The sequence below is a fragment of the Dendrobates tinctorius genome, unplaced genomic scaffold (assembly GCF_039654945.1).
Source record: "Dendrobates tinctorius isolate UK_male_01 unplaced genomic scaffold, ASM3965494v1 ptg000035l, whole genome shotgun sequence".
Taxonomy (NCBI): Eukaryota; Metazoa; Chordata; class Amphibia; order Anura; family Dendrobatidae; genus Dendrobates; species Dendrobates tinctorius.
Window position 1 is genome coordinate 32,661,273 of NW_027361703.1, and position 144,179 is coordinate 32,805,451.

General features: G+C 44.5%; 1 long non-coding RNA gene across 1 annotated transcript; it reads left to right on the plus strand.

The window, feature by feature from the left end:
- The first annotated feature begins 30,155 nt into the window (after positions 1-30,155).
- LOC141087830 (uncharacterized) lies at positions 30,156-78,039 on the plus strand. Its single transcript, XR_012231735.1, has 3 exons — positions 30,156-30,261; positions 65,575-65,630; positions 77,341-78,039. It is a non-coding gene; the product is annotated as an uncharacterized lncRNA (long non-coding RNA).
- Positions 78,040-144,179: the final 66,140 nt, after the last annotated feature.

Below are 144,179 nucleotides of genomic sequence, written 5' to 3' on the forward strand. Positions count from 1 at the left end.
TGGAACTTGCACTATTGCTGACTGACTAAATACTTTTTTTCCCCACTGTATATATAAAGTCCCACTGCCTCACTTATCTGGTTCTCTGAGGCCTCCCTTAGATGCAGAGACATTTCTTCACACAGAATTTTATAGGCTGAACTGGATGGACTAATGTATTTTTTCGGCCTTACTAACTATGTTACTATGTTTTATAAAGAGACAGAGTCCAATTCCAACTTTAAATGTTGGCATACTCGCTTTCCGGTGCCCCCGTGCATCCAGCGCAGGTCATTCTGGAAGTCATCACTGGTTCTGGAAGTCATATGTGTCCTGTTCGGAACTCCCAGTACTGCTGCTGCCCAGATGTCTAGAAGACTGCATCATCAGATGTTTGTCCAATAATATCTCTCGACAATTACAAGTTGCAGTGGTGTTCGGTCCTCTAAACTGAGCATACACTGGTTCCGGAGCTGGCAGAGACAGAGACCTCCAGAGGGGCCTCTGCCAGCTACGGGCACTGGAAGGTGAGTATGCCATCATTTTTATTTTGAATCAATCCATGCCTACAAAAAATAAATTTCTGTTTGATAACTTCCTTCAGGGCACTATGGGGGTATCAAGCATTGTTAGGAGCACTGTGGCATAATTATACTATGCAAAGGGCACTGTGCGTGCATCCTACTTTGCTGGGGCACAATAAGGTCATTATAGTGCAATTGTGGGGTCCTGTGGGGGCAAATTGTTACATACAGTTGTGGCAAAAAGTATTGACACCTCTGCAATTTTGTCAGATAATACTCAGTTTCTTCCTGAAAATGATTGCAAACAAATTCTTTGATATTATTATCTTCATTTAATTTGTCTTAAATGAAAAAGCACAAAAAGAATTGTCCTAAAGCCAAATTGGATATAATTCCACATCAAATATAAAGAAGAAGAGCGTGGACAAAAGTATTGGCACTGTTCGAAAAATCATGTGATGTGAGAATCATGTGGAAATAGTGGATGAGGGCAGGTATATCTCGCCCAGATTCCTTTCCTATGTGGCCTAGTCTGGTCAGTATCGCACCTGCTTACTAATGGATAATGGGAGGTGGATATAAAAGGATGCCAGGTGGTTGTGTGAGTGTCTCAGCCTGGGAACACAGAGAGCCTGTCTGTGTGAGAGACACACGTGAGTGGAAGCAGTGCCCACTTCAACTGTGGTTTGGCTGGACGGGAGAAGCCCGCCAGTTGGTAGTTAGGTTGTCCATTGTTTAGTTAGTGCTGGACAGGCAAGGATTTGTTTTATGTTTTATTTCCTTTTGCATTGCTTTCACCGTTAATAAACCTGACCCAGGGTCAGTTATACCCGAATCCCAGCTCTGCGCCTGAGTTTCATGCTGAACGCACGTGACCTTTGACCCCAGCAAAGGCGATCCCGGAGTGTTTTATCACAGATGCTTCTCTAATTTGTGTAATTAACAGCACCTGTAACTTACCTGTGGCACCTAACAGGTGTTGGCAATAACTAAATCACACTTGCAGCCAGTTGACATGGATTCAAGTTGACTCAACCTCTGTCCTGTGTCCTTGTGTGTACCACATTGAGCATGGAGAAAAGAAAGAAGACCAAAGAACTGTCTGAGGACTTGAGAAACCAAATTGTGAGGAAGCATGAGCAATCTCAAGGCTACAAGTCCATCTCCAAAGACCTGAATGTTCCTGCCTGTGTCTACCGTGCGCAGTGTCATCAAGAAGTTTAAAGCCCATGGCACTGTGGCTAACCTCCCTAGATGTGGATGGAAAAGAAAAATCGACAAGAGATTTCAACGCAAGATTGTGCGGATGTTCGATAAAGAACCTCGACTAACATCCAAACAAGTTCAAGCTGCCCTGCAGTCCGAGGGTACAACGGTGTCAACCCATACTATCCGTCGGTGTCTGAATGAAAAGGGACAGTATGGTAGGAGACCCAGGAAGACCCCACTCCTTACCTCGAGACATAAAAAAGCCAGGCTGGTGTTTGCCAAAACTTACCTGAAAAAGCCTAAAACGTTTTGGAAGAATGTTCTCTGGTCAGATGAGACAAAAGTAGAGCTTTTTCAGCAAAACATAGAGTTTACAGGAGAAAAAAAAGAAGCATTCAAAGAAAAAAACATGGTCCCTACAGTCAAACATGGCGGAGGTTCCCTGATGTTTTGGGGTTGCTTTGCTGCCTCTGGCACTGGACTGCTTGACCGTGTGCATGGCATTATGAAGTCTGAAGACTACCAACAAATTTTGCAGCATAATGTAGGGCCCTTGTGAGAAAGCTGGGTCTCCCTCAGAGGTCATGGGTCTTCCAGCAGGACAATGACCCAAAGCACACTTCAAAAAGCACTAGAAAATGGTTTGAGAGAAAGCACTGGAGACTTCTAAGGTGGCCAGCAATGAGTCCAGACCTGAGTCCCATAGAACACCTGTGGAGAGATCTGAAAATGGCAGTTTGGAGAAGGAAACCTTCTAATATCAGGGACCTGGAGCAGTTTGCTAAAGAAGCATGGTCTAAAATTCCAGCAGAGCATTGTAAGAAACTTATTGATGGTTACCGGAAGCGGTCGGTCGCAATTATTTTGGCTAAAGGTTGTGCAACCAAGTATTAGGCTGAGAGTGCCAATACTTTTGTCTGGCCCATTTTTGGAGTTTTGTGTGAAATGATCAATGTTTTGCTTTTTGCTTCATTCTCTTTTGTGTTTTTTCATGTAAGACAAATTAAATGAAGATAATAATACCAAAGAATTTGTGTTTGCAATCATTTTCAGGAAGAAACTGAGTATTATCTGACAAAATTGCAGGGGTGTCAATACTTTTGGACACAACTGTAGTTAAATAGGTTGAAAAAAAGACCTTAGTCCATCAAGTTCAACCTTGTGGGGGAATTCACTGTGGGGTTATTATTATTATTATTATTATGCATTTATATAGCGCCATTTATTCCGTGGCGCTTTACATGTGAAAAGGGGAAATATAGACAAGTATAATAAACACGTGTAAGACAAGGGACACACAAGTACATAAGGAGCTGCGAGGGCTCACAGTCTACAGGGATGGGTGAGGATACAGTAGGAAAGGGTAGAGCAGGTCGTTCGGTGGTTCAGTAGACCAAGGATCATTGCAGGCTGTAGGCTTGTCGGAACAGGTGGGTCTTCAGGTTCTTCTTTAAAGGTTTCCGTTGATGGTGAGAGTCTGATGTGTTGCAGCAGAGAGTTCCAGAGTATGGGGGAAGCACGGGAGAAGTCTTGTATGCGGTTGTGGGAGGAAGAGATAAGGGGAGAGTAGAGAAGGAGATCTTGAGATGATCGAAGGTTGCATGTGGGTGGGTACCTGGAGACCATGTCACAGATGTATGAAGGAGACAGGTTGTGGATGGCTTTGTATGTCATGGTTAGGGTTTTGAATTGGAGCCTCTGGGCAATAGGAAGCCGGTGAAGGGCCTGGCATAGGGGGGAGGCTGGGGAATAGCGGGGAGACAGGTGGATTAGTCAGGCAACAGAGTGTAGGATGGACTGGAGTGGTGCCAGAGTGCTTGAGGGGAGGTCAGAGAGTAGGAGGTTGCAGTAGTCGAGGCGGGAGATAAGAGCATCCACTAGTGTTTTTGTGGTTTAGGAATGAGTGGATCCGGGAAATATTTTTGAGTTTGAGGTGGCAGGAGGAGGCGAGGGCTTGGATATGTGGTTTGAAAGAGAGCGCAGAGTCGAGGATCACCCCGAGGCACCGAGCGTGCGGGACTGGGGATAGAGAGCAGCCATTGACATTGATAGATAGGTCTGGTGGAGGGGTAGAGTGCGATGGGGGAAAGATGTTGAATTCTGTTTTGTCCATGTTCAGTTTGAGAAAGCGAGCAGAGAAGAAGGCTGAGATAGCAGACAGACATTGTGGGATTTCAGTCAGTAAGGAGGCGAGGTTGGGTCCAGATAGGTAGATCTGCGTGTCATCGGCGTAGAGGTGATACTGCAAACCGTCGGATTCTATGAGCTGTCCCAAGCCGAAGGTGTAGATGGAGAATAGTAGAGGTCCTAGGACAGAGCCTTGAGGAACACCAACAGACAGGGGGCGAGGTGAGGAGGTGGTGTGTGAGAGGGAGACACTAAATGTTCGTTCTGTTAGGTATGATGAGATCCAGGATAGGGCCAAGTCTGTGATGCCAAGAGATGAGAGAGTCTGTAGCAGGAGGGAATGGTCTATGGTGTCGAAAGGCAGAGGACAGGTCCAGGAGAACCGTTCTATGCCCGGGTGGCGAGCATTTTTATTGGTATATGGTCTCCCATCCTGGTATGTGCTGCCCCTCTCCTATCCTGGTGTGCATGGCACCCCTCATCCCCCAATCCTGGTATGCATGGTCCTCTCACCCCACAATCCTGGTATGCATGCTCTTCTCACCCCCCTAAACTGGTATGCATGGTGTTCTCACCCCCCCTATCCTGGTAAGCATGGTCCTCTCACCCCCCTATCCTGGTATGCATGGTCCTCTCACCCCCCCTATCCTGGTATGCATGGTCCTCTCACCCCCCCTATCCTGGTATGCATGGTCCTCTCACCCCCCTATCCTGGTATGCATGGCCCCCTCACCCCCCAATCATGGTATGCATGGTCCTCTCACCCCACAATCCTGGTATGCATGGTCCCTTAACCGCCTATCCTGGTATGCATGGTCCTCTCACTCCCGTATCCTGGTATGCATGGTCATCTCACCCCCCTATCCTGGTATGCATGGTCTTCTCACCCCCCAATCCTGGTATGCATGGTCTTCTCACCCCCCAATCCTGGTATGCATGGTCCTCTCACCCCCCTATCCTGGTATGCATGGCCCCCTCACCCCACAATCCTGGTATGCATGGTCCCCTCACCCCACAATCCTGGTATGCATGGTCCTCTCACTCCCGTATCCTGGTATGCATGGTCATCTCACCCCCCTATCCTGGTATGCATGGTCTTCTCACCCCCCTATCCTGGTATGCATGGCCCCCTCACCCCCCAATCCTGGTATGCATGGTCCCCTCACCCCACAATCCTGGTATGCATGGTCCCCTCACCCCACAATCCTGGTATGCATGGTCCCTTAACCGCCTATCCTGGTATGCATGGTCCTCTCACTCCCGTATCCTGGTATGCATGGTCATCTCACCCCCCCTATCCTGGTATGCATGGTGTTCTCACCCCCCCTATCCTGGTAAGCATGGTCCTCTCACCTCCCTATCCTGGTATGCATGGTCCCCTCACCCCCCAATCTTGGTATGCATGCTACCCCTCACCCCCCAATCTTGGTATGCATGCTACCCCTAACCCCCAATCCTGGTATGCATGGTCCTCTCACCCCCCAATCCTGGTATGCATGGTCCCCTCACCCCCAATCCTGGTACACATGGCCCCCTCACCCCCCTTTTCGTGGTATGCATTATCCCCTCACCCCCCTTTCGTGGTATGCAAGGTCCCCTCACCCCCCTTTCATGGTATGCATGGTCCCCTCAACCTCCTTTCGTTGTATGCATGGTCCCCTCACTCCCCTTTTCGTGGTATGCATGGTCCCCTGTTGTGAACACTCTTAACCTGACTTCTGAGTTTGGGCTCCCTCTGGTGGTGGCTGCGGGTAGTGGAGCTGGTCGGGTTGACAGAAGTCCATCACCTGAAGACGATGAGTGGAAGTCAGGTGTTACAGACTGGGAAGATTTAAGTGAGCAAGCTTCCCTCAGTTGCTGCTGGTGATTTGTTTTTATTCCTGTGCATCTTGAAGTCCCCTTTTCCCCTGCATCATTCGGATAAGTGATTTACTTGCTGGAATCTTTTTGCATTTCTTCCACTTTTGCCTTTCTCTGCTTTTTGCTTTGCTGTGTGGGTTGAGCATTGTTCCCTGCTGGGACTGGTGCTGGACCTTGCTCCATATGCCACAGCTTATGTCAGTCTGTTCAGTATTGCTAATCCCCTGTTATAGCAGTGTCTTTGGTTTTGCTTCCAGTTCACACCAGAATGCTGATCTAGGGGGGGACCGGTCGTGTGGCCGCAATATTTTTGCATATCAGACGTCTTGGATTTTTTAGGATTTTTGCATGATTGCAGACAGTATCTTTTGTGTCCTGTGCTATCTAGACAGTTTGGGCCCCATCATTTGCTTTCTCTATTTTCTGCCTGTGTTTGTGCCTCATCTTGTCTCACCAGCAATATATGTTTGAGGGCTATCTATTCCTTTGGGGTTCCGCTCCGGAGCAGTTTAGCTTTCCCCCGTCTTGCTTTAGGCTTAGTTAACTCTTTGGCTGTGCCGAGGCGTCTAGGTCATCGTAGGTACGTCCCACGGCTAATTCTAGTTGTGTTGTTAGGTTTAAGGGTCTGTAATCCGCTAAGTTGCCAACCTTTCTGGTGTTCTGGTTGCCTAGCTTATTTCCTGGTTATCCTCCTTGGTGACCTATTCATAACAGTCCCCTTTCGTGGTATGCATGGTCCCCCTCACTCCCCTTTTGTGGTATGCGTGGCCCCACATCCTCCTTTTGTGGTATGTGTGGTCCCCCTCACTCCCCTTTTGTGGTATGCGTGGTCCCCCTCACCCCCCTTTCGTGGTATGCATGTTCCCCTCACCCCCCCCAATACTGGTATGCATGGTCCCCTCACCCCCCTTTCCTGGTATGCATGGTCCCCCTCACCCCTATTAAACTACACACATAAAAAAACAAACATTTATACTCACCCTTCTTTCCTGTGCTCCAGCGCTGTTACGTTCTGCTGGAGGCCGGGGGAGGAGTCTGGCGCCGGACTATGCGCATGCCCTTAGCGCTGTCCGGCGCCATATTGCTGAAGACACACTGCAAACGTGTCTTCAGTAAAATGGCGCCATATCGCGCTATGCGCATGCGTGATTCCAGCCCCAATCCTGCCCCAGTCTCCGGCCGAAGTGAAGCGCCGCGGCAACGCTCCTCCCGGTCAGGTAAGTATTTAAGTATGGCGCCCAAGATGGCGGTATGTACACATGCCGCCATCTCCGGGCGCCATACACACTCCTCACCGCTGGATGCCTCATTCTGTCTGGAGCCGGATTGCGAAGGCGCGTCGCACTTACGCAGTCTATAAAGGCTTCGGACAGAGTGACGCTTAGCCCGTTATATTATAGATGTGGGGGGGGGCATTTTAGTTAGCATTTACTCTATGGGTAACATGAAAGAGATAGTATAATGGCTGACAAAATTAAAAGGGGCTTCAGTACAATTACAGTGCATTTGCCACAATATATGGCGTTCTCCTGGTCCTCTCTGTCTTTTAAAATACAGATGTATGCCCTTCTGTAACTGGCACGGTGCATGGGCATTCACTTACTCTGCCAAATAACTTTTTGAGGGGGATGCAGAGGGTGGGGGGCCTTATTGGAACTTTTGCTGTGGTGCTCCATTATTTCTATATACGCCCATCACAAAGCAGCTCTTTTTTTTGTCAATCCTCACATTTTTCTGATTTTTTTTGGTCACTCTTTGGCTTTATATCCATATTTTTCAAAAGAAATAGATGCTGCTTCTTAGTAACCACATGTAATCTTACTGCATTTAAGTCACAAGAGGACAGTGACTACTTGTGACTGGGACCTGGTACTGTCTGGTGTTATAGCACCACCTAGAGATAACATGCGAAATTTCATATTTAGGTTGAATGTATGTGTTACATATGTAAACGTCTGTTTAAAACACTTCCAGAACAGTGAAATATTAATTTTTATGTTTTGACTTCATTATAATAAATACTGTTTATTTATAGGATAACATAAAACACATAATATACTACTTGCAAAAACAAGGTACAGGCACCCTGAATCAGAAAAAGAGGCTGTAAACCAACAAGGAGCAAAGAGCTGATAACTAAAAAATATTATGATTGCATGGAACAGACTTTATTTAAAAAAGAAAAATCAGCACTATGTGCCTGATCTAAGTGTGAACAGAACCTTGTTTGTGTGTTTTTTGCCATACACACACAGCTGTATTATTGGTGTTGAAAATCAGCTATTAAAGCAAAAAAAAAAAAATCATGTTTTTTTTTTTACCGCAATTGTTTTCTTTTAACTGTATCATGACATATTAGCATGTTGCACCTATTTAGCACAGAATAGTAGTGTGCATGTACAACAGCCTTGAGGTGCTGTAAATATGTCCAGTTTGTCATGACTTATGAGTAGTGTTGAGCATTCCGATACCGCAAGTATCGGGTATCGGCCGATACTTGCTGTATCGGAATTCCGATACCGACTTCCGATATTTTTTCAATATCGGAATTCGGCATCGGAATCGGAAGTTCAGTTGATTGACGGCCTGACGTCATCATGATGCGCGGTGTGTGCGCATCATGATGCGCCGTCATTTCGGGCCTTCCGGGGGTCTCTGCCGGCCTGCCGGGGGGCTGTGCCGGCCTGCCGGGGGGCTGTGTGGACTGCCCGGGGTCTCTGCCGGCCTGCCGGGGGGCTGTGCCGGCCTGCCGGGGGGCTGTGCACCCTGTGGGGGTCTGTACCGGCCTGCCGGGGGGCTGTGCCGGCCTGCCGGGGGGCTGTGCTGATGTCCGGGGGTCTGTGCAAGCATCGTCCGATGGGACTACAAGTCCCATCGGGCGATGCCTGCTACCATGACAGTGATTGACACATTAGCCAATGATGGGACAGTAGTAGTCCCATCATCCGGCTAATGTGTTAAATGTTAAAAAAAAAAAAAAAATACTACATACATACTACATGCATGCTACATACATACTACATGCATGCTACATACATGCTACATACATACTGCATGCTACATACATACTACATGCATGCTACATACATACTACATATATACTACATACATGCTACATACATACTGCATGCTACATACATACTACATACATACTACATGCATGCTACATACATACTACATATATACTACATACATGCTACATACATACTGCATGCTACATACATACTACATATATACTACATGCATGCTACATATATACTACATGCATGCTACATATATACTACATGCATGCTACATATATACTACATACATACTACATATATACTACATGCATGCTACATATATACTACATACATACTACATATATACTACATACATGCTACATACATACTACATACATACTACATATATACTACATGCATGCTACATATATACTACATGCTACATACATACCACATACATACTACATACATGCTACATATATACTACATGCATGCTACATACATACTACATATATACTACATGCATGCTACATACATACTACATGCTACATGCATGCTACATACATACTACATACATACTACATGCTACATACATACCACATATATACTACGTACATACAATACATTCATACAATACATACATAGACATACAGTACATATAACATAGAGTAACATACTTACCAATACTTGTCACATTGTTCCCCGAAGCCATTGTCTTTCCGGAATAAATATTAACATAACAAACCACAAAAATACTCACCCACGATCTGAAGCAGTCCACGAGTGTGTCCCACGACGATCTTGGGTAGAGAACTGCAGCATCAGCTGATGCTGCCGTTCTCTACGGGCTGCAGGAATCCAATGACGGAAGGTAGGTATCCTTCCGCACTGTATTCCTCCGCCACTTAAAAAAAAAAAAGTCCCTAGTCTCACTTTATGCCATTGCTGTGTGGGAAATTCCCACACAGCAATGGCATAAAGTGAGACTAGGGACTTTTTTTTTTTTTAAGTGGCGGAGGAATACAGTGCGGAAGGATACCTACCTTCCGTCATTGGATTCCTGCAGCCCGTAGAGAACGGCAGCATCAGCTGATGCTGCCGTTCTCTACCCAAGATCGTCGTGGGACACACTCGTGGACTGCTTCGGATCGTGGGTGAGTATTTTTGTGGTTTGTTATGTTAATATTTATTCCGTAGACGACAATGGCTTCGGGGAACAATGTGACAAGTATTGGTAAGTATGTTACTCTATGTTATATGTACTGTATGTCTATGTATGTATTGTATGAATGTATTGTATGTATGTAGTATATATGTGGTATGTATGTAGCATGTAGTATGTATGTAGTATGTATGTAGCATGCATGTAGCATGTAGTATGTATGTAGCATGCATGTAGTATATATGTAGTATGTATGTAGCATGCATGTAGTATATATGTAGCATGTATGTAGTATGTATGTGGTATGTATGTAGCATGTAGTATATATGTAGCATGCATGTAGTATATATGTAGTATGTATGTAGTATATATGTAGCATGTATGTAGTATGTATGTAGCATGCATGTAGCATGTAGTATGTATGTAGCATGCATGTAGTATATATGTAGTATGTATGTAGCATGCATGTAGTATATATGTAGTATGTATGTAGCATGCATGTAGTATATATGTAGCATGCATGTAGTATATATGTAGTATGTATGTAGTATATATGTAGCATGTATGTAGTATGTATGTAGCATGCATGTAGCATGTAGTATGTATGTAGCATGCATGTAGTATATATGTAGTATGTATGTAGTATATATGTAGCATGTATGTAGTATGTATGTAGCATGCATGTAGCATGTAGTATATATGTAGCATGCATGTAGTATATATGTAGTATGTATGTAGTATATATGTAGCATGTATGTAGTATGTATGTAGCATGCATGTAGCATGTAGTATGTATGTAGCATGCATGTAGTATATATGTAGTATGTATGTAGCATGCATGTAGTATATATGTAGCATGCATGTAGTATATATGTAGTATGTATGTTGCATGTAGTATGAATGTAGCATGTATGTAGTATGTAGTATGAATGTAGCATGTAATTTTTTTTTTTTTTTTTTTTTACATTTAACACATTAACCGGATGATGGGACTACTACTGTCCCATCATTGGCTAATGTGTCAATCACTGTCATGGTAGCAGGCATCGCCCGATGGGACTTGTAGTCCCATCGGACGATGCCTGCACAGACCCCCGGAGCCTGCACAGCCCCCCGGCAGGCCGGCACAGCCCCCCGGCAGGCCGGCACAGCCCCCCGGAGCCTGCACAGACCACCGGCAGGCCGGCACAGACCACCGGAGCCTGCACAGACCCCCTGGCAGGCCGGCACAGCCCCCCGGCAGGCCGGCACAGCCCCCCGGAGCCTGCACAGACCACCGGCAGGCCGGCACAGACCACCGGAGCCTGCACAGACCCCCTGGCAGACCGGCACAGACCCCCGAAAGGCCCGTACAGACCCCAGAGAGGCTGTACAAGGGCAGGAAAGGGTTTTTCTTATTCCGATACCGGAAGTCCCATAGACTTGAATGGGACTTCCGGTATCGGAATCGGCGATACCGATACTTTTTTTAAAGATCGGCCGATACCATCCGATACGATACTTTGAAGTATCGGATGGTATCGCTCAACTCTACTTATGAGTATTTGCATTCTTGATGTAGCAGACTTTCTGCACCATATCTGCACATATTAGGTTACTTGCATATTTTTTATGTTTTTGACTGCGTTTTTCTTACTTGTTTTTTTTGTCACTGTTTTTGTCTCTTTTTGGTTTGTCAAGTTTTAAAGACGCATGCCCATCAAAATTTTTATCCTTTTAATATATTGCAATCATCATATTATACAACACTGGGTACTTACAATTGCTTATTTTGCTTTTCTACCCAGCTAAATATTCTCTAATCTGCTTTATGTAGAAACAGGAAGTCTCTTTTCCCTGCATAAATCTTTCATTTCTTCGGCTCCTGACCCTGCTGCTCCCTTCTCCCCCTGCCAGAGATTTTTGCAGTGAGTGATGACTCATACAGGGAAAATAGACCTCCTGTCTCTACATAAAGCTTAGAAGGATTCAGCTAGCCCGTTTTAAACCCCTTTAGCCGCAAGGGTGGTTTGCACGTTCATGACCGGGACAATTTTTACAATTCTGACCACTGTCCCTTTATGAGGTAATAACTCTGAAACGCTTCCATGGATCCCGGTGATTCTGACAATGTTTTCTCGTGACATATTGTACTTCATGTTAATGGTAAAATTTCATTCATATAACTTGCGTTCATTTGTGAAAAAAGCAGAAATTTGGCGAAAATTTTGAAAATTTCACAATTTTCCAACTTTGAATTTTTATGCCCTTAAATCACAGAGATACGGCACACAAAAAACTTGATAAGTAACATTTCCCACATGTTTACTTTACATCAGCACAATTTTGGAACCAAAATTTTCTTTTGTTAGGAAGTTAAGGGTTAAAAATTGACCAGCGATTTCTCATTTTTGCAACACCATTTTATTTTTACGGACCACATCACATTTGAAGCCACTTTGAGGGGTCTATATGATAGAAAATACCCAAAAGTGACACCATTCTAAAAACTGCACCCCTTAAGGTGCTTAAAACCACATTCAAGAAGTTTATTAACCCTTTAGGTGTGTCACAGGAATTTTTTGAATATTTAAAAAAAAAAAAAAAAAAAATGAACATTTAACTTTTTTTCACAAAAAAAATACTTCAGGTTCAATTTTTTTTATTTTGCCAAGGGTAACAGGAGAAATTGGACTGCAAAAGTTATTGTGCAATTTGTCCTGAGTACGTTGATACCTGATATGTGGGGGGTAACCACTGTTTCGGCGCATGGCAGACCTCAGAAGGCAAGGAGCGCCGTTTGACTTTTTCAATGCAAAATTGGCTGGAATTCAGATCGGACGCCATGTCGCGTTTGGAGAGCCCCTGATGTACCTAAACAGTGGAAACCCCCCACAAGTGACCCCATTTTGGAAACTAGACCCCCCAAGGAACTTATCTAGATATGTGGTGAGAACTTTGAACCCACAAGGGCTTCACAGAAGTTTATAACATACAGCGGTACAATTAAAAAAATCATTTTTTTTTTCACAAAAATGATCTTTTCACCCCCAATTTTTATTTTCCCAAGGGTAACAGGACCCTAAAAGTTATTGTGCAATTTGTCCTGAGTGCGCCTATACCCCACATGTGGGGGTTAACCACTATTTGGGCGCATGGCTGAGCTCGGAAGGTAAGCAGCGCCATTTGACGTTTTTGGCTGGAATTGAGATCGGACACCATGTCGCGTTTGGAAAGCCCTGATGTACCAAAACAGTAGAAGCCCCCCACAAATGACACCATTTTGGAAACTGGTCCCCCCAAGGAACTTATCTAGATGTGTGGTGAGCACTTTGAACCCCCAAGGGCTTCACAGAAGTTTATAATGCCCGGGAATGAAAATAAAAAAATTGTATTTTTTCAACAAACATGATCTTTTAATCCCCGTTTTTTTATTTTCCCAAGGGTAACAGGAGAAATTGGACCCCAAATTTTGTTGTCCAATTTGTCCTGAGTACGCCGACACCCCATATGTGGGAGAAAACTACTGTATGGGCACACGGGGCTCGGAAGGGAAGTAGTGACGTTTTGGAATGCAGACTTTGATGGAATGGTCTGCAGGTGTCATGGTGCCTTTGGAGAGCCCCTAATGTACCTAAACAGTGGAAACCCCCCACAAGTGACTCCATTTTGGAAACTAGACCCCCTAAGGAACTTATCTAGATGTGTGGTGAGCACTTTGAACCCCCAAGAGCTTCACAGAAGTTTATTATGCCCGGGCATGAAAATAAAAAAATCATTTTTTTTCCACAAAAATGATATTTTTGCCCCAAATTTTTTATTTTCCTAAGGGTAACAGGAGAAATTGGACCCCAAAAGTTGTTTTGCAATTTGTCCTGAGTATGCTGATACCCTATATGTGGGGGTAAAACACTGTTTGGGCGCATGGCAGAGCTTGGAAGGGAAGGAGCACCATTTGACTTTTTCAACGCAGAATTGGCTGGAATTGAGATCAGATGCCATGTTGCTTTTGGAGAGCACCTGATGTGCCCAAACAGTGGAAACCCCCAATTCTAACTCCAACCCTAACCCCAACACACCCCTGACCCCAATCTCAGCCCTAGCCCTAACGGGAAAATGGAAATAAATACATTTTCTTTTAGTTTTATTATTTTTCCCTAACTAAGGGGGTGATAACGGGGGGTTTGATTTACTATTTATGGCGGTTTTTATGTTTGGCAGCTGTCACACGCTAAAAGACGCTTTTTATTGTAAAAATAGTTTTTGCATCACCACATATTGAGAGCTATAATTTTTCCGTATTTTGACCCACCGAGTCATGTTAGGTCTTATTTTTTGCGGGACGAGTTGAAGTTTTTATTGGTACCATTTTCGGGCACGTGACATTTTTTGATCGCTTTTTATTCCAATTTTTGGGACGCAGAATGAACAAAAACCAGCGTTTCATGAATTTCTTTCGGGGGGTGCGTTTACACCGTTCCGCGTGCGGTAAAATTGATAAAGTGGCTTTATTCTTCGGGTCAGTACGGTTACAGCGATTCCTCATTTATGTAATTTTTTTATGTTTTGTCGGTTTTATGCAATGAAAACTATTTTATATAAAAAATAATTATTTTTGCATCGCTTTATTCTGCAAGCTATAACTTTTATTTTTTCGCGGATGATGCTGTATGGCAGCTCGTTTTTTGCAGGACAAGCTGACGTTTTCAGCGGTACCATGGATATTTATGTCCGTCTTTTTGATCGCGTGTTATTGCACTTTTTGTTCGGCGGTATGATAATAAATTATTATTTTTTGCTTCGTTTTTATTTTTATTTTTTAAGCGGTTAACTAATGGGACAGTTTTATAGGGCGGGTCGTTATGGACGCGGCGATACCAAATATGTGTACTTTTATTGTTTTGGTTTTTTATTTTCAAAAAATGAATTTATTGGGGATTTTTTTTTTTTTTACTAATTTAGCGATTTTTTTAAAATTATTTTTACACTTTATTATATTGTCCCAGGTGGGACATCACTGTCCTGTGACAGATCGCTGATCTGTCACATCACAGATCACTGTGACAGATCAGCGATCTGTCACAGGCACTGCTGCAGACTGACTCATGCCTGCGCTTTGCAGGCACTGAGGAAGTCAGCTCCCTACAGGCCCCCGAAGGTCCCCGTCGCCATCTTGGATCCGGGGGCCTGTAGGGAAAGAACCCCCGGCAGCAGCGCTGCACATTGCGCTGCCGTGAGGGGCTCAGGGAAGCACGGAGGGAGTCTCCTCCCTGCCGATGCTTCCCTTTAACCCCCGGTACACCCCGATCACGTTTGATCGCTGTGTACAAGGGGTTAACGTGCCGGGGGCGGTCCGTGACCACCCCTAACACATTGTGCCGGATGTCAGCTGTGATAATCAGCTGACACCCAGCCGCGATCAGCGGCGCTCACAACGTGGGCGCCGCTGATCGCTATGACGTACTATCCCATCCCTGGGAATTAAGTCCCAGGGCACATGGACGGGTTAGTACGTCATATGGCAGTAAGGGGTTAAAGGAAATCTGGCAGCAGGTTTTTGCTACCTTATCTGAGAGCAGGATGATGAGGCAAAGAGACCCGAATCCAGCGATGAATCACTTAGTTTGGTAGGTGCAGTGGTTCTGACACAATCAGTTTTTAGATTTAGCAATGTAGCAGAGCTGAAAAAGCTAACTCCGCCCACACACAACTCTGTATGTACATTGAAAAAACACACAAAAATTGAGCTAAGTTGAAGTTGGTATACATGAAGCATATAAACGCATGTTCACTTTGGCCATAAAACATTGAAAAAAACCTGCAAGAAGCAAAATAAACAAAAACCTTGCTATAACTAAATAAGTAAAATAACACAGGAATCTTAGTAATATGATTTGTGATAAAAAAAATAAGCATGAAAGCAATCTCTCTGTCGCCAAGGTGACCCGGATCTAGATGGTCCTACACGGTCTAATATTAAAACCTTACCATGTGTCAAAGCCGACCTCAATGTGTGAATAAGGGCAGACAAAGGGACCAAATCCCAACCCAAGAACACCAGCCAGGGGAAGCTTTTAAGGCCGGGGTCACACTGGCGAGGAATATGGCCGAGTGAGAGGCGCTTAAAGCGCGCATTAGACACGGACCAATGATTCTCTATGGGGTCCCTCGCACCAGCCGTATATTTCTCATCCGTATTCTACGCTCCGTGCCAATCGCAGCATGCTGCCATTGTCAGGGTACTACGGCCGTAGTACGCCAATGCAAGTCTATGGGTGCGCAAAAAATACGGATTACATACGGACCACACATGTGACTTGCGAGAAATACGCACCCGGTGTCTTTTAGCAAAGCCGGCAATTCAGTGCGCTATACAGTAAACTCACACTGACAGGTTTAATAAAGAAAGAAAGAATAGATAGAATACATACATATATATATATATATATATATATATATATATATATGCATTCTATGTGTCTATATCTATTCTTTGGTTTCTGTTATAAACCCTGTCATAGGGCTCCATTATATGTCCATTTTGCAAGCCTGCGAGAAAATCTCGCCATACGGATGCCATACGGATGCTTACATGCGCAAAATACGCGACCACACCTTGATTACGGATGACATGTGGAGCACTATTTAGGGGCCATTCATCCGTATTACACATGTAAAATACTGACTGTATTTTGCGTCGGTTAGAGTGACCCCGGCCTAAATGTGATTTACAGCTCAAGAGGGTGAGGCCACACCCTGACTTGCACAGAACACAAAATTACAAAGAAAAAAAAAAAACACAAAAATTGAGCTTAGTTAAAGTTGGTATATATGCAGCATATAAACGCATGTTCACTTTGGCCATAAAACATTGAAGAAACCTACAAGAAGCAAAATAAACAAAAGCCCTGCTATAACTAAATAAGTAAAAAGCAAGTGCGTTTAAATAACACAGGGTTCTTAGGAATACAATTTTTGATAAAAAAAAAGCATGAAAGCCATCTCACCATCGCCAAGGTGACCCTGATTGAGATGGTCCTACACTGTCTAATATTAAAACTTTACCATGTGTCAAAGCCGATGCCTGCATGCTCTTTTTTGTGAACACACAATATTAATCTTTGCTTCATGTACCTTGGAAAATAAAATACACTTTTTAGAGCTGGCTTTTTCTGCCTTCTCTGTTGGATTTTACACCCTGCGCAGGTGCTCTCCATGTTCCAGAAGTGTGGAATTGCAAGTGGCGAGCTGGATTTTCCTCTGTGTTTCTATTATACTTTTCCTCTGATTCTCCCACTCCTGATTTTGGCTTACAAATACGGAGTTAAAAAACTGACCAAATACTCAGCGTGTGCACGTGGCTTAACTCCCCAACTGTTCTCATTTGAGGGGGGTGGGAAGCACTGGCCTAATCTAGAGTAAAAATGCCAAAAATCACAACACTGTTTTTGGGTTGTGCACAAAAATTACGTCTTCTCAAAGTGTTTTATGCTAGAATTCTGTTGTAAACACTCTATGAAGCTTTACACGAAGGCCTGATTCATCAAAGTACTACACCTAGGTAATCTATGCACTGATGTCATCACGCAACTAGGCCAGTGGAAGCAAAATGGCTGTCACCTGTATTTACCATCTACTGTATTTTCCCACTTGAGAAGGGCTGTTTTTTTTTAGTAATCGTGAAATAAAGGGCTAATGGTGTTTAAAACTTAATGGTGACTTAAAACACCTTGAAATATCACAAAGTTTTGCAGTTATTTTTACATTTATCTATTATTTTTGCTTTGCATAACTTTGTCTGTTGAGAAATATGGACAAGATGGCCGCCACCAAATTGCGCATGCGCAAATGCATCTAATAGTGTTCTCAATGTGTGCAAACAACTTTATTTACATGCCTTAAATGTCGACAAGATGGCCACCGCCATGCGGCACTTCTCTTCCTCATAGGTCAGCACTTTGTCTGTGGAGAAACATGGACAAGATGGAGTGGCCATGCGCAAATGTATCTAATAGTGTCCTCAATGTGTGCAAACAACTTTATTCATATGCCTCGAAAGCTGACAAGATTGCCGCCGCTATGCTGCGTCTCTCTGCCTCATAGGTCAGTACTCTGTCAATTAATTAATCATGTACCAGGTGTTTTTTGTATATATAATGGTGACATGCGTGTACACTCCTAGCGCCTTATCCTCCCTTTAGAAAGCCACACAGGACGTAGCGATACGCGTGGGGTGTGCTTCCCCTCCATGGTATACCCCGCAGGTTACTGGTATTATTTCTGGGTCACTTTTCTGCCCAGCATTTCATCTTTAGATAAGCAAAGAGTTCTTTTTGCCCTTTTTTCAACTTAGGGGTTATTGATTCCCCACTGCCTAGCTTAACATTGTTAGCTGTCTTGAATAATTGGCATTTTTTCTACTTTGCATGGTGAGGTGTTTAATGTACTGCCTTTTATTTGTAGGCTTTTTTTTCATCTTAGCATGGTTAGTGCTTACATATTAAGCGCTTCGGTTGTTGTTTGTCCAGTAGCCTGCTACACCTTTACCCATATTTATGTAATTAACATGAAATAGGGGTATTTCCTATGGGAGAGTCACTGTTAGTATTGCATAACTGTGACATGCTTTTTGTGTGTTTTAAATGTTTTTATCTTGCAGTGTTGTGTACATGTAACCAATAAAGTTTGTGTACTTTTTCTATAATATTTTGTGCTGGAGTTCCCCTTTATGGATGTACTTCTTTCCTTCATATTTGCACAGTTTTCTCTTGTACATCCGTGGTGAACCTGTGTTATTCCCAGCTGTGCCCTTCGCCTCTTGCATTTTTCCAAAGTTTTGCAGCTTATACCATTTATATGCAAGTTGCGTCCAACTTAGCTAAAATTGTGTGGAGCATGCGTTGTTTTGCCAAAGCACCGAACAAAACAAATTCCAACGTGATGCATTCGGTGCAGGTCGCCGCACCGTCAAAACAACGCATGCGGAGGCATCCGCATACTTCCACACGAACTGCGTACCCAATGTTAAAGATAGGGTACAAAGGCCGCATGCAGAAATATGCGGCCATAGGCGGAGCTGACCGAAGGAGATGCAGCAGTGGGCGGAGCTTCACGCAGGAAGTCTGCAGCCCTCCAAAGCTCCTCCTTCTGCAAATGTGAAACCAGCCTAAGTCATTTTTCTGGTGAAGGTGCACAGTAGTGGTAAGATGCACCCAACTGAATTGGGTGCATCTTACTCCTGCGGTGCCTTCATTAAGACTGATGTGCACAATGACAGCCTTAATGAATCAGGCACCAGGTTTTACTATATTGGTGAGTGCCCCTAATTTACTTCTCTATTTCATCTAGTTAGAACAGTGTTTTCCAGACTCCCATCCTTGTGGCCCCCAACTTATCATGTTTTCAGGATTTCCTTAGTTTTGGAGAGGGGAGAACATATGATAATAATTCCATCACCTGTGCCATAGTATGGAAATCCTGAAAACGGGATCTGTTGGGGCCGTGAGAACTGGAGTTTGGGCAACACTGATTTAGAATTTTGCCATCAGTGTTGTGCACCATTTTATTTTATGTCTTGCACAAATCCACTTTGAAAGCTGGAATCATCTGTTAGTGCCAACTCTATTCTAATGTGCTGTCAGTTTTAGAAATGATTTATTATATAAATGTAAAAGTTCTTCTGAATTTGAACCCAACTGGATATTAACATTAACCCCGACTCTAAAATGTGACAGTTTTTCACTAAAATAGTAGTGATCAGCATATTTATATCAAGCCACAAGATGGCATCAGTGATACAATTATGCATTAGGAAGAATTTATAGTTTGTTTTTTTCTACAAATGAAACAATATTATGATACAAATAACAAACATCAAAAGAAAAAAAATGTCAATCCTTGTCTGCTATAAAGTCTAGATGACTTAATATTTTTATGATTGTGTCGTTAACTTACAAGATTATTTATTCTTCCAAATTAACCTTAATTCTATTTGACATAGATATATATGTCATGTGTATGTCACTTAGTGCTCCATGATGCATATGCATATCATGGTGACTGCATGGAATAAGTTCGTTACTAGTTTGATCAACTAACAAATACACAAAGCACCAGTACATCAAAAGCTATTATAATAATGCAAACACAACTGTAATCCTATATGGAATACCACCAGTGCTCAGTAAAAAGGGGAGTGAAGACCACTCAGATAGCAGAAAAAACCAAGATACCCAGATAAGTGGACAACAAAGTTGACAGACAATTATACAAATAAAATGCCTTTATTTTAAAATGGCAAACGGTAGTATCAAACCAGAACATGTGCCTGTAATTAGGAACCTACAAAATGTGGTGCCAATTATTTTTACAGAATATCAATATATATATTATGCACAAAAAACCGAATGTAGAGAAGGTATTAGACCAATAATAATTGCATGCCAAATAAATATATTTAAAAAAAAAAAAAAAAAATCAAATGGTCAAATATAAGAAAGCCTAATCAGGGCTCTTAACTTTTCTAATTCCAAGGGTGCGTATACTTATAAAATTACCTGTTCTATAACTTGGAAGTCTAAAGCAGTGGTATATTATGCCACTTGCCCGTGCTCTTTAATCTATGTAGGACTGACAACCCGCCAACTTAAAGTTCGTGTTCATGAACATGTTTTGGGTATCCATGCTACAAACGAGATTGCAGACGTCTCCCTGCTCAAAACAATTCCTAAACATTTTAATATCTATTATAAACTGTGAGGCTTCTCTTTTATAAGTATTTGGAATTAATATGATTGAACCCAATGAAAGGGGTGGATGTTGTGAATTCCCTGGCTCAGACTTCTGAGCCGAAGCTCCCCTTGCTCCCACCGGTGGTTACTAGAGGTAGTGGAGCTGGCCAGATTGACAGAGGCCTGCCACCTGATGATGATGATGACGACGACGACGATTAGAGATCTGGGGTTACTGATTGGAGTATTTAAGTTTGCAGACTTCCTGCAATCCCTGCTGGTGATTGCTTTCCTGTGCATTCAGAGGTCTGATGTCTCCTGCCCTGATCCTGCATTTGTTCAGCTAAGTGGTTCATTTGCTAATCCTTTGCATCTGATCTGGTTTTTGTCTCGCTCTGCTTGTTGTGCGGGTTCAGCTTGCTCCTTTGGGGGTTGTGCTGGACTACCGCTCCATATGTTACAGCCTGTGTCAGTTTGTTCAGTCCCCTGCTATATTGGTCTCTTTTGCTTTGCTCCCAGTTCATACCGGAGTGCTGATAGAGTGGGGGTGAAGTCGTGTGACTTCAGTGTTTTTTTGTACATCAGACGTGTTGGATTTTTCAGGGTTTTTGCGTGATTGCAGACAGTGTCTTTCCTTTCCTGTCCTGTCTAGTCAGTTTGGTCCCCATCGTTTGCTCTGTCTATTTTTCTGCCTGCGTTTGTGTTTCATCTTGTCTCACCAACAATATATGTTTGGGGGCCATCTATTCCTTTTGGGGTCTGCTCCGGGGCAGCTTAAATTTCGCCATTCTTGCTTTAGGCTTAGTTAGCTTTCCGGCTGTGCCGAGGCGTCCAGGGCATCGTAGGTACGCTCCACGGCTACTGCTAGTTGTGTGGATAGGATCAGGGGTCTGCAATCCGCTTAGTTACCAACCCCTCTGGTTTTCTGATGGCGTAGCCTGTTTTTGCCATCCTCCTTGGTGACCCATTTATAACAGAGTGACCGGCCCTACTGTAGACTCTAGGGTACTCAAAGAAGGAAAGAATTGTAAAAAACAAAAAAAGTGTCAATTTTGTTTTGTGTGTTTTTTCCCTTTTTCCCTGGGGCCGTAGGAGGATTTTTGTCTAAATGGAGACTAAGAAATTGTCCGATTGTGTTGAGCAGCTCGCTGCTGAAGTGCGGGGAATTTCTGCCTATCTCACTCAGTCATCTGCTGTTGAATGAAAAAACCCTACTCCTGATGTGTTTTCTGGGGATCGGTTTAAATTTTTGAATTTTAAGAATAATTGTAAACTATTTTTTGCTTTGAAGCCTAACTCATCGGGGAGCTCTGTGCAGCAGGTTAAAATTGTCATCTCCCTGCTGCATGGTGATCCACAGGATTGGGCTTTTTCTTTGACACCCAGAGATCCTATTCTGGCTAGTGTGGATGCATTTTTTCAAGCCCTGGGGTTGTTGTATGATGAACCTAATGCTGTTGATCAAGCTGAGAAAAACCTTATTGGCATTGAACCAGGGTCAGGATTCTGCAGAGTTATATTGTCAAAAATACTGAAAGTGGGTGGTCCTTACTAAATGGAATGATGATGCCCTAGCAGCTCTCTTTCGGAAGGGTCTGGCAGAAACCGTAAAAGATGTTATGGTGGGATTTCCTGTCTCCTCTGGTCTTGACGACTCTATGTCATTGGCCATTTAAATTGATCGGCGTTTACGTGAATGTAAAACTACACAAGAGGCGATGCCGCCTTTTGAATGAACTTCTGAACCCTTGCAATGCGATAGGGTTTTGTCTAGGGCACAACGTCGGGAGTTTAGAAGGTGTAATAAATTGTGCTTTTTTTTTTGTGGGGATGCCTCTCATACTACTTCTGTCTGCCCTAAACGAGAAAAGTGATTTGCTCACGCATTTGCGGTGTACAGCCTAAGTTCCTTTTGGCGATTACCTTGATCTGCTCCTTTTACATTTTCCGCTAAGGCTTTTGTTGATTCAGGAGCAGCTCTGAATCTGATGGATTTTGACTTTGCCAAGTGTTGTGGTTTTCCCATGATACCCCTGTGGACGCCTATCCCTTTGAGGGGTATTGATGCTACTCCTTTGGCGGAGAATAATCCCCAGTTTTGGCCCAGGTGATAATGCGGGTCGCCCCGGACCACCAAGAGAATTGTAAATTTTTGGTGTTGCACAGTTTGCATGATGCTATTGTTCTGGGTTTTCCTTGGTTGCAAACCCATAATCCTGTTTTGGATTGGAAATCTGTTTGTGGTGAGTTGGGGTTCTCAATGTGGTCTTAGTAACACTCCTGTTTTCTCCACCTCTCCCCAGTCTCATGATATTCCTGACTATTTGGCTGATGTATTTAGTGAGAGTAAGTCTGCATCTTTGCCTCCTCATAGTAGTTATGACTGTGCAATTGAGTTAATGCCCAGGTGTAAATTTCCCAAGGGTCGGCTTTTCAACTTATCGGTACCTGAACATGATGCTATGCGATCTTATATCAAGGAGTCGTTGGAAAATGGTCATATCAGACCATCCTCTTCACCTTTAGGTGCTGGGTTTTTTTGTGGCCAAGAATGATGGCTCATTAAGGCCATGTATTGACTATTGTTCCCTTAACAAAATCACTGTTAAATATCAGTACCCGTTACCCCTGATTTCTGATTTATTTTCCAGAGTTAAAAGTGCCTGTTGGTTTACCAAACTTGACCTCAGGGGGGCGTATAATCTTATTCGCATCAAGCACGGGGATGAATGGAAGATGGCATTTAATACCCCGGAGGAACATTGAGTACTTGGTGATGCCTTTTGGGCTCACTAATGCCCCTTCCGTCTTCTAATCTTTTATGAACGATATTTTCCGGGACTTTGTGGATACGTTTTTGATAATTTATCTGGATGATATTTTGATTTTTTCCAGTGATTGGGATTCTCATGTGGAACATGTCCGGACTGTGTTCCGGATTTTGAGGGAAAATATTCTGTATGTTAAGGGATCGAAGTGTCTCTTTAGTGTACAGAGGATTTCATTTTTGGGATTCATTTTGCCCCGTCTGCTATTGAAATGGACCCAGTCAAGGTACAGGCCATTTATGATTGGGTTCAGCCCACTTCTTTGAAGGCTCTCCAGAAGTTTTTGGGTTTTGCTAATTTTTACCGTAAATTTATAAGTAATTTTTCTGGTATTGTTAAACCACTGACTGATTTGACCAAAAAGGGCGCCGATGTGATGAATTGGTCTCCAGAGGCAGTCTCAGCATTTCAGGAGCTTAAGCGGAGATTCACTTCTGCTCCGGTTCTACGGCAACCGGATGTCTCACTCCCATTTCAGGTGGAGGTAGATGCTTCTGAGATTGGTGCAGGAGCCGTTTTGTCCCAAAGAGATCCGGTAACTTCTAAGATGAATCCCTGTGCCTTCTTTTCTCTAAAATTTTCCCCATCTGAATGTAACTATGACGTGGGGAATCGGGAATTGTTGGCCATGAAATGGGCATTTGAAGAGTGGAGACATTGGTTGGAGGGAGCTAGATATCAAGTCGTGGTCCTCACCGACCACAAGAATTTGATTTATCTTGAATCAGCCAAACGCTTGAATCCTAGACAGGCTAGGTGGGCCTTGTTTTTCACGCGTTTTAATTTTGTGGTCTCCTTTTTTCCGGGCACTAAGAATGTTTAGGCGGACGCCCTTTCCAGGAGTTTCTTTGCAGATTCTCTTGACGTGACCGAGCCTACTACCATTCTAAATGAGGATGTAGTTCTTTCCGCCATCTCTCCTGATTTGAGACATGCCCTGGAGGAATTTCAGGAGGATAAACCTGAATGATGCCCTATAGGAAAATTGTATGTCCCAGACCAGTGGAGGAAAAGAATAATGTCTGAAATTCATTGCTCCGCATTGGCTGGTCATCCAGGTATCTTTGGTACCAGAGATTTGGTGAGTCGGTCTTTATGGTGGCCTGCCTTATCTCGTGATGTCAGGAATTTTGTTCAGTCCTGTGGGACTTGTTCTCGGTCCAAGCCCTGTTCTCGTGCTAGTGGTTTGTCGATGCCCCTGCCAGTGCCCAGGAGGCCTTGGACCCATATCTCAATGGATTTTATCTCTGATCTCCCTGTCTCTCAGAGAATGACTGTAATTTGGGTGATCTGTGATAGATTTTCTAAGATGGTCCACCTTGTACCACTCCCAAAGTTGCCATCTTCCTCTGAGTTGGTGCCTGTGTTTTTACAAGTGGTTCGTCTGCACGGGATTCCTGAGAACATTGTGTCGGACAGAGGAGTCCAGTTTGTTTCCAGATTTTGGAGAGCTTTTTGTTCCAAACTGGGAATTTAGTTGTCTTTCTTCTCTGCATTTCATCCTCAGACCAATGGGCAGACAGAGAACAAACCAGACTTTGGAGTCCTATTTGAGATGTTTCATATCTGCTGATCAGGATGATTGGGTCTCATTTTTGCCATTGGCCGAATTCGCACTAAACAGTAGGGATAGATCTGCCGCTTTGATGTCTCCTTTCTTTTGTAACTTTGGGTTCCAGCCTCGATTTTCTTCGAGGCAGGTGGAAGCTTCTGCCTGCCCAGGTGTGGATTCTGTGGTAGAGAGAATGCAGCAGATTTGGGACCAAGTAGTGGATAAGTTGTCCCACTCTCAGGGAAAGGCCCAACAGTTTTCCAACCGGCATAGGACCATTGGTCCCCAGTTTAATGTGGGTGATATGGTTTGGTTGTCCTCAAAAAATGTTCCCATGAGGGTTGCATCTCCAAAATTCAAGCCAAGGTTTATTGGACCTTATAAGATTCTGGAAATCCTTAACCCCGTTTCTTTCTGTTTGGCTCTTCCAGCTACGTTTAAGATTCTTACCGTTTTTCATAAATCTTTGTTGAAAAGGTTTGTGGATCCAGTGGTTCCCATGGCGGCGCCCCCTGACCCTGTACTGGTTGAGGGTAATTTGGAGTGAGGTAGAGAAGATATTGGATTCTCATCAGGCTAGACGGAGACTTCAGTACTTGGTCAAGTGGAAGGTTTATGGCCAGGAGGATAATTCTTGGGTCTCTGCTGCTGACATCCATGCCAAGAGATTGATTTGTGCCTTTCACCGGGCCCATCCTGATCGGCCTGGTGGCGTGGATGAGGGTTCGGTGACCCCTCCTCAAGGGGGGGGTACTGTTGTGAATTCCCTGGGTCAGACTTCTGAGCCCAAGCTCCCTCTGCTCCCTCCGATGGTTACTGGAGGTAGTGGAGCTGGCCAGATTGACAGAGGCCTGCCACCTGATGATGATGATGACAATTGGAGATCTGGGGTTACTGATTGGAGTATTTAAGTTTGCAGACTTCCTGCAATCCCTGCTGGTGATTGCTTTCCTGTGCATTCAGAGGTCTGAGGTCTCCTGCCCTGATCCTGCATTTGTTCAGCTAAGTGGTTCATTTGCTAATCCTTTGCATCTGATCTGGTTTTTGTCTCTCTCTGCTTTTTGTGCGGGTTCAGCTTGTTCCTTTCTGGGCTGTGCTGGACCACCGCTCCATATGTTACAGCCTGTGTCAGTTTGTTCAGTCCCCTGTTATATTGGTCTCTTTTGCTTTGCTCCCAGTTCATACCGGAGTGCTGATAGAGTGGGGGCGAAGTCGTGTGACTTCAGTGTTTTTTTGTACATGAGACGTGTTGGATTTTTCAGGGTTTTTGCGTGATTGCAGACAGTGTCTTTCCTTTCCTGTCCTGTCTAGTCAGTTTGGGCCCCATCGTTTGCTCTGTCTATTTTTCTGCCTGCGTTTGTTTTTCATCTTGTCTCACCGATAATATATGCTTGGGGGCTATCTATTCCTTTTGGGGTCTGCTCTGGGGCAGTTTAGATTTCACCTTTCTTGCTTTAGGCTTAGTTAGCTCTCCGACTGTGCCGAGGCGTCTAGGGCATCGTAGGTACGCTCCACGGCTACTGCTAGTTGTGTGGATAGGATCAGGGGTCTGCAATCCGCTTAGTTACCAACCACTCTGGTTTTCTGGTGGCTTAGCCTGTTTTTGACATCCTCCTTGGTGACCCATTCATAACAGGTGGGGAAATAAGTGTTCCCCTTGCCAGATTAGAGGCCAAGTGGATATGGACCCTGGGAACAGACTCTCCTCATGGGTTAGATGAAAGCCTTATTTTCACTTCTTTTTTGTAAACTACTGTTTTTTGTCCAGTGAAACCTCTGGGTTTTATTATTATAATTTGTATCCGGTATTTTATTGTCTCTCCTTTTAATCCCTATATGTGTTCATTTATTTTATATTGTTTTAATTTATTGTCTTTTTATTTATTATTTTTTCTTAGTGTTTACAATGTGTGACTTACCTTTTGATGCTCCATGATTGACTGCTTCACTATGTCTCCATTTTCATCTGTGGCCTGATCGTCTCCTTCCTTTCTTGAATGTGCTGAGGGGAGGTTCATTGGTGTTGTGACGGCAATTAACGATGTTGGACATTCTGTAATTCTGCTGAAATGAAGTGCATAAAGGATCACTGCTACTTATTGTTTATATATATATATACACTATATATTTCCTTTTAATATTTATACTTACTGTTGTCATCTCAATTATATATTTGTATTCACTTATATACATGATTTGTTGTTGCCTCTGTGCATTTGTTGTGATACACGCTATACATCCCCCTTTTTGTCTTTCACTTTTCATATTTCTGTATTGGGATATACTTGTGATTTTATTCCCTCTTGTTTCTTTTATGTTCTGAACATTATTCCTGTTGCTCTTTTCATCATATTCTTTAGGCCTACTATTTTGATCATCTATCTTGATATGTCATTTCAATATCTATCTTTTTCATATTACCTTTTGCTCATATGTTGTGGCTGGGGTTGTGCACCTGTGCCCTTTGTGTCTCAGTGTCCCGGCGTGATGTGTCTCATGTCCTTGGCAACACCGGGTACTCTGACCCTGTGCAGCCGGTCACATGGCATGGATGCCGGGAACTTCAGTGTCCTCCTGGTGGCACATGCGCCAATACTACCTCAACCTGACACATCGCCGTCACACATTTAGGATATAAAAATCCCCCGGTTTTACTGATTGTCACCATCTGACAAAGGACTATACTTCTGAAACGCGCATCTGGGTGTGCACTGTTCTAGGCACCGGTGGAATTTAAAAGTACACACCCCTCTCTTTTTTTCAAAGATGATATTGCCGTATAAGGGTAATTTCACACAAGGCATTTTTGCTGCTTTTTTATTGAACAAAACCTGATTTCTTGGCAGAAAAGAAGCTGCATCAAAAAGGCAGGTTTAGGTGCATTTTTTTCATGCGTATTTTGTGTCTCTTTGTGCAAGATAATAAAATTGAGTGCCACCAGAGGAAAAAAAAAAAAAATTACTTCCTGTAGAACCGTACCTCCTTTGAAAAGCCAGCAATTCAAGTGCAAATCACACTGACAGGGAGGGGAATGGTAAAATCACACTGACAGGGAATGGATGGATGGATGGTTTACCTGAGGTACTCTCTTCACTGTCATTTTCCTACAGTGAAGAGTTCACCTCAGGACAGGCTGGCAGCGAGCACAGACTCAGTGAGGTGATGTCACTCAGTCTGTGTTCGCTGCTGCATGAACTCCTGTGACCTCAGCATCGTCATTTTCCCACGGTGCGGAAGTCACAGGAGTTCATGCTGGCAGCGAGCACAGACTTAGTGACCTCACCGCTACTCACTGAGCCTGCACTCGCTGCTTCTCCTTCATTCCCCAGTAGTTTACAGCCGAGAGCAGTCGCATTAGCACCGCTCCCGGTTGTAAACTTATTTACCCCCTGAGATGGATTTACGCCATGGGACTTGATTGTATGCCGGACAGGTATGGCATATTGTTGGTTTATTATTTTAAGCTGTTTGCAGGAGAACGAGGGCTTCGATATTGGAATAGCAGTGTAATAAAGATGGAAAAAATGTGTAGTGTATTATTTCATTAAAAGACTTTATTCTTATTGTGTATGTTTATTTAACCCTTTAGCAACACTAGGATTAGTAATGGATAGGTGTCTTATTGATACCTCTCCATTACTAAGCCAACTTATTGTCACCTTACAATAACAAGGTGACATTAACCCCTTAGTACCCCACTTGCCACCACTACAGGGCAGTGGGAAGAACCGGGCAAAGCTCCAGAATAGGCACATCTAATAGATGTGCCTTTTCTGGGCAGCTGCGGGCTGCTATTTTTAGGCTGTGGGGGGCAAGATCAATGGCCCCTTACCAGCCTGAGAATATCAGCCCTCAGCTGTGAGCTTTAGTCAGGTTGGTTGTCAAAAATGGGGGGGACCCCACGCTGTTTTTTAAAATTATTTATTTAAATAATTTAAAAAAAAAACAGCATTGAGACCCCTCTGTTCTTGAGAACCAACCTTGCTGAAGCTGACAGCTGAGGGTTGCAGCCCCCAGCTGTAAGTTTCATCTGGTTAGTTAAAAAAATAAGGGAGACCCTTTTTTATTATATACAGCGCGGGAGCCACAGATGAATACTCCCATTCGCCGCTCCTGCTCTCACTGCAATTAGCGGCTGTAGGTGAATGAAATTACCACTCAGCCTGCTATCTAGATGTAGCACAGCTGACTGATGTCACAACGGGCTGTCCTTGACTTTTCTGCAGCAAATACGCTGCAAGAAAAGTCAACCAGCGTATTTGCAGTTTTCAACCTGGATGGTTCAAAGATACAACCATCCAAGCTAAGAACCACTGATGACTGAACTGCTGCGAGCACAGCCTTAGTGACCGGTGGTGACGTCATCTAGGTTACCCCCAGTGACTGAAGCTGCGTTCCCAGCAGCACACATAAGGAAAAAATTTCCCAAAAATTCAAAAAAAAAACACAGTTGAAAGGTTAACTCACCAAAACCCTGACTAATGCACTAGCAGGATGCAGCAGACCTCCACTGATAAAGGCTGGGGCAACACAGGTGCAAACCACTGATGAGAACAGCCAGTAACCCAATATGGTCTGGCTGCCTAGTGGAAAAAAAATGCACACAAATAGGGCTTGCATAGGACATCAGTCACACAGATAAGTGTGGTGCAAAGTGTCTGAACAGCCTATTAATGACACCCATAGTATTAGCAGGCGGGCTGCTCAGCACTGTATATATGCATCACACAGAAAAAACCAAGCCAACATGAAGAGGTCTAGCTACATCCTGCAAAAATGATAAAAAGTGCAAAAAGATAAAAAGATATGGGGTATTAGTTACTATTTTGGCCAAAGTAGATTAGCTCACAACCCAACGTCAAGGGTCCCCAGATTTTGTGAGTCCCTAACACTAAATCTGAACAGCGTACATAATGAAAAAATTCCCAAAAATTCAAAAAAAAACCACATTTGAAAGGTTAACTCACCAAAACCCTGACTAATGCACTAGCAGGATGCAGCAGACCTCCATTGATAAAGGCTGGGGCAACACAGGTGCAAACCACTGATGAGAACAGCCAGTAACCCAATATGGTCTGGCTGCCTAGTGAAAAAAATGCACACAAGTAGGGCTTGCATAGGACATCAGTCACACAGATAAGTGTGGTGCAAAGTGTCTAAACAGCCTATTAATGACGCCCATAGTATTAGCAGGCGGGCTGCTCATCAATGTATATATGCATCACACAGAAAAAGCCAAGCCTGCTAATACTATGGGTGTCATTAATGGAGGTCTGCTGCATCCTGCTAGTGCATTAGTCAGGGTTTTGGTGAGTTAACCTTTCAAATGTGTTTTTTGAATTTTTTCCTTATGTGCGCTGTTCAGATTTAGTGTTAGGGACTCACAAAATCTGGGGACCCTTGACGTTGGGTTGTGAGCTAATCTACTTTGGCCAAAGTAGTAACTAATACCCCATATCTTTTTGCACTTTTTATCATTTTTGCAGGATGCAGCTAGACCTCTTCATGTTGGCTTGGTTTTGAATGAAATGAAATGAATGAAAATTTAATAGGTGCAGTACATACAGTAAACGTTTCGGTCAATAATGACCTTCGTCATTGTACTATATACAGTGCACTCCATACAGCATGGACGACAAGCGGTGGAAACCGCGTCCATATGCCCTTTCATCATACAACCTTATTACCGACAACTAGCCCGTTATACCTAGTCACAGTTACCTACGGACAGGTAGCCCTATTAAACAAGTACATTCAGTACAGTATATAGTACAATGACGAAGGTCATTATTGACCGAAACGTTTACTGTATGTACTGCACCTATTTTCATTGTCACTTGCATCTCCACGTGTGTGTGCCAAGTTAATCTGCACTTGTATATGGTTTGGGACCCTACTTGTGCACCACCATTCTGAGAAGTTGTGCCAACGGTCTTTATATCTGAGTATTACTGGTTGATAGGCACGCTTTCTTTTGTATAAATGTAAGGTCATGTACTTGGGCAGAAGAAATAAAATGTATAATTATGTGCTTAATTCTAAAACACTGGGCAAAACTGTCACTGAAAAAGACCTGGTTTTATGGGTTAAGACAAACTCACATTTAGTGGCCAGTGTCAGGCAGCTGCTGCAACAGCAAATAAAATAATGGGATGCAGGGCTGCCACTTGGAATTTCAGGGCCCCATACAGGTAAAATTTTCAGAGCCCCCTTGGGACTCCGCCCCTCGAACTGTCCACAGTCCCACCGCTCTTTCTTAGAAAAACTCCACTTCTCACCTATCACACATTAACAGTTCCCATCACCAGATCACACATATAGCCGGCAGCTTTTGTTTTGGCCAAAAGCTTTTTTAAGCCACCACCATAACACGGTTGACACTTTTGGCCGGGCCCTACTCTACTGTAACCTATTAAATATTTGTTAAAATATGCAATACAATTTAGGTATATTTTATTTTTCAATTTTTAAAATGACCAATAATATCACTTACAAGGAACAAATACTGCTACACCTGTCCAGACCACATATTACCACCACAGTGACCGAATAATATCACATACAAGGAACAAATACCACCGCACCATGACCAGACCACATATTAGGCCTGTTTCACACTTCCGTTTTTGACCATCAGTCAAAATCTGCCCGTTTTTGAAAAAAACGGATCCGCCATTTTTTTTGGCGGATCCGTTTTTTTCCCCATTGAGTTGCATTACCGGCGGATCTTGACGGATGGCCATCCGTTGTATCTGTTTTCTTGCGGATCCGCCAAATTTTTTTCGTCCGCCGACATGCCTGGACGGACCCTGCAACGTTTTTTTTGCTGCAGGATCCGCATTTTACATTGCGCATGCCCAGAGAAAGGAAGTCAACCTTGAAATCCTTTCTGGCGGACAAAAAAAATTCTCTCTTTCTCTTTCTCTTTCCTTTAAAATTCTTCATTCGGCGGATCCGTCAAAAAAACGGATCAGGTGGCATCCGTTCACATCACTTAGGAACAGATCCGCTTTCCGCCTTTTTGGCGGATTTTGATTTACACAAAAAACTGAAGTGTGAAACAGGCCTTACCACCACAAAGTGACCAAATAATAGCACATACAAGGGACAAATACCGCTACACCATGTCCAGACCACATATTACCACCACATAGTGACTGAATACTACAATACTGATCGGTAATAAAAAAGCACAATACTATCACCATAAGTGCCATTATACACAGGAGATCTGTACTTAGTATGCAGTGTCTGTGTACAGGTAATACAGTGATCACTGGTGACATTATACACAGGAGCTCTGTATATAATGTATAGGTAATACAGTTATCACTGGTGATGACATTATACACAGGACCTCTGTATATAGTATAAAGTGTATAGTGTTAGTGCATAGGTAACACACTGACTCACCAGTGACGTCGCTAGGTGAAGTCCTTCATCTTTGTTTTTCATCTTTCATCCAGCACAGACCGCCATCACTACTTGCAGCCAGGGTTCGTCTCTGCAGGAAATAACAGTTATCTAGAGCTCCGCTTGCAGAACACATTACTTATTTTTTCCCAACTTCTACATTACACCACATGAAGAAAAAAGGTGACATAGTATCACTCTAGACAGTAACAGGACCGCCCCCTCATTTGAAACAGTATACTCAAAAAATAAAATAAATACATCACTGTAGTAATAATATCCCTTAATTAGCCCCTATGGTAATATGCCCCGTATCTCCATTCTGCCTCGTGTCTCCAGTCATGCCCCCAGTGTCTCCAGTCATGCCCCCAGTGTCTCCAGTCATGCCCCCATGTCTTTCATCTTGCCCCCTGTGTCTCCAATCATACCTCATGTCTCGCATTCTGCCCCGTGTCCATTCTGCCCCCTCCTGTGTCTCATTGTCACATCCAGCCCCCTCCTGTGTCTTACTGTCACATTCTGCCCCTGTGCCTCACATTCTGCCCCTCCTGTGTCTCACTGTCCCATTCTGCCTCCGTGTCCATGTCCATTCTGCCACCTCCTGTGTCTCACTTTCAAATTCTGCCCCGGTGTCCTGCATTCTGCCCCCGTGTCCTGCATTCTGCCCCCGTGTCCTGCATTCTGCCCCCGTGTCCTGCATTCTTTCCCCGTGTCCTGCATTCTTTCCCCTTGTCCTGCATTCTTTCCCCTTGTCCTGCATTCTTTCCCCTTGTCCTGCATTCTTTCCCCTTGTCCAGCATTCTTTCCCCTTGTCCAGCATTCTGCCCCCATCGTGTCTTGCATTCTGCCCTGGACACCCCGGATTGCCACTCTTAATAAAAATAAAAAAAACAGCTTGACCTGCATGCCGGGGGTTAATTATTGTAGCCTCTCTTTGGCTCAAGGAGGGCTTCTTATAGCCCTGGGAGACTCCAATCCCTGTCAGTTATACTTTTGCCTTTGGCCGAGTGTGGTGACCCCTGTGTGTCTGTGCCTTCTGATTTTCTGCTTCTCTGGTTTCTGACTCATTGCCTATGTCCTGACTAGTCTCTGATTGCCCCTCTTGTACTTTGCTGCTATCTCCGTGTATGTCTCATTGCTTACGCTCTGACTACTCTCTGCTTGTCCCTCTGGTACCGCGCTGCCCTCTTTGTGTATGACCCCCATTTGTCTGATTTGAGGATCCCTGTAGTAGAATCCTGCACTTATTTCCAGCAGCAGGATGCTAAGCCCCGCCCCCTGCAGTCACATGATTGTAGGTCCTTCACTGCTTTCTACCTTCAGTGACACAGGTCCTGTGAGCCTGGAGCACGCATCGTCACCACTGCTGCCCCGCTCCACAGGTATCTTTGGGCACAGGTTTGTACTCAGGACATGCGCACTGGCTCAGTGAGCAAGTGCAGTGTGGTGTTCCTGACATTATAACTGACCATGAACTTTTTTTTTCTCTCCCACTTCTGCAGCATGGACCAATGCATGCTTTATCTGAGCAGGTGAAATGCTTGACTCAGTCACTGCGGAAGCTAAGTTTAGAACACCAAACTCTGACCCAGTCCCAATGGCAGGTTGTGGACTTGGTTCAGGGGATGCTTTCTGATGGGTTTCAGCAGGTGGGGACTAGAGATGTCATTTTAGTCTCACCCGAATCCCTGGTTAAGTTACCAGATACGTTTGCTGGTAACAATAATGATTTTAGAGCGTTTAAGGAGGGCTGTAAGCTCTTTTTCTCCTTGAGACCCTGCTCCTTTGGGGATGAGAAACAGAGGGTGGGGGTGATTATTTCCCTGCTTAGAGGGGCCCCGCAGGCCTGGGCATTTTCTCTTTCCTCTTCTGCCCCAGAGAGAATGACTGTGGATGCGTTTTTTGAAGCCTTAGGGCTTATTTACGATGAGCTGGATAGAGTGCATTTGGCTGAGGACAAGGTGATGAGTTTCTGTCAGGGGAAGCACTCGGCCGAGTGGTTCTGTTCTGAATTTAGACGTTGGGCAGCTGAGATTTCTTGGAGTGATGCCGCCCTTCAGGGGTTGTTCTGTAGAGGCCTGTGTGAACGTCTAAAGGATGCCCTGGCACTTCATCCTCCTCCTGACTCCCTGGAGGATGCCATGACCCAAGCGGTTTGTATGGATGGCAGACTGCGGGCAAGAGCGGTGATGCAACTCGAAACCTCTTTATTCCCCAGTGGAGGTGAGACCCGAACTCCTCCTGAGGCTATGGAGGTGAGCGCTGTCACCTGTGAGAAGGAAAGAAGACTCCGCCGGGAGAAGCAGTTGTGCTTTTTTTGTGGGGAATCTGGACATTGGAAGAAGGACTGCCCCTCCTGTCCGTCATCCTCCAAGGTGGCGGGAAAATGACTAGGTCTGGGTAGTAATCAAGGGGGCTACCCAGACCTTCAGGTACCTTTTTCCTCACTTGCAAAAATTGTGCTTCGGGTGGAACTGGATCTTGCTGATGGTCCTGTTCAGACTACCGCCTTTGTTGACTGTGGCTCTGCTGTTAACCTGATTGATGCCCGGATTATAGCTCTTAATAAGATGGGGACAGTCAGGCTTCAGGACCCTGTTAAACTTGTGGCAATTAACTCGTCCTCTCTTTCCCAGGACGGTATCTGTTTCAGGTCTGAACTTTTTTCTCTGAAAGTGGATCCCACTCATGTGGAAAAATTAACTTTGTCTTGTGTTAGATAACTTGCCTGCAGGACTGGTATTGGGGATGCCTTGGCTACAACCCCATAATCCTACCATTGATTGGGTGACAGTGGAAATCACTCAATGGGGATGCAAAGATAAATGTTGTAACCTGGGGCCTCTTGTTAACTCTATTAAAACCGTATCTGTGTCGTCTGTGGGTCTGGAAGGTATTCCGGAGTACCTGAAGGATTTCAAAGATGCATTTTCCTAAAGCGAGGCTGAGGCGCTGCCACCACATAGACCCTACGATCGTGCCATTGATTTAGTACCCGGAGCCAAGTTACCTAAAGCTCGATTATTCAATTTGTCCGGGCCTGAGTGCCAAGCCATGAAGGAGTACATAGCTGAGAGTCTCCGTAAAGGGCATATCAGGCCTTCTGTGTCATCTGTGGCAGCAGGATTCTTTGTGAAGAAGAAAGATGGTGGTTTGCGGCTGTGCCTTGACTTTCGGGAACTTATCAAGATAACGGTTAGGAACACTTATCCACTTCCCCTCATCCCAGACTTATGTAACCAGCAATCTGGGGCCCAATGGTTCTCCAAATTAGATCTTCGGGGGGGCCTACAACCTGATAAGAGTTTGGGAAGGGGATGAGTGGAAAACTGCGTTCCTCACATCAGAGGGACTCTGAAAACCTGGTTATGCCGTTTGGGTTAACTAATGCCCCCGCTATTTTCCAAGCCTTTATCAATGTTGTGTTTTCTGACCTGATAGGCCGTTTTGTTGTCATTTATTTGGATGACATTTTGGTGTATTCCCCGGACAGTCAGTCTCACTTGCAACATCTACAGACAGTTCTCCAGAGACTCAGGGAGAACCACTTGTTTGCTAAATTGGAAAAATGTTCATTTTTCATACAGGAACTGTCTTTTTTGGGGCTGATTGTATCTTGTGAGGGGTTTCGTATGGACCCTAAGAAGGTGCTGGTGATCGCAGACTGGGTTCAGCCTCGTGATCTCAAGGGGCTCCTGCGCTTCTTGGGATTTGCGAACTATTACCGGAGATTCATTAAAGGTTTCTCTCATGGTTAAACCACTCACGGATCTTACCCGGAAGGGGGCTGATGTAAAAAATCAGTTAGAGCTCGCTAAGGAGTCCTTCTCAGCTCTTAAGAAATGTTTCATGTCCGCCCCGATGTTGGTTCAGCCAGACACGTCCAAACCATTTATTGTGGAAGTGGATGCTTCTGAAGTAGGGGTGGGGGCAGTGTTGTCCCAGGGTCTGGCCACCCTTACTAATCTCAAACCCTGTGCCTTCTTCTCCAAGAAGTTCTCATCCGCCGAGAGAAACTATGATGTAGGCAATAGAGAACTTCTTGCAGTCAAGCTGGCATTCGAAGAATGGAGGCACTTTTTGGAAAGGGCAGCTCACCCGTTCACGGTTATCACTGTTCACAAAAATTTGGCATACCTTGAATCTGCTAAGAGGCTTACTCCTAGACAAGCCTTGGTTCTCAGCTCTGTTCCAGTCAGCTCAAGCTAAGTTTCTCTGCTAATGTTCACACTTGATTATGTTGTTCTATTCAGTTTTTTGTGTGGTCAGCCAGCCCCGGCTGGGCCTGTGCTGAATTTCCACTCTTATTTATCTGTATTTGCCAATTTGCTTTTTGTCCTTTATTAGATTGGCCTCTTTTTGCTCTGTCTCAGAATATTTCAGAGTGCTGATATAGTGGGAGAAGTCTAGTGACTTCAGGGTTAATTTTGCTATCAGAAGTGTTGGACATTATTTTGTAGGGTTTTTGGCAGATTGCAGACAATGTCTTTCCTTTCCTCTCCTTTCTACTTAGTTTGGGCCCCATCGTTTGCTCAGCCTATTTTCCTGCCTGTGTTTGTGTGTTCATCTTGTTTCACCATCAATACATGTGTGGGGGCTGTCTATTCCTTTGGGGTCTGCTCTGGGGCAGTTAGGTTCCCCTTTTCTTGCTTTAGGCTTATTTAGTCCTCCAGCCATGACGAGGCGTCTAGGTTCATCGTAGGTACGCTCCACGGCTGCTGCTAGTTGTGTGGTTAGGATCAGGGATCTGCAATCTGCATAGTTACCAACCTCTCTGGTTTTTCTGGGCTTAGCATGTTTAGGTTTTTTCCTCTTCGGTGACGCATTCATAACATACCGGTCTTCTACCATCCAGGGGCAATACCGTGATCTAGGTGGTGGTGGGACCAGTTTTCAAAACAAGCCCATTTCATTCCCTTAGTAGCATTACCCTCAGCAGCAACATTGTCAAGGTTATTTGTGCTGCATGTGGTCCGATTGCATGGGGTAACCCTGAATGTTGTGTCTGACAGAGGTGTGCAGTTTGTGGCCAAATTTTGGAGGGCATTCTGTAAGAAATTGGGCATCTCGCTTTCCTTTCTCCTCGACATATCACCCAGAGAGTAATGGTCAGATGAAACGCAACAATCAATCCTGGAACAGATTCTCAGGTGTCTGACCTCCACCAGACAGGAGGATTGCTGTGATGCGCTACAGTTGGCGGAGTTTGCTTTTAACAACTGGGTGAATCAATCCACCAACATGTCCCCATTCCTGGTCAATTATGGGTTTAATCCTCATTTTGGGGACTTTTCACGGGTGGATCCCGGTTGTCCAGGGGCGGAGGGATCCATTCAACGGTTAAAAAACCTCTGGGCTGAAGTTCGGCGTAATATCTCTCGGGCCCAGGGGAGGTATAAATATTTTGCTGACTAAAAGAGAGCCCCGGGACACATGGTTTCAGGTAGGAGAGAAGGTTTGGCTTTCCACACGTAATATCAACTTGAAGGTACCATCAGCTAAATTGGGACCAAAGTTCATTGGTCCGTATGAGATTGTGGAAACAGTCAACCCAGTGGCATATAGGCTGCGTCTACCCGCCTCCTTAAAAATATCCAATGTGTTCCATAAATCACTGTTGAAACCCGTGGGGTCTGTCAAGGAGGACTCCGAGCTTGTAGTTCCTCCAGTGTTGGTGGAGGGTCACTTGGAGTGTGTGGTCGGACATATTGTGGACTCTCGGTGGGTGCGCCTCTCCTTGCAGTACCTGGTCCACTGGAAGGGATATGGACCGGAGGATCGCTCGAGGGTTCCTGCTCACTCTGTACATGCAGATCGCCTGGTTCAGGCTTTCCATGCCAAATACCCGGGGAAGCTTGGGGGTCCAGAGGCCCCCCGTTGAGAGGGGGGTACTGTCATGATCCCAGTCCAGGTTTTGACTTGCACGTCAGGGGTTAATGTCTTGGGCTCAGTGCAGGCTTGACCTGCACGCTGGGGGTTAATTATTGTAGCCTCTCTTTGGCTCAAGGAGGGCTTCCTATAGCCCTGGGAGAATCCAATCCCTGTCAGTTATACTTTTGCCTTTGGCCGAGTGTGGTGACCCCTGTGTGCCAGTGCCTTCTGATTGTCTTCTAGCTTGCTTATATGGTTCTGACCTGGTTCTGTCCCCTGTTGTGAGTTTGTCTCTTGATTCTGTACTGTTTATCTGCTTCTCTGGTTTCTGACTCATTGCCTATGTCCTGACTAGTCTCTGATTGCCCCTCTTGCTGCTATCTCCGTGTATGACTCATTGCTTATGTTCTGACTACTCTCTGCTTGTCCCTCTGATACCACGCTGGCCTCTCTGTATGACCCCCGTTTGTTTAATTTGAGGATCCCTGTAGTAGAATCCTGCACTTATCTCCAGCAGCAGGATGCTAAGCCCCGCCCCCTGCAGTCACATGATTGTAGGTCCTTCACTGCTTTCTACCTTCAGTGACACAGGTCCTGTGAGCCTGGAGCACGCATCGTCACCACTGCTGCCCCGCTCCACAGGTATCTTTGGGCACAGGTTTGTACTCAGGGCATGCGCACTGGCTCAGTGAGCAAGTGCAGTGCGGTGTTCCTGACAATGTGCTTTTATCTTGCAACAATGCGTTAATCTGGTCTATATACAGTGGGGCAAAAAAGTATTTAGTCAGTCAGCAATAGTGCAAGTTCCACCACTTAAAAAGATGAGAGGCGTCTGTAATTTACATCATAGGTAGACCTCAACTATGGGAGACAAACTGAGAAAAAAAAATCCAGAAAATCACATTGTCTGTTTTTTTTTCATTTTATTTGCATATTATGGTGGAAAATAAGTATTTGGTCAGAAACAAAATTTCATCTCAATACTTTGTGATATATCCTTTGTTGGCAATGACAGAGGTCAAACGTTTTCTGTAAGTCTTCACAAGGTTGCCACACACTGTTGTTGGTATGTTGGCCCATTCCTCCATGCAGATCTCCTCTAGAGCAGTGATGTTTTTGGCTTTTCGCTTGGCAACACGGACTTTCAACTCCCTCCAAAGGTTTTCTATAGGGTTGAGATCTGGAGACTGGCTAGGCCACTCCAGGACCTTGAAATGCTTCTTACGAAGCCACTCCTTCGTTGCCCTGGCGGTGTGCTTTGGATCATTGTCATGTTGAAAGACCCAGCCACGTTTCATCTTCAATGCCCTTGCTGATGGAAGGAGGTTTGCACTCAAAATCTCACGATACATGGCCCCATTCATTCTTTCATGTACCCGGATCAGTCGTCCTGGCCCCTTTGCAGAGAAACAGCCCCAAAGCATGATGTTTCCACCACCATGCTTTACAGTAGGTATGGTGTTTGATGGATGCAACTCAGTATTCTTTTTCCTCCAAACACGACAAGTTGTGTTTCTACCAAACAGTTCCAGTTTGGTTTCATCAGACCATAGGACATTCTCCCAAAACTCCTCTGGATCATCCAAATGCTCTCTAGCAAACTTCAGACGGGCCCGGACATGTACAGGCTTAAGCAGTGGGACACGTCTGGCACTGCAGGATCTGAGTCCATGGTGGCGTAGTGTGCTACTTATGGTTGGCCTTGTTACATTGGTCCCAGCTCTCTGCAGTTCATTCACTAGGTCCCCCCGCATGGTTCTGGGATTTTTGCTCACCAATCTTGTGATCATTCTGACCCCACGGGGTGGGATTTTGCGTGGAGCACCAGATCGAGGGAGATTATCAGTGGTCTTGTATGTCTTCCATTTTCTAATTATTGCTCCCACAGTTGATTTCTTCACTCCAAGCTGGTTGGCTATTGCAGATTCAGTCTTCCCAGCCTGGTGCAGGACTACAATTTTGTTTCTGGTGTCCTTTGACAGCTCTTTGGTCTTCACCATAGTGGAGTTTGGAGTCAGACTGTTTGAGGGTGTGCACAGGTGTCTTTTTATACTGATAACAAGTTTAAACAGGTGCCATTACTACAGGTAATGAGTGGAGGAAAGAGGAGACTCTTAAAGAAGAAGTTACAGGTCTGTGAGAGCCAGAAATCTTGATTGCTTGTTTCTGACCAAATACTTATTTTCCACCATAATATGCAAATAAAATGAAAACAAAACAGACAATGTGATTTTCTGGATTTTTTTTTCTCAGTTTGTCTCCCATAGTTGAGGTCTACCTATGATGTAAATTACAGACGCCTCTCATCTTTTTAAGTGGTGGAACTTGCACTATTGCTGACTGACTAAATACTTTTTTGCCCCACTGTACATTTCAGTGCCCATGACAACCGCCAGGCCTCCCTTGTCAGCCATCTTCACAATTACTTCAGGCATATTCTTCAATTCCTGTACAGCTTTCTGTTGGGACATGGTGATTGTCTCCCCTTTTTCTGATTTAATAGAAATATCTAGGGCTTTGAGCTCTCCATGCATTCCACTCTACACTGCACAGGATAAAAAAAAGATTCCTTGTCTGAAAAAATTCAGCCTGATTAGTTGATTTAGATACACATGAATTATCATTACTAATCTCATGAAGATCCTTAAGGGTTAATTGCGCAGAAAAAGTGAGACCACGATATTCATTGCAAACAGTATCCCTGTTCAAACCAGGGGTATTGGGTGCAGAGAAAAAAATGTCTTCTGATAGTAAGGTTATGTACAAAGTTATTGACATCTAACAAACTATAGAATTGGTAGGGCTGGCGGAATGCACCAAATAATAAAAGATGGTAATGCGGTGCGTTCACAGCCCGGGGTCCACCGTGCAGAGATGGTAGACTGCTGCTTGGTAATGGCGGACAGAGACTGGCGGTATAGCAGACACACATGGGTTAACTTTAACCGGTGAATAGGAGGTCAATTCTGTTGCTTCACAGGGCCGAGATACCACAGAGTGAACACTAGTGTTTTGGTCACAGGACCCTGCCCCAAGGACACAGAGTTAGAGTCCCTCTAGACCCACCAGCGTTCGGCGCTGCAACTGCAACGCCAGGGAGAGACCCTTACTAAATGCTGTGCCCTGTTAACAGCCACAGGGAACAGCTGATAGCTCATTACCGCACGAGGTACGTACAGCACAGCTCTGGCAGACGCCACTAACCAGCCTAAGCTTTGGGCTGGAAAGCGCATTATTGGCGCATGGCGCCGCTCAGGCTGCGGTCGCTGAATGTGCGGTACCGTAGTGCCTAATGTAGTGTGGTTCACACTGGCGCTAGCATGTGATGGGAGCAGGGAACACTGCGGCGCTAAGCAGTGCCACTACCCGGCGCTGACTGGAACTCTAAACCCTAACAACATAGGTATCAGATGGAGGGAGTTTCATGATGAGTCAGTCAGCTTTTCACAAGCATCCATCATCATACATACCACTACAAATTACAGACTATACTAGCGCATGGCCGAGTGGCCATGCGAACCTTTTATAGCAGCGTCCTTCCTCGACCTTCCTGATGGTCCAATCCGAGCTGGAGAAGGACCTGAGCGTGTGACCTCCGACCTCCAATGAGAGGTCGTCCCACGGGCATGCTCAGAAGGCTGCAAAAAGGATTTAGCCTCTGGAGCTGCTCACTGCTGGCTAGTGTGGATTGCCAAAGCTGACCCAGAGGTGACAGCAGCAACCAACCTGACAGCACTAGCCTGAGCAAGACAGTAGGAGCGACATCTTTGCTGAGCAGGCTCCTCTGTGGCTGGGACTGAATGGGAGACTGCAGAAGGCAAGGCTCGAGATTCCTCCTGTGCAGGGGCAGGAATCTGACGCCTAACAGGAATAAGTCAAATCTCTTGTCCAGTGCAAAATTAAGTCCCAAAGATGGAGCCTGTAGTTGTTCAGGTGTCAATGTACGATTGGAAATTTTCAAAACATTAGAAAAACTGTTTAAAACCTTTTCCTGTTGCGGGTGACCATTCCTGTATTTATTTACGTGCTTGTGGCCCCCCACCTTTTCGAGTTTTTTTTAAATATTGTTTTGGGGGTTGTTGATGATAAGAATTATTTGACTGACACGAAACGGAATTAATACTGGTACAAAGGTCATGTGAACTGCCATCATTGGAAAAATCTGATGAACTAAGATACTCTCCTTTAACCCCTTTCTGACATCAGACGTACTATCCCGTCCATGGAACCCGGGCCCCTATGCCCATGGACAGGATAGTACGTCTAGCGCGATCAGCTGCGCTCACGGGGGGAGCGCAGCTGATCGCGGCCGGGTGATTATCACAGCTGACACCCGGCACTGTGTGTCAGGGGCGGTCACGGACCGCCCCCGACACATTAACCCCTGGCACACTGCGATCAAACACGATTGCAGTGTACCGGGGATTTAGGGAAGCATCGGGAGGGAGGGGGCTCTCTCCGTGCTTTCCTGAGACCCCCGCAGCAGCGCGAAGTGCAGCGCTGCTGCTGGGGCCTCCTTCCTTGTAGGTCCCTGGATCCAATATGGCGCCGGGGACCTTCGGGGGCCTGCAAGGGAGGCGTCTTCCTCATGCCTGCTGAGCGCAGGCATGAGGAAGTCTGCTGCAGTGCCTGTGACAGATTACTGATCTGTCACAGCGATCTGTGATGTGACAGATCAGCGATCTGTCACATGATAGTGATGTCCCCCCTGGGACATTGTAATAAAGTTAAAAAAAAGAAAAAAAGTGGAAAAATAGTTTATAAAAAATCGCTAAATTAAAAAAAAATATTCCCTAATAAATTATTCTTTTGGAAATAAAAAAAAGCAATAAAAGTACACATATTTGGTAACGCCACATCCGTAACAACCCGCCCTATAAAACTGTCCCACTAGTTAACCCCTTTAGCGAATCCCTCAAAAAATAAAAAAAGCAAAAAAATAATGATTTATTTATCATACCGCTGAACAAAAAGTGCAATAACGCGCGATCAAAAAGATGGATATAAATAACCATGGTACCACTGAAAACGTCATCTTGTCCTGCAAAAAACGAGCCACCACACAGCATCATCAGCGAAAAAATAAAAAAGTTATAGCTCGCAGAATAAAGCGATGCAAAAATAATTATTTTTTATATAGAATTGTTTTCATTGCATAAAAGCGCCAAAACATAAAAAGACATAAATGAGGTATCGCTGTAACCATACTGACCCGAAGAATAAAACCTCCTTATCAATTTTACTGCACGTGGAATGGTGTAAACGCACCCTCCAAAAGAAATTCTTGAAATGCTGGCTTTTGTTCATTCTGCGTCCCAAATATCGGAATAAAAAGCGATCAAAAATGTCACATGCCCGAAAATGGTACCAATAAAAACATCAACTCGTCCCGCAAAAAATAAGACCTCACATGACTCTGTGGGTCAAAATACAGAAAAATTATAGGTCTTTTAGCATGCGACAGCTGCCAAACATAAAAACCCGCCACAAATAGTAAATCAAACCCCTTTTTATCACCCCCTTGGTTAGGGAAAAATAATAAAAAAAATAATTTTTTTTTAATTTCCATTTTCCCATTAGGGCTAGGGTTAGGGCTAGGGTTAGGGCTGAGATTAGGGTTAGGGGTGTGTTGGGGTTAAGGTTGGAGTTAGAAATGGGGGGGTTTCCACTGTTTGGGCACATCAGGTGGTCTCCAAATGCAATATGGCGTCTGATCTCATTCCAGCCAATTCTGCGTTGAAAAAGTCAAATGGTGCTCCTTCACTTCAAAGCTCTGCCATGTGCCCAAACAGTGTTTTACCCCCACATATGGGGTATCAGCCTACTCAGGACAAATTGCAAAACAACGTTTGGGGTCCAATTTCTCCTGTTACCCTTGGGAAAATAAAAAATTGGGGGCAAAAATATCATTTTTGTGGAAAAAATTATTTTTTTTATTTTCACGCCCGGACGTTATAAACTTCTGTGAAGCACTTGGGGGTTCAAAGTGCTCACCACACATCTAGATAAGTTCCTTGGGGGGTCTAGTTTCCAAAATGGTGTCATATGTGGGGGGTTTCCACTGTTTAGGCACATCAGGGGCTTTACAAATGCGGCATGGCGTCCAATCCCAATTCCAGCCAAAAAAGTCAAATGGTGCTGCTTCCCTTCTGACCTCTGCCATGCGCCCAAATAGTGGTTTACTCCCACATGTGGGGTATCAGCGCACTCAGGACAAATTGCACAATAACTTTTAGGGTCCTGTTACCCTTGGAAAAATAAAAATTAAGGGTGAAAAGTTCATTTTTGTGGAAAAAATGTGTTTTTTTTTTAATTGTACAGCTGTACGTTATAAATTTCTGTGAAGCCCTTGGGGGTTCAAAGTTCTCACCACACATCTAGATAAGTTCCTTGGGGGGGTCTAGTTTCCAAAATGGGGTCACTTGTGGGGGGTTTCCACTGTTTAGGTACATCAGGGGCTCTCCAAACGTGACATGGCGTCCAATCTCAATTCCAGCCAATTTTGCATTGAAAAAGTCAAACGGCACTCCTTCCCTTCTGAGTTCTGCCATGCGCCGAAACAGTGGTTCCCCCCCACATATCAGATATCAGCGCACTCAGGACAAATTGCACAATAACTTTTGCAGTCTAATTTCTCCTGTTGCCCTTGGTAAAATAAAAAAATTGGACCTGAAGTCATTTTTTGTGTGAAAAAAAGTTAAATGTTAATTTTTTTTTAAACATGCAAAAAATTCCTGTGAAGCACCTGAGGGGTTAATAAACTTCTTGAATGTGGATTTGAGCACCTTGAGTGGTGCAGTTTTTAGAATGGTGTCACTTTTGGGTATTTTCTATCATATAGACCCCTCAAAGTGACTTCAAATGTGATGTGGTCCGTAAAAATAAAATGGTGTTGCAAAAATGAGAAATCGCTGGTCAACTTTTAACCCTTATAACTTCCTAACAGAAAAAATTTTGGTTCCAAAATTGTACTGATGTAAAGTAAACATGTGGGAAATGTTACTTATTAAGTCTTTTGTGTGCCATATCTCTGTGATTTAAGGGCATAAAAATTCAAATTTGGAAAATTGCAAAGTTTTCAAAATTTTTGCCAAATTTCCGTTTTATTCACAAATAAACACAAACTATTTGAATTAAATTTTACCACTAACATGAAGTACAATATGTCTCGAGAAAACATTGTCAGAATCATCGGGATCCATGGAAGCGTTTCAGAGTTATTACCTCATAAAGGGACAGTGGTCAGAATTGTAAAAATTGGCCCGGTCATGAACGTGCAAACCACCCTTGAGGGTATAGGGGTTAAGATAAATCAGATGTATTGTGCATTTTCTTCAGGATTGGGCATACAGGATTAGATTATCTCTGCCACCGACTCCACTCACATACCTGATTCAACTGGTAGTCATTTGTGTCACATTTAAACTTATTTTTCTTGCGAATCAAAGTAGTATTTTCCAGTTTAGATACGGATTGCTGAATTTTAGACAAATGTTTTATACTCGGCATCATTGCGTTTCTCTATACTGGCTTTGACAGTATCAATATCCAACTGAATATTTTTAAGTTTCTCTTCATCATATTTCATGATAAGTTGCATGAGCTTAAAAGAACAGTTGATAAGAAAACCAGGACACAATGAGGATCTGTGAGCGCAGCTTCAGTGACGAGCAATTACATCACTGTTATCCGGTGCTCGCGGTGATCTCATTGACCACAGTTCATCATCCTGGCTCACAGTGAATTGCACCTATGGTTACCGGCGATTACCTCTATGACATTTCCTCTCATCACTGATTCTGCTTACACTACTTGTTACATTGCACAGAGTAAGCAAGCTGGGTTTGCATCATGGGTCATGGGTTTTCCAGCAGGAAAATTACCCCAAACATACGTCAAGAAGCACCCCAGAAAGGGATGGAAATAAATGCTGGAGAGCTCTGAAGTGGCCAACAATGAATCTGAATCTAAATTCCATTGAACACCTGTGGAGAGATCTTAAAATTGCTGTTGGGAGAAGGCACCCTTCAAATATGAGAGACTTGGAGCAGTCTACAAAAAAAGAATGGTCCAAAAGTCCAGTTGAGAGATGTAAGAAGCTTGTTGATGGTTATAGGAAGTGATTGATTGCAGTTATTTATTCCAAAGGGTGTGCAACCAAATATTTAGTTGAGGATATCAACAATTTTTGGGATTTGGGTGAAATTATGGCCAATTTGCCCTTTTTTCTCTGGTATTATTGTGTTGTTCTAATACATTCAAAGAAATAAATAATTTTCAGGGAAGAATACTTCATTTTCTGTAACAATTTCAAGGGTGCAACACTTTTGGCCTTGACTGTATATAACATGATGGCATCACTGCCCCATGTATAGTATGATGGCCCCACAACTCCATATCTTTAGTAAGATGGCTCCCATAACTGGATAATATAAAGAAATAATAAATATCATACTCAACTAATCCTGATTACCAGCACTGTAGCCTATATCTCCTCTTTTATGGTGGGTCTGCAGAGTGGCGTGATGCAATGATGTTATTGTGCCATCTGTGTGAGTACATTGAGGGTTTCATAAGCCGCAGGTCTATAGCAGCTGTGGTTTACAAGACGGACTGTGATAGTGCAGGGAGCTTTTGTTTCACTGCTCTGTCACAGAATTGAACTTTATTGGCATCAAGTTGATGCCGACTGAGTTCAATGCGTTGGTCGCAGGAGATCCGGGGCTTTAGGCAAGATGTTCGGGGCCATAGCCCCGGATCTTTGATGCTAGCGACATATTGCTGCATTCTCTGACTAGGTCACTGTATTATGCTGCATTCTCTGACTATGCCACTGTGTATGGTTGCACTCTCTAACTAGGTCAATATTAATGAGAGCACTCTTTAACCACTCTCTGACTAGGCCACTTTCTATGGTCGCACTCTGACTAGACCGCTGTGTATGGCTGCTCTCTCTAACTAAGCGACAGTGTATGGGAGCACTCTGACTAGGCTGCTGTGTATGGCTGCACTCTCTGACTAGGCCAATGTGCAGGAGAGCACTCTTTGACCACTCTCTGACTAGGCCACTGTGTTTGGCTGCACCCTCTGGCTAAGCCACTATGCATGAGAGCACTCTCTGGCTATGTTTGGGGGAATATTCTATTAGACACAAATGATAATTCCCTGTAGATGTTTATACTACTGTTTGCTTGAACATGTTTGCCTTATTTGAATGTCTTCAATTTACTTATTTGTGCGTTATGTGTATGTGGTAGGGGGCCGGGCTTGGGGGGTGGACCACTGCTTACCAGATGAGGCAAAGACGAGACGGAGACAGCTTCCACTTGTAACTGTTCCGGATTTATTTGTCGTCCTTCTGACGACCACCAAACACGCACCGTAGCTTCTTTACACCACTGTATCGCCAGGCCTGGGTACCTATTCTTCAGCTCCAGTCGCAGTAATGCACATCGCGGATCTTTCACTGGGAACTGTCCTAGACCAATCAACCCCCAGCGGTTCACCTGCCCGAGGTCGTTTTCCAATCGGTTCCCCCTGGGCCTCGTCTGTCCTGCGGTCCGTTGAGTCAGGGTCTCCCCCTGACTGTCTCCTCCTTGCTTGTCCTGCCGTCCGTCGGGTCAGGTCCACCCCCCTGACTGTCTCTCCTTTGTCCATCCCCCATGGCCGAACTCTTTTCCCTTTCCAATCTTCTTCTGAGCTCCTCCCGGGACTAATCTCCACTGGAGCCCCACCTTCTCCTATTTATCCCCTCTCTCACAGGGGAATTTCCCACCCGGACTCCTATCTCCCCACCCCCATGACTAAGCGGATTCCTAAGCTGATGTTAAGTCCTGTACTACTCCCCCTGCCATCTTGTGGTCAATTCACGGTACTGCACTCCTTTTTCTGTCTTTCCCTGCTGTTACCTTTCTAACCTGTCAATCTCTGTCCCTAGTGCACAAACCGTCCCCTCCTTCTACCAGTCACGTCTGTCCGTCAAGTCACCTTCCCCACATGTAGGTTATATATTTGTGTTTATTGCCATATTATTAAAAGTAAGGGACGGTGTAGTTAGCAAGAGCACAATGGATGTTCACTTCAGGGTTAAATGTAGGGGTGGTAGCTGGGAACCAGTGACAGATGATTTCCTGAATAGGGCCAGTGGGGGGGTGGACCCCTGTACTGCTCGGATGTCTCTATTCCTGAGCTGTGTAGCTGCCACCCAAGTGTGAGAATCCCAGGACATCCAGAGTAGATGTGGGAGATTTGTGCATTGCAGAGAAGAAGTGTATGGTACCTGCAGCAGAGAAGAAGCCAGTGGATGAGTCACTGGGGAGAAGTCAGCCTGAGTCTGGGAGCTGAAGAGATAGAGAAGCCAGTTGATGAGTCACTGTGCAAGCGTCAGCCAGAGTCTGGGTGCTGAAGAAGTAGTCGAGTGGGCCACCAACGAGTGCATGGACCGCATAACCAAAAGGGGGTGGACGACCTAGTAGACGGGTACTTTCGTGGGCTGAAGTCGGTCACAGAAAGAGAGGTCGAAGTGCCGTTTTCACCGGGCTCCTCATTCCACTGTCACTTTGTGGGCCACTCTGATGTAGCTGAAGAATCTAAGTGTTGCTGTAGAAGATGTATTGCTGGCACCGTGTCGAGTATGCAAATGGTGTATTGGAAATTCTGTGTCCAGAAGATAGTAAAGCTGAACTGTTTGAAGTTATTCTGGGCTCTGCCTCCCATCCTTTGATTCCCAAAGAAGAAGCAGCTGCCAGCACAGCAAGTACCGAGCGTGCTGAAGTGTCCACCTCCCAGCAATGGTTTTACACACACATAACAATAATTATTAGTGATTGTATTGTTTGGATGAAGCAATTGGTGTATATGTTTTATGAGAAATGCATATCCATGATTTATAATATTTCTGCTTTGTAACTTGCTGGAGAGTTACTTGGATATTATATTGCCATTATTCCATGTACCTACAATTGTCCCTACTAAAAAGCACAAAATATCAAAAGTAAATAATAGTGCATAAATCTATTGTATGTACAGTACATAAATAGGAAAGTGTTCTTTTTTATCAGTTTGTTGTGATTCCCTAAGTCTAATATATATTTTAGTTAATTAATAATTCTTCGATTTTAGATTTATTTGTAAAAATTGCTTAAGGTTGGAATTTTTAAAGGTGGTTGAATGTAATAGTGGGAATTCTTTGCTGTTGGATTTCTCAGCATTTGAGCTTTTATGTTATATGAAAAGTGAATGTCAAAGCTTTGCCACTAATGAACTTGATCAAAAATTCAGTGCCACTTCCCACAGCTAGAAGCCCTCTGATTAGATCCCTGATTCTAGGCCCTTATAAAACTAAATCCTGTTTTTTCTTAAACCGCTTAAGTTGGAAAATCATAAGTTAATAAGAACAGTTTACTTTTCGCAGTAGAAGCATTGGCCATGATTCTGAAGTAGAAAAAAAACTTTTTCAACATAATGGAACATGTATTAGAGATTGTTCTCTCACTTCAGTGAATTTCTAATCCATGTTTCAATGGTCTTTGTGTCCACTTCATCTGTATTCCTGCCTCATCTGGCACAGTCCTTTCAATACAGAATGCTTTTTTTTTATTAAACATGTTCATTTCTTTAAATATGTGCACTCTGCCTTGTCTCTTCTCCAATAATGAATACACACAATTGAGGCACCATAGAAATCATTTTCAAAAATAGTTTATTTTTTATCAATTAACAAGATACAAAGTGAATAAAAAAAAATCTAATTCAAATAAGTTTTGGCTAAGACTACACTTTGCCTTCAAAACAACACAAAATCATCAACTCTTCTAGGTAAACTTGCACATAGTTTTTGAATGAACTTGGCAGGGAGGTTGATCTAAACAACTTGGAGAAATAACCACAGATCTTCTGATGTTGTAGAAGGATTTGCACAAGCCTGTCTTTTCATATAATCCCAAACAGACTTGATGATGTAGAGATCAGGTCTCTGTGGTGTTAATATCACCACATCAGGACTCCTCGTTCTTCTTTATCCTGAAAATATTTCTTAATGACATTGGTTGTATGTTTGGGGTCATTGTCCTGCTGTCAAATTAATTAGGAGCCAATCAGATGCCTCTCTAATGGTATTGCTTAATGGATAAGTATCCACATCTAAATGAATGTAACGCCAAAGTGTTAGAGTACCTGAAATTAATACTGAAGGGTTCCAGCTAATGTACATTATGCCATCCCTTGCCCTAAGCTCAGGAGTAGGATCTGTATGATGTTCATTTGTGAAGATGTTTTCATTGTGTAGCTCATATGTTCAGAATGTGATCCATACTGTAGTGTAAGTGAAATTAGACATCACATGCCAAGCCTAAAGTATCTAACGGTGTCTACACAAACCTTTAGAAGGCATTTCCATGACAATGTACTACGAACCAGACGTACATCTATGGATGCAGTGTGTCATCCCTTGTCACTGCTCTTCATGAGTTAAGCTGAAAGTGTCCTAGGAGCTGTGTTTCATTGTGGCTATGCCAGGCTGCATCCTTTGTGTCTTATCATGGCCTCGTCTTTCATCGAGCTATCATCCCAGGTGTGCTCCTATCGAGCACATCTGGGATGTAATTGATCAGCAATTTGAAAGAGAGCTGCCAGCAGTGGATCTTGATGATTTGCATGCCAAATGCATTCAACGAGACAGAACATTCTTCAGACAAACATTAATAACCTCACTTATAGCATGCTAAGGTGTTCAATTGCGTGTACTTCTGCATGTGACGCTCATACTTGACAGTGAATACATCAAGATGTTTTGAACATTTTGTTTCCATTTTTTTCATGCAAAGTAAAAGGAACAGTGAAAAATCACTGTGTATAACAATAAACAGCTTCATAAGAATACAAGAATCATGTACAATACTATGTTATGACATGAAATCAGTAAAGTGAAATTGACAATGATACATGTAATATACCAAAAATGTAAAATCTTTTATTATAGCTAATAACCCATTCATACAGTTACACATACAGTACATAGTCGCCCACACACACGCACCCACAAACACAATATAACAGGATACGTGAGACCACCATATTTGCCAGCCGCCCAAGACAACCATAAGTAGAACAGTGTCAAGCAAATTTCTCAAATGATGTGGCAAGGTTTGAGATCCATCCTGCCTAAATTTTTTTCAAATTCCTGTCAGCACTTACAATTCATATACAGTGGGTACGGAAGTATTCAAACCCATTTAAATTTTTCACTGTTTCATTGCAGCCATTTGGTAAATTCAAAAAGAGTTAATTTTATCATTAATGCACACTCTGCACCCTATCTTGACCGGAAAAAAACCCAGAAATGTAGACCTTTTTTAAAATTTATTAGAAAAGATAACTGAAATATCACATGGTTATAAGTATTCAGACCCTTTGTTCAGTCACATATTTAAGTCACATGCTATCCATTTCCTTGTGATCCTCCTTGAGATGGTTCTATTCCTTCATTGGAGTCCAGTTGTATTTAATTCAACTGATTGGACTTGATTTGTAAAGGCACACACCTGTCTATATAAGACTTCACAGCTCACAGTGCATGTCAGACCAAACGAGAATCATGAGGTCAAAGGAATTGGCCAAGGAGCTCAGAGACAGAATTGTGGCAAGGCACAGATCTGGCCAAGGTTACAAAAGAATTTCTGCAGTACTCAAGGTTCCTAAGGGCACAGATGCCTCCATAATCCTTAAATGGAAGAAGTTTGGGACCACCAGAAGTCTTCCTTGACCTGGCCACCCAGTCAAACTGACCAATCATGGGAGAAGAGCCTTGGTGAGAGAGGTGAAGAAGAACCCCAAGATCACTGTGGCTGAGCTACACAGATGCAGTAGGGAGATGGGAGAAAGTTCCACAAAGTCAAGTATCTCTTCAGCCCTCTACCAGTCAGGTCTTTATGGCCCGGCGGAAGCCTATCCTCAGTGCAAGGCATATGAAAGCCCGCATAGAGTTTGCTAAAAAACACATGAAGGACTCCCAGACTATAAGAAATAAGATTCTCTGGTCTGATGAGGCAAAAATAGAACTTTTAGGTGATAATTCTAAGTGGTATGTGTGGAGCAGGCCAGGCACTGCTCATCACCTGCCCTATTCAATCTCAACAGTGAAACATGGTAGTGGCAGCATCATGCTATGGCGGTGTTTTTCAGCTGCTGGGACACGACAACTGGTTGCAATTGAAGGAAACATGAATGCGGCCAAGGACAGAGAGATCCTGGATGAAAACCTTTTCTAGAGTACTCTGGACCTCAGATTTGGACGAAGGTACACCTTCCAACAAGACAATGACCCTAAGCACAAAGCTAAAATAACAAAGGAGTGGTTTCAGAACAACTCTTTGACCATTCTTGACTGGCCCAGCCAGAGCCCTGACCTAAACCCAATTGAGCATCTCTGGTGACACCTGAAAATGGTTGTTCACCATCCAACTTGATGGAACTGGAGAGGATCTGCAAGGAAGAATGGCAAAGGATCCCCAAATCCTGGTGTGAAAAACTTATTGCATCATTCCCAAGAAGACTCATAGCTGTACTAGCTAAAAAGGGTGCTTCTACTCAATAGTGAGGAAAGGGTCTGAATACTTATTACTAGAGTTGAGCGAAATGGGTCGGCCAAATTCAAAATCCGCCGACTTTTGCTAAAGTCTGGTTTCGCCGATCGAAACCCGACCATAGCGTGAGGTCGGCCATGAGGTCGCCGACTTGAGCGCCAAAGTCACGTTTCCCACAATCCTTCCAGCGCCTTTTTTCAGCCAATCGTGAAGGACACACACTGTGGGCAACATGATTACGTCGGCAGCGGCCCCCACCATGTTAGAGAAGGGCATGCAAGTGATTGGCTGGCTTTGTGTGGCGTCATAGTGCCTATAAAAGGCCGTGACCGCCATCTTACTTCTCCCGATCTTAGCATAGGGAGAGGTTGCTGCTGATCTTCTCAATAGGGAGAGTGTTTATGGAGCGCCCTCACTCGCCAGGGCTGTGGGGTACTCGGTACCGGGTCGGTTAATCTTTTCAACGGGAGTTGTCATGGCAGCAGTGACCCAGTCCGTGGCCCTGGGGCTCCATTGCAAAAGGGGTCGTTTCAGTGTGCTTATGGTGGTGAAAGTTTATAAGTGATTCGTGACGCCACCTGTGGTGTTCGGCAAGGAAGATGTTAAGCCGACGCTGCAAACAGCTCCTCTGGGACAGATGGTGTGGTGCAGCAATGATGTTATAGCCCTCCACAGGCAGGGCTCTAGTCCCAGGGCAGAGTAGGTGAAGTGACACTTAGATGGTGTAGTGTCGGGCGCAGGAGGGATGTAGCAGTGCCGGGCTGGTTGATGCAGGAATAAGTGGAGGACACCAGGGCAAGTAGTTCCAAAGCTTTACTCAGTCTGTTGTGGTACAGGTGCCCGCATCTGTGCCGTGTCCTCCGGGTCAGGAGCTCAGCCAACTTCCAGGCAAGATGAAGTACTCCTTTCCAACACTCCGCCAACATATGTGCCTTTTCTGAACGTCTCCCTCTTAGCGCCTTTTAGTGAAGTACTCACAGTACTGAGTTACACTGGAGTTCCTCCTGTCAGATGTTCCTAAGAATTCTACTTGTACGGCAGACAGCTGTAGCCTGCTTCGGGGACTTCTTCTACCTAGTTCCGGCTCACACACGTTGCTGTTGTGCCCCCAAGTCTGGTGTGGGAATAAAGTGGTCACTACTTCTATTCTTCCGGTGTCTGCTGCAGTACCATTAGTATCCATACAACCTCGGGGACTGGACCCGGCCTTGCGCTTAGAACTTGGGAAGGTTTCTCCTCTAACCCTGATTCTTGGTTCTCTTCTTCTCCTCGCATTCCGTACTAATTCTTCCCTTCTTAGGAACATTCATAGAAAGCCTGACTCTCCATTTCTTGTGCCAGCGGACCCAGATCACTGAGGTCAGCTGCAGCACTTCCTTCATCCATCCCACTCAGGGGAGCTTCTCTCACAGACTGACCTCGTCAGACTCCTGTGACTAACTGACTAAATCCTATTCTCTTCCCGCTCTTTTAGTGCAAACTAAACTCCACCCGCCTCCCAGCATGCTTCGTGTTCCAAGCAGGGAGCCACCAAAGGGTGCTTTGCTACACTATGTTGTGTGGGATGCAGGTGATGGAGCATGGTCAGGTATCTCCACCTTACCTGGATAGTGGGGCACCACACCTCAGGAGGAGGTGCAGAACCTCTATGGCGACTGAACCCTCAGGGGTGCCACATTTAGGCAGGGAAAAAGTAAAAAAAATTGCTTGTGCTGATAGCGAATGTCACTGTAAAACACAACTGTATAGTGTGCAGTGACAGGGGAGGATATATTTGTGTGCAGCAGCTCCTGTTATTAGGCTGCCTTATAAGGCTCCCTGATAGCTGCATTGCTGTTTGCACACTGCTGTGCAGAGTGCTTTTTTAAAAGCAAAAATCCTTTTATTCCTTTTTTTTTCTGCACAGTAGATACTGAGCGTACATTTTTTCACACACCGTATAGAGGTGTACGCTCCTCACACACTACCGTGTACCGGCTGGTATCACAGACAAATACATGCTATATGTGTGTGACTCCGTAAAAAAATACACGGATATTAACATTTTTCCCATACATACACCATATAGAGGTGTCCGATTATCAAACAGTATCGGATATCTGGTGTTCTTATTACTGTCACATCTACACAGAGTCAGCGTGTGTGTGACATTCTGTAAATACATATACGGAGATTTGGGTCATCCTCCCAGGGCTGTGGGGTACTTGGTGCCAGGCCAGTGTCAGTGGGATGTGTCACAGCCGCAGTGACCCGGTCCGTGGCCCTGGACGCCCAAGTAATGGGGAAATGTAATGGTGTAATGGAATAGTTCGTGACGCTACCTGTGGTGCTCGGCAAGAGAGATGTTAAGCCGACGCTGCAGACAGATCCGCTGGGACTGATGGTATGGTGCAGCAAAGATGTAATAGCTCCCCACAGGTGAAACTATAGTCCCAGGGCAGTGTAGATGTGGTTGGCATGGGGATGTAGCAGTGTCGGAAATGTAGGAATAAGACAAGACACAGCGGGGTGCAATTTTTGTACCTTTACTTGATAACTGCAGTCCAGGGTCCTGATTACAGATGGTAACGGAGCAGGCTAGCCTGGAAGCAACTCAAGGATTCTCTCTCAGCAGACGGGATGTGCAGTCTACTTCCTAACGCTTGTTTCAATGAATCACTCCAGTATTAAGTTACTCTGAAGTTCCTCCTGTCAGATGTTCCCAAGAACCGTACTTGCACAGTAGACAGCTGTAGCCTCTCTCGGGGACTCCCTTCTCTGAGTCCTGGCTCTCTATCCAAGCTGCTGTTGTGCCTCAAGTCTTAGATGGGAGTAGGGCATTTACAGCCTCCTACTCCTCAAGTATCTGCTGTAGGACCCTTAGTATCCGTACAGCCGTGGAGACCAGGCTCCAGTTCGTGCGCTCTCAAGCTGAGGGAGCTCTCCTTCCTAGCTCAACCTCCAGCTTCTCTCGTCTGCACACTTCACCCTCTGCAGACTAACTGGCAACTCCTTCCTCTTGGCCCTCAGAGAGCACCCCTCCCCTTAATCCTGGTTCAGAGTTCCCCCTGCTGGCCTGGAGTGGAACTGTGTTGCATGTATGGATTGACTGCGAGAGAGACCCATCATTACCTCCAAGCCTGGCATTACCCTCCCCTGGAGGAAGGCAAAGCCACTGTGGCGACCATACTCCTGGGGGCACCACATTCCCCCCCTAGTGCAAGTCAGCACTCCTGGACTGAACAAAAGAAAACATGGATAACATATAAACAGTTACAATAATATTTATTTATTAAAAATGAAAAATGTACAAAAAACAAGTGCTTCAAAAATGGTCCTATGATAAGTCCAGCATCAATGTCCATGGTCCATTCCTGGGAAATTGGTAAATTATTTACAAATAAAGTTTTTGACCACACACAAGTCCTGTGGTTCAGTGTCCATAAAACAAACTTTAAAGGAAACTCTTGCAGGTTACCTGTAGGCACAAAAGCTTGAAAAACAGTTACATATTTACAAAATTTCAACATTTACATTAACTTTGCTATTTGCGATATCTAAGGGTTGGTATACCTTGTGTGGTGCGGGTAGACCTGCGTAAGACTGGTGTAGTGGGTAATGTACTGGATACACTACTGGGGGTTCTCTAACACAGGGATTCTAGACTGACTGTGAACTCAGACTCTCCAGGGACCCAACAGGTTCACCACTGGCAGGGCGAGGGTTCTCTGGCTCCACTGCTGGTGTGGCATCTGCTACCTGATTTTCCTGATTCTCTTGAGTCACATCTTCCTGTGCTACCAATTGGGGAAGCAGCAACACTGGCACCACTATAGCATCGTTCACTTTAGTCCAATTCGCAGGGAATTCCCCAAGCACTGTGCTGACCTTCTCTTCTTCCACTATGGGCTTATCTGGTGGTTCTTCCCTTTCCTTCAACTGGTCATGACACAACTTCAAGTGATCTCTCGATACCGCTGCTGAGGTCTCTCCTCCATCTTTACTCACAAGGCATACCTTAGTATTATCAAAGTTCGAGGGAAGAATGGTATAAGGTTCAGCTTCCCATTGATCATCCAACTTGTGCAATCTTCTCTTCCTTTTCAGGACTTGCTCCCCCGGCAACAAAGGAACGGCAGGTGCATTTTGATTGTAAAGCTTCTTCTGCTTTTGCCTTGCCTGAGCCAGACTCTTTTCCACACATTCTTGAACTCTCCGGTACTGTTGCTGCCTCTCCGTGTCCCAATCAGCATCTGGTGATGCTACTTCAGGTGTCAGGACTCCCATGTCTAAGTCAATAAGCAGCTTACCAGGTCTGGCTCTCATTAAATAGGATGGGGTACAGTTGGTGGAGTTCACTGGGATATAGTTGTAGAGGTTCACCAAATCAGGCAACTTCTCTGGCCACAGATTCCTCTCCTCCAAGGGCAAAGTCTTCAGGAGGTCAATCACTACCTGGTTCATCTTCTAGCACATGCCATTGGTCTGTGGGTGATACGGCGTTGTCCAGATCTTACAACCATACAGCTTACAGAATTCTTGGAACACTTCTGCCTCAAAAGCTGGACCTTGATCTGTCAGCACTCTTTTAGGATACCCATTGGTCTACAGAAGTGCTGTTGGAATGCTCTGGCTGCTGTCCTGGCAGTTTGATCTTTGACAGGCACAACTATCAGGAATCTTGAGTAGTGGTCCACAATGGTAAGTGCATAGATGTAGCCTGACCGGCTTGGAACCAGCTTTACATGGTCCAGGGCTATCAACTCAAGGGGCTGTTTGGTGATGATTGGCTGTAGGGGAGCACTTTGGCTGTCTCGATCCTTTCTGCGCAGGTTACTTTGTCCACACTCCCGGCATCACCTCTTAATGGCTTTCCTCATACCAGCCCAGTAGAACCTCTCTCGGAGCAATACTTCCAACTTCTTCCATCCGAAGTGTCCAGCTCCATTGTGGTTGTGCTTCCAGGACCACTGATGCCTCTCTCTTTGGGACTATCACCTGCCAAACCAGCTCATGAGTGCGGGCGTTGATACTCCTCCGACACAGCTTCCCTTCATAAATGAACAGCCGGCCTCTCTCCTTCCATAACTGCTGAGTTTCCTCAGGAGCATCCGACTCTGGACGTGAGTCAGCTCATGTCAGCAGCTCCTTCACCAGGCGTACTGCAGGGTCATGATCTTGCGTTTCTGCCCAATCATGATGGGGCAACGGGTTCAGGGTGACCTCCTTCAAGCCAGACCGTCTGTTTCTCACTCCTTGAGCACGCTGGGCCGCAAGTGGCCGGTGGAAGGGAGGTAACTCTATTTCCTCAAGAGCGTCAGGGATTTCTCCTGCATCTGGTAGGTTAGGCATTCTGGACAGCGCATCAGCATTGGCATTCTTGTGCCCTGCCCGGTACTTGATGGTAAACTCATAGTTCGATAGCTGAGCCATCCATCGCTGTTACAGTACACCCAGCTTTGCAGTGTCCAAATGCGTAAACGGGTTGTTGTCCGTGAAGATAGTGAACTTGGCAGAGGCTAGGTAATGTTTGAACCTTTTGGTGACCGCCCAGACTATGGCAAGGAACTCCAGCTTGAAAGAACTGTAGTTATCAGGGTTCCTTTCAGTGGGGCGCAGCTTCCTGCTAGCGTAGGAGATCACTCTTTCCCATTCTGTACCTGCGACAGTACTGCTCCTAGTCCCACATTGCTGGCATCTGTGCACAGCACAAAGGGTTTGTCATAATCTGGGTAGGCCAGAACTTCGTCTCCTGTGAGAGCCATCTTCAATCTGGTGAAGGACCTTTCCAACTCTTCAGTCCATTCAAAGGTGGAATTTTTCTGCTTGGTCTTCTTGGACTGCCCCACCAGAAGATTTGCATAGGGGTGGCTATTTCAGTAAAGCCCTAGATGAATCTTCGGTAGTAGCCAACCAGTCCAAGGAATTGGCGTACTTCATGAAGGTTGCTGGGCTTCGGCCAGTCCCGAATGACTGTGACCTTATCAGGATCTGGTGCCACACCTTCTGCACTGACCACATGACCGAGGTACTGCACCTTGGGCTTCAGGAGGTGGCACTTGGAGGGCTTTACCTTCAAGCCAAAATTGGACAAAGCTTCAAACACTTCAGCCAGGTGTTCCAGATGATCTTCATAGGTTTTGGAGAAAACAATGACATCATCCAGATACAACAGGACCGTCTCAAAGTTCATGTGTCCCAGGCAGCACTCCATCAGCCGTTGAAATATTCCTGGAGCAGTGCAGAGCCCAAATGGCATATAATTGAACTCATAGAGACCCATTGGAGTGGTAAATGCTGTTTTCTTCTTATCTGCCTCTGCCACGGGAACCTGCCAATACCTACTGGTGAGATCCAAGGTGGAAAAGTCATTAGCAGTTTTAAGTGCAGCTAAGGACTCTTCAATTCTAGGTAATGGGTAGGCATCCTTATGTGTAATGCTGTTAATTTTCCTGTAATCAACACACATTCTCATGGTACCATCCTTTTTCTTTACAAACACTATTGGAGCTGCCCAGGGGCTACAACTGTCTCTAATGACGCCTGCCTCCTTCATCTCCCTCAACATACTCTTAACACACTGGTATTGTGTTGGGGGTATAGGTCTGTACCTCTCCTTTATGGGTGGATGGTCTCCAGTGGGGATATGATGTTGAACCCCTTTTACCTGCCCAAAATCTAGTGGGTGTTTGCTGAATGCCCGCTCATACTCTTGTGTCACTCTGTAAACCCCATTTTTCTGGTATGAAGGTGTAGAGTCAGTTCCTACCTGCAGATGCTGACACCACTCATCTGGCTGCTTCACAGAGCCATTGTCCTCCACCCGATCGGATGAGACCAAGGGTTCTGCTGCCTGCAAAGAGTTATTAACGGTGAGCAGCTTAGCAACTGTGGCGTATCGAGGTATTGTGGCTTCCTCTTCCCCACAATTCAAAAGACGTACAGGTACTCACCCCTTTCGTACATCAACCACCCCTCTTGCTGTCAGGACAGTGGGCCTGCTCTTGGAGTATACTGGTTCTACCAACGCCTGGTAATCTCTCCCTCTAAGACCTATAGCTGCCCAACACCAAACCGACATTTCATATCTGGGGGGTATTGCAATGGGAAAAGCATCACTCACTCTGACGCTGCCCATCTCTCCACCAGAGAGTTCTACCTGTTGCCTTTGCATCAGGGCTCGGATCTCCTTCTGTAGGACTCGTTGTTCTCCGGAACCAGCAGTCTCAGCCACTTGTTGCAACAAGACAATAACCTCGGACAGACAGTTTTCAATTACATTTGTACCAAGAGTCATCATGGGATTACATTCACGTCGGTCAATATCAACAACTATTAAACCTTGAGACTTTAGCTCTACCCGCCCAACTTTGACAGTAATTTCTTTACATCCTATCTGCAGTAAAGACTGACCATTACTAGCAACTACTGTCAGTTCATCAGTTGGGCCACGGGTAAGCTCTGAATCAGCCCAATATCTCTTGTACAGAATGTACGGCATAGTGGTCACCTGGGAGCCAGTGTCCAGCAAAGCGTTCATGGGGATGCTGTCAATCACCACAGGAAGGATTGGTGTCCCTCCCACATACTTGGCTCTCCAGTTCTTTGGGCCTGGAGGTTGGCCCTTTGCCCCAGGGGTTGCTCGTTTAAAGGACAGTACCTGGCAAGATGACCTGCCTTGTAGCAGCGACGACAAATGGGACGTCCGTCCTGGTCATAGCGATCGCTGTTCCTTCCTCGAAGTGGCGGGGTTCTCCTCCTCTGGAGCTACGGGACATCCTCTGGACTGGAAGCAAGCTGGGTCTTTTCTTTGGAGGACACTTGTAGGGACTGCACAGTTTTGGTAAGTGCAGCCATCCCTTTGGTCAGCTCCTGGACTTGAAGACGCAGCTCCTCAGTTGGATCTCTATCCAGAGTCTGTGCATCAGCCTCCACAGGGAGGGAAGGAAAGGATGTTGCTTCCTGATGGTAGGTGATCACTGGGCGCCTAGGGGGCGCTGGATGGCTGTCAGTGGACTCCTGCAGTACCCGAATAGCCCTGTCCTTAAAATTAGCAAAGTCCAGATCAGGGTTTTGCAGGGTTATAATATGCAACTGTCCTCTGTGGGTACTGGATAGGAGTCCTTCAATGAACTGCTCCTTTAACAGTTTATCTTCCTCTTTCACACTGTCAGGATCAACTTGCTTAACGGCTCGCAGCGCCTCCTGCTGGTTGAGAGCATAATCCCTGATACTGTCTTGCGCCTTCTGTTTACAGCCAAAGAACCTCATCTTGATTTCAGCTGCAGTGCGAATGTCAAAGGTGCTTCTCAGCTTGGCCAGGATCTTTGCAACAGTCTCTTTATCAGTGTCCTGGCAGGCTTTCACTTCTCTCTGTGCTGCACCTGTTACCTGTCCAATCAGGATATTCACTTTCTGGCTTTCAGACAGAGGGTATACTTTAAACAAACTGCACAGTCTCTCTTTAATTTCACTCAGGGTATGCGACTCACACAAGTACTGCGGTAGCCAGGCCGCTCCCGGTATGTAGGGCATGGACAGCGGCATTATGGAAACCGCTGTGGCAGGCGCTCCTCCTGGCGGTGCTGCGGGGTTGGCACCGGCGCCTGCTGCTGCATCGCTGTTGGGCACGGACATCCTCTTCCCCCTAGTTAACGTTAGCCAGGGCCGGGGGTTCTGGAAGCTCACCGGCGGCCGCTTCACAGGCCCGACGCTCCGGGCTGTAGGCCTCAGCTCTTCCTCCTCTCGCGCGGCACTTCGCTTCTTCATGCTCTGCGGCAGGCTCCGCCCACGAAGGCCCGCCTCTTTTGTCCCACGCGCACCAAGCAGCACGGCAATGGCGGCAACTGGTGCCAATTTCACACAATCTTTTACACAAACACAGTCTATGGCACACAGGACCCGGGGGGTGCCGGGTTCCGTAATCCTGTTTGTGACGCCAAATTGGGTCGCCCTCCCAGGGCTGTGGGGTACTCGGTGCTGGGCCGGTGTCAGTGGGATGTGTCACAGCAGCAGTGACCCGGTCCGTGGCCCTGGACGCCCAAGTAATGGGGAAATGTAATGGTGTAATGGAATAGTTTGTGACGCCACCTGTGGTGCTCAGCAAGGGAAATGTTAAGCCGACGCTGCAGACAGATCCGCTGGGACTGATGGTTTGGTGCAGCAAAGATGTAATAGCTCCCCACAGGTGAAGCTATAGTCCCAGGGCAGTTTAGATGTGGTTGGCACGGGGATGTAGCAGTGCCGGAAATGTAGGAAGCAGACAAGACACAGCGGGGTGCAATTTCTGTACCTTTACTTGATAACTGCAGTCCAGGGTCCTGATTACAGATGGTAATGGAGCAGGCTAGCCTGGAAGCAACTCAGGGATTCTCTCTCAGCAGACGGGCTGTGCAGTCTCTTTCCTAATGCTTGTTTCAATGAAGCACTCCAGTACTAAGTTACTCTGAAGTTCCTCCTGTCAGATGTTCCCAAGAACCGTACTTGCATGGCAGACAGCTGTAGCCTCTCTCGGGGACTCCCTTCTGAGTCCTGGCTCTCTATCCAAGCTGCTGTTGTACCTCAAGTCTTAGATGGGAGTAGGGCATTTACAGCCTCCTACTCCTCAAGTATCTGCTGTAGGACCCTTAGTATCCGTACAGCCGTGGAGACCAAGCTCCAGTTCGTGCGCTCTCAAGCTGAGGGAGCTCTCCTTCCTAGCTCAACCTCCAGCTTCTCTCATCTGCACATTTCACCCTCCGCAGACTAACTGACCACTCCTTCCTCTTGGCCCTCAGAGAGCACCCCTCCCCTTAATCCTGGTTCCCCCTGTTGGCCTGGAGTGGAACTGTGTTGCATGTATGGATTGACTGCAAGAGAGACCCATCATTGCCTCCAAGCCTGGCATTACCCTCCCCTGGAGGAAGGCAAAGCCACTGTGGCGACCATACTCCTGGGGGCGCCACAGATTGACAGTTTCACCAACAACATATACAGCTGTACACCTCTGATACAGTACCGTATATCTGCTTGTTGGATTACGGTGAAATACATACTGGGTGAGTGTCTGTGACTCACAAAATATATACGGAGATTTCACTTCTTACATACACCTTACACAGCTGTGCGCTACTCATACAGTACCATTTTTCTGCTGGTATTTTGGGTACATTTTACCAAACATGAGGAAGTCTGGTGGAAGAGGCCGCGGACATGGGCGGGGGGCGCAGATGGTGGTGGTAGTGCATCGGCTCGCTCTGGCAAAAGCACAATAGCAGCAAGGCAGGAGGTGTTGAGCCTGCGTCATCGTCTGGCAGAAGAAGGCCTTTAAGGTTCCCTTTTCTGGGAGTAGGTAAACAGCTTTTAAAGCTGGAGCATCAGGAACAGGTTTTCGCTTACATTGCCGAAACAGCCTCCAGCTCTATTGCCTCCTCTTCTGAAATTACAAAAACTGCAAGCACAGAGTCATCAGTGCAGGCCTCTGGTCAGGAACAACACCTTTCGTTGTGTCCTTCACACACACCAAAAGTGAAGGATGCTGCAGCACACACTTCAGATTACTCCATGGAGCTCTTTTCACATACCATTCCTGGGTTATCAAGTCAAATCCTGAATTCCCCAGTCCAAGATGAATCTGACATGGTGTGCACTGATGCTAGACGAATCTACTGGTACATTCACCCACAGCACTACATTGCCCTGGCAGTCTACTGAGCCCAAATCAGACCCAGATGAAACTCAGGTGCCCCTTCCCGCATACTATACCACCTTACATGGTGACACAGAGGAAGGTGCAGATGAAAGTGCTGGTTCCCTGAGCAGGTGGGGGGTCCTACTCGTGGGCAACGGCAGTGGCAGAGGGCCCCTCATAGTACGCAAAAGTGTCTCTGCCGGTGGGAGGGCCCACTCGCCGTCAGACATACCGTCGTCGAAAGAGGGGCCCTGTGCCAGTGCCGTTGCCCATGAGTGGGCCCCCATGCTTGCTCAGGGCCACAGCACTTGCAATACTTACCTCTCCCTGCTCCACCACCGTGATGTCTTCCGCCTTTCCTGACAGTGACATTCAGGTTACAGAGCGCGATGACATCACATCTGTATGCCCTCTACCGAAACAGTACAAGTGCAGAGAGCTTTAAAATGGCAATGCTGAGGAGTCCAGAGTAGAGCAGTGCCCAGCGAGGAGAGGTATTTAATTTTTTTAAATGTTGGGAGCATTTTTTGGGGAGCAATATACACTGGAGACTGATATATGGGGCCCATCATACACTGGAGCATCATCCATTTGGCCCATCATATACTGGAGCATTCCAAATGGGGGACATCTGACACTGGAGCAGCATTTACAGAGCCCATTATACACTGGAGCATCAGAAATGGGGCCCATTATATATGGAGCATTATTTGGGCCCATAAGACAGTGGAGCTTCATCCATGGGGACCAACATATACTGTAGCGTTATGTGGAGCTCATCATGTACTGTATGGAACATTATATGGGACCAATTATTCTGTATGGAGAAATACATGGGGCTCATTATTCTGTATGGCACACTAGGTGGTGGCCATAATTCTGTATGGAGTAATATATATTGTCTGTTTTTTGAGCTATTGTAGAATTTAAAATAGATATCAGTCATGTCATGTGAGCAGTGAAGTATTTTTTCATTGTACTATGCCTATATTTCTGTGCCGTATCGGAGCATTATGAATTGTGGCATGTGTTAAAAGGGCGCACTGACACTCTTTGGCCCAGGGCACACGAAAACCTGGCGCCAGCCCTACCACCTCACAACTTTAGCCAAATAACCCCCAGTTTTCAATGCGTAACTATTATTATAAAGTAAATTAAGGTTGCCAAGCTTAAGTAATAAGAATTGATGTCGTTGGCATTGAAATGAGCACTGTAGGTGTGTTTACTGTCCTCCACTCCCTGCCGACTTTGCTTCCCCATTGACTTGCATTGGGTTTCGTGTTTCAGTCGGACCCTGACTTTTCCCTATAGTCGGCTGATTTCGTTTCAAACCCGACTTTTTAGAAAGTCGGGTCTCATGAAACCCGACTCGACCCGAAAAAAGGAAAAGTCGCTCATCTCTACTTATGACCATGTGATATTTCAGTTTTTCTTCTTTAATAGATTTACACAAATTTCTACATTTGTTTTTTTCAGTCAAGATGGGGTACAGAGTGTAAATTAGAGAAAAAACATGAAAACTTTTTTGAATATACCAAATGGCTACAGTGAAACAAGGCCAAGAAAGCAAAAATTCTGCCAGGGTATGTAAACTTTTTAGCATAACTGTATCTAAATATACTGCTCAAATAAATAAAGGGAACTCAAACAGCCTGTTGCAAATGGAATAGTGTTCCCTTTATTTTTTTGAGCAGTATAAATATATATACAGTATGTATTGGAATTAATAAAATGTAGCATAATGAACCAGCACACTGTTGACATAAGTAGTGGAATCCGCAAGAGCATTGCGGGGCAATGCATGCGTATCGCGGTATTGCGATGGGATAAGATTTTCAACCCTATTAAAATTGCATGGAAAGGACATACTGTGTGTGTATTGGAATTAATAGTTTTTGGATCTCTTGGCTACAATAGACACGGTAGGTGATAATATTTGTTTTTAAGATTGGGTCAGTACGTAATACTGGCCAATGCTTTTTGCTTATAGAAGTGTTACCCTGATGGTATGTTTATTATTGTTATGAAAAATAATGGTAGATGGTCATCAGACAGGTTTAAAAGTTACATTAGAACAAATCTAACAATATTTTAATTACATTTTTTAGGTTCCCAGGAGAAGATAGTTTGGATTACTGGCCGTTCCCTTGTGTTCTGGACACATGTAAGAGCATCATTCAGCATTTGAGGTTAATCAAACAGAGCTGAATTGGTTGGGTATTGGTGGTTAAAGGTTGTCCCAATTTGAAGGTATCATAATTACACAGTCTAATATTTGGCTATTGCCTGATGTCTTGATCATTCTTGCAGGAGGAAACTATGTTGGTCTCCTCAACATGTGCTGTGCTTCTTTATCACATGAATCAGACCTTTTTAAATCTAAAATGGTTCTTCCCAGATAGTTTATTTGGTTTCTCTGAGGTCCTCATCTGTTGTGGGCTGCAGATTGTTTTTCTTTCATGGAAAAAATCAGGAAGAGGTTGATTAGAAGCATGTCCAAATTCATGGCTTTTATTAAATGGTTATCATATAGATATGTGGTTTGAAGGGTTTTGTGGAGGGTTTGTACAGAGTTGATTTAGTGAATTTATCTGACATCAGTTTAGATATTTTCAGTTTGGGCATGCAGAACTTGTTTGAGAAGGCGGTGTTGTTTGGAGAGGGCCACACCGGATTTAATCCAGCTTGTGGCTAGTGGGTCGCCCATCTAATGCTGGCTAGACAGAATTTTAATGTATTGAGGTAATATTTGGTTTGATTATTTATCAAATATTTGATTAGTTGTTTTGGGCAAAATCCATACGTGACGGTTACAAATAGAAGCGTTTTTTTTTGTTTTTTTTTTAAATCAGGGCATAATAAAACATAAGAATCAGTCATTGAATTTGAAAAAGTTTCTAAACCCAAATTTTGCATACCTGTGTAATTTGTCCAGTCACACTCAGACCAAAAATTCAGCCATGTGCACAAGCCCTCAAACAATATAAGAATATCTTCCATTGAAAAGGGTTATGGTATCTATGTATTTAAAGTTTTTTTGATAAATAAACAAGAAAAATGCAGATATATTGTCTGGAATTGTAATTTTATAGAAAATAAATATTTCATGAAAAGATCTAACAAGCCTTTTTTAAGGACGTTTTCAAGCACGGCCTGTTGGTGTTCTTTGAGAATGGGGCTAGGAAGTACCTTTAGGCTATGTGCCCACGTAGCGTTTTAAACCGGACCCTAAAAACCGGATTCCTTCCCAGAAAATGCGCGTTTTTTCAGCGAGATTTTACCGCGATTATGTTTGCATTTTTGCCACAATTTTAGCGTGCGAAATTCAAGCACTTTCCAAGCGATTTGAAGCATCGCTTGGAAAGTGATTGACAGGTTGGTCACACTCGTCAAACATAGTGTTTGACAAGCGTGACCAGCTTTTTACTATTGAGGCCGCCTATGCGGCCTCAATAGTAAAAGAAAGAATGTTAAAAATGATAAAAAAAATAAAAAATCGGGGTATATTTACCTTCCGACGTCCCACGCAGCCTCAGCGACGCTCCCGTTCCCAGCGATGCCTTACAAGACCTGTGATGACGTTGGTCTCGCCTTGCTATAGTGATCTCACGAGACCGCTAGAGTTACACGAGACTACGTCATCACAGGTCCTTGCAGCAAGGCATTACTGGGAACGATTCCGCAAAAAGAATGAGCATGCTGCGTTTTTTTCCGCGATGCGATTCCGCCGCGGAAAAAAGCGCAGCATTAGCACAGCATGTGCGGAATGCCATAGGAATGCATGGGGTGGGTTCTGTACGAGTTTTTTAAATGTTTTCGCAGCGTTTTCGCGTCAAAAATCGCGGCAAAAACACTTAAAAATCGCATCGTGGGCACACAGCCTAAATCTATTTCCTAGCAAAACACAATACAAAAAATATAAAATGATAATACGTGAATATGTATTGCCTTAGTATATCTTAATATTGTATGTTCTAGTAACAAGACGTGGTCATTACGTATGTCCTATGTATGTGTTTAGTGCAGCCTATACAATTTCAGTAGGATCTTTCATTATTGATTCATTGTAACACAATAGTGAGTTTAGTTTTCTCTGCAAATTTTCTTATTTTCTGGTGTACAAATCTAAATGATATGGGAATATGAATACATGTTAGCGTTAGTACACATTGCTGATTTATATACACAATACATTTTTTAATCTCCTCATTAAGATTCACGTCGGGGACTCACACATTATTCAGTATCTAAAAGTCTTCATGATTGATGAGTTATTCACATAGAATCCAATTCAATGCATTGTTTCCCCTGTAGTTTAGAATTCAGTGCAGTTTTTAACATTCAGCCGCCTTTCTTTCATCTTGTGTCCAAAGACTAAATGTAAAGTTCTGTCAGGTCTCTTATACGTTCCTATAGGTCCTCGGTATTGTTTGGAATTGAATCCGGTTCACTACGAACTGCACAATTATCATATAATTAATTATTGTAGTATTTTCTATGAAGGAGTAAAAAAATATAACAACAAAGACAAAAATGAGGCATTTTACAGTATTGGTTTCCCTAATTGCATTAACCCTCTCTGACCTTGGACATACTATCCCATCCAGGTGACCTGGGCCTGTATGACCCTGGACGGGATAGTACGTCATGCTCTTTAATGCGATACTGTCACGGTGATCGCATTTAAATTCTGACGCCATCTTACCTTAGGGAAGATGGTGTCAGCATCCCGGGCTCTGATCCCGCCCTCCCAGCCAATCGCAGTCTTTCTCATTGTTTCAGCCCCCGCGCTGCACCCTGCTGGAGACCTGCCTAGGATCGGAGCTGCGGTATGACCGCTCTGTGTCCTGTTTGTCACCTGTATGTGACCTGCTCTGCAGGGGGTCCTCACACTAGCTGAGGATTCCTGCAATGCGGTCACACTGCCAGAGTTCTTCCTGTGCTGGGATTTGTGGTGCCACAGCAGCCTGTGACACCACAATCTCTGCTGAAGAAAGAAGACAGAAGAAAGAAGAAAAAAGAAAGAACATAGAAGAGAAGGAAGAAGAGAGACTATAACCGTAAATGTTGATCCCTGATCCCTGCCCAATCTCTCTTCATCCACCCCAATCCCCCCTTCCCCCTCCTTTTACCCCCCTCCACCCTCCTTTGCGGCACCTCCGTGCTCGCATTTAGCAGCCGCCGAGCATTGATTGATGACGCAGTTCACCGATCAACACTTGTGCTCGCTTTTTTTTCTCAGCCCCCTTTCCGCCAACTCCGTATGCACATCCCGCAGCCACCAGACTTTGCTAAGTGACACAGTTCAGTTCAGGCTTGTGCCTGCTGTTTTCCATTTTTTTCGCCCCCCCTTTGTGCGGCCTGACTACAACCCTAAGTATTGATCCCTTATCCCTGCCCGATCGCTCTTTATCCACCCCAATCCCCCCGTCCTCCCCTTTCTCCCTCTTTTTACCCCCACCACTCCCCCTTTGTGCCGCCTCCGCCACATTTAGCAGCCGCCGAGCGTTTATTGGTGACGCAGTTCACCGATTAACACTTGTGCTCACTTTTCTCTCACCCCTGCTTTTCGCCACCTCTGTGCACACATCCAACAGCTGGTGAACTTTGATAAGTGACGCAGCTCATTTATCAGAGCTCGTGCTGGCTGTTTTCCATTTTTACTTTTTCACCCACCCCCCTTGCGCCACCCCCGTGCGCACACTCAGCAGCCGCAGAACTTTGATAAGTGATGCAGTTCAATTATCAGAGCTCGTGCCTGCTGTTTTCCGTTTTTCTCTCACCTCCCCTTGTACCACCCCCGTGCGCACACCGAGCAGCCTCCGAACTTTGACGCAGTTCACTTATCAGAGCTCATGACTGCTGTTTTACACTTTTCTTTTCACAGGCATTTTTTCTCGTAATTTGCTTTTTTCTTTTAGCTTTTTCTTTTCAGACAAGTTAGCACCAATCACTATCCCCCCATACACACATATATAGTTATAAATAAAGTACACACAAAGCACCATATTCGCACAAAAAAAGTCCCGTTCGTCCTAACAGTGCTTTTCATTGGAGGAGGCATATGCTTTCCTTGCCTGTGACACTGATAGTGAGGGAGAGGATCCCACTGTCACGATCCATTTTTGGATCTGTCAGATTGGGCTGCTCACATTTAAACTTTTTCCCTTTCTGGCCATCAGGGGTGAATGTCAGTTTCCCCCCCAGTGGCCGCTGGTGTTACTACAACTTTAGTTAGTCTGCTGGTGGGTTTTTCCCCCCAGTGGCCGCTGGAGTTACTGCATTGTGATTAATTATCTTTGCTGGTGGGTGCCACTCCCACCTCCCTTTATTGGACACCTGGTGCTGCAACTCATTGTTGGTGATACTCTTTTCTCTTTGGAGACCAACCAAGCTGGAGTCAGGAGCTGGCTGTGTGTGGTGAACTTCAGCTATAACTTCCATCTGGTGCCTTACTCTGCTGCTCGGAGCATTGGCTGTAGAGAAAGCTAAGTTTTGTTTTTTAGTTTATTTAACCCTTAAGTGTCTGTCGTATCTTTCCTTGTGGGTTATTGGTGCAATACACTTATTCCCTGTCTCACCTCCTGGGGAGGGAGTTGGGGGTTTAGCTCAGGGCTAAACAGGAGATAGGGACAGGTCAGAGACTTGGGCCTCACTACCATTAAGTGTACCCCCAAGTTAAGGAGAGTCAGGGCACCCCCTTTAGCCTGAGGGGCAGTTCAGGGGCCCTGGTTCCTTGTCCCCTGTTTTCCCCCTACTGCCTTGTGACACCCACATTTCTTTACTTTTCAGATACTTCATCCTCATCCTCTTCTTCCTCCTCCTCCTCTTCTTCCTCGGGTCCTGTGGAACCGCCACGTAGATGCCCCAGGACAGAAGATGAGGCAGCGTCCACCATTCCAGAAGCTGAACAAGCACACCCCATTGTGGACCCTGTGTGGACCTCGCCCCCACTGATTCCTGATTTTGTGGCAGAACCAGGAATCAAGTTTGACACCACCGGATTCACAGAAATAGACTATTTCAATGTCTTTTTCTCTGAGGATTTTATTAACCTCATGGTGGAGCAAACTAATTTGTACGCTCATCAATTTTTGGCACAAAACCCCGGTTCATCATTTTCTAACTGGTCTCCTGAAGACACCGCTGAAATGATGCAGTTTTGGAGCCTGGTCCTTCACACTGAGATCGTGAAGAAGCCAGAAATTCGGCAATATTGGACTGTTGATATTTTATACATCACTCCAGTGTTCAGAATGGTCACGGCCCGGACTCGTTTTGAGGCCATCCACAAATTCCTGCATTATACCGATAATGCAGTGTACCCCACGAGATGACCCCAACTTTGACCGTCTGTTTAAAGTTCGGTCGGTCATCGAACACTTCAACAAAAAGTTTGCTGAAGTGTACATGCCACAAAGGGACATCTGCGTGGATGAGTCCTTAGTTCATTTTAAGGGAAGGCTCGGATTCTGTCAGTACCTGCCCAGCAAGCGGGCCGGGAACGGAAATAAACTCTACAAACTGTGTGAGGGTACCTCAGGGTACACCCACAGCTTTAGAGTTTAGGAAGGACAGGACACCAGGATTGAACCCCCTGAGTGTCCTCCTGTCCTAGAAGTGAGTGGGAAAATTGTGTGGGATTTGGTGCACCCACTGCTTGATAAAGGTTATCACCTTTACACCGATAACTTTTATACCAGCATCCCAATCTTCAAATCCCTCTCTACCCGAGGTACCGCAGCCTGGGGTACTGTCTGCAAAAATCAGAGAGGTCTCCCGAAAACGCTACTTTAAAAGAGAAAGGGAGACACAAAGTGCAATAGGGTCTTATCCCACATTACACAAGGGTAACACCAAGAGAACTGCTCACCTGGTGAGGATGGGATACAAGCATATAATAATGGCGGCTGCTGCAGATCCACAGGTCAATCCATGACCTGATACAGTCATATGCTTTAGTAGGAAGAAAGGATCATCCCCGCGCTGCCGCAATAGATAAATTCCAGGAGTAGTTAAAGGATTCAACGTGGTTTATTCAACGCGTTTCAGGGTTCAAGTGACCCCTTCGTCAGGACAACCACATACAATGTACAGAGATCATAAACTTACAGGGTTTAAATACATGCTTACATTCCAAAAACGGCACCAATTGATCAGATGACACGCAGTTTAGGGTTACCAGAGGGATAACATATCTAAATCAATAAAGTAATAGAAAAATACATTGAAAATATCTTTCATAATTATTATCTCATTTCAGCTCCCAGGTTAACGGATCAAAAAAAAGAGAAAATTATCCATAGAAATAAAGAAAAAGGAGATAAATGGATGAATTACTTTATATATACAGTATATATATTAGCTGAAGAGCCCAGCGCTGCCCAGGCATAGTAACTAACTACAGTTAGTTATATCAAATTATAATGATTATATATATATATACATACACAGTTGTGGCCAAAAGTATTGACACCCCTGCAATTCTTTTGCAATTTGGCTTTAGGACAATTCTTTTTGTGTTTTTTCATTTAAGACAAATTAAATGAAGATAATAATACCAAAGAATTTGTGTTTGCAATCATTTTCAGGAAGAAACTGAGTATTATCTGACAGAATTGCAGGGGTGTCAATACTTTTGGCCACAACTGTGTGTGTGTGTGTATATATATATATATATATATATATATATATATATATATATATATATATATAGCTGAGTGTATAGCCCCGCCCACTCCGCATAGCCACATTCATTATAATATCCCACATCATCCCGTCAGCAAGGACTACTACCCCTAATATCCCACATCGTCCCGTCAGCCAGAGCCACCGGACTACTAATATCCCACATCATCCCGTCAAAGCCACCGGACTACTACCCGTAATATCCCACATCATCCCATCAGCCAGAGTCACTGGACAACTATCACTAATATCCCACATCATCCCGTCACAGCCGCCGGACTACTACCCCTAATATCCCACATCATCCTGTCAGCCAGAGCCACCGGACAACTACCACTAATATCCCACGTCATCCCGTCAGCCTGGGGTCAGAACCAGAGCGCTGAGTGGAAAGGTCCTAACTTCCATACCAGGGATCCCTTTAAGAGAGGCCTGGGGTGAGAATCAGAGCGCTGAGGGATTTACCCTAACTTCCATACTGGAGATCCCTTTAAGAGAGGCCTGGGGTCTGTACCAAAGTGCAGAGTGGATTTGCCCTGACTTCCATACCGGGGATCCGTTTAAGAGAGCCAGGGATCAGAACCAGAGCGCTGAGTGGATTTGCCCTGACTTGCACACAGGAGATCCCTTTAAGAGAACCTAGGGTCAGTACCAGACCATTTGAAGGCAATTGCCCTGACTTCCATACTGGGGATCCCTTTAAGAAAGGTCTGGGGTCAGAACCAAAGCGCTGGATGAATTTGCCCTGACTTCCATACTGGAGATCCATTTAAGAAAGGCCTGAGGTCAGTACCAAAACGCAGACTGGATTTGCCCTAACTTCCATACCAATGATCCCTTTAAGAGACCCTGGGGTCAGAACCACAGAGCTGAGTGGAACGGTTTTAACTTCCATACCGGGGATCCCTTTAAGTGAGGCCTGGGGTCAAAACCAAAGCGCTCTGTGCTCCTTTCTGGGGGGCAGACAATGGCTGGGAGCTTATGTTCCCAGGGATGCTAGATTTCTCCCACCCAGTCAGTGTCTGCTGAGGTGCTGTCAAGTGGGAAAACTTGCTCATAGCAACCAATCACAGCTCAGCTTCTTTTAACCGGCTATGGTGAAATGAGAGATGCTTAGTGATTGGTTGCAAGGAAAACTGTTGCTCATAGCAACCAATCACAGCTGAGCTTCTTTTGAACAGCTCTGGTGAAATGAAAGATGCTTCGTGATTGGTTGGTGATACACACATACATACATACATTCAGTTTTATATATATATATAAAATATGCAGGGGTGGCATTTATGCACATGTAATCGAAGTACATGTATCAAAGTACTTCTGGCAGTTATAACATGGCAGTTAGACAGGGCAGGAGACAGGTAAGACATTTATATACATCTACTCCCTGTACATTAGGAGTACAACAAATATATACCATATGCATTTGTGTAATTTTTATCCTGGCCGCTGCATTCACACACATCCACCGCCCTGGCATTAACTCTCCACACTCCATCCATATTGGCCCCTCGCTTCTTTCCTCTCCTATGTATAGCACTCACGCTCTTTTCACATTGTTAAATTGCACAGATCCAGGCAGTCCCACCATTCAACACCAGAGACGCTCTCACAAATCACTTAACCAAATGCTCACTCTTTCTATCCTCCTTCTCCTAGTCGCAGGAGACATTGCTCCCAACCCTGGTCCCCCATGTTATAGAAAGTCAAACCCCCCACTGCTACACTCAGAAACCCCTCTAATCTTATTAATATTCCCTGCATGCCATCTGTCTCTCTTAATTGTGCACTTTGGAATTCTCGCTCAGTGTGTAACAAACTCTCCTTCATTCATGACTTCTTCCTTTCTAATTCTCTTAACCTCCTGGCTCTCACTGAAACCTGGATCCAGCAGTCAGATACTACCGCTGCTGCTGCTCTTTCATACGGGGGGCTTCACTTCTCTCATACCCCAAGATCAGACAATAGAGCTGGTGGAGGCGTTGGTCTGCTCCTATCACCAAAATGTACCTTTCAGGTTATCCCTCAAGTACCCTCACTTGTCTTCCCTTCTTTTGAGGTCCATGCCGTCAGACTCTACACCCCTCTTCTCCATGCAAGTGGCGGTGGTGTATCATTCTCCCGGCCCCTCCCATCAGTTCCTGGATCATTTTGCCACTTGGCTTCCACATTTTCTCTCCTGTGACATCCCTACCCTTATCATGGGAGATTTCAACATCCCCATTGCTCTTCCCCTCTCCCCATCTGCTACTCACCTTTTATCTCTAACCTCCTCATTTGGCCTTTCGCAGCTTACTAATTCTCCAACGCATGAAGACGGAAACTCCCTCGACTTGGTCTTCTCTCGGCTTTGTGCAGTGGATGATTTTGCAAACTCCCCTCTCCCGCTCTCTGACCACAATCTTCTTTCATTCTCTATCAAGAACTGCCAGGCTGCTCAGGTCACCCCCACTGTCCAGACTTATAGAAACATACAGGCCATTAACACCCAGAAACTTCTGAAGAACTTGCAGTCTTCATTGGCCCCTATCTCCTCCCTCTCATGTCCTGATTCTGCATTGAAGCATTACAATAAAACACTTCAAAGTGCCCTGGATGAATTTGCACCCCCTATAAATAGAACACCACAACACAGACGGCGACAACCCTGGCACACGGTGCAAACACGTTTCCTGCAGCGGTGCTCCAGGTGCGCCGAACGTCTGTGGAGAAAATCCAATCTACACGAAGATTTCATCCATTTTAAGTTTATGCTTAGAACATACAACACTGCCCTTCACCTCTCAAAACAAACCTATTTCAACACCCTCATCACCTCACTGTCCAATAACCCGAAACGTCTCTTTGACACTTTTCATTCTCTACTCAATCCAAGAGTACAGGCCCCAACCACGGAGCTCCGAGCTGACGATCTGGCCAATTACTTCAAAGAAAAAATTGACCAGATCCGACAGGAAATTATCTCCAAATCCCCTCATACCATGCACTGTCCTCCCTCCCCCACTGCATCTAACTCACTCTCTGATTTTGAACCAGTCACAGAAGAAGAAGTAAGCAGGCTCCTTGCATCTTCTCGCCCAACTACTTGCACCAGTGACCCAATTCCGTCACATCTCCTCCAGTCCCTTTCCCCTGCTGTCACCCCTCACCTAACTAAAATATTTAACCTCTCTCTCTCTTCTGGTATTTTTCCCTCCTCTTTTAAGCATGCCATCATACATCCACTACTTAAAAAACCATCCCTCGACCAAAACTGTGCCGCTAACTATAGACCTGTCTCTAATCTTCCCTTCATCTCTAAACTCCTGGAACGCCTGGTCCACTCCCGTCTTATCCGCTATCTCTCAGAAAACTCTGTTCTCGACCCTCTCCAATCCGGTTTCCGCTCTTTACACTCCACTGAAACTGCCCTCACTAAAGTCTCTAATGATCTGCTAACAGCTAAATCAAATGGTTATTACTCCATGCTAATTATCTTGGATCTCTCTGCAGCATTCGACACTGTGGATCATCAGCTCCTCCTCACTATGCTCCATTCCATTGGCCTCAAGGACACCGTTCTCTCCTGGTTCTCCTCCTATCTCTCCGACCGCTCCTTTACTGTTTCTTTTGCCGGTTCCTCCTCCTCTCACCTTCCCCTTACTGTTGGGGTTCCTCAAGGATCGGTTCTAGGCCCCCTCCTCTTCTCCTTGTACACTGCCCCTATTGGTCAAACAATCAGTAGATTTGGTTTCCAGTACCATCTCTATGCTGATGACACCCAATTATACGCTTCTTCTCCTGACATCACGCCAGCCTTTCTAGAAAACACTGGCGATTGTCTAAACGCTGTGTCTAATATCATGTCCTCACTATATCTGAAACTGAACCTGTCAAAGACTGAACTCCTGGTGTTTCCTCCCGCTACTAATGTACCTATACCCGACATTGCTATTTCTGTGTGTGGTTCCACTATTACTCCCCAGCAACATGCCCGCTGTCTTGGGGTCATACTTGATTCCGATCTTTCCTTTGCCCCCCACATTCGATCACTGGCTCGCTCTGGTCATCTGCACCTCAAAAACATTTCTAGAATTCGACCTTTTCTTACTTTTGACTCTGCAAAAACTCTTACTGTTTCTCTTATTCATTCTCGTCTCGACTATTGTAACTCTCTTCTAATCGGTCTCCCTCTTACCAAACTCTCCCCTCTCCAATCTGTCTTGAATGCTGCAGCCAGGATCATATTCCTCACCAATCATTACACCGATGCCTCTACCTTGTGCCAGTCATTACACTGGCTACCCATCCACTCCAGAATTCAGTATAAACTTATTACCCTCACCCACAAAGCCCTCCATGGCTCAGCACCACCCTACATCTCCTCCCTTGTTTCAGTATACCACCCTACCCGCGCCCTCCGTTCTGCTGATGACCTGAGGTTAGTATCCTCAATAGTCAGAACCTCCCACTCCCGTCTCCAAGACTTTACACGTGCCGCGCCAATTCTTTGGAATGCACTTCCCAGGTCAATACGATTAGTCCCCAATCCCCACAATTTTAAGCGTGTCCTGAAAACGCATTTATTCAGACTGGCCTATCGCCTCAACACATTAACCTAACCTATCCCTGTGTGGCAGAGCCAAAAGTTTTACCATAACCAGGTTCCCAGCATCATGTTCCCACATGCTTTATGCATCCATTAGCCCTCTGTGTCTGTACTGTTACACACTTAACATTATGGCTGGTCCATACAATCAGAGCAACTGTTACCACCCACCTTTTGTGTCTACCTCTTTCCTCATAGACTGTAAGCTTGCGAGCAGGGCCCTCACTCCTCTTGTTATTTGTCATAATCTACTGTATGTGATTATTGTTCTGCTGTAATGTCTATTGTCTGTACAAATCCCCTCTGAAATGTAAAGTGCTGCGGAATATGTCGGCGCTATAAAAATAAAATTTATTATTATTAATTTATTATTATATTTATATATTTACATTTTTTTTAATTTTTTTTTTATTCCTTTACATTTTTTTAAAAAATTATCGCTAACGAAAAATCCTTTGATCTTTCAAAAAAAATTCCTTTTTATATGTTTGTCCCTCTTTATGATTTTTTGATAGATGTACATATTTGCCTTTATTGACTACATCTAAAATGCTTTCATAACTATAGATATGCTGACAACAATGTTTCCTTTTATTAGATCTACCTCAGCATTTGTGCCGAAGAAATGATGGGGTGCTTTTTTCCTGGATAGGTTCTCGATCTGACGTCGGTCCTGCTCTGTTTGCTCATGCTGTCTTTGCGGGTCCCCGCTGCTCTAGATTCCTGACTGGAAACAGTCTCTTTTTTTCAGTTATGATTTCTACCTTAGTATTTATACAGTATATCTTTTATTCTTTGTTAGCATGACGTTTTTAATTAATAATGAACACAATTCACTTCAAGTTTAAAATATTTATTATTAATAAAAATAATTTTTATTGATTGTCACACTTGATTCAACGCTGAGAATTTGTGTCTCTGAGGAAATCATCAGTTTGCATGGTGGCTTGAACTTAATGTTATCGCTTTTGGGCTTGAATGCCCCTGCTCTGCGGGTTCTCGTCTATTTCCTCTTTTTTGAGGGAGGTCAGGATCCGCTTTTTGTCTCCTTTTTCTTTATTTGTATGGATAATTTTTTCTTTTTTTGATCCGTTAACCTGGGAACTGATATGAGATAATATTTATGAAAGATGTTTTCAATGTATTTTTCTATTACTTTATCGATTTAGATATGTTAACCCTGAACTCTGACACTGTGTGTCATCTGATCAATTGGTGTCGTTTTGTGAATGTAAGCATGTATTTAAACCCTACAAGTTTATGATCTCTGTTGAATAAACCATGTTGAATCCTTTAACTACTCCTAGAATTTATCTATTGCGGCAGCACGAGGATGATCCTTTCTTCCAACTAAAGCATAGAAAACACTACTTGTGGAGATGCTCAGATGGGGTGACAGCAGAGCCCAATGTAGCAACCACCTGCTGGTAATCAAGCACAAGGACAAGAGCAATGTCCTTCTCTTCACCACCATACACGGTGATGGCAGCACCCTCAGCACTGTACGAGATACCTCTACACAGGTCAGCAAACCTGACTGTACACTGGGATACAACAAAAACATGTGGGGTGTTGATCTCTCTGATTAACTCCTCCAACCGTACAGTGCTTTGAGAAAGGCCAAGGTGTGGTACAAAAAGCTGGCCGTGCACAATGTACAAATGGCAATGCTCAACTCTTTCCTGCTGTCAAGATGTGCACGCCACACCGATACGTCATACCTTCAGTTCCAGGAGGTAGTGGTTAAGGCCCTGATAGTTGGCACCCAAGAAGGATCAGGCCAGAGTACTTCCGGAACTGAAGGTGCTCGTATCGTACCAGGTCAGCATTTCCCGGGGGTGGTCCTGCCAACTGGAAGAAAAGGTAAGCCGCAAAAAAGGTGCTGAGTGTGTTACAAAAGGGGACTATGCAAGGACACCACTTATCAATGTGACACCTGCCCCGAAAAACCTGTCCTGTGTATGAAGTATTGCTTCAAATTATCCCACACCTCCATGCACTACTAATTTACTTAGATTTACAGGAAACAGTAGACTAGTTCAAAAAAGGGGGCTCATCTAGATAAGTTCCTTGGTGGTCTAGTTTCCAAAATGATGTCATTTGTGTTTTCTTTTACTGTTAAGGCACATCAGGGGCTCGCCAAATGGAACATGATGCCCGCACACCATTCCATCAAAGACTGCATTCCAAAACGTCACTACTTCCCTTTCAAGTCCCGACGTGTGCCCAAACAGTTTTTCCCACATATGGGGTACCAGCGTATTCAGGACAAATTGGACAACAACTTTTGGGGTCCAATTTCTCCTGTTACCCTTGGGAAAATAAAAAATTGGGGACTAAAAGATGATTTTTGTGGACAAGAAATAGGATTTTTTATTTTCACGCCTGGGCATTATAAACTTTAGTGAAACACTTGGGGGTTGAAAGTTCTCACTACACATCTAGATAAGTTCCTTAGGGAGTCTAGTTTCCAAAATGGGGTCACTTATGGGGGTTTTCTACTGTTTAGGCACATCAGGGGCTCTGCAAATGGAACATGACGCCAGCAGACCATTCCATCAAAGTCTGCATTCCAAAATGTCACTACTTCCCTTCCGAGCCCGGCAAGTGGGGGTACCAGTGTACTCAGGACAAATTGAACAACAACTTTTGGGGTCCAATTTCTCCTGTTACCCTTGGGAAAATAAAAAATTGGAGACTAAACAATCATGTTTGTGGAAAAAAAAATTTTTTCACGCTCGGGCATTATAAGCTTTAGTGAAACCCTTGGGGGTTCAAAGTGCTCAACACACTTCTAGATAAGTTCCTTAGGGGATATAACAAATCTCCAAAACATCAGTCAATTTGTGGTGGCAACAATACCACCATTCTTAAATGAATAGACTAAAGCAGCGACTCAAAGCTAAATGTAGAACAGAGGACTAGAGTCTAAGCTAATATTCAAAATTACAAAATTTATTTAATAATACAAAGTATGACATGTAGTGACAATACATACAGGAAAGCACCATATAATATATATACATGAGCAGAAGCAAATAGACAGAGGGTAAAATAGCTAATATAACAGTGACCTAAATACCCTAGTTCATAGCAAGGTAACCTACCACCAAAATAGATGCACATGAGACGGGAATAGTACAGAAAATCATGCCAATCTCTTAAAGGAGAAGGTAATGCCATACATATAATGTGCAATGCTAAACCTCAATAACAAAAAACTCCCTAAAAATAATGAAATGCTGGGTCTCAATAATAAAAAAACTCTCTAGAGTATTGCCCTAAAGTAGGGTATACTGTGAGGCACCAGCACAAATATACATCCTAAATAGGACTAGGGAGAATGTGATGTTAGGGAAAGCTGGAAAACCAATCTAAGTTTACATGAGAAATTGCATAAAGAGGGCAATAATTATAATGTAGTAAATAGAAATACACCTAAAAAAGGTAATTACCCATAATGCTGCAAATAGTGGGGACAGGACAGCGCGGACCCCCGTCATGCTGCAAATAGTGGGGACAGGACAGCGTGGACCACGACGCACGTTTCGGTGTAGATGTCCTTCTTCAGGGGTCGGGAATTCAAAAATAGCCGACTTTAGCTAAAGTTGGGTTTCGCCGATCAAAACCCGACCATAGCGTGAGGTTGGCCATGAGTTCGCCGATCAGAGTACCAAAGTCACGTTTTAAATAATGCTTCCAGCGCCTTTTCTCAGCCAATGATGGAGGAAGCACACTGTGGGCAACGCGATGATATGGGCAGCGGCCACCACCATCTTAGAGAAGGGCATTGAAGCGATTGGCTGGCTTTGTGTGGCGTCACAGTGGGTATAAAAAGCTGTGACTGCCATCTTACTTCTGCCGATCTTAGAATAGGGAGAGGTGCTGCTGCTGATTCTGAACAGGGAGAGCGTTAGGCAGGGAAGAAGAAAACTGCTTCTGCTGATAGCGCTTTTCACTGTACAGTTAGTGTGCAGTGAAAGGGGAGGATTTTTGTTGTGTGCAGCAGCGCTGGTGTTGATTAGGCTGCCTTTTAAGGCTACCTGCTAGCTGAATTGCTATGTGCACACTGCTCTTTAAACTGCTTTTTTTAAAGCACTCCAACTTTTATTATTTTGTCCTGGTGAGTTACTGAGCGTTCATTTTTTCACACACCGTATAGCGGTGTATGCACCTCACACACTACCATGTACCAGCTGGTATCACGGACAAATAGAAGCTATCTCGGTGTGACTCTTTAAGAAAAAGCCGAGGAGTTCTTCCGTTTTTCCAGACCTACACCTTAGAGTGCTGTCCGCTTTTCAAACAGTTTTGTATATCTGCTGTTTGTTGACTGTCAAAACTAGACAGACAGCGTCATTGGTGTGATGCATTACCGTTGGCGGAATTCGCTTTTAATAACCGGGTGAGTCAGTCCACCAACATGTCCCCATTCCTGATTAACTATGGGTTCAATCCACATTTTGGGGCGTTTTCACGGGTGGATTCCAGTTGTCCAGGGGTAGAGGGGTCCGTTCAACAGTTAAAAAACCTCTGGAATGAAGTCCAGCGTAATATCTCTCGGGCCCAGTGGAGGTACAAATATTTTGCTGACAAAAAGAGCCTCGGGAGACAAGTTTCAGGTGGGAGAGAAGGTTTGGCTTTTCCACACGTAACATCAACTTGAAGGTACCATCAGCTAAATTGGGACCGAAGTTCATTGGTCCGTACGAGATTATGGAGATAGTCAACCCAGTGGCATATAGGTTGCGTCTCCCCGAGCCTGTTGCTCCTCCAGTGCTGGTGGAGGGTCAATTGGAGTATGAGGTAGGACATTATTGTGGACTCTCGGCGGGTGCGCCACTCTTTGCAGTACCTGGTCCACTGGAAGGGATATGGACTAGAGGAGCGCTCATGGGTCCCTGCTCGCTCTGTACATGCAGATCGCCTGGTTCAGGCTTTCCATGCCAAGTACCCGGGGAAGCCTGGGGGTCCAGAGGCCCCCCCCCGTTGAGAGGGGGGTACTGTCATGATCCCAGTGCAGGTTTTTGAGCTGCACGTCAGGAGTTAATGTCTGGAGCTCAGTGCAGGTTTTGACCTGCACACCTGGGGTTTATTATTGTGGCCTCTCTATGGTTCTGGGAGAGCTTCTTACACCCCTGGGAAGCTCCAATCCCTGTCAGTTATACTTTTGCCTTTGGCAGAGTGTGATGACCTCTGTGTGCCTGTTCGTTGTTATAGCTTGTTTATATGGTTCTGACCTGGTTCTGTTCCCCGTTGTGAGTTTGCCTGTTGATTCTGTACTTCGCTACCCTCCCAGTGTATGATGCATTGCCTGTGATCTGACTACTCTCTGCTCGCCCCTCTTGTACCTTGCAGCTATCTCTGTGTATGACGCCCTGACTATCCTCCCTGTCTATGCCCCTTGGTAACTTTGTCTGGCAGCTACCCTGCTAGGAGTTCTCGGCCAGCTCCTAGCTCTCTGGAGTTTAGGCCACGCCCCCAGCAGTCATGTGCTTCAGGTCCTGCTGTTCTGAAGTACGCACCTACTCGGCTGCTGCCCGCTCCACAGGTATCTTTGAGCACAGTTCGCTTTACTCAGGACACGCGCACTGGCTCAGTGAGCAAGTGCAGTGCGGTGTTCCTGACACTATCTGTGTGTGGCTGTGGAAAAAAAAGCCGAGGAGTTTTTCCGCTTTTCCAGACCTACACCTTAGAGTGCTGTCTGCTTTTCAAACAGTTTCGTATATCTGCTGTTTGATCACGGTCAAAACTAGACAGACAGCGTGTGTCAGTCCCTATACAAATAGACAGAGATTGACAATTTTCCATACAGACACCGTATAGAGCTGTCCGATTCTCAGACAGTATTGTATATCTGCTGTTTGCATTACAGTCACATCTATACAGAGTCAGCGTGTGTGTGACACTCCGTAAATACATATACAGAGATTGTTAGTTACACAAAAAACGTATACAGCTGTACACTTCTGATACATTTCCGTATATCTGCTTGTTGGATTACAGTCCAATACATACTGTGAGAGCGTCTGTGACTAACAAAATATATACGTAGATTGAATTTTAATACACCTTACACAGCTGGATGCTCCTCATACAGTACCATCTCTCTGCTGGTATTTTTGGTACATTTTCCCAAACATGAGGAAGTATGGTGGAAGAGTCCACGGACGTGGGCAGGGGGGTGCAGCTGGTACTGATGGTGGTGGTGCATCGGCTGGTTCTGCCAAAAGCACAATAGCAGCTAAGGCAGGAGGTGTTGAGCCTGCATCATCGTCTGGCCCAAGAAGGCCTGTAAGGCTGCATTTTCTCGGAGTAGGAAAGCTGCTTTTAAAGCTGGAGCATCAGGAACAGGTTTTGGCGTGCATTGCTGAAACAACCACCAGCTCTATTGCATCCTCTTCTGAACGTTCGAAACCTGCAATCATGGAGTCGTCAGTGCAGGGTTCTGGTCAGGAAAAACACCTTTCCCTCGTGTCCTTCACCACCACCAAAAGTTAAGGATGTGACAGCCCACACTTCAGATTACTCTATGGAGCTCTTTTCACATACCATGCCTGGGTTATTCAGTCAAATCCAGATTTCCCTAGTCCAAGATGAATCTGACATGGCGTGCACTGATGCACAGCCACTGCTAGATGATTCTGCTGGTACATAGACTCAGAGCACTACATTGCCCTCGCTGTCTATTAACCCCTTTCTGCCATTAGACGTACTATCCCGTCCATGTGCCCTGGGACTTAATTCCCAAGGACGGGATAGTACGTCTAATGCGATCAGCGGCGCCCACGTGGTGAGCGCCGCTGATCGCGGCCGGGTGTCAGCTGATTATCACAGCTGACACCCGGCACATTGTGTTAGGGGTGGTCACGGACTGCCCCGACAAGTTAACCCCTTGTACACCGCGATCAAACACGATCGCGGTGTACCGGGGGTTAAAGGGAAGTATCGGCAGGGAGGGGGCTCCCTCCGTGCTTCCCTGAGCCCCCCACGGCAGCGCAATGTGCAGCGCTGCTGCGAGGGACTCCTTCCCTACAGGCCCCTGGATCCAAGATGGCGACGGGAGCCTTCGGGGGCCTGTAGGGAGCTGACTTCCTCACTGCCTGCAAAGCGCAGGCATGAGGAAGTCTGCAGAACTGCCTGTGACAGATTGCTGATCTGTCACAGTGATCTGTGTTGTGACAGATCAGCGATCTGTCAGAGGACAGTGATGTCCCACCTGGGACTATGTAATAAAGTAAAAAAAAAAAAAAGTGTAAAAAAATTTTTTAAAAAATCGCTAAATAAATTAGTAAAAAAAAAAAATATTCCCCAATAAATTTATTTTTTGAAAATAAAAAAAAAACAATAAAAGTACACATATTTAGTATCGCCGCATCCGTAGCCACCTGCCCTATAAAACTGTCCCATTAGTTAACCCCTTTAGCGAACCCCTTAAAAAATAAAAATAAAAAACGAAGCAAAAAATAATGATTTATTATCATAACAATGAACAAAAAGTGCAATAACGCGCGATCAAAAAGACCCATATAAATATCCATGGCAATGCTGAAAACGTCATCTTGTCCCACAAAAAACGAGCCGCCATACAGCATCATCCATAAAAAAATAAAAAAGTTATAGCTCGCAGAATAAAGCGATGCAAAAATAATTATTTTTTATATAAAATTGTTTTCATTGCAAAAAACCGACAAAATATAAAAACACGACCTAAATGAGGTATGGCTGTAACCATACCGACCCGAAGAATAAAACCGCTTTATCAGTTTTACCGCACGCGGAACGATGTAAGCGCACCCCCCCCAAAGAAATTCATGAAACGCTGGTTTTTGTTCTCTCTGCGTCCCAAAAATCGGAATAATAAGCGATCAAAAAATGTCACGTGCCCGAAAATGGTATCAATAAAAACGTCAACTCGTCCCGCAAAGAATAAGACCTCACATGACTCGGTGGGTCAAAATACGGAAAAATTATAGCTCTCAATATGTGGTGATGCAAAAACTATTTTTACAATAAAAAGCGTCTTTTAGCATACGACAGCCGCCAAACATAAAAACCGCCATAAATAGTAAATCAAACCCCCCATTATCACCCCCTTAGTTAGGGAAAAATAATAAAATTAAAAAAAAGTATTTAATTCCATTTTCCCATTAGGGTTAGGGCTAGGGTTAGGGCTAGGGCTAGGGTTAGGGCTAGGGCAAGGGTTAGGGCTAGGTTTAAGGCTCACATTAGGGTTAGGGGTGTGTTGGGGTTAGGGTTGGAGTTATAATTGGGAGGTTTCCACTGTTTGGGCACATCAGGTGCTCTCCAAATGCAACATGGCGTCTGATCTCACTTCCAGCCAATTCTGCGTTGAAAAAGTCAAATGGTGCACCTTCCCTTCCAAGCTCTGCAATGCGCCCAAACAGTGTTTTACCCCCACATATGGGTTTCAGCATATGCAGGACAAATTGCAAAACAACTTTTGGAGTCCAATTTCTCCTGTTACCCTTAGGAAAATAAAAAATTGGGGGCAAAAATATCATTTTTGTGGAAAAAAATGATTTTTTTATTTTCACGCCTGGGCGTTATAAACTTCTGTGAAGCACTTGGGGGTTCAAAGTGCTCACCACACATCTAGATAAGTTCCGTGGGGGGTCTAGTTTCCAAAATGGGGTCACTTGTGGGGAGTTTCAATAGTTTAGGTACATCAGGGGCTCTCCAAACACACATGACACCCGCAGACCAATCCATCAAAGTCTGCATTCCAAAACGTCACTACTTCCCTTCCGAGCCCCAACTTGTGCCCATACAGTAGTTTTCTCCCACATATGAGGTATCAGTGTACTCAGGACAAATTGGACAACAACTTTTGGGGTCCAATTTCTCCTGTTACCCTTGGGAAAATAAAAAAATTGGAGACTAATTGATCATGTTTGTGGAAAAAATACGATTTTTTTATTTTCATGCCTGGGCATTATAAACTTCTGTGAAGCCCTTGGGGGTTCAAAGTGCTCACCACACATCTAGATAAGTTCCTTAGGGGGTCTAGTTTCCAATATGGGGTCATTTGTGAGGGGTTTCCACTGTTTAGGTACATTAGGGGCTCTCCAAAGGCAATATGACACCCGCAGACCATTCCATCAAAGTCTGCATTCCAAAACGTCACTACTTCCCTTCTGAGCCCCAACGTGTTCCCATACAGTAGTTTTCTCCCACATATGGGGTGTCAGCGTACTCAGGACAAATTGGACAACAACTTTTCGGGTCCAATTTCCCCTGTTACCCTTGGGAAAATAAAAAAAATGGGGACTAAAAGATGATGTTTGTTGAAAAAATACGATATTTTTATTTTCACGCCCGGTCGTTATAAACTTCTGTGAAGCACTGGGGGGTTCAAAGTGCTCACCACACATCTAGAAAAGTTCCTTAGGGGGTCTAGTTTCAAAAATGGGGTCACTTGTGGGGGGTTTCCACTGTTTAGGTACATCAGGGGCTCTCCAAATGCAACATGACACCAGCAGACCATTCCATCAAAGTCTGCATTCCAAAACGTCACTACTTCCCTTCCGAGCCCCGACGTGTGCCCATACAGTAGTTTTCTCCCACATATGAGGTATCAGCGTACTCAGGACAAATTGGACAACAACTTTTGGGGTCCAATTTCTCCTTGCACCCTTGGGAAAATGAAAAAATTGGTGACTAATAGATCATGTTTGTGGAAAAAATAATTTTTTTTCATTTTCACGCCCGGGCGTTATAAACTTCTGTGAAGCACTGGGGGGTTCAAAGTGCTCACCACACATCTAGATAAGTTCCTTGGGGGTCTAGTTTCCAAAATGGTGTCATTTGTGGGAGGTTTCTACTGTTTTGGTACATCAGGGGCTTTCCAAACGCGACATGGTGTCCGATCTCAATTCCAGCCAAAAACGTCAAATGGCGCTGCTTCCCTTCCGAGCTCTGCCATGCGCCCAAATAGTGGTTTATCCCCACATGTGGGGTATCGGCGCACTCAGGACAAAATGCACAATATCTTTTAGGGTCCTGTTACCCTTGGAAAAATAAGAATTGAGGATGAAAAGATCATTTTTGTGGAAAAAATATGATTTTTTAATTGTACAGCTGTATGTTATAAACTTCTGTGAAGCCCTTGGGGGTTCAAAGTTCTCACCACACATCTAGATAAGTTCCTTGGGGGGTATAGTTTCCAAAATGGTGTCATTTGTGGGGGGTTTCCACTGTTTTGGTACATCAGGGGCTCTCCAAACGCGACGTGGCGTCCGATCTGAATTCCAGCCAATTTTGCATTGAAAAAGTCAAACGGCGCTCCTTCCCTGCTGAGGTCTGCCATGCGCCGAAACAGTGGTTCCCCCCACATATCAGGTATCAGCGTACTCAGGACAAATTGCACAATAACTTTTGCAGTCCAATTTCTCCTGTTACCCTTGGTAAAATCAAAAAAATTGAACCTGAATTATTTTTTTAGCGAAAAAAAGTTAAATGTTCATTTTTTTAAATATTCAAAAAATTCCTGTGACACACCTAAAGGGTTAATAAACTTCTTGAATGTGGTTTTGAGCACCTTAAGGGGTGCAGTTTTTAGAATGGTGTCACTTTTGGGTATTTTCTATCATATAGACCCCTCAAAGTGGCTTCAAATGTGATGTGGTCCGTAAAAATAAAATGGTGTTGCAAAAATGAGAAATCGCTGGTCAATTTTTAACCCTTATAACTTCCTAACAAAAAAAATTTTGGTATCAAAATTGTACTGATGTAAAGTAAACATGTGGGAAATGTTACTTATCAAGTTTTTTGTGTGCCGTATCTCTGTGATTTAAGGGCATAAAAATTCAAATTTGGAAAATTGTGAAATTTTCAAAATTTTCGCCAAATTTCCATTTTTTTTTCACAAATTAACGCAAGTTATTTGAATGAAATGTTACCACTAACATGAAGTACAATATGTCACGAGAATACATTGTCAGAATCACCGGCATCCTTGGAATTGTTTCAGAGTTATTACCTCATAAAGGGACAGTGGTCAGAATTGTAAAAATTGGCTGGGTCATTAACGTGCAAATCACCCTTGGGGCTTAAGGGTTTAAGCCAGAATCTGACCCTGATGAAACTCAGGTGCCCCTTCCCGCATACTATACCACCTTACACGGTGACACAGAGAAAGGTAAAGTGGAAGGTGCAGATGACTTTGAAGAGGAGGTGATGGATGACCCAGTTCTTGACCCGGATTGGCATCCATTGGGGGAGGAGGGTGGCGCTGGCAATAGTTCAGATAAGGAGAAGGATCCGCAGCAGGAATTGACATCGCAGCAGCAGCAGTTATCTGCCAGGCCCGTAGCTGTCCAAAAACGTGGAACAAAAACTAAAAGAGTTGCAGGACAGCTTGCCCAGATGGTCAACTTAGCACAGCGTGCAAGGCCAGAAAATGTATACCATAGTAGGAAGAGTGCAGTTGTGGCACTTCTTTGTCCAAAATCCTACTGATGAGGCAAAGGTTACCTGTAAGAAGTGCGGAAGGACCTTTATCCGAGGTAAGCAACTCAGAAATTTGAATACCAGTTGCATGATTAGATATTTAATCAACATGCACTTGCAAGCGTGGACGGACTTCAAAACCTCAGGTAGCACGTGTGCACCTGCTCCGACTGAAGGTAGCCAGCAATGCTCCATCGCTTCCCCCACTGTAAGACCACCGCCACCGTTAAGCAAACCACCAGCACTAAATGTGGAGGTGTTGTCGCAAGGCCAAAGCACTCAGGGAATCACAATGGTTTTGCAACACAATACTGAATCTAGGCCATCACCACCAATACCACCACCAACCCCCTCTCACTCTGTCCGGTCCACCGCTACTTCCCCCATATGCAGCTCTCCAGTCCAGCTCACCCTACCAGACACTGAGTAGGACAAGAAAGTACTCATCCTCTCATCCACGTACACTTTGTTTGAACGCCTACATTGACAAACTAATCTCATTAGAGATGATGCCCTACCATTTGGTTGGAAGCGAAGCTTTCCACGACCTCATGGCCTACGCTGTCCCACGCTGTGACCTAGCCAGTCTGCACTTCTTTTCTCAAAAAGCCATCCCTGCCCTCCTCCAGCATGTGAAAGACCGCATTGTCCATGCACTAAAACAGTCAGAGAGTGGAAAGGTGCACCTCACAACAGATGCATGGACCAGTAGGCAGGGCCAGGGACGTTACGTGTCCATCACTGCGCACTGGGTTAATGTGGTGGATGCAGGCTCCACTGTGGACAGCGGCGGTGGAACAGTGCTGCCCAGCCCACAGTATAGGAAACAGTTGGCTGTAGGCTTTCGCTCCTCCTCCTCTATCAGCAAAAGCTCTCCACAGAGCACAGTCGCACGAGCACTCTATCCGCAGCTGGCAGTGTTGCACATGAGGTGTCCCGCTATGGAACAGCTAGTGGCAAGAGTCAGCAGACTGTGTTAAAGATGATGTCTTTGGGCGACAACAGACACACCGCGGAGGTATTGGCCGACTACTTGCAGTGACAAACTGAGTCATGGCTGGGCAGTCTACATCTTGAGGCAGGCAAGGTAGTCAGTGATAACAGCCGTAATTTTGTGGCAGCCATAGCCCGTGCAAAATTCACACACATACCTTGCCTGGCTCACACTTTGAACCTGGTGGTGCAGTGCTTCCTTAATAATTATCCGGAGTTAACATCCCTGCTCCATAAGGTGCGAAGACTGTGCTTGCACATCCGTCACTCAAACGTCCACTCCACTCGTATGCAGAAGCTGCAGCGATTGCTCCACCTCCCCAAGCACCGCCTAATCATAGACACTGCAATAAGGTGGAACTCCACCCTGCATATGGTTGAGAGGCTGTGCGAACAGAGGCAGGCTGTAATGCATTGGTGGGAGGATACATGGGCAGGCAGTTTGAGGGAAGACATGGAATTGTCGGGTGTGCAGTGGTCAAAGCTGAAAGACTTCTGTAAAGTCCTTCAGTGTTTTGAGGAATGCACACGGTTGGTAAGCGCAGACGACGCTATCATAAGCATGAGCATCCCACTTATGCGTCTGCTCATGCAAAGTTTGGCGCACATTAAGGATCAGGCATCTGCAGCGGAGGAGGAGAGAAGCCTTGATGACAGTCAGCCATTGTCTGGTCAGGGAACTGTCCTGGACGAGGTGGAGGAAGAGGAGGAGGATGAGGGGGATGATTATTTTGGGCAGGAGGATGCTTCTCAGGGGGCAAGAGAAAATGTTGGCATTCCAAGGTCAGGTACAGTGTTTGTGCGTGACTGTAGGGATGTGGATTTGCCAGAAAGTGCTCCTCCACCCACCATTGGCAGTGCATCATTGACACCTGGAACATTGGCCCACATGTGCGATTATGCCTTGTGGCTCCTAAAAAGGGACCCCCGCATTGTCAAAATGATGAGGGATGACGACTACTGGCTGGCCAGCATCCTCGATCCATCCTACAAAGGAAAATTACACAACATCATGCCATAGGAGAACCTAGAGATAATATTGGCTAACAAACAAGCAACTCTGGTAAACCGGTTGTTTGAGGCTTTCCCAGCACACAGCAGCGGTGCTGGTTCTCCCATGAGCCGTAGTCGGCACAGTGGAAGAGGTGTTCATGGTGCACATAGCCGAAGTGGCGTTGGAGACAGGGGTTTAATGAACATGTTGTGGAATGATTTCTCAAGTACCGCTCAAACGACTACTAATACTTCATCGATTAAAAGTGAAAGGAGACAGCAGTTGTCAACTATGGTTACAAACTACTTCTCCCATATCGATGTTCTCCCTCACAGGTCTTTCCCCTTTGACTATTGGGCCTCTAAACTGGACGCCTGGCCTGAATTGGCACAATATGCCTTACAGGAGCTCGCGTGCCCTGCTACTAGTGTGTTGTCTGAAAGAGTCTTCAGTGCTGCTGGATCAATCCTGACAGAAAAAAGGACCCATCTGTCTACCCAAAATGTTGATGATCTAACCTTCATTAAAATGAACCATGCATGGGTTTCAAAGGATTTTGTCCCACCTTCCCCTGATGACACATAGGTTGCCAGAAAACTGCCTCGCTTTTGTCCTTCTCTTCCTCGGACTTGCCCAATTTTGCCCTTTGCAGCAACTGAATGTCCAGCCAACACATCAACATATGCCATTTTTTAAACCTCCCTAAGGCCGGTTTCACATTAGCACATTTTCAGCGCGCGCACGGCCGGGGGTAGCTCCGCCCCCGAGCCGGCTCTCTGCCCGGCGTGCCCGCCCCTTCCTTGTAGCGCCGCCTCCTAGCGGACAGCGGCGCCTGCGATCGGCGCACCCTATCTTTAGCATAGGGTGCGCCGATCGTGCGCAGGCCGTGCGCTAGTTGCGCTTTGACCTGCGCTGCGCACTTTTGACGGTGCGCCGTGCGCGCCAAAATCAAACTTTTTGGATTTTGGCGCGCACGGCGCACCGTCAAAAGTGCGCAGCGCAGGTCAAAGCGCAACTAGCGCACGGCCTGCGCACGATCGGCGCACCCTATGCTAAAGATAGGGTGCGCCGATCGCAGGCGCCGCTGTCCGCTAGGAGGCGGCGCTACAAGGAAGGGGCGGACACGCCGGGCAGAGAGCCGGATCGGGGGCGGAGCTACCCCCGGCCGTGCGCGCGCTGAAAAAGCGCTAGTGTGAAACCGGCCTTAGTGGGCTGCCCACCCCCCCAATGGCTGGGGTCAACACCTGGCGCACCCGGGCAAGTGCCATTGCTCTGAACAGGTGGATGAGCCCACAGATGGCCGACGGCACTGGCACAGGGCCCCTCATAGAAAAATACAGTATCTCTGATGGTGGGGGGGCCCACTTGCCGTCAGACACACCAGCGTACTATGAGGGGCCATGTGCCAGTACCGTCGACCACGAGTGTGCCCCCCTGCTTGGTCATGGCTACAGCACTTTCAAGTTGCAATACTTACCTCTCCCTGCTCCACCGCTGTGTAGTCTGGGCAGTTAAATCCTTCACAGGGATGGCCACTAGAAATTTGGTGTATTGATCGATGATGGTTAAGATGTAGCTATGGCCTGTCCTGCTGGCCTCTACCTTCAGATGATCAATGGCTACCATTTGTAATGGACGTCAACTTACAAGTGGATGCAGAGGTGCTTTATGATCACCATTCACAGTTGTGATAGTCACAGACGTGTGATATTCCTGCCACCATTTTTCAATGTCTCCTCTCATGCCAATCCAATAGAATCACCTACAGTTTGTGGCTTCTGTCTTTTGCACTCCAAAATGACCAGACACATCATGATAGGCAGTGAGGACCATGTCTACATCTCTCCCTGTGATCACAGTTTGATGGAGATGAGTAACGGTGATGTGATCCACGCAACTGAGATAAAGCAATCCTTTCTTCACAAAAAAACATTTTCGCTGTCTCCACAGACACAGTAATTGAGGGTCTGCATCGCCTCTGCAACATCTACCGGGAGATTTTCCCGCGATGAGTAATTCCCAAATTTGTGCTAACACTTGACTTTCCATCTGTACTTGTATCCATGTAGTTTCCAGTAGCGGAGAGTCTGGACTGGCTTACAAAGATTGAAATATATACGAAGATTTAAAAGTAACACAACACTGTATGCTGTTGTACGCTTTGACCACCTTTCTTTTTCTACTTGTTAAATTCTGGTGTAATACATAGTGAGCCTGTGAGTGTCTGTGTCTGACTCCGGAAGTATAGATGGAAATTTACAATTACCCCTAGACTGGATACACCTGGTATGTGCTGATACAGTGCCTTTGTTCAAAATTTTGTATTACGGTATCATCCATAGTGAATGAGCATGTGTGGTTTACGCCTTCTATATATACGGTGAATCGGAGATACCAATTTTTACCCTATACTAGATACAGCTTGTATCTTGTTATACAGTACCTTTGTTCGACATTTAGAATGACGGTCAAATCCATACTGAGTAAGCGTCCGAGACTGACTACGGGGCTATGTATACGGAAATTTCATTTGTACCCTATAATATATACTTGCTATCTTGTTATCCAGTACGTTTTTTACAACATTTTTTATTATGGTTACACCCAGACTGAGTGAGCGTCTGAGGGTTACTCCGGAAATATATACCGAGATTTCAAATTTAGCCAACACTGTATACAGCTGTATGCTTGTGTTGCATTACCCATTTACAGCTTTTCATATTCTTGTTTAATCCATACTGGGCCAGAGAGCGTTTGTGTCTGCCTCCTGAAATGTATACGGAGATTCAGAATGTTTACACTATACTATATATACCTTGTATCTGGTGATACTGTACCCTTTTTCACCTTTTTATTTTATTGGGTAATCCATACTGAGCCTGTGAGCATATGTGTATGACTCATGAAATATATACGGAGATTTACTGTTATCCCTAGACTGTATAGAGCTGTACGCTTCTGATACAGTACCATATATCTGCTGGTATTTTGGGTCAATTTTCTAAAACATGAGATAGTATGGTGGAAGAGGATGCGGACGTGGGCGTGGGGGGCCACCTGGTACTGATGGTGGTGGTGGTGCATCTGCTGGCAGTGCCAAAAACACAATAGCAGCTAAGGCAGGAGGTGTTGAGCCTGCGTCATGGTGTAGCTCTGGAAGGCCTGTAAGGATTCTGTTTTCTGGGAATAGGTAGATTGCTTTTAAAGCCGGAGCATCAGGAACTGATTTTGGCTTACATTGCTGAAACAACCTCCAGCTCTATTGCCTCCTCTTCTGAAGTTTAAAAAAAATGCAAGCACTGAGTCATAAGTGCAGGCTTCTGGGCAGGAGCAACCACTTTCCTTGTGTCCTTCACCACACCAAAAGTGAAGGATGCGGCAGCACACACTTCAGATTACTTCATGGAGCTCTTTTCACATACTATGCCTGGGTTAATTAAAAATGGGGCCCATCATATACTGGAGCATTCAAAATGGGAGACATCTGACACTGGATCATCATCCATGAGGCCCGTCATATACTGGAGCATTCCAAATGGGGCAGATCAGACACTGTAGCAGCATCTATGGGGCACATGATACACTGGAGCATTAGAAATGGGGCCCATTATATATGGAGCATTATTAGGGCCCATAAGACACTGGAGCATTATCCATGAGGCCCATCATATACTGGAGCATTCCAAATGGGGGCCATCAGACACTGGAGCAGCATTTACGGGGCCCATTACACTGGAGCAATAGAATTGGAGCCCATTATATATGGAGCATAATTAGGGCCCATCATACACTGAAGCATCATCCATGAGGCTCATCATATACTGGAGCATTCCAAATGGGGGACATCAGACACTGGAGCAGCATTTATGGGGACCAGTAGACACTGGAGCATTACAAATGGAGCCCATTATATAATGAGCATTATTAGGGCTCATCATACACTGGAGCATCATCCATGAGGCCCATCATATACTGGAGCATTCCAGATTGGGGACATCAGACACTGGAGCAGCATTTACGGGCCCCTTATACTCTGGAGCATTAGAAATGGAGCCCATTATATGTGGAGCATTATTTGGGCCCATAACACACTGGAGCATCGTCCATGGGAACCATCATATACTGTAGCATTATGTGGAGCTCATCATATACTGTATGGAACATTATACACTCACTGGCCACTTTATTAGGTACACCATGCTAGTAAGGGGTTGGACCCCCTTTTGCCTTCAGAACTGCCTCAATTCTTCGTGGCAGAGATTCAACAAGGTGCTGGAAGCATTCCTCAGAGATTTTGGACCATATTGACATGATGGCATCACACAGTTGGCGCAGATTTGTCGGCTGCACATCCCTGATGCGAATCTCCCGTTCCACCACATCCCAAAGATGCTCTTTTGGATTGAGATCTGGTGACTGAGGAGGCCATTTGAGTACAGTAAACTCATTGTCATGTTCAAGAAACCAATCTGAGATGATTCGAGCTTTATGACATGGCGCATTATCCTGCTGAAAGTAGCCATCAGATGTTGGGTACATTGTGGTCATAAAGGGATGGACATGGTCAGCAACAATACTCAGGTAGGCTGTGGCGTTGCAACGATGCTCAATTGGTACCAAGGGGCCCAAAGAGTGCCCAGAAAAAATTCCCCACACCATGACACCACCACCACCAGCCTGAACCGTTGATACAAGGCAGGATGGATCCATGCTTTCATGTTGTTTACGCCAAATTCTGACCCTACCATCCGAATGTCGCAGCAGAAATCGAGACTCATCAGACCAGGCAACGTTTTTCCAATCTTCTACTGTCCAATTTCGATGAGCTTGTGCAAATTGTAGCCTCAGTTTCCTGTTCTTAGCTGAGAGGAGTGGTACCCGGTGTGGTCTTCTGCTGCTGTAGCCCATCTGCCTCAAAGTTCGACGCACTGTGCGTTCAGAGATGCTCTTCTGCCTACCTTGGTTGTAACGGGTGGCAATTTGAGTCACTGTTGCCTTTCTATCAGCTCGAACCAGTCTGCCCATTCTCCTCTGACCTCTGGCATCAACATGGCATTTCCGGCCACAGAACTGCCGCTCACTGGATTTTTTTTCTTTTTCGGACCATTCTCTGTAAACCCTAGAGATGGTTGTGCGTGAAAATCCCAGTAGATCAGCAGTTTCTGAAATTCTCAGACCAGCCCTTCTGGCACCAACAATCATGCCACGTTCAAAGGCATTCAAATCACCTTTCTTCCCCATACTGATGCTCGGTTTGAACTGCAGGAGATTGTCTTGACCATGTCTACATGCCTAAATGCACTGAGTTGCCGCCATGTGATTGGCTGATTAGAAATTAAGTCTTAACACACAGTTGGACAGGTGTACCTAATAAAGTGGCCAGTGAGTGTATGTGGCCAATTATTCTGTATGGAGAAATATGTGGGGCTCATTTTTCTGTATGGCACACAATGTGGTGGCCATAATACTATATGGAGTAATATACTGTCCTTTTTTTGAGCTATTGTACAATTTAAAATAGATTAGTCATGTCACGTAAGCAGTGAAGTATTTGTCATTGTGCTATACCTATATTTCTGTGCCGTATCGGAGCATCATGAGTTGTGGTATGTGTTAAAGTTGCGCACTGACACTCTTTGGCCCAGGGAACACGAAAACCTGGAGCCAGCCCTACCCCCTCACAACTTTAGCCAAATAACCCCCAGTTTTCAATGCGTAACTATTATTATGAAGTAAATTAAGGTTGACAAGCTTCAGTAGTAAAAATTGATGTTTTTGGCATTGAAATGGGCACTGTATGTGTGTTTACTGTCCTCCACTGCCTGCCGACTTTGCTTCCCCATTGACTTGCATTGGGTTTCGTGTTTTAGTCGGCCTCGGACCTTTCCCTATAGTTGGCCAATTTCGTTCGACAAGACATTTGCGAAAGTCGGGTTTCATGAAACCCGACTCGACCCTAAAAAGGCAAAGTCGCTCAAGTCTAGTTAAATCACTTGTGAGGCTACAGTTTTCGGCTGGGTTTTAAAAAGGATTTTCAGTTACAGTCCGTACAAAGAGGGGCAACTAGATTATTACAAGGAATGGAAGGCCTCTCATATGATGTGAGGTTGAAAAAGTTGGACTTTAGAAAAAGACGCCTCAGAGGAGATCTCATTAATATGCATAAATACATGTGTGGTCAGTACAAAGGACTGGCGCATGACTTATTCCTTCCAAGGACCATACTAAGGATGAGGGGGCACTCATTACGGGTGGAAGAAAGGTGATTTCAGCAGCTAAATAGGAAAAGGTTCTTTACAGTTAGAGCAGTCAGACTGTGGAATGCCTGACCACAAGAGATAGTAATGGCAGACACTAGAAATGAGCAACTTTCCCTTTTTTCGGGTCGAGTTGGGCTCGGACCACCCAACTTTCGCAAAAGTCGAGTCGAACGCAATCGGCCGATTATCGTGAAAAGTCGAAGGCCGACTGAAACACAAAAAAACCAATGCAAGTCAATGGGGAAGAGAACTCTGCAGTGAGTGGAGGACAGGAAACACACCTACAGTGCCCATTTTAATGCCAAAAACATCAATTCATATTACTTAAGCTTGTCAACCTTAATTTACTTTATACTAATAGTTAGGCATTGAAAACTGGGGTTATTTGGCTAAAGTTGTGGGGGGGTGGTAGGGCTGGCTCCAGATTTTCATGTGCCCAGCGACAAAGAGTGTCACTGGGCTCCTTTAACACATACCACAATTCATGATCCTCTGATACGGCAGAGAAATAGCAGTATAGTGCAATGAAAAATACTTCACTTCTTACATCACATGACTGATATCCATTTTAAATTCTCCAATAGCTCCAAAAACGGACAGTATATTACTCCATACAGTATTATGGCCACCGCATAGTGCGCTATACAGAGTAATGAAGCCCATATATTTCTCCATACAGAATCATTGGTCCCATATAATGTTTGAACCAGTATATGATGAGCTCCACATAATGCTACAGTATATATTGGTCCCCATGGATGAAGCTCCACTGTGTTATGGGCCCAAATAATGCTCCATATATAATGGGCCCCATTTCTAATGCTCCAGTGTATAATGGGCCCTGTAAATGCTGCTCCAGTGTCTGATGTACCCCATTTGGAAAGCTCCAGCATATGATGGGCCTCACAGATGATGCTCTAGTGTACGATTGGTCCAAATAAAGCTCCATATAAGATCTGCCCCATTTACAATGCTCGAGTATATGATGGGCACAATGGATGATGCTCCAGTGTCTTATGGGCCCAAATAATGCTCCATATATAATGGGCCCCATTTCTAATGCTCCAATGTATAATGGGCCCTGTAAATGCTGCTCCAGTGTCTGATGTCCACCTTTGGAATGCTCCATTGTATGGTGGGCCCCATATATCATTCTCCAGAGTATAGTGCGCCCCAAAAATTGCTCCCAACCTTTAAAACAATTAAATAAGTCTCCTCGCTAGGGAATCCCTGTACTCTGGACTCCTCATCATCCCCATCTTCCATCTCTCTGCACTTGGACTGTTTAGGCAGAGGGCGTTCAGACGTAATGTCATCGCACTCTCTGACCAGAATGTCACTGTCAGGAAACGCGGAAGATGTGACGGTGGTGGAGCAGGGAGAGGTAAGTATTTCAACTTTGCAAGTGCTGTGATCCTGAGCAAGCAGGGGGGGCCCACTCGTTGGTGATGGTACTGGCACAGGACCCCTCATAGTACGGCGGTGTGTCTGACGGCGGGTGGGCCCTCCCCTCCCACTGGCAGAGACACTTTTGCGTACTATGAAGGGCCCTGTGCCAGTGCCGTCGCCCATGACTATGCCCCCCCACCTGCTCAAGGAACCTGCACTTTAATCTGCACCTTCCTCTTTGTCACCGTGTAAGTTGGTATAGTATGCGGGAAGAGGAACCTGAGTTTCATCAGGGTCAGATTCTGGCTGTGTTGAGTGCGAGGAGAATGTAGTGGTCTGGGTCAATGTACCAGCAGAAGCATCTAGCAGTGGCTGGGCATCAGTGCACTTGTGGCGCCCCCAGGAGTGCGGTCACCACAGTGGCATTACCTTCCTTCTAGGGAGGGTGATGTCATGCTTGGGAGCAACGACGGATCTCTCTAGCAGTTAAACCAACACACAACACAGTTCCCACTCCAGGCCAGCAGGGAGAGCTCTGAACCTGACTGCTGAGGAGCTGCTCTCTGTGGTCGGGAGGAGGTAAGTTAGGGCAGTCTGTGAAGGGCATCTGTAATAGGGTTAGCTGTGGACTGCCCTTGTCAGGGCGGGAGTTTTTTGGGGAATAGATGATTGCTAGCCCCATAGGGATTGACAGGGTATTGTCCTCCCAACTTCTTTGGTTCAAAAAACATGGTCTTGTCTTGATCACCGAAGACTCCCGTCCTTCTTTCTACTTTGGGTGAGATCACTCCATTTTTTATCATGTTTATGATCTCACTTTAATGATATATATATGTGTAGCCAACACCTTGGGCTGTTTACATTTCGTATCTATATGCAAAGATTTGGTCAAGGCGTGTAAAAAAATTGTATCCAAAAGTCGCCTTTTCCATGTCTCCTTGTTGTCTAATTGTATTTAGGTAACTTTAAATGGTCAGTTGGGGCCTGATTTAAATGCTATATTATCAGGTACCTTATTTGACTGCTTTTTTTATGTACTTGGGTGACACATCTTTTTACTTTTTATATTAGTAAAAGTTATGTTTTAATTTCACTGATTGCTTTATATTATGTTCATTTTTTGGTGAATCCAGCACATGTCAATCATTGACTGAGTGCCTATTGCTTTGTAGTCCAGTCTCTGAAGGGAAGGGGAAGTGTGTGGACGTGAGAAGGGAAGCTGGAAGATGAGCAGAGTTAAGGCTCACTCCTAGCTGGAGCGCATGGTCCGGATTCCAGTCTCCGAGTTTGTAGGGACACTGACGGTCCTGCAGCAGAAACCAGAGGAAGTAGCAGCTGTAAATTCTGTTCCCAACTAAGGCTCGGAGGCCCCAGCAGCGACGTGTGTGAGCCAGAAGGAAAAGGCTACGGCTGCCTGCTATACGAGAAAGTTCCAAAAGAGAGTCAACAGGGGGAACTTCAGTTAACTCAGTACTGCGAGTACCTCAGATAAGCGCTGGAACGGAGACCACAGTACCTATCTGCAGAGAGAAAGAGAATTCCTAATTTGCTTCCAGGCTGACCAACTCCTTCTCCATCTGTACTCTGGGTCCTGGACGGCACTTACCAAGTACAGGTAAAGGAACTGCACGACTGTGTCTGTCATCTTTCTACTGCGCCTGGCGCACGGCTCTGCTACATCCTGCACTGCACACCATCTACCAACTCTTATCTGCCCTGCGACTACGGCCCTACCTCTGCAGGGCTTCTACATCTTAGCTGCACCACAACATCTGTCCCAGAGAAGCGACACTGCAGCGCTGGTCAATCTGATCAGAAACCACAGGTGGCGTCACGTATCATTCACCTATAAACGTTATTCACCCCTTTGCATGGATGCCCAGGGCCACGGACCGGGTCACCACCACCGTGACACATCCCTCTTAGACACCGGCCCGATACCGATTAATCCTACTGCCCTGGCTGGTGACCCACACTCCATGTCAGATTCATCTTGGACTGGGGAATTCACGATTTGACTTGATAACCAAGGCATGGTATGTGAGAAAGAGCTACATGGACTAATGTGAAGTGTGGCCTGCTGCATCATTCACTTTTGGTGGGGGTGAAGGACACAAGGAAAGGGGTTCTTCCTGACCAGGAGCCAGCAATTGACGACTCAGTGCTTGCATCTTTTGAAACTTCAGAAGAGGTGGGCATAGCTGGAGTCTGTTTCGGCAATGTAAGCCAAAACCAGTTCCTGATGCTCAGACTTTAAAAGCGGTTAACCTACACCTTGAAATGGTAGCCTTCCAGGCCTTCCAGAGCCAGACCATGATGCAGGCTCAACACCTCCTGCCTTAGCTGCTATTGTGCTTTTGCCACTACCAGGAGATGCACCACCACCATCAGTACTAGCTGGCCCCCCCATGCCCACGTCCGCGGCCTCTTCCACCATACTTCCAAATTTTGGAGAAACTGTACCCAAAATAACATCAGATATATGGTACTGTATACAGTCAAAGGATAATTGTAAATCTCCGCATATATTTCATGAGTCACACAGAGAAGCTCACAGGCTCAGTATGGATTAGACTATATATAATATAGAATATAAAAAGTAGAAAAGGGTACAGTATCATGAGATAGCAGGTATATATAGTATAGTTAAAACATTCTAAATCTCCGTATATATTTCAGGAGGCAGACACAGACGCTCTCAGGCTCAGTATGGATTACAACACAATATAAAAAGCCGTAAAACAGTAATGGATCTGAAGCGTACAGCCGTATACAGTGTAGGGGTCTTTGTCAATCTCAGTATTTATTTCCAGAGTCAGAAACAGACTCTCACTTGGTCAGTTTGGATTAGACAAGAATATAAAAGGCAGTAAATGGGTAAAATATCACAAGCGTAGAGCTGTATACAGTGTGGGGTAATTTTTAAATCTACATATAAATTGCAGGAGTAACCCACAGACTCTCACATGCTCAGGATGGATCACACCACAATATAAAAAGAAGATCCGCCAGAAATAATCACACATGTGGGCCAATGTTCCAGGTGTCAATGATACACTTAGAGTGGTGGGTGGAGGAGGACTTTCTGGCAGAAAGGGTACAGTATCACCAGATACCAGGTATATATAGCATAGTTTAAACATTAAAAATGTACGTCTATATCTCAGGAATAGTGTTGAGCCACTCCGCTAGTGTTCGGGTTCGGTTCGTCGAACAGGAGGCAAGTTCGTCGAATGTTCGTCGAATGTCCGACGAACACCGTCGAACCCCATTGAAAACAATGGCAGGCAAACACAAACACATACAAACACATAGAAAACACATACAAAATACCTTAAAAGGTGTCCTAAAGCAGACAAAATGCTCAGAAGACACAAATAACATATGGAAAAGGGCAACTACATATAGAAAAAGGTGGAGGAGTAAAAGGAGGAGGAGACACAGATATAGGCATGTCATGCCCTTATAAAGTCAAGAAAGGCTGGAATAAAAATCTAAAATAAAAAAAATTCTAAAATTCTAAAATCGAAGACGATCATATACCGTCGGACTTCCCACCATAAATTATGCCAACTGCCGATCAGGCGGCATTATTCCCATAACCCTCCGAACAGCGTCCATGAAGGCAAAGTGTTTGGTTTCCGGGGGCAGTATGGTTGCAAAGCTGAACCTTATAGGAATGTCCAGAAGGGCACCACCAGGAGTGGAGCCGGCGGCTTAATTGGACTCCACACGGGCAACCTCAACCATGCCAGCCAAGGGAAGGATGGACAGATTGCAAGCTTTCTCGATTCTGTGGGTGGTGGTGCATGGCAGTTTTTAGTTGTGCTGGCGATTTGTCAGCTTAATTCCGTTAATCAATGAGACTCCGGCATGCCCCCACGGTCCGCGTCCAGCTTACTAGAGCGACACGCGAGGCTCTGGCACGTGAGATTGAGCAATAACAGGTCTGTCATGCCCTCACATGTCCGGGGCTGCACGCGCGCTACACTGAAAGGACCAGCGTGTGTCGCTTACAGTTGCGGATAACTCGCTGAACCCCATTAGTGATGGGGATCTGGGATTCCAGTTCTTCCCCGCGAACGAGGATTTTCCAGTAAGTGCAGGTCAACCGGAATTCCGGAATTAGGCCTAACCGGCATTCCAGAAAGAATGTGAAAAAATTAAGTGTCCAAACCACAGGTGCTGTAGCTTGCTTAACAGCTGGGCTCCTCTGCTGAGTAGCACACAGTTCTTACATAAACAGGCAGCATAGCTTGTTTCACGGGTGGGCAACTCTGCTGAGTAGCAGACAGTGCTTACATAAACAGGCGGCATAGCTAGGTTCACGGGTGGGCTCCTCGGTAAACAAGCGAAGTAGACACAGGTACTAGGCCCAAAGTATTGACTGGGCTAAAAGGAGTTAAAAAATGGTTCTTACATAAACAGGCGGCACAGCTTGGTTCACGGGTGGGCTCCTCTGCTGAGTAGCAGACACAGTTACTAGGCCCAAAGTATTAACTGGGCTAAATGCAGTCAAAAACTGGTTCTTTCATAAACAGGCGGCATAGCTAGGTTCATGGGTGGGCTCCTCTGCTGAGTAGCAGACAGTGCTACAAGGCCCAAAAGGATTTTCCGGACAAGACGCGGTAAAAAATTATTAGAAACACACGGTGTAGCTCCTTGACAGGTGTACTACACCGCTGGCTACCAGACACCGCTACTATGCCATGAAACTGTATTAACATTGAAAACCATTATTAATGTGAAAATAAAGTTACGCTTTTGGTGAACGAACCGTTCTCGAAAGGAACCTCGAACAGCTGAATTTTAAGCAAAGTGTTCGAGTTCGACAAACGTCTCGAACACCGCCCAAAACAGCTCGAATTTGAACTTGGCAAATAGTTCATCTCGAACACCGCTCATCTCTAATCAGGAGGCAGACTCCGACGATCTCAGGCCCAGGATGGATTCGACAAGATTGTAGAAAGTTGAGAAAGGGTACAGTATCACCGGATAACAGGTATATATTGCATAGTTTAAACATTAAAAATCTCCGTGTATATATCAAGAGTCCGACAAAGACACTCACAGCCTCAGTATGGATTAGACAAGAATCTAAAAAGTAGAAAAAGGGTAATTTATTCGAAGTGTACACCAGTATACACTGTTGGGGTATTTTTAAATCTTCATATATACTTCAGTCTCAGTAAGACAGTCCAGACTCTCCGCAAGAGGAAGCGAGATGAATACAAGTACAGACGGAAAGTCGAGCGATTGCAGAAATTTTGGAATTACTAATCACGGGAAAAACTCCCGGGAGAATTCTCAGAGGCGATGCTGACCCTCAATTACTTTGTCTGTGGAGACAGTGAAAACAGTTCTTTGTGAAGAAGGGGTTGCTGTATCGCAGTACCGTGGATCCCATCACTGTTACTCATCTCCATCAAATTGTGATCACAGGGAGAGATGTGGACATGGTCCTCACTGCCTATCATGATCTGTCAGGTAACTTTGGAGTGCAAAAAACAGAAGCCACAGGCTGTAGGCGATTCTATTGGATTGACATGAGAGGACACATTTAAAAATGTGGGCAGGAATGTCACATGTCTGTGAGTAGGAAAGCTGATGATAAACCTCCACTGCATCTCATTGTGAGTCGACGTCCATAACAAATGGAAGCCATTGATCATCTGAAGATAGAGCCCAGCAGGACAGGGCATAGCTACGTCTTAACCATCATCTATCAGTTCACCAAATTTGTAGTGGCAGTCCCAGTGAAGGATTTAACAGCCCAGACTACACAGCGGTGTAGCAGGGAGAGGTAAGTATTGCAAGTGCTGGGGCCCTGAGCAAGCAGGGGGGGCCCATTCGTGGGCGGCGGTACTGGCACAGGGCCCCTCATAGTACGCCGGTGTGTCTGACGGCGGGTGTGCACCCCCACCGTCAGAGACACTTGATTGTACTATGAGGGACCCTGTGCCAGTGCCATCGCCCAAGAGTGGGCCCACCCACCTGTCCAGGGCAACGGCACTCGCATGGGTGCATGCGCCAGGTGGTGACCCTGCCCTGTGGGGGAGGTAGCCCAGTTAGGGAGGTTGAAAAATGGCATATGTTGATGTTGGACATTCAGCAGCTGCAAATGGAGGAATTGGAGAAGTCCGAGGAAAAGGAGGACAAAAGCGAGCCATTTTTCTGGCAACCTATGTGTCAGCAGGGGAAGGTGGGACAAAATCCTTTGAAACCCATGGATGGTTCATTTTAATGAAGGTTAGATCATCAACATTTTGGGTCGACAGGCGGGTCCTTTTTTCTGTCAGGATTGATCCAGCAGCACTGAAGACTCTTTCAGATAACACACTAGCAGCAGGGCAAGCGAGCTCCTGTAAGGCATATTGTGCCAATTCAGGCCAGGTGTCCAGTTTACAGGCCCAATAGTCAAAGGGGAATGACCTGTGAGGGAGAACATCGATATGGGAGAAGTAGTTTGTTACCATAGTTGACAACTGCTGTCTCCTGTCACTTTCAATCGATGCAGTATTACCAGTCGTTTGAGCGGTACTTGAAAAATCCATCCACAACATGGTCATGAAACCCCTGTCTCCAACGCCACTTCGGATGTGTGCACCACGAACACCTCTTCCATGTTGCCCCCTACGGCTCGTGGGAGAACCATCCCCGCTGCTGTGTCCTGGGAATGCCTCAAACAAACGGTTTACCAGAGCTGCTTGCTTGTAGCCAATATTAGCTCTAGATTCTTCTGTGGCATGATGTTTTGTAATTTGCCTTTATAGCGTGGATCCAGGATGCTGGCCAACCAGTAGTCATCGTCGTTCATCATTTTGGCAATGCGGGGGTCACTTTTTAGGATCTGCAAGGCATAATCACACATGTGGGCCAATGTTCCAGGTGTCAATGATGCACTGCGAGTGCTGGGTGGAGGAGCACTTTCAGGCAAATCCACATCCCTCCAGTCACACACAAACCCTGTACCTGACGTTTCCACGCCAACATTTTCTCTTGCCCCCTGAGAAGCATCCTCCTCCCCTAAATAATCATCCCCATCATCCTCCTCCCCCTCCTCTTCCTCCATCTCATCCAGGAGAGTTCCCTGAGCAGACAATGGCTGACTGTCATCAAGGCTTCCCTCCTCCTATTCCTCTTCCTCCTCCGCTGCAGACGCCTGCTCCTTAATGTGCATCAAAGTTTGCATGAGTAGAAGGATAAGTGGGATGCTCATGCTTATGATGGCGTCGTCTGCCCTTACCAGCCATGTGCATTCCTCAAAACACTGAAGGACTTTACAGAGGTCTTTCAGCTTTGACCACTGCACACCCGACAACTCCATGTCTGCCCTCAAACTGCCTGCCCATGTATCCTCCCACAAATGCAATACAGCCTGCCTCTGGTTTGCACAGCCTCTCAACCATGTGCAGGGTGGAGTTCCACCTTGTTGCAACGTCGATAATTAGGCGGTGCTTGGGAAGGTGGAGCAATCGCTGCAGCTTCTGCATACGACTGGAGTGTACGGGTGACCGGCGGATGTGCGAGCACAGTCTTCGCACCTTATGGAGCAGGGCTGTTAACTCCGGATAATTGAGGAAGCACTGCACCACCAGGTTCAAGGTGTGAGCCAGGCAAGGTATGAGTCTGAGTTTTGAAAGGGCTATGGCTGCCACAAAATTCCGGCCTTTATCACTGACTACCTTGCCTGCCTCAAGATGTAGACTGCCCAGCCATGACTCAGTTTGTCACTGCAAGTAGTCGGCCAGTACCTCCGCGGTGTGTCTGTTGTCGCCCAAACACATCATCTTCAACACAGCCTACTGACGCTTACCACTAGCTGTTCGATAGTTGAACACCTCGTGAGCAACACTGGCAGCTGCGGATGGAGTGCTTGTGCGACTGCGCTCTGTGGACGAGCTTTTGTTTCTGGAGGAGGAGGAGGGTCGAACACCTACAGCCAACTGTTTCCTATACCGTGGGCTAGGCAGCACTGTCCCACCGCCGCTGTGGACCCTGCATCCACCACATTAACCCAGTGCGCAGTGATGGACACAACGGCCCTGGCCATGCATCTGTTGTGAGGTGCACCTTTCCACTCACTGATTGCTTGAGTGCATGGACAATGCGGGCTTTCACATGCAGGTGGAGGGCTGGGATGGCTTTTCGAGAAAAGAAGTGCTGACTGGGTAGGTCATAGTGTGGTACTGCGTAGGCCATGAGCTCGCAGAAAGCTTTGCTTTTAACCAACCAGTAGGGCATCATCTCTAATGAGATTAGTTTGGCAATGTGGGCGTTCAAACACAGTGTACGCAGATGAGAGGATGAGTACTTTCTTGTCCTACTCAGAGTCTCTGGTAGGGTGAGCTGAACTTGAGAGCTGCATATGGTGGAACTAGAGGTGGACATGGCGGACTGAGAGAGGGTTGGTGATGGTGTTGGTGGTCTTGCTGATGGCCTAGATTCAGTCTTTCGCAGCAATAACATTGTGATTCCCTGACTGCTTTGGCCTTGCAACGACACCTCAACATTTGCTGCTGGTGGTGTGCTAACCGGTGGGCTTACAGTGGGGGAAGCGATGTAGCGTTGCTGACTACCTTCATTCGGAGCAGGTGCACATGTGGTACGTGAGGTTTGGTAGTCCGTCCACGCTTGCAAGTCCATGGTGGTTAAATGTCTAAGCATGCAACTGGTATTCAAATTTCTCAGATTTTTCCCTCGGCTAAAGGTCTTTGCGCACTTTTTACAGATAACCTTTGCCTGATCATTAGGATTTTGTTCAAAAAAGTGCCACACTGCACTCTTCCTACTATGGAAGACATTTTGAGGCCTTGCACGCTGTGCTAATTTGACCATCTGACCAAGCTGTCCTGCAACTCTTTTGGTTTTTGTAACCCGTTTTTGGACTGCTACGGGCCTGCCAGATAACAGCTGTTGCGATGTCGATGCTTGCTGCGGATCCTCCTCCTCCTCTTCTGAGCTATTGGCAGTGGCACCCTCTTCCCCCAGTGGATGCCAATCTGGGTCAACAACTGGGTCATCCATCACCTCCTCTTCAATTTCATGTGCACCTTCCTCTGTGTCATCGTGTAAGGTAGTATAGTATGCGGGATGGGGCACCTGAGTTTCATCAGGGTCAGATTCTGGTTCAGTACACTGCGAGGACAATTTAGTGCTCTGAGTGAATGTACCAGCAGAAAAATCTAGCAGTGGCTGTGCATCAGTGTACTCCATGTCAGATTCATCTTGGACTGGGGAATTCATGATTTGACTTGCTAACCCAGGCATGGTATGTGAAAAGAGCTCCATCTGTAGTGTGTCCTGCCGCATCCTTCACTTTTGGTAGGGGTGAATGACACAAGGAAAGGTGTTGTTCCTGACCAGGAGCCTCCACTGACAACTCAGTGCTTTTATTTTTTGAAACTTCAAAAGAGGAGGCGGTGTCAGCAATGTAAGCCAAAACTTGTTCCTGAAGCTCCGGCTTTAAAAGCGGTTTACCTACTCCTAGAAAAGGGAGCCTTCAAGGCCTTGTGGAGCCTGATGATGACGCAGGCTCAACACCTCCTGCCTTAGGTGCTATTGTGGTTTTGGCTCTACCAGCATATGCACCACCACCACCATCAGTACCAGCTGGCAACCCCCGCCCACAGTTTCTTCCACCATACTTCCTCATTTTTGGGAAAATGTACCCAAAATACCACCAGCTATATGGTACTGTAAAACAAGGTACAAGGTGTATATAGTATTGGGGAGAATTTGAATCTTCCTAGAGATTTTAGGAGGCTGAACTATTATCTCAGGCCCACTATAGATTACACCTCAATTTAACAGGCTGAAAATAGCTGGTTTATGACAAGGTGCAAGGTGTATATATAGTATTGGGGAGAATTTGAATCTCCCTAGAGATTTTAGGAGGCTGAACAATTATCTCAGGCCCACTATAGATTACACCTCAATTTAACAGGCTGAAATAGGCTGGTGTTTCTCAAGGTACAAGGTGTATATAGTATTGGGGAGAATTTGAATCTCCCTAGAGATTTTAGGAGGCTGACAATGATGCTCACAGTCCAAGTATGGCAGCAGGCAGCCTAATAAGCAGGACTGCTGCACACAAAAGTGTGTAAAAATGAACGCTTGGTAACTGTGCAGAGGAAGAAAAGTATTTTTGCTTTTAAAAAAGCAGTTTGCACAGCAGTGTGCAAACAGCAATGCAGCTATCAGGGAGCCTTATAAGGCAGCTTAATAACCAACTGAGCTGATGCACAAAAAATATAGCCTCCCCTGTCACTGCACACAAACTGTTGTGTTGTACAATGAAAATCACTACCGGCAGAAGCAGTTTTTTTTTCCTTCACTTAACCACTCTCCCTATTCAGAACGAGCAGCAGCAAGAAGGACAATGCTGAACAGAGGCAAGACAGAGTTCAGAGTAACTCAGCTGCCTCACTATAGTGAATGGCTCCCTCGGGGTTTCATCTGAGTCATGTCACTCAGAGATTTAGATGGAAACCACAAAGTAAGTGTTCAGCTTAGATCCCTAATGTTGTAAAATGTGAAGAAGAAGGGATAGGGAGCACCACCAAGGGGCAAAAAATATATAAATTAGAAAATAGGCAAGGGGTGCTGCACAATGCATAGGCAGAGACAAATGATCAAAAGGAGAAAAAAAAGATCCTAGCATATAGAGCACACACCCAAGACAATGAGGTATGTGATCAATGCATATCAATTTTATTAGAAAACAAAAACACACAATAATAAAACATCTAAAAAAGCAAAGCACACCCCCAAATGTCCCAAACGGGTCAGACAATAAACCCTAATAAACAGACATCACTAGTAAGAGAAGTGTAATTAGACAAAATGTACATAATAATACATAGATCATGACCCAACAACTCTAAATCTGGGCATCCCCAGAGAAAAAAAAAAAAGACACACAACTGCTCACTAAAAAATGGTTATCAAGAGACCAGGAGGCACTATAGCTGAAGTAGCCATACACTATAGGAGTAGAGGGAGTAATACACCAACACACACTCCAAAAAAAGGCCACATAAAATAAGAGGGGCCCTATAGGGAACCCTGGTAAATGAGGGAGCAGGAGACCATCCAATATAGGGATGGACAGAAAGTCTGGACTGAAAAGGAATAACTCTGGGCAGAAAGATATATAAGGATGCCACAAAAAACATGAAAAAATGGTAAAAGATGGAGTCACCATAAGAAGGAGTCCAACATGCAATGTCATGGGTCAGGTCGTCAGAGGAAGGCGGTCCCAGGACCGGGGAGGTGGGTGTGGGGAGCCCCACGTGTATCACTGCTAAGTGCAGCTTCGTCAGGGGTAGTCAGATGATAAGCAGTCAGTCAGTCGTAAATAGCGGTCAATCAAGCACAAAGGAGGGAGGGGTGTGTGGAAACATGAGGGTCATAGGTAACAAACCAATCAGAGTAAATGCCAATGCATAGACAGCTTCATGAGAGCGGACAATAATGAGGGAGGAAGTGCTGAGGGCTGGTGATGTGTCAGCCAGCCCGAGCATGCCCGCAGTGATACTGAGAGCGAGCATACGTGATACTATACTATTGCGCGTGCATGTCGTGGAGGCCCCAGCCCCGCAGTGTGAATAAATCATAACACACTGCGGGGTGGGATCTGGGGCCTCCACAACACGCAGGCGCAATAGCCTGATGTCGGTTCTCGGGCAGCGTGCACTGCGCATGCCCAAGAACTTCTGTCACAGCGCAGGCGCCTGCATTCAAAATAGGAACAGGCAGCAACACACAGGGGCATCATGATGGACAGATGGTGGGCGGCGCCAAGACACCGGACAGGCATGATGGACGGATGGTAGGCGGCTGATACAGGGGGACACACCATACCTATGGGACACATTACAGATATGAGTAGCTATTTATAAAAGTCAATATTTCAGCATTACTAGGGGTCAGAAAAAGAAGAGTCACCTTCACAGAATGCAGCCTTAGTGCTGCTGAAGGTGGCTCTTTAACTGAAAAATGCCTGGAGGGGTGACAGGTTCCCTTTAATTTCATTGCAGCAATGGAGCTGCCTGGGCCTCCAGGCTTTGGGGAAATGCCGGAAGAGCCTCGACGCTGGACAAAGAGCCACTGCAGCCACCCCCCCAGCACAGCACCCCCACACTGCACAAAGAGGAGCTGCCGCCGACCCCCAGCACAGAGGCGTCACACTGCTGAAGGAGGAGCCACCGCACTACTGCCACCAATGAGGTAAAAGGGGGATGATAACTCCATGTACACCCTCCCTTCGTCATCAGGACCATTCCCCCACCATATGCACTCGGCGTATAAGACGACACCCGGCGTATAAGACGACCCCCGACTTTTAAGAAGATTTTCAGGGGTTAAAAGTTCATCATATACGCCGGAAAATACGGTAATTTTCACTCACCACTAAAGTGACATCAATTTCCACAAAGTAGAACGGTATAATAGGCCTCTCACACACCTTCTACTACAGGCAATCCACCAGATGGAGACCCAACTTGGAGTTTCCACATTTCAAAAATGTTTTGGTAACATCAGCAGTAGTAGCAACAGCAGGCACAGAAGACACCACAAAGAAGGCACAGACTGCAAAAATGCGAGATCAATACATGACACTAAAAACGACACCATCAACTAGTCTGCCTAATCTGCGACTGGGGCGCAAAAGTTCTCGGAGATCCATGACGTGTTCATTTTGATGAAAGTTAGGTGGTCTACACTTTGAGGGGACAGCCAGATGTGCATATCTGACAGGACACCACCAGCAGTGCTGAAGATACATTCTGAGAGAACGCTGGCTGCCGGGCATGACAAAACCTCCAAGACATGACAGGCGAGCTCAGGCCACTTAATTTTTGAAGACCAAAAATGTAAAAGGGTCCAAATCCCCTGATGGCACTGATATTGAGCTCCAGGTACTCCTGCACCACCCTCTCCAGTCGTTCACAATGTTTCAGACTTGTAATCTCTTCTGCTGGTGCACAGGCTGGTCTAAAAAAATGTGTTAAATGACTCACAGAAATTGCTTATACCACTTACACTGCAGCTGCTGCTAATGTTTTGGTTATGACACCTTGACATTCCCAGGGTTGGACGTCTAGATCTGGGATGCACAATATGTGCTTCACTGCTGTCTTAGGAAAAAACACTCTTTAAATTGTCTACAAGTGTATACTCCAGCATGCACACATCCCTTTCCGTGGGGAAAGCATGTAGTTAAATTTACTCTTTTGCCGTGCACCTAACAGAATGGCAACCCAGTAGTCAGCACTATTTCTAATTGTTAAATATTATCAATTTATATTTCTTATTATTTTCAGTTCTGTACTGAGCACATTGCTTTTGTGGAAGGTTTCGCTGACACTACATATGTTATTTCTGTAAGTTTAGCTCATGGTAAATGTCAAATCCATACATAGAGACCACGTGCTCTGAGAGACGTATATAATTCATGGCCTGCAGGAAGGAGGGGGTTGCTCTCTTTTACACTACCATGAGACACACTCGAGGGGACATCTTACTCGGACACTACGTTGAATGGACAGCTGGTATGTAAGTAAATCACGTGTTGCTTCCAGAGAAGCTCCTAACAGAGACAGATGCCATTTACCATGCAGGATCCTAGGGAAAGAAGTGGAACAAGCTTTGCTATGAACAAATGGACAATCTCTTTATAACTATTTCAGCTATTTTGTTTTTCTCTTAATCTTTTTTTGGTGGAAACTCCAATAAACCACTACTTTTTTTATAAGAAACATTGCGATTTCTTTAGAGTATCACATCTGGTAACAAGTCCTGAATAAAAAAATGTACGAGAATAACCATTTTTAACACTAATCATAAGAATACGGGCATCGTGTTGAAGATAGTGCAGCAAGAAGGCTCTCATGTGTCGGGCACTTCCATGAGGTCCAAGTCCATGGTGTGTTGGTGTTGGAGTAACCATCAAGGGTGCTTCCTCCATCCCCTCCCAAAAACCACAAACAACAGAGAGCGCATCATTATCCTCTTCATCTCTTGACTGTTGCGCGTCTATCACCTCATCCTCCTCAATTTGTTCCTCGGCTCCTGCATCTTCACACAGTTTGTCTGGTACCATGAGACCCCTTTGTTTGCTGTAAGCCACCTCCCATGGCACCCACCTGTGCAACGACAGTTCGGAAAATTGAGATATTGTTATCCCTTCCGCATCCTCCTCTGCTTCCAACTGTTCCTCTGGGACTATCACCTCCTCACGCAGACTATTCAATGTGTGCTCCAGCATGTAGATGACAGGAATACTGATGCTGATAATGGCATCATCAGCACTACCTATCTTAGTAGCCATTTCAAAACTGTGCAGAAGGGTGCAGAGGTCTTTCACCTGTGCCCATTCCACAAGCGTGATTTGCACCATGTCTGAACTGCATTGGCCCAGGCTATTCAAAAGGACATACTGCACCAGGTCTCGGTGTTGCTGCCACAGTCGCTGCAACATGTGCAGGGTTGAATTACTCGGTGTAGTCACATCGCATATCAACCAGTTAACTTGTAGGCCGAAAGACCTGCAGAGTGCAATCATCAGAAGTGAGCACACTGTGACTGAGCTTTCTGCAACAGCACATCCAGGCCGCACTAGTGACAGAGAAATTGCTGTACCACCAGTTTGAGGACATGAGCCATGCAAGGCACGTGTGTGAGGTTGCCACGGCATAGGGCCGCCACCAGGTTTGCTCCATTATCACACACGGCCTTCCTTGGCCCCAGGTTTACTGGAGACAGTCATTTCTCTAACTCGGCCTGAATACCCATCCACAACTCTTGAGCTGTGGGACTGCAACCTTAAAAGGCATATCAATTTAAACACTACCTGATTTTGATGAGTCATGGCTGTGCAGTGCGGAGGTGGGGGAAATTCTATCTGCCCTGTTGAAATGCATGTCTGATTAAGTTAGATGTTGAGGGCACAGGTGAAGGCCCTAGAGGAGGTAGAGGAGGCAGCAGCAGTGGAGGAATTGATAGATTCACAGGTTTGTCCCGCAAGCCTTGGGGATTCCAAAACTTGTGGAGCAGCCCCTTGACCTCCTGCCCCTACAGCCATCAGAGTCGCCCAGTCAGCAAGATGTAATGCCCCTGCCTATGTTTGCTCACCCAGGTGTCAGTGGTGAAATGCACCCTGGCAGACAGATTTTTTCAGGGAACAGGTGATGTTGTCAGCCACATGCTGGTGTAGCGCAAGCAAAACTTTCTTAGAGAATTATGGGCAAATGATGCTGGGGGACTGTGACGGCCATCAACTTTCTGAAACCGTCTGTATCCACCAGGCAGAAAGGCAGCATTTACATGGCCAGCAGATTGGAGATGGTGGAGATCAAGCTCTTAGCTTTGCCATGTGTAAGAGGAAACATTCTTTTACGTGACCACTAGAGTTGAGCGATACCATCCGATACTTCAAAGTATCGTATCGGATGGTATCGGCCGATCTTTAAAAAAAGTATCGGTATCGCCGATTCCGATACCGGAAGTCCCATTCAAGTCTATGGGACTTCCGGTATCGGAATAAGAAAAACCCTTTCCTGCCCTTGTACAGCCTCTCTGGGGTCTGTACGGGCCTTTCGGGGGTCTGTGCCGGCCTGCCAGGGGGTCTGTGCAGGCTCCGGTGGTCTGTGCCGGCCTGCCGGTGGTCTGTGCAGGCTCCGGGGGGCTGTGCCGGCCTGCCGGGGGGCTGTGCCGGCCTGCCAGGGGGTCTGTGCAGGCTCCGGTGGTCTGTGCCGGCCTGCCGGTGGTCTGTGCAGGCTCCGGGGGGCTGTGCCGGCCTGCCGGGGGGCTGTGCCGGCCTGCCGGGGGGCTGTGCAGGCTCCGGGGGTCTGTGCAGGCATCGTCCGATGGGACTACAAGTCCCATCGGGCGATGCCTGCTACCATGACAGTGATTGACACATTAGCCAATGATGGGACAGTAGTAGTCCCATCATCCGGTTAATGTGTTAAATGTAAAAAAAAAAAAAAAAAAAAAAAAAAATTACATGCTACATTCATACTACATACTACATACATGCTACATTCATACTACATGCAACATACATACTACATATATACTACATGCATGCTACATATATACTACATGCATGCTACATACATACTACATATATACTACATGCATGCTACATACATACTACATGCTACATGCATGCTACATACATACTACATACATGCTACATATATACTACATACATACTACATATATACTACATGCATGCTACATATATACTACATGCTACATGCATGCTACATACATACTACATACATGCTACATATATACTACATACATACTACATATATACTACATGCATGCTACATACATACTACATGCTACATGCATGCTACATACATACTACATACATGCTACATATATACTACATACATACTACATATATACTACATGCATGCTACATATATACTACATGCATGCTACATACATACTACATATATACTACATGCATGCTACATACATACTACATATATACTACATGCATGCTACATACATACTACATGCTACATGCATGCTACATACATACTACATACATGCTACATATATACTACATACATACTACATATATACTACATGCATGCTACATATATACTACATGCTACATACATACCACATACATACTACATACATGCTACATATATACTACATGCATGCTACATACATACTACATATATACTACATGCATGCTACATACATACTACATGCTACATGCATGCTACATACATACTACATACATACTACATGCTACATACATACCACATATATACTACATACATACAATACATTCATACAATACATACATAGACATACAGTACATATAACATAGAGTAACATACTTACCAATACTTGTCACATTGTTCCCCGAAGCCATTGTCGTCTACGGAATAAATATTAACATAACAAACCACAAAAATACTCACCCACGATCCGAAGCAGTCCACGAGTGTGTCCCACGACGATCTTGGGTAGAGAACGGCAGCATCAGCTGATGCTGCCGTTCTCTACGGGCTGCAGGAATCCAATGACGGAAGGTAGGTATCCTTCCGCACTGTATTCCTCCGCCACTTAAAAAAAAAAAAAGTCCCTAGTCTCACTTTATGCCATTGCTGTGTGGGAATTTCCCACACAGCAATGGCATAAAGTGAGACTAGGGACTTTTTTTTTTTTAAGTGGCGGAGGAATACAGTGCGGAAGGATACCTACCTTCCGTCATTGGATTCCTGCAGCCCGTAGAGAACGGCAGCATCAGCTGATGCTGCAGTTCTCTACCCAAGATCGTCGTGGGACACACTCGTGGACTGCTTCGGATCGTGGGTGAGTATTTTTGTGGTTTGTTATGTTAATATTTATTCCGGAAAGACAATGGCTTCGGGGAACAATGTGACAAGTATTGGTAAGTATGTTACTCTATGTTATATGTACTGTAGGTCTATGTATGTATTGTATGAATGTATTGTATGTACGTAGTATATATGTGGTATGTATGTAGCATGTAGTATGTATGTAGTATGTATGTAGCATGCATGTAGCATGTAGTATGTATGTAGCATGCATGTAGTATATATGTAGTATGTATGTAGCATGCATGTAGTATATATGTAGCATGTATGTAGTATGTATGTGGTATGTATGTAGCATGTAGTATATATGTAGCATGCATGTAGTATATATGTAGTATGTATGTAGTATGTATGTAGCATGTATGTAGTATATATGTAGTATGTATGTAGTATATATGTAGCATGCATGTAGTATATATGTAGTATGTATGTAGTATATATGTAGCATGCATGTAGTATATATGTAGTATGTATGTAGTATATATGTAGCATGCATGTAGTATATATGTAGCATGCATGTAGTATATATGTAGTATGTATGTAGCATGCAGTATGTATGTAGCATGTATGTAGTATATATGTAGTATGTATGTAGCATGCATGTAGTATGTATGTAGTATGTATGTAGCATGCAGTATGTATGTAGCATGTATGTAGTATATATGTAGTATGTATGTAGCATGCATGTAGTATGTATGTAGCATGCAGTATGTATGTAGCATGTATGTAGCATGCATGTAGTATGTATGTAGCATGCATGTAGTATGTATGTAGTATTTTTTTTTTTTTTTTAACATTTAACACATTAGCCGGATGATGGGACTACTACTGTCCCATCATTGGCTAATGTGTCAATCACTGTCATGGTAGCAGGCATCGCCCGATGGGACTTGTAGTCCCATCGGACGATGCTTGCACAGACCCCCGGACATCAGCACAGCCCCCCGGCAGGCCGGCACAGCCCCCCGGCAGGCCGGTACAGACCCCCACAGGGTGCACAGCCCCCCGGCAGGCCGGCACAGCCCCCCGGCAGGCCGGCAGAGACCCCGGGCAGTCCACACAGCCCCCCGGCAGGCCGGCACAGCCCCCCGGCAGGCCGGCAGAGACCCCCGGAAGGCCCGAAATGACGGCGCATCATGATGCGCACACACCGCGCATCATGATGACGTCAGGCCGTCAATCAACTGAACTTCCGATTCCGATGCCGAATTCCGATATTGAAAAAATATCGGAAGTCGGTATCGGAATTCCGATACAGCAAGTATCGGCCGATACCCGATACTTGCGGTATCGGAATGCTCAACACTAGTGACCACTGCGAGATCGAGGGCTGGCTGCTGTGCTGAGAAAAGGCAGAATACGGAGGACAGGACAAACTGCTGGACTGTGAGTGAGGTGCAGGCAGAGATGTTATGGTGGACTGAGAAAGATATGTGTCCTAGATGACACAAAAGCAGCAGTCATGTCTACTTCCATAACAGCTGATGGGCTCTCACTCACCCCGAATGTGGTGGGTTAACAAGTGTAGTTTCTGTGGCTGGAAGCCTGTATGAGAAGACAGGGAATGAAGACAGAGGAGGAAGAAGCAGCAGATGGGGTTGATAGGATGATGAGGAGTTGGCGAGGCCCGTTAGTCCAGATTTTATCACAGTGAGATTCCTACACTAAGGCATGTTGATCGCGCATGTGCCAGTTCATGCACGTAGTTGTCAAATTATTGCAATTTATGCCTCTACTGACTTTTTTTCTTGCAAATTTGACAGTTAACACGTGATTGGTTATCCTTTGCAGTCTCAAAAAATGACCCTGCTGCCACTGCGAACTGCACACTCGTGACCGTTGCTGGTCACAGCCAGAGTTGGGGCTAAGGATGCATTTCTGGTTGTGGTTGCATCACTTCGTGTATGTCTGGCAAGTGCCAATGTAGCTTCTGCATCTTCATCCTCCTTCACCTCCTCTGCTGAGCTACTCAGCTGCGTACCTTTGGGTTAACACCGAGTTGGATCTACAACCTCATCTTCATTCTCTCTGTTCTCACACTCCTCACTCTGAGAGTCACCCTCTTCCTGCCCTGACACCACAGTACAGTCCGCGTGCACCTCTGGTATCTGAATCTCATCAGGATCACCTCCACCCTTGGTGGTTAACATCCAGTGATGAGAGTCTGGATTCTCCTTGGAGCCTACTCATCCGGCTCCTGATCTAACATGAAAAAATGTTGGGCATCGGGGCAGATGCTTTCCTCCTCTGGATTTTGTAATACTTTGGAGCAGACCACTAATACCTATGGAATAGAATGTGTGAACAGCTCTGCAGAATGGTCCATCTGATGTTCCCCACAGTCAGTTGGGCGGTTTGAATTTTTTAGATGTGGGGGAAACAAGGGTGATTAGAGTGCCACCTCTGAGGATTGTACTGTGGGTGATGTTAAGGTGGAGGAAGTGGAGGAGAGGCCACTTGATGCAGCGCTTGCCATCCACTGTAGCACATGCTCTTTCTGAGCCTCATTTACAAGGTGTACCTCTGTGTGGCTGCAAAAGAAAGGGAATCGAGCAGCCCAGCCAGTAACAGATGTTGTCAGTGGTCTTTGGATAGGATGAGACGGTGTTTGTTCAGTTGAGCTTTCATTAACATTAGCACCTAACCTACATACACGTCGAACACCAAGCCTACTCCCCTTTCCACCATAATCTCCCACTTTTTCTCACTCATGTTATAAGTAGCCTGCCCCTTTTGTAACCTACTGTTTTACAACCTTGGGCCCACAGCTGTCTGTCACTTAACACTAAGTGATCAATTATTTATTTTCACTTTATTTTCTTAGATAGTGTTCCTGAGCAACACTGTTATACCTATCAATTTTTAAGTGGAAATCAGGCCTTCTGATTTGCACACAGAAACACAGTTTTAGCACAAACGATTTGGAGTAGCTAATTGGCCCATGTGGCTACGCCTCTATATTTGGCCAACCTATTTGGAGTAGCAAATTCTGGTGAATACAACACAATCTACTTTGATGCTGGAAGATCGATTTCACTCAGGATAGGATCCAGTCAATTTCACTGACAACTTCACTTTCAGCAGCACCAGCTCTATGGCAGGAGAGACCTCTCTGCACTGTGACAATGAGCAAATGAGCCAGCAAAACAAGATGTCCATTTTTTATATGGAAAGAGACATGTTACTTCGGCAGCCATTCACAGAAGACCTTGTGTCATGACGTTGCGGATGGTTTTTGAGCACCACACATAAAATTAAGGGAAAAAAAAGAAAGCGTGCTCCGACTTTTGCCGACTTTGAGTAAATGCTCCTGAAAGCAAACACGAATCCGAATGTGCTATGTTCGTGCCAAATTTGAGATTGGCGAATGTTTTCTGAACACGTTCTCTCATCTTGTACCTAGTTAAGCTCAGCTCCACTTTTCTGTGCTGAAAAATGATCTACATCTTTACATGCCACCCTCTTTCAGTGTTGAATAAAAAATAATTGTAAAAAAAGTGGGTAGTGACTTAAACGGGTTGTCTGGTCTGTGTGACTACACTTATGAATCCCCCAGCACGCACACATGTGCGCTGCGGGGATTCGCAGGTTTCTGACCCAGGACTGGACGATATATATGAGCTATACATACTCCCAGCCTGTGGTCACGGCCTCGCTTCCATACACTCTAGTTGGCCACACCCACTGAGCAGCCACATCACTAGTGCATGGAGTAAGGCAACGCCCATAAGCCGTGAGTATGTATAATGCATACATACCTTTATTTCCTGAGTCAGAAACCAGTGAATCCCCACAGCTCACAGTGCATGCAGTGTCACAGAGTGACTGCAGACTTATCGATTAGGACCAGACAACCCCTTTAAAGTAGTTGTGCAGGCTGAAATGAAAAGTCTGCAATCGCTCTATGTGATTGAAGACTGCCAAAACATGACAGTATGCAATGCTGCATTCTCGGTGTTTGTGAGCGGTCATATACTTTCAGTCACTTGACGACTTCTGGAACAAGAAAGCGGAGCTGAATCCTAAGGGTTTGTGCACTGCACATAGTTATGATTTGGCAAGCTGCAGCCCTTGCTAAAGATTTTACTAAGGGTGAAAATACCTTTTAATAAATTAGCAAAATAAAAACTGGTTGATCAATTTGCAACATGAATACAGAACTGCTTGTTCATAGGACCATAAGGCTATTTTCTTTATTACTTTTCTGTTGTTTAAACATATCCTGAGAAGTGTCATAGAAGATAAGTGATATATAGGGTTGAAAAAAAAAGATTACTCACCATTCTATAAAGAGATGTATATGATAAAGTAGGGAAAACAAGTATTTGATACATTGCTGATTTTGCAAGTTTTCCCACCTACAAAGAATGGAGAGGTCTGTAATTTTTTCATAGGTACACTTCACCTGTGAGAGATAGAATCTAAAAATAAAATAAAAAAAAAAAACAGAAAATCACATTGTATGATTTTTACATAATTGACCCCTTCACCACTTGATAAAACACAGTGGACCTACACCAGCAGATGACATGGCTCCCCGAACCATCACGGATTGTTGAAATTTCATGCTAGACCTCAAGCAGCTTAGATTGTGTACCTCTCCATTCTTCCTCCTGAATCTGGGACCTTGATTTCCAAATGAAGTGCAAAATTTACTTTCATCTGAAAACAACACCTTAGACCACTGAACAACAGTCCAGTTCTTGTTCTTCTTGGCCCAGGTAAAACGCTTCTGGCATTGTCTATTGGTCATGAGTGGCCTTACACTTGTAGCCCATGTCCTGGATACGTCTGTGTGTGGTGGATCTTGAAGCAATGACTCCAGCAGCAGTCATTCCTTATGAATCTCCCACAAATTTTAGAATGGCCTATTCTTAAAAATCCTTTCAAGGCTACAGTTCTCTGGATTGCTTGTGCATCTTTTTCTACCATACTATTTGCTTCCACTCAACTTTCCATTAACATGCTTGGATACAGCACTCTGTGAACAGCCAACTTCTTTGGCAATGACCTTTTGTGGCTTACCCTCCTTGTGGAGTGTGTCAATGACTGCCTTCTGGACATCTGTCAAGTCAGCAGTCTTCCCCATGATTGTGGAGCACTATTATGTGCATAGTTGATACTTCCTGTTTTTGGTGTCTCGTTGTCATCTTACCAGGTTTTGATTTGGCAACTTAGATTTGTTGTGTTATATGCAATATCTACAAAAATGTGGTGATATGATTATTTTAGATCTTCAATGTGATGCTTACATAGGTCACATCTGCCCTCCACATTGCATGGTGGTTGTCCTACCGCCTTTTTATCCTTGTCCACCTCCACCTGTTATAATTTGACCCATAAAGTAATATTTGTTCACTACTATTGACTTTACGATTGTGTCTGTTTGGTTTGGTTTTCCTTCCTCCCTTTTGTACTTATATCACAATCAGTCCTTATTTAGTCCTACACATTGATCCAAAATAATACAGTATATGTGATTATCAAATACTCATGATTTTGTAATATTTCTTTGTGTCTCATCTTTTCGGATATATTTGTCATGATTTTTTGCGAGGATCTGGAGGAAGAGGGAGAGCTAAGTATTTCAAACAGTTTAAAGCACAGGCCCGCAACTCCATACAGAATAGGCCCCATATAATACTCCATTCAGAATAATGAACCCCATATAACGCTCCATACAGAATGGGCCCCATATGATGCTCCATATACATAAAAAATCAAATACTTACCTCTCCATCTGCCCGTCGTAGGTCCGGTCTCCTCAGCGCCTTCTGTATCTCTGCAGTGCTCAGGATAGATGATGCGCTGTAGCAATGTCATCGTGACCTCTGCCTTGAGCTGTCAGAGTCACATGATGTGGAAGATAGCAAAACCTAGAAGAAGAGGTAAGTATTTCAAACAGTTTAAAGCAAGGAGAGGCCTGTGATTCACGGGCCCCATTGTGTGCCAGTGTCCCTGACGGTGAGTGGGCCCCTGCAGTTGCCAGGTGCACCGAGTGGTGACGCCAGTAATGCCTGCCTGTAAGGGCCCCCCTCCACCTCTGGGACCCTGATCCAACCTCTTTACCATGACCAAGAGCAAAGAGACAGGACAATAGCAAAGCAGCTTGGTGAGAAAGCAACAATGGCACAATTATTAGAAAATGGAAACAACACTAGATGACAGTCAATCTTCCTAGGTCTGGGCCTCCATGAAAGTTCTCATCTCATGGGGTAAAGATGGTTCTGAGAAAGATCAGTAATCAGCCCAGAACTACACAGATGGGCCTGGTTAATGACCTGAAGAGAGCTGGGACCACAATCTCAAACTTACCATTAGTAACACATTACGCCATCATTGATCAAATCCTGAAGTACACACAAGGTCCCTCTGCTCACACCCGCACATGTCCAGGCCCAAAAGAAACATGGAGTAGCCAAGCCAGTCTCCAGACCTGAACCTAATAAAAAATCTGTGGCGGGAGCTGAAACTCAAATGTCTCATTGACAGCCCCAAAACCTGAAAGATCTGGAGAAGATCTGCATGAAGAACTGGTCCAAAATCCCTGCTGCAGCGTGTGCAAACATGGCCAAGAATTACTGGAAACATCTGACCTCTGTAATTGCAAACAAAGGTTTCTGTACCAAATATTAAGTTCTATTCTTCTATTGTATCAAATACTTATTTCATGCAACCAAATGCAAATTAATTATGTAAAAATCATGCAATGCGATTTTCTGGATTTTTTAAAGATTCTGTCTCTCACAGTTGAAGTGTACATGCGATAAAGATTAGAGACCGCTCCATTTTTTGTAGGTGGGGAAACGTGCAAAATAGTCAGTCAATCAAATACATATTTTTCCAACTGTATATACAGTATGTTGCCACCCAATGTGATATCAACTAAACAGTGTAAGGCAAACTTCCATAACATTGATAGTAGCTCCCCAAATCTTTTTTGTATATAAACCTATAATGAAAGGAAACAGTTCCCAAACGCAAAAAAAAATATACCAACTTTTATTATGTCAAAGCACAACCCTACAGGAAGGGTATGTATGTCGTTAATAGATGGACAAATCAGCCCAACATGCATATTTTTAATTACCGTATATTCAACAAGTGTCCAAAATATAAAGAGATTATGACATTTGAAATTATTGTAAACATATAAATAAGTTAAAATCCTCAGAGGACATAAAAAAGTACAAATGTTAGAAAGACAATTCACCAAAAACGCACAAATGCTAGATGGACAATTCACACAAATCAGAATTGGCAAGGTAGCCAAATGGTTTGTGTATCTCCTAGAAGAACTACTTCAAAATGTGAAGATGCTAAGAGGGGAATTTCTAAAAGTCCCAGTTAGATAGGAGAGACATAGCTATAGCTTTTTCTAATATGACATAGTTTGCATGCGCAGGCAAAATGAGAAACTCATAGTGTAAATATATTGAATTAAAAAAATCACATAAACAAAGTCTGCCTCAAATAATAATTATGGGAACATCAAAGTTATATATAAACAACATTAAACCTATAATTAGGACACATGAAGGAAGAAAGAATTGAATAATTTTACCAAAGTGGATAACAAAGAGTGCGGACCACCCCTAATGCATGTTTCACATCAGCTTTTTCAAAGGGGCTTACTAATGTGATATTGACTGCATTTATTCAAGGGTGTCATGATAATGTACAGAGCTTGCATAGTTTGAAACGGAAGTACTAATTAAAGGAAACTGTCTTCAGATACTTGAATCATGGGTAACATGAATCAGACACTGGCTGCATGACTGCAAGCAGCTATATTTGCTTTGAAACGTTGCGATGTTTCAGAGGAAGCATACTTTGAAAAGTCGGCCAGGTATTATGCTTCTTGAGTTGACTCATTAGTCCAGTGTGGTCCTCAGCTGGTTTTTCCTCACCCAAATCCCTTTGACTGACAGGGAGAGACCCCTCAGTGAGCTGAAACAGTGGGAGAAGTAGGGTCAGCATGAACCTATTGACAAGTTCCTTTTATTTTATCAGACCAGCAAGGGTGAACCTTCTTCTATCAGAGTCCATCTGCTATTGGCATTTTGTACTTGAGGTACACAGAGGCACCACACAGATTACTAATGCATAGATATGTAAAAATGGTTACTAAAACTCCATCTTGACATGCCATATCTATTACAATTATTTACTGTATCATGCTTTTCACTTTGCGTCTATAACAGATCATTAATGTGAATGATTGCATTATCAAATGCACTTTTTACATCCTGAAGCGTAGAAACATAGACAGCTATGATCTGGAACTAACTTCTCCCTGGCTTGTATGTAGTTATATCCTCACTAAATCTGGAAAGTGTCTACCATTCAGTTAATTTACTTTAGTTCTGTAATAGCAAAAAGTGTCTCATTAACCTGACGACATAATTAATATGCAGAACGTAAGCTGCTGCCTGATTGAAACACATTAAATGATCAATTATAATTACAAAGAGTGATCTTCAAACCTCAAGGGTGATCATCCGAGCATCACCCACCTCCCAGTAAGATGAATGAGATGGTTTCCCAGTCTGAATAGCCACACAACTGCAGAAGCATGACGCTGGGCTGCGGTTCCCTCTAAAGAAAGGCAGATTTATTTATTTTGTTGTTACCCTGATCGACGGACCGTGAAAGAACGTAAACATATGCCTGATAGCATCAAATCCTTATTTTTAGCAGTTTATGATTTTGAGGGACATGACTGAATCTGCTTATTTTAAGAAAAACATGATCTCATGGTGTAAAGGGAGTCTGCCAAATAGCTTGCATACAGATAAATGCCTTTGTAGTGGAGAGCATAGAAACCTGCATAAAATTGGCCTTCTTTCCTTAATAGGCCTACATGAACAAAGATGAGCTTGTTGCTGACCAAGAGCTGAATGCTTTGTTTTGTAAGGAAGCCTGAATGTGCTGCACTTTGCTTAAGAAGGAGGTCCTGCTCCAAAGAATAAAAAAAAAGTAGAGGGTGGGAGAGAATAGTAAGCGGAAACCAGACAACAAATCAAAGTGCATACCCTTCTGCAAGATATTTGTGTCTAAAGTGGGCTGAAACCTCTTTGTGCACACCAGTCACATTTCAGGAGTTGAATAAAAATGAAAGAAAAGGAGAACTTTAATTAATGTGATGCCTTTTGATTTGTAGAGCAAAACTGCCAGAGCAGATGCAACTGCAAAGAGGATTAGATTGTCCCCTCCATGACGCACTGAAAATGGCCCCTGCTTTCCACCTCTCGGGTAACCCCCTTTTGAGGAGATGCTTAAGACTCAGCACTCCTAAAGAAGCTGTTGTACTGGAGTACAATGACCATTTCTCAAAAGCCCAGACAGTAGATGTGAGGAGAGAGCTAATATTTCAATATTTTACACCCACTGTAGCATTGAGAATGTACTGTTGAAGAACCCAAAATATGTCAATAACATATGAAGTACTTAGAGTAAAATAGTGTAGGGTTCTTGGATTGTAGACATCAATATATGACAATATAATGTGTTTTATTCGCTTTTGTTTCCCTAACATGTTACTTACTGAAATGCGGTTATTATATGCTCTGAACCTCAGAGTGTGTCTACCTAGGTAGTAGATCAGAAATTGGGGAGGTGTTTCTAGAAATGGCATGGCTACTATTCTATTATGCTACTATGCAGTGGTCCTTACTTTTTTCCTATATGATGTAAATGAAGGGCAATGAAAGACCCCATCAAAGAAACAAAGCTTCCAATATATTGCTACATCCTAGAAGATCATATTTCCTACTTTAGGGACCAAAGCATGAAGTCATGGTTATGTGCTAAACATCCCAACTTGTATAATATTGTATGGATACCCTTCTATATATATATATATATATATATATATATAAAAAGCTGAATGTATGTGTGTGTGTATGCATCAATTCATGCCCACTCGACATAGCTCTGCCCACTCCACATAGCTACACTCAATCCACGTGCAAAGCCCCATCCACACAGGCCACGTTGTTAACGCACACGGGCCGAGATACATTCACCGCTAAAGCCATCCTGCAAAACTCCCTGGCTGCAACGTCCCAGCCGCTGGGAGCTACAATCAGGGCTGCTGCCTTCAGAGTATCAGTGCGTGGCAGGCACAGGTCACATCTAGCTCCGTCGTGTCTAGAATGGAGTTGCTCCTGTGAGTCATGACGTCAAGGGAAAGGGAGCAGACTCATGGATTACACAGCTTTGCTCATTACAGGAAGTTGCTGTGTGTTGCTGCAGAAGAAGTAGGCTTTGTATAAGATACGCTTTATTGCAAATAGTGCAATTTCTCTCGGGATCATGTGTTTCCATTTGTACATGGAAGAGGAGTTGAAGGTGCTGCCAGGGGAGGCGACTATAAAGGAGAAAAGCTCTGCTGCAGAAGAATGATATGTATAAAGGAGGAATGTGAAGTGCAGAAGGAGGCTGTGTAAAAATGCAGGAGCATGAGGTGCAGGAAGAATAAAGTCCCTGCCACTGTTAACCCCTTCACTACCAAGGGTGGTTTGCACGTTAACTACCGGGCCAATTTTTACAATTCTGACCACTGTACCTTTATGAGGTCATAACTCTGGAACGCTTTCATGGATCCCGGTGATTCTGACATTGTTTTCTCGTGACATATTGTACTTCATGTTAGTGGTAAAATTGCATTCAAATAACTTGCGTTTATTTGTGAAAAAAACAGAAATTTGGCGAAAATTTTGAAAATTTCGCAATTTTCCAACTTTGAATTTTTATGCCCTTAAGTCACAGAGATACGGCACAAAAAAAAATTAATACATAACATTTCCCACATGTTTACTTTACATCAGCACAATTTTGGAACCAAAATTTTTTTTTGTTAGGAAGTTATAAGGGTTAAAAATTGACCAGCGATTTCTCATTTTTGCAACACCATTTTATTTTTAGGGACCACTTCACATTTGAAGCCACTTTGAGGGGTCTATATGATAGAAAATACCCAAAAGTGACACCATTCTAAAAACTGCACCCCTTAAGGTGCTTAAAACCACATTCAAGAAGTTTATTAACCCTTTAGGTGCGTCACAGGAATTTTTTGAATATTAAAAAAAAAATGAACATTTAACTTTTTTTCACAAAAAAAATACTTCAGGTTCAATTTTCTTTATTTTACCAAGGGTAACAGGAGAAATTGGACTGCAAAATTTATTGTGCAATTTGTCCTGAGTACGCTAATACCTGATATGTGGGGGGGAACCACTGTTTCGGCGCATGGCAGAGCTCAGAATGGAAGGAGCGCCGTTTGACTTTTTCAATGCAAAATTGGCTGGAATTCAGATCGGACGCCATGTCACGTTTGGAGAGTCCCTGATGTACCTAAACAGTGGAAACCCCCCAAGTGACCCCATTTTGGAAACTAGACCCCCCAAGGAACTTATCTAGATATGTGGTGAGAACTTTGAACCCACAAGGACTTCACAGAAGTTTATAACGTACAGCGGTACAATTAAAAAATCATATTTTTTCCACAAAAATGATCTTTTCACCCCCAATTTTTATTTTTCCAAGGGTAACAGGACCCTAAAAGTTATTGTGCAATTTGTCCTGAGTACGCTGATACCCCATATGTGGGTGTAAATGACTATTTGGGCGCATAGCAGAGCTCGGAAGGGAAGCAGCGCTATTTGACGTTTTTGGCTAGAATTGAGATCGGACACCATGTCGCGATTGGAAAACCCCTGATGTACCAAAACAGTGGAAACCCCCCACAAATGACACCATTTTGGAATCTAGACCACCCAAGGAAATTATCTAGATGTGTGGTGAGAACTTTGAACCCCCAAGGGCTTCACAGAAGTTTATAACGTACAGCAGTACAATTAAAAAATCATATTTTTTCCACGAAAATGATCTTTTCACCCTCAATTCTTATTTTTCCAAAAGTAACAGGACCCTAAAAGATATTGTGCAATTTATCCTGAGTGCGCTGATACCCACATGTGGGTGTAAACCACTATTTGGGCTTATGGCAGAGCTCGGAAGGGAAGCAGCGCCATTTGACGTTTTTGGCTGGAATTGAGATCGGACACCATGTCGCGTTAGGAAAGCCCCTGATGTACCAAAACAGTAGAAACCCCCCACAAATGACACCATTTTGGAAACTAGACCCCCCAAGGAACTTATCTATATGTGTGGTGAGCACTTTGAACCCCCCAGTGCTTCACTGAAGTTTATAACATCCGGGTGTGAAAATAAAAAAATCGTATTTTTTCCACAAACATGATCTTTTAGTCCCCATTTTTTTATTTTCCCAAGGGTAACAGGAGAAATTGGACCCCAAAAGTTGTTGTCCAATTTGCCCTGAGTACGCTGATACCTCATATGTGGGAGAAAACTACTGTATGGGCACACGTCGGGGCTCGGAAGGGAAGTAGTGACGTTTTGGAATGCAGACTTTGATGGAATGGTCTGCGGGTGTCATGTTGCGTTTGGAGAGCCCCTGATGTACCTAAACAGTGGAAACCACCCACAAGTGACCCCATTTTGGAAACTAGACCCCCTAATGAACTTATCTAGATGTGTGGTGAGCACTTTGAACCCCCCAGTGCTTCACAGAAGTTTATAACGACCGGGCGTGAAAATAAAAATATCGTATTTTTTCAACAAACATCATCTTTTAGTCCCCATTTTTTTTATTTTCCCAAGGGTAACAGGAGAAATTGGACCCCAAAAGTTGTTGTCCAATTTGTCCTGAGTACGCTGATACCTCATATGTGGGAGAAAACTACTGTATGGGCACACGTCGGGGCTCGGAAGGGAAGTAGTGATGTTTTGGAATGCAGACTTTGATGGATTGGTATGCGGGTGTCATGTGCATTTAGAGAGAGCCCCTGATGTACCTAAACTATTGAAACTCCCCACAAGTGACCCCATTTTGGAAACTAGACCCCCCACGGAGCTTATCTAGATGTGTGGAGAGCACTTTGAACCCCCAAGTGCTTCACAGAAATTTATAACGCCTGGGCGTGAAAATAAAAAAAACATTTTTTTCCGCAAAATTATATTTTTGCCCCCAATTTTTTATTTTCCTAAGGGTAACAGGAGAAATTGGACCCCAAAAGTTGTTTTGTAATTTGTCCTGAGTAGGCTGATACCCTACATGTGGGGGTAAAACACTGTTTGGGCACATGGCAGAGCTTGGAAGGGAAGGAGCACCATTTGACTTTTTCAACGCAGAATTGGCTGGAAATGAGATCAGACGCCATGTTGCCTTTGGAGAGCACCTGATGTGCCCAAACAGTGGAAACCCCCAATTATAACTCCAACCCTAACCTCAACACACCCCTAACCCTAATCTGAGCCCTAGCCCTAGCCCTAACCCTAGCCCTAACCCTAGCCCTAACCCTAGCCCTAACCCTAGCCCTAACCCTACCCTAACCCTAACCCTAGCGGGAAAATGGAAATAAATACATTTTCTTTTAGTTTTATTATTTTTCCCTTACTAAGGGGGTGATAACGGGGGGTTTGATTTACGATTTATGGCGGTTTTTATGTTTGGCGGCTGTCGCACGCTAAAACACGCTTTTTATTGTAAAAATAGTTTTTGCATCACCACATATTGTGAGCTATAATTTTTCCGTATTTTGACCCACCGAGTCATGTGAGGTCTTATTTTTTGCGGGACGAGTTGACGTTTTTATTGGTACCATTTTCGGGCACGTGACATTTTTTGATCGCTTTTTATTCCGATTTTTGGGACGCAGAATGAATAAAAACCAGCGTTTCATGAATTTCTTTTGGGGGGTGCGTTTACACCGTTCCGCGTGCGGTAAAATTGATAAAGCGGTTTTATTCTTCGGGTCAGTACGGTTACAGCGATACCTCATTTAGGTCGTTTTTTTATGTTTTGTCGGTTTTTTGCAATGAAAACAATTTTATATAAAAAATAATTATTTGTGTATCGCTTTATTCTGCGAGCTATAACTTTTTAATTTTTTTGCGGATGATGCTGTATGGTGGCTCGTTTTTTGCGGGACAAGATGACGTTTTCAGCGGTACCATGGATATTTATATGCGTCTTTTTGATCGCGCGTTATTGCACTTTTTGTTCGGTGGTATGATAATAAATCATTATTTTTTGCTTCGTTTTTTATTTTTATTTTTTAAGGGGTTCGCTAAAGGGGTTAACTAATGGGACAGTTTTATAGGGCAGGTCATTACGGACGCGGCGATACCAAATATGTGTACTTTTATTGTTTTTGTTTTTTTTTATTTTGAAAAAATGGATTTATTGGGGAATATTTTTTTTTTTTTTTACTAATTTATTTAGCGATTTTTTTTTTAATTATTTTTAACACTTTTTTTTTTTTTTTTTTTTTTACTTTATTACCTTGTCCCAGGTGGGACATCACTGTCCTGTGACAGATCGCTGATCTGTCACATCACAGATCACTGTGACAGATCAGCGATCTGTCACAGGCACTGCTGCAGACTTCCTCATGCCTGCGCTTTGCAGGCAGTGAGGAAGTCAGCTCCCTGCAGGCCCCCGTCGCCATCTTGGATCCGGGGGCCTGTAGGGAAAGAGCCCCCCGCAGCAGCGCTGCACATTGCGCTGCCGTGGGGGGCTCAGGGAAGCACGGAGGGAGCCCCCTCCCTGCCGATGCTTCCCTTTAACCCCCGGTACACCGCGATCGCGTTTGATCGCGGTGTGCAAGGGGTTAACGTGTCCGCCCCTGACACATTGTGCCGGGTGTCAGCTATGATAATTAGCTGACACTCGGCCGCGATCAGCGGCGCTCACCACGTGGGCGCCGCTGATCGCGATGACGTAATATTCCGTCCATGGTAATTAGGTCCATGGTCACATGGACGGAATATTACGTCAATTGTAGGTAAGGGGTTAAAAGTTGTATCGGCAGTCGTTAAGGGATTAATATTGTGTTAAAAAAATTGTTTCAACAATCATTATAATTTGCTATAACTAAGCACAGTTAGTTACTATGCCAGGGCAATGCCGGGCTCTTCAGCTAGTATCATATAAGCTCCAAACTAAAAAGACACAAGACTAAAAAAACAACCTATTGAAACATGTCAAATTGTGATGCTGTGTACAACTAATTGAGTTATCTATTGGGAGCACCACAGTTCAGACATGGAATAATGTGTAACCTTACACTAGTATTTTTAGGATATCACCAATTGTTTTAACCCCTTAAGCCCCAAGGGTGGTTTGCACGTTCATGACCGGGCCAATTTTTACAATTCTGACCACTGTCCCTTTATGAGGTAATAACTCTGGAACGCTTCCATGGATCCTGGCGATTCTGACAATGTTTTCTCGTGACATATTGTACTTCATGTTAGTGGTAAAATTTCATTCATATAACTTGCGTTTATTTGTGAAAAAATGGAAATTTGGCGAAAATTTTGAAAATTTCGCAATTTTCCCACTTTGAATTTTTATGCCCATAAATCATAGAGATAAGGCACACAAAAAACTTAATAAGTAACATTTCCCACATGTTTACTTTACATCAGCACAATTTTGGAACCAACAGTTTTTTTTGTTAGGAAGTTATAAGGGTTAAAAATTGACCAGCGATTTCTCATTTTTGCAACACCATTATATTTTTACGGACCACATCACATTTGAAGCCACTTTGTGGGGTCTATATGATAGAAAATACCCAAAAGTGACACTATTCTAAAAACTGCACCCCTCATGGTGCTCAAAACCACATTCAAGAAATTTATTATCCCTTTAGGTGCGTCACAGGAATTTTTTGAATATTTAAAAAAAAATGAACATTTAACTTTTTTTTCACAAAAAAAACACTTCAGGGTCAATTTTTTTTATTTTACCAAGGGTAACAGGAGAAATTGGACTGCAAAATTTATTGTGCAATTTGTCCTGAGTACGCTAATACCTGATATGTGGGGGGGAACCACTGTTTCTGCGCATGGCTGAGCTCAGAAGGGAAGGAGCGCCGTTTGACTTTTTCAATGCAAAATTGGCTGGAATTCAGATTGGACGCCATGTCACATTTGGAGAGCCCCTGATGTACCTAAACAGTGGAAACCCCCAACAAGTGACCCCATTTTGGAAACTAGACCCCCCAAGGAACTTATCTAGATATGTGGTGAGAACTTTGAACCCACAAGGGCTTCACAGAAGTTTATAACGTACAGCGGTACAATTAAAAAATCATATTTTTTCCACAAAAATGATCTTTTCACCCCCAATTTTTATTTTTCCAAGGGTAGCAGACCCTAACAGTTATTGTGCAATTTGTCCTGAGTACGCTGATACCCCACATGTGGGGATAAACCACTATTTGGGCACATGGCAGAGCTCAGAAGGGAAGCAGCGCCATTTGACGTTTATGGCTGGAAAACCCCTGATGTACCAAAACAGTGGAAACCCCCCACAAATGACACCATTTTGGAAACTAGACCCCCCAAGGAACTTATCTAGATGTGTGGTGAGCACTTTGACCCCTCCAGTGTTTCACAGAAGTTTATAACGCCCGTGCGTGAAAATAAAAAAATCATATTTTTTCCACAAACATGATCTTTTAGTCACCAATTTTTTTATTTTCCAAAAAAATGATATTTTTGCCCCCAATTTTTATTTTCCTAAGGGTAACAGGAGAAATTGGACCCCAAAAGTTGTTTTGCAATTTGTCCTGAGTAGGCTGATACCCCATATGTGGGGGTAAAACACTGTTTGGGCGCATGGCAGAGCTTGGAAGGGAAGGACCACCATTTGACTTTTTCAACTCAGAATTGGCTGGAATTGAGATCAGACGCCATGTTGCATTTGGAGAGCACCTGATGTGCCCAAACAGTGGAAACCCCCAATTCTCACTCCAACCCTAACCCCAACACACCCCTAACCCTAATCTGAGCCCTAACCCTAGCCCTAATGGGAAAATAAATACATTTTCTTTTAATTTTTTTTATTTTTCCCTAACTAAGGGGGTGATAACGGGGGGTTTGATTTACTATATATGGCGGTTTTTATGTTTGGCAGCTGTCACACGCTAAAAGACGCTTTTTAATGTAAAAATAGTTTTTGCATCACCACATATTGAGAGCTATAATTTTTCCGTATTTTGACCCATCAAGTCATGTGACATCTTATTTTTTGCGGGACGAGTTGACGTTTTTATTGGTACCATGTTCGGGCACGTGACATTTTTTGATCGCTTTTTATTCCGATTTTTGGGACGCAGAATGAACAAAAACCAGCGTTTCGTGAATTTCTTTTGGGGGGTGCGTTAACACCGTTCCGCGTGTGATAAAATTGATAAAGCGGTTTTATTCTTCGGGTCAGTACGATTACAGCGATACCTCATTCAGGTCTTTTTTTATGTTTTGTCGGTTTTATGCAATGAAAACTATTTTATATAAAAAATAATTATTTTTGCATCGCTTTATTCTGCGAGCTATAACTTTATTTTTTTGCTGATGATGCTGTATGGCAGCTCGTTTTTTGCGGGACAAGATGACGTTTTCAGCGATACCATGGATATTTGTATGCGTCTTTTTGATCGCGCGTTATTGCACTTTTTGTTCAGTGGTATGATAATAAAGCATTATTTTTTGCTTCGTTTTTTATTTTTATTTTTTAAGGGGTTTGCTAAAAGGGTTAACTAATGGGACAGTTTTATAGGGCAGGTCGTTACGGATGCGGCGATACCAAATATGTGTACTTTTGTGTTTTTTTTTTATTTCCAAAAAATGAATTTATTGGGGGGAATATTTTTTTTTTTTCTAATTTATGTGGCGATTTTTTAAAAATTATTTTAACACTTTTTTTTTAAATTTTATTACATTGTCCCAGGTGGGACATCACTGTCCTGTGACAGATCGCTGATCTGTCACATCACAGATTACTGTGACTGAACAGCGATCTGTCACAGGCAGTGCAGCAGGCTTCCTCGTGCCTGCGCTTTGCAGGCACTGAGGAAGCCGGCTCCCTGCAGGCCCCCCGAAGGTCCCCGTCGCCATCTTGGATTCAGGGGCCTGCAGGGAAGGAGCCCCCCGCAGCAGCGCTGCACATTGCGCTGCCATGGGGGGGCTCAGAGAAGCACGGAGGGAGCCCCTTTAACCCCCTGCTTCCCTTTAACCCCCGGTACACCGCGATCGTGTTTGATAGTGGTCTGCAAGGGGTTAACGTGTCGGGCGGTCCGTGACCGCCCCTGACACATTGTGCCGGGTGTCAGCTGTGATAATCAGCTGACACCCGGCCGCGATCAGCGGCGCTCACCACGTGGGCGCCGCTGATCTCTATGACGTACTATTCCGTCCCTGGGAATTAAGTCCCAGGGCACATGGACGGGATAGTATGTCATATGGGATTAAGGGGTTAATCAAGTTTTTATGTTAAATGTATCTTTATCCCCTTCATGCCGCAACCTTTTGGCCGAGGTCACACTGGCGAGGAATACGGCCGAGTGAGAGGAGCTAAAAGCACGCATTAGACACGGACCAATGATTCTCTATGGGGTCCCTCGCACCAGGCGTATATTTCTCATCCGTATTCTACAGTCCGTGCCAATCGCAGCATGCTGCGATTGTCAGCGTACTACGGCCGTAGTACGCCAATGCAAGTCTATGGGTGCGCAAAAAATACGGATTACACACGGACCACACATGTGACTTGCGAGAAATACGCACCAGGTGTCTTTTAGCAAAGCCGGCAATTCAGTGCGCGATACAGTAAACTCACACTGACAGTTTTAATAAAGAAACGAATGAATAGATATTTACACATAGAATACATATATTTATATATATATATATATATATATATATATATATATGCATTCTATGTGTCTATATCTATTCTTCGGTTTCTGTTAGAAACCCTGTCATAGGGCTCCATTATATGTCCATTTTGCAAGGTGACGAGAAAACCTCGCCATACGGATGCCATACGGATTACATACGGATGCTTACATGCGCAAAATACGCGACCACACCTTGATTACGGATGACATACGGAGCACTATTTAGGGGCCATTCATCCGTATTACGCATGTAAAATACTGACCGTATTTTGCGTCGGTTAGTGTGACTCCAGCCTTTTTGTTTTTGTGTTTCTGTTTTCCACTCTCCTTCCCGGAGAAATTACTTTTTTATTTTTCCATCAACATGGCTATGTGAGGGCTTGTTTTTTGCGGGATGAGTTGTACTTTTGAACGACACTATAGATTTTACCATGTTGTGTACTCGAAAGTGGGAAATTGCCAAAAAAAAAAGGGCAATTGCACAACAGTTTTTTAAATTTTTTTTACCATATTCACCAAATGCTAAAACTGACCTACCATTATGATTCCCTGGGTCATTATGAGTTCTTAGATACCAAACATGTATAGTTTTTTTTTTTATTTAAATGGTAAAAAAAATCCAGTTTTTTTTTTTTTTTTTTAAATTGCCTCGTTTTACGAGACTCAGGCTAGATTCACACTAGCTTATTTTCCACGCAGCGCTCGGCGCTGCTAAGCCCTGCCGCCTGCTGGCTCCCTGCCCACCTCATCCGAGCGCACCATGGTGCATTTTGGCGCGTTCGGCGCACCTTCAAAAGTGCACAGCACACGCTAAAATCCTACTAGCGCACGGCCAGCGCACCCTATGCCACAGATAGGGTGCGCAGATCGCATGCAGCCGTGTGCGATAGTAGGCGGCGATGACCGGATGGGGCGGGCAGGGAGCCGGCAGGGGGTGGGGCTTAGCGGCACCGAGTGCTGCGTGGAAAATAAGCTAGTGTTAAACTAGCCTCATAGCATCTCCATTTTTCATTATCTGGGGTTGGGTGAGGGCCTATTTCTTGAGTGCCGAGCTTATGCTTTCTATGATACCATTTTGGTGTGGATGCGATCTTTTGATTGCCCGTTATTGCATTTTAATGCAATTTTGCAGCGACCAAAATAACGTAATTCTGGCATTTTGACTTTTTTTTGCTACGCCGTTTACCAATCAGATTAATTCTTTTTATAGCTTGATCGGCGATTCTTAACGCGGCAATACCAAACATGTGTATATGTATATATTTTAATTGTTTTGTTTTGAATAGGGCAGATGGGGGTGATTTGAACTTTTACATTTTTTAATTTTTTTTATTTTTTAAACCTTTTCTTTTTTTACTTTTTGCATGCTTCAATAGTCTCCATGAGAGACTAGAAGCTGCGATAACCCGATCTCTTCTGCTACACACAGGTGATGATCAGATCACCTGTATGTAGCAGAAATGCTCACTTGCTATGAGTGCCGACCTCTGGTTGTCATGCTGGAGACCTCTGGTTGTCATGCTGACCCATTGGTGACCCACGATCATGTGACGGGGTCACCAATGGGGGGATTAGTGACGCATTTCCAGTGTGATCACATTAAATGCCACTGTCAGCAACTGACTAGTATTTAGCGGGTTAACAGCCGCAGGTGGATCGTGATTCCACCCACGGCTGTTAGGGGCACATGTGAGCTGTTGGAAAGATGTGGGCTCCGTGCCGAAGGGAAAAGTTGCAAGATGGCGATGAACAGCCGAGCTTGCCTTCTTGATAAACTTATTTAACATATTAGTATCATTCCCTGATGAAGCAACGAGTGAAACGCGCATTGGGGTGTGAGGTGGCAGCGTTCACATGCACAGCATAAATTCAGGTCGGTAGTTTATTTAACCCTTCACTTTGACGGCTTAGTTACCTTAATTATGAAAATTGCACTATGCACTTTATAGTTTTTTCACCAATTTTGATGTATTGCCTTATAATACTTATATGATGGATTATATATAATGTGAATTTCCGATATGATGGTCAAAGTGGATCTATAATAAATAATATGCACATATGCACCACACTTTTGAATAACATAAGTATTTATGTTCTGCTTTTTCACATCTCTGAAACATTATATTTTTGGGATGATAATCCTTTAAATTTCCTGCTCCCTCTGTAGGAATTTTTTATTGATTAATTTTTTTAACAAAATCTTTGTTGGTGTCTATTTAACTAAATAAAATTGTTTATTTTAATAATTATCATTCTAAGAGTTTTTTTCTTAAGTAGTCTTTTTTTGGTTTCTGATTCTAATGTGTCTACTTAAAAATAATATATAGATTTTAGGGTATATATTTACTTTCTCCTTTTGTTTCTAATAAGTATATTAGCATCATATACCCGCACACTACTCACTGGCAAATTATTCCGAAAAATATGGCACTTGCCACTACAGATTTGATGAATATATTTTTTCACGATGAGGCATGGTGGTTGCTGCTAGAATAGCTGAGGCCATTACTTCAAAGACTGCAAACCTTGAATAGTTTTCTCATGCAATGGTGTTGAGAGTACATAGAGAATAGTGTAATCGAGAAAAAAGATCCCGCAAAAGGAGATTCTATGGTCATATACAGCACATCAATACACTATGTCAGCAGAGGATATCAAGCATCATCCTGAGAAACAGGTGGTGCAGAATAAAGCAGCTGAATACAATAATGGTGCTTCAGAAAAATATAAATAAAAGTTTATCAGCTTACGCTTGAATTGTCCACAGCAGGTGCAGTTATCCACGAAGGTGCAGGGAATGGCGTTCAAGCCCGCATGCAAAATGAATCCATAATTATCCAGCACATCTACTTGATTAAAAATGTTTTTTCTTTATTCAGTTCCTCTTAAAAACATTCTTATAGATCAAGACAGAAAGGGATAGCTAGTCCCACATGAGCATAAAACTTTTACGCTTTTCGACCCATGTATGGGTCTTAATCATCTAAAATCATATAAAGCTCAATGTGTGTGTGTTTGTTTGTTTGTATGTGTGTGTGTCCGGGACTGGCATCTGCACCGTCGTAGCTACAGCCACAAAATTTTGCAGTCACACGTCTGGACCCCGAGAGCGTCATAGGCTATGTTGTGAGGGGAAATTTTAACCCCGCGCATTCCAATTCACCAAACAATTTTGCCCCTATGTACATAATGGGGAAAAAGTGAAAGGAAAAGTGTTGGAGGCAAATTGACAGCTGCCAGATGTGAACAAGGGGGACTTAAAGAATGAGCGCGATGGCGCCAAAGAGTATATACCGTACAGTTGCTAAGGTGGGGCCCTGACATGGGATACTCAGCACACACGGGGATATGAACACACACACAAAATGCGCCACACACTACCAGCACACATTTCATCACACATGCACCAACCTCGCCACATAAAAGTCGAAACACAAAAGTCACCACTCAAAACTCGCCACGCTGTCCCAGAGCTGTTTAACAGATGAAAAATGAGCTGTGATTGGTTGCTATCAGCAACAGTTTTCTTTGTAGACAGTTGTGGTAACTGAGGCCTATTATTCTTATCATTTCTCTGGTGTTATCGTCCTTCCGTAAAGCTAGAAATAACACAATTTATTACTGTGCCAACACAGACCACCCTCTGACACAGACTGCAGGGGGAGCCCAGTATCACACAGGATAGGATTAGATACACGGCTCAGCAGTCAGTATCACACAGGTTAGGATTAGATACACAGCTCAGCAGTCAGAATTGCACAGGATAGGATTAGATACACAGCTCAGCAGTCAGTATCACACAGGATAGGATTAGATACACAGCTCAGCAGTCAGTATCACACAGGAGAGGATTAGATACACAGCTCAGCAGTCAGTATCACACAGGAGAGGATTAGATACATGGCTCAGCAGACAGTATCACACGGGATAGGATTAGGTACACAGCTCAACACACAGTATCACACAGAATAGGATTAGATACACAGCTCAGCAGTCAGTATCACACAGGAGAGGATTAGATACACAGCTCAGCAGTTAGTATCACACAGGATAGGATTAGATACACAGCTCAGCAGTCAGTATCACACAGGATAGGATTAGGTACACGGCTCAGCAGTCAGTATCACACAGGATAGGATTAGGTACACAGCTCAGCAGTCAGTATCACACAGGAGAGGATTAGATACACAGCTCAGCAGTCAGTATCACACAGGATAGGATTATATGCACAGCTCAGCAGTCAGTATCACACAGGAGAGGATTAGATACATGGCTCAGCAGTCAGTATCACACAGGATAGGATTAGGTACACGGCTCAGCAGTCAGTATCACACAGGATAGGGTTAGATACATGACTCAGCAGACAGTATCACACAGGATAGGATTAGATACACAGCTCAGCACACAGTATCACACAGAATAGTATTAGATACACGGGTCAGCAGACAGTATCACACAGAATAGTATAAGATACACGGCTCAGCAGTCAGTATCACACAGGATAGGATTATATACACGGCTCAGCAGTCAGTATCACACAGGATAGGATTAGATACACGGCTGAGCAGTCAGTAACACACATTATAGGATTAGGTACACGGCTCAGCAGTCAGTATCACACAGGATAGGGTTAGACACATGGCTCAGCAGACAGTATCACACAGGATAGGATTTGATCCACTGCTCAGCAGTCAGTATCACACAGGATAGGATTAGATACACGGCTGAGCAGATATTATCACACAGGATAGGGTTAGGCTACTTTCACACTTGCGTTTTATTGCGCTGCGCACAGTGCGCAGTGCAAACGCACATAAAAAACGCATCATGCGTTTTTGTACGCGTTTTTTTAAAAAAAAGCATGCTTTTTGTGCGCTGACGTGTGTATTACCATGCGCATGTCAGTGCACCGATAGTCTATAATGGGTGGTTGGGTGAAAAAAAGCGCATTGCGTGCGCATGCATTTTTTGGGACAAGTCGGACGCACAAAAAATGCAGCAGAGTGCATTTTGTGCGCCCGAGCGCACACTACAAAAAAATGCATGCGCATGCAAACGCGTACCCATGTAAAGAATAGGAAAAAAACGCATGCGTTTTTTTGCGCAAAAAAACGCAAGTGTGAAACCAGCCTTAGATACACAGCTCAGAAACAGGATGTGCCAAAGGAGAGGACATTTTCATTCCAAGAATTCCACTCATTCCATTTGATTTGTTTTTTTATTTTAAACGCCTCCAGTTTCCAGTTCAACTGCTATTTGCAATGTCCATTAACAATGCTCAGGGACAGTCTTTGAAAGTAGTAGGGATCGATTTGCAATCTCCATGCTTTTCTCATGGTCAACTTTACGTGATCTGTTCAAGACTTGGAACTGCCAAAAATCTGTTCATGTTTGCACTGAAAGGAAAAACCAAAAATGTTGTTTATCAAAAGGCTCTTCAATGAGTTGAAAATAAAATACTATCAACACTTGGGTAATCGTTTAGTTAATTTGTGTTGCAAATCTGTAGTGTTGAATATATGTCACAAAAGAGCCCAATACTTTATACAGCATTAGTGGCGGTAACCTGTAATAGTAATGGTCCGCCATACTAATAAATTGCTCCACTCCATAAGCATATATGTAAACACAGAGAAACACAGATTGACTGAATCCAAGAAGAATTTTCGTAAAATGTAACAAACTTTATTATAATAAATGTGTACAATAAATATCCATAGCAAAATTGCACATAACTAGCTGACACCAAAATCCAAGGGGGAAAGCGAATGGGGAGGATGACAAATAACCCATTGCACCAACAAAATGAACCATATTCTATGGAGAGCCCAAAAGATATGTAAATAAAGCGCCACTGCCTGTAATCATTAAAGTCATCACCATAATAGGTCTGGAAAGGCAGCAAGCCCGCAAGGCTAACTCAACATAATGGGAAAAAATTGGCGGTAAGACAGTCCCAAAAGCAGCACAATCACGCCATAATGGCAAGAAATAGAGCAAAGGGAGAGCTTACCAGAGGTGCCCAGGTGCCCCAAAAGGTGGAGAAATCTCTATTAAGCTCTACAGCCTGTAAGCTTACAGGCAGCGGCGCTTTATTTACATATCTTTAGGGCTCTCCATAGAATGTGGTTCATTTTGTTGGTGCAATGGGTTATTTGTGATCCTCCCCATTCGCTTTCCCCCTTGGATTTTGGTGTCAGCTAGTTATGTGCAATTTTGCTATGGATATTTATTGTACACATTTATTATAATAAAGTTTGTTACATTTTACGAAAATTCTTCTTGGATTTAGTCACTGTGTTTTTCTGTGTTTACAGTGTTGAATATATGATGTGAAATGTTTTTATGTGCAATATAATCATTATAATTTGTTATAACTAACCACAATTGATTACTATGCCCAGGCAACGCCGGGCTCTTCAGCTAGTAATCAATAAAAAACAAAACTCCTGACTTGATAACCTGCTCAGGAGAGGAAATGACATTTGTGAAACAGCTGATGAGTAATCAATGTTAGAATACATATCAAGAAGATGCACCAAACGCACAGGAAACCACACACCTTCAAACAGCAAAGATATAATGCTTTAGACCCACATTTTTACTTTTCCTGATTGGTAATAGGACCAAAAGGACCAAATAATTTGTTCCACAACTTCTCCTGAATGCGCCAATACCCCACATATGGTGAGAAACTACTTAGAGAAAACAGCAAAACTCAAAGGATGTGGTTGAAGAAAAATGCATATTAGTTAGAGGTGAGCGACTTTGCCTTTTTTCGGGTCGAGTCGGGTTTCATGAAACCCGACTTTCGCAAAAGTCGGGTCGAATGAAATCAGCCGATTATCGTGAAAAGTCGATGGCCGACTAAAACACGAAACCCAATGCAAGTCAATGGGGAAGAAAAGTCGGCAGGGAGTGGAGGACAGGAAACACACCTACAGTGCCCATTTTAATGCCAAAAACATCAATTCTTATTACTGAAGCTTGTCAACCTTAATTTACGTTATAATAATAGTTAGGCATTGAAACTGGGGGTTATTTGGCTAAAGTTGTGGGGGGGGGTAGGGCTGGCTATATAGTATATGTTTTTTTTCTTTTATATTTTTATGGAGTGTTTACATGTATATAGTGGCTCATTCTGTATTTAGGAGACTATGTGCGGGTACTTACTGTATATAGGAGACTATATGGGGGCTCCTAATGTACTGTACAGCTCTGGCAAAAATTAAGAGACCACTTCCAAATGTTCAGTTTGTCTGATTTTTCTCTTTATAGGTATATTTTTGAGTAAAATGTAAATTGTTCTTTTAGTCTACAAACTTCTGACAACATGTCTCCGAATTTCCAAGCAATAAAGTTTGTTTTGTTTTTTTCAGAAAAGGAGAAATGGTCAAAATTTAAACAAAAAAAAAAAAAGTGTTTTCAAGCCTCAAATAATGCAAAAAAAACAAGTTCAGAATCATTTAGAAACAACAATACTAATGTTCAGAAATCAATATTTTGTGGAATAATTAAATAATTTAAAAACAGCTTTCATGGGTCTTGGCATGCTTTCCACCAGTCTTTCACACTTCTGGCGCAAAATGTAAGCAGTTCTTCTTTGTTTAATGGCTTGTGACCATCCATCATCCTCTTGATTACATTCCAGAGGTTTTCAATGGGGTTCAGATCTGGAGAATGGGCTGTCTATGAGAGAGTTTTGATGTGGTGGTCTCTTAATTTTTGCCAGAGCTGTATGTGGGTGGGGGTCTATGTGGGTGCTCACACTGTATTTTGTAGACTATGTTGGCGCTAACCCTGTGTTTAGTAAGCTGTGTGGGGCCTTATATTGTATTTAGAAGGCTTTGTGTGGGCTCATGCTGCATTTAGAAGGCTATGTGGGGGTTCATGCTGTAAATAAGAGGCTATGTGGGGCTCATACTTTATATAGGGGGTTCACGCTGTAAATAAGAGGCTATGTGGGGCTCATACTTTATATAGAGGGCTATGTGGAGATTATACTGTATATAGGAGGCTATGTGGGGGCTCATACTGTATATAGGAGGCTATATGGGTGCTCATGTATATAGATGTAGGGGCTCATGCAGTATATTTGGTGAGGTTGTGTTGGGTCTAATACTTTATGAATGAGGCTGTGTGGGCCTCATGCTGTATATGTAGGGATATGTGGGGGCTCACGCTATATGTAGAAGGCTGTGATGGCTCACGATGTATATAGGATGCTATATGGGGACTAATCCTTTATACAGAGGGCTATTTGGGGGCTCACTCTGTATATAGGAAGACTGTGGGGGCTCATGCTGTATATAAGGAGACTGAGTGGGGACTCATACTGTAAATAGGGGGAGGTCAGCATACTTAATTCTGATCAATAATATAAATAAAAATAATTATAATATGCTATAATAATGTAATAATATTTTTTTATTTATATAGCACCAACCTAGACAATAAAAACAATACAAGGTAACACATTTCAACAGTTACAGTAGTGAGGGCCCTGCACACAAGTTTACAATCGATAAGGAAATAGGGGGACACAATCGGTAGAAAGTACTGTTATATGAGGTCTAGCCTTCATTATAATAAATAAGGGTTTTCATATTAAGCTGCATGATTCGGTCATCAGCCAGGATCTGTCTGACTGCAAGTTACTATGTGCTATTGGGTGCATAGATGATGTGGAGACAGATGAATATGCAGATTATAATTAACATTTAGGTGAGAGAGATGAGCTTGTATTGTACTCTTTAGTGAATAGGTAACTAGTGCAATGACTGGCACAGGGTAGAGGCATCGGTGAAACAACCTAATAGAAACACTACCCTGACTGCTGCGTTCAGGACGGAATGGAGAGGAGAAAGTTTGGTTAGAGGGAGACTGATCAGAAGAGAGTTGCATTAGTCCAGATGAGAGTGAATAATTGCGACAGTAAGAGTTTTTACAGTTTCAAAGGTCAGAAAAGGTTGGATTCTGGAGATGTTCTTAAGGTGCAAGGAAAGTTCTGTGTCAACTATGACCCCAAGACAGCTAGCTTGCTGTAAAGTCAATTATACAGTGCGTAGGTTAGTAGAGGGGAGAAACACAAGAAGTTCAGTTTTGGAGAGACTCAATTTCAGATAGAGGGAGGACATGATGTTAGAAACAGCGGTAAGACAATCCGTGGTATTTTGAATTAAAGTGGAGATGATGTCAGGTGAAGAGGTGTATACTTGGGTGTTATCAGCATAGAGATGGTGCTGGACACCAAATCTACTGAGGGTTTGCCCAATACGGGCAGTATATAAGGAGAAGAGGAGGGGGCCTAGGACTAAACCTTGAGGATCCCCGATAGTAAGGGGCAGATTAGATGATGAAAGGCTGGCAAAATATATTGTGAAGGAGCGGTCAGAGAGACAGGGCCCTTGCTCATGAGTGGATAAATCGGACAAGTGCAAAAAAAATTGGATTTGATTCGGACCAATGTTATACAATGATTCAAGTGCTCATCTGTGATATTTTTTTTTCTCAGCTCAGATCAGAATAAGATTGGATTGAGAAAAAAATTACAGCATTCTGAGAGTGAATGTGAAAATCGGATTGCAATCACCAATGCAAGTCAATGGATGTGATTTTTAAATCAGATGGCATGCGGACAAGCCAAATGTCATGCGATTTTCTTGCCAATTTCTCCAATGTGGCAGGAAATTGCATCAGCGCATTTTAGGAAGTTGTAAGGTCAAAGCATAAAAAACCTCATAAGCACACCTCTACGAAGATCAGGAGCATGCCACCACACATTGATGTCAAGGGCCCTGCATGGAGGAAGTTAGGAGAGCTGCATATAGTGTGGGGGGCTATGGAATACTGGGGGCCATGCAGACAGTGTGTGGAGCTAGTGAGAGCCATTCATACAGTATGGGAAAGCTACTATGGGGTCATGCATACAATGTGGGGGGATAATGGGGGCAGTGAATACAATATAGGAGGGCTACTGTGGAGCCTTGCATACAATGTGGGGTGTGCTGGTGGCCATGTATACAAGGTGGGAGAGCTACTGTGGGGTCATGCATACAATGTGATGGGGCTACTGGGGGGCTATGCATACAATATTGGGGGCTACTGTGGGCACTGCATACAGTGTGGGGGCTACTGAGGGCTATGCATCCAATGTGGGGGCTACTAGGGGC